This window comes from Saccoglossus kowalevskii, chromosome 3 (genome assembly GCF_978046115.1).
Source record: "Saccoglossus kowalevskii chromosome 3, keSacKowa6.1, whole genome shotgun sequence".
In the NCBI taxonomy this organism is placed as follows: domain Eukaryota; kingdom Metazoa; phylum Hemichordata; class Enteropneusta; family Harrimaniidae; genus Saccoglossus; species Saccoglossus kowalevskii.
In genome coordinates, this window is record NC_140643.1 from 22,637,988 (window position 1) to 22,760,462 (window position 122,475).

The window sequence follows — 122,475 nt, forward strand, 5'->3', positions numbered from 1 at the left end:
TTTTTGCCGTTTTTAGGAAAAACAAAATGGCGGGAAAAGTCACATGACCGCTAAAGTTTTTATTGCTGATATTTATTACACATGAGTTGTACTATATACCATAAAAAAATCTAGACGCCTAGACCCTCAGAAAGTGGTCAAACAGCCACTTCCGGTTTTATTTCAATCCAATATGGCTGCCAAACTAATTGTCCAATCGAAATTGTGAAAGCATGTTGCACCAGTTCACATTATGGACTATCAGTATAGAGCATTATCAGACCATTCTGTTCAGCGGTTTTCTCAAACGGCTTGACGAAAAAAGTTACGGAAGAAAGAAAGAAAGAAGAAAGAAGAAATTAAAGCCGCAAGCGGCGTCACCGGGGCCCAAGCTGACAAGATTCTGTTTCGTAATTAATGTGGTCACATGTTAGACAATCAGGTAGCTTGAATTATCAGTAACATGAGGTCAAAATGAAGTTGGTACCATGTATTTACTTGGTTTGGTTATCAAAATATGGTTTTCAGGATATATAATGAGCCATGTTCTTATGCACAATAATGAGATTACATAATCATATATTACATAATCATATATAGCCATTTCTAATGTCAGTTACATCTTTCATTCAATGTCTTCATAATGACACTAGTTACATGTCCTGCTCTGCGACAGTGTTTCAGATATGACTGCTATGCATATTAATGAGTTCACATGACCATATATGGTCATCTGTTATTTTAATCAAATCTCTTGTTCACTGTTGTCATAAGAACACAGGATTCATCTTCCTAACTGCAACAGTGTTTAAGATATAATGGTTATGCATATTAATGAGTTCACATGACCATATATGGTCATCTGTTAATCAAATCTCTTGTTCACTGTTGTCATAATAACACAGGATTCATCTTCCTAACTGCGACAGTGTTTTAGATATGACTGCTATGCATATTAATGAGTTCACATGACCATATATGGTTATCTATTATTTAATCAAATCTCTTGTTCACTGTTGTCATAATGACACAGGACACATCTTTCATTCAATGTCTTCATAATGACACTAGTTACATGTCCTACTCTGCGACAGTGTTTCAGATATGACTGCTATGCATATTAATGAGTTCACATGACCATATATGGTCATCTGTTATTTTAATCAAATCTCTTGTTCACTGTTGTCATAAGAACACAGGATTCATCTTCCTAACTGCAACAGTGTTTAAGATATAATGGTTATGCATATTAATGAGTTCACATGACCATATATGGTCATCTGTTATTTTAATCAAATCTCTTGTTCACTGTTGTCATAATAACACAGGATTCATCTTCCTAACTGCGACAGTGTTTTAGATATGACTGCTATGCATATTAATGAGTTCACATGACCATATATGGTTATCTGTTATTTTAATCAAATCTCTTGTTCACTGTTGTCATAATAACACAGGATTCCACTTCCTAACTGCAACAGTGTTTGAGATATGACAGTTATGCATATTAATGAGCTCACATGACCATATATGGTCATTTGTTATTTTAATCGAATCTCTTGTTCAAGGTTGTCATAATAACACAGGATTCATCATCCTAACTACAACAGTGCTTGAGTTATAACAGTTATGCATATTAATGAGGTTAGAAGCCCCCACCCCATGGGTGCCCAGCCACGTGGCCTAACATTGTGCTATTGGGGCAAAATGATGCATCTGATGACACAAATGCACATACAAAATTTGAAAGAAATCAGACTAATACAAAACATGTAGTTGCATAATTTCTATTTTCACATAATCCAAGATGGCGGCCAAACCACGTGACTGATCAAAATAATATTATTTTTCTCGTATGCAGCTAAGGCCAGGCATGGTAAATATAAAAACATATAGTAGATTGGTTGAATCGTCTCTGAGAAACAATTACCCAAACTTTTGGTCAATTTTGCTTAAAATCCAAAATGGCGGCCAAACCATGTGACTGATCTGAAATTTTGTTTAGGTTTCTGAAATAGTTTGATATACAGATGCCATGAAGCAAAATTGAAAATAATCCCTCAAGTGTTGCCAGAGTAAAAAACTACTTCCTGTTTAGAAGAAATCCAAAATGGTGGCCAAACCACGTGACCAATCGTAAACATTTTTTCAAACCTAAATCGGATTCATATATAGAAGCTAAATACAACACATGAGAGCATTCTACTTGGTGGTTCTGAAGAAGAAGATTTTTAAGTGTTTTTTGCCGTTTTTAGGAAAAACAAAATGGCGGGAAAAGTCACATGACCGCTAAAGTTTTTATTGCTGATATTTATTACACATGAGTTGTACTATATACCATAAAAAAAATCTAGACACCTAGACCCTCAGAAAGTGGTCAAACAGCCACTTCCGGTTTTATTTCAATCCAATATGGCTGCCAAACTAATTGGCCAATCAAAATTCTGAAAGCATGTTGCACCAGTTCATAGTAGAGCCTATCATTATAGAGCATTTTCAAACTATTTGGTTCAGCAGTTTTCTCAAACGGCTCGACGAAAAAAGTTACGGAAGAAAGAAAGAAAGAAAGAAAGAAAAAACTGAACGATAATAATAGGGGCCTCGCCCTTTGGGCTTGGGCCCCTAAAAACCGGACAATAAGAATAGGGGCCTCGCCCTTCGGGCTTGGGCCCCTAAAAACCGGACAATAAGAATAGGGGCCTCGCCCTTCGGGCTTGGGCCCCTAATTAAAGCCGCAAGCGGCGTCACCGGGGCCCAAGCTGACAAGATTCTGTTTCATAATTAATGTGGTCACATGTTAGACAATCAGGTAGCTTGAATTATCAGTAACATGAGGTCAAAATGAAGTTGGTACCATGTATTTACCTGGTTTGGTTATCGAAATATGGTTTTCAGGATATATAATGAGCCATGTTCTTAATAATGAGATTACATAATCATATATAGCCATTTCTAATGTCAGTTACATCTTTCATTCAATGTCTTCATAATGACACTTGTTACATGTCCTGCTCTGCGACAGTGTTTTAGATATGACTGCTTGCATATTAATGAGTTCACATGACCATATATGGTCATCTGTTATTTTTAATCAAATCTCTTGTTCACTGTTGTCATAATAACACAGGATTCATCTTCCTAACTGCAACAGTGTTTAAGATATAATGGTTATGCATATTAATGAGTTCACATGACCATATATGGTTATCTGTTATTTTAATCAAATCTCTTGTTCACTGTTGTCATAATAACACAGGATTCATCTTCCTAACTGCAACAGTGTTTAAGATATAATGGTTATGCATATTAATGAGTTCACATGACCATATATGGTCATCTGTTATTTTAATCAAATCTCTTGTTCACCGTTGTCATAATGACACAGGATTCATCTTCCTAACTGTAACAGTGTTTGAGATATAACGATTACGCATATTAATGAGCTCACGTGACTATATATGGTCATCTGTTATTTTAATCAAATCTTTTGTTCAATGTTGTCATAATAACACAGGATTCCACTTCCTAACTGCAAAAGTGTTTGAGATATGACAGTTATGCATATTAATGAGCTCACATGACCATATATGGTCATTTGTTATTTTAATCGAATCTCTTGTTCAAGGTTGTCATAATAACACAGGATTCATCATCCTAACTACAACAGTGCTTGAGTTATAACAGTTATGCATATTAATGAGGTTAGAAGCCCCCACCCCATGGGTGCCCAGCCACGAGGCCTAACAGTGTGCTATTGGGGCAAAATGATGCATCTGATGACACAAATGCACATACAAAATTTGAAAGAAATCAGACTAATACAAAACATGTAGTTGCATAATTTCTATTTTCACAAAATCCAAGATGGCGGCCAAACCACGTGACTGATCAAAATAATATTATTTTTCTCGTATGCAGCTAAGGCCATGCATGGTAAATATAGAAACATCTAGTAGATTGGTTGAATCGTCTCTGAGAAACAAATACCCAAACTTTTGGTCAATTTTACTTAAAATCCAAAATGGCGGCCAAACCATGTGACTGATCTGAAATTTTTTTTAGGATTCTGAAAGGGCTTGATACACAGATGCCATGAAGCAAAATTGAAAATATTCCCTCAAGTGTTGCCAGAGTAAAAAACTACTTCCTGTTTAGAAGAAATCCAAAATGGTGGCCAAACCACGTGACCAATCGTAAACATTTTGTCAAACATAAATGGGATTCATATATAGAAGCTAAATACTACATATGAGAGCATTCTGTATGGTGGTTCTGAAGAAGAAGATTTTTAAGTGTTTTTTGCCGTTTTTAGGAAAAACAAAATGGCGGGAAAAGTCACATGACCGCTAAACTTTTTATTGCTGATGTTTATTACACATGAGTTGTACTATATACCATAAAAAAATCTAGACGCCTAGACCCTCAGAAAGTGGTCAAACAGCCACTTCCGGTTTTATTTCAATCCAATATGGCTGCCAAACTAATTGACCAATCGAAATTCTGACAGCATGTTGCACCAGTTCACATTAGGGACTATCAGTATAGAGCATTATCAGACCATTCTGTTCAGCAGTTTTCTCAAACGGCTTGACGAAAAAAGTTACGGAAGAAAGAAAGAAGAAAGATTAAAGCCGCAAGCGGCGTCACCGGGGCCCAAGCTGACAAAATTCTGTTTCATAATTAATGAAGTCACATGTTAGACAATCAGGTAGCTTGTATTATCAGTAACATGAGGTCGAAATGAAGTTGGTACCATGTATTTACCTGGTTTGGTTATCGAAATATAGTTTTCAGGATATATTATGAGCCATGTACTTATGCACAATAATGAGATTACATAATCATATATAGCCATTTCTAATGTCAGTTACATCTTTCATTCAATGTCTTCATAATGACACTAGTTACATGTTCTGCTCTGCGACAGTGTTTCAGATATGACTGCTATGCATATTAATGAGTACACATGACCATATATAGTCATCTGTTATTTTAATCAAATCTCTTGTTCACTGTTGTCATAATAACACAGGATTCATCTTCCTAACTGCAAGTGTTTAAGATATAATGGTTATGCATATTAATGAGTTCACATGACCATATATGGTCATCTGTTATTTTAATCAAATCTCTTGTTCAACGTTGTCATAATAACACAGGATTCATCTTCCTAACTACAACAGTGTTTGAGATATGACAGTTATGCATATTAATGAGCTCACATGACCATAAAAATGGTCATTTGTTATTTTAATCAAATCTCTTGTTCAACGTTGTCATAATGACACAGGATTCATCTTCCTAACTGCAACAGTGTTTGAGATATAACGATTACGCATATTAATGAGCTCGCATGACTATATATGGTCATCTGTTATTTTAATCAAATCTTTTGTTCAATGTTGTCATAATAACACAGGATTCCACTTCCTAACTGCAAGTGTTTGAGATATGACAGTTATGCATATTAATGAGCTCACATGACCATATATGGTCATTTGTTATTTTAATCGAATCTCTTGTTCAAGGTTGTCATAATAACACAGGATTCATCATCCTAACTACAACAGTGCTTGAGTTATAACAGTTATGCATATTAATGAGGTTAGAAGCCCCCACCCCATGGGTGCCCAGCCACGTGGCCTAACATTGTGCTATTGGGGCAAAATGATGCATCTGATGACACAAATGCACATACAAAATTTGAAAGAAATCAGACTAATACAAAACATGTAGTTGCATAATTTCTATTTTCACATAATCCAAGATGGCGGCCAAACCACGTGACTGATCAAAATAATATTATTTTTCTCGTATGCAGCTAAGGCCAGGCATGGTAAATATAAAAACATATAGTAGATTGGTTGAATCGTCTCTGAGAAACAATTACCCAAACTTTTGGTCAATTTTGCTTAAAATCCAAAATGGCGGCCAAACCATGTGACTGATCTGAAATTTTGTTTAGGTTTCTGAAATAGTTTGATATACAGATGCCATGAAGCAAAATTGAAAATAATCCCTCAAGTGTTGCCAGAGTAAAAAACTACTTCCTGTTTAGAAGAAATCCAAAATGGTGGCCAAACCACGTGACCAATCGTAAACATTTTTTCAAACCTAAATCGGATTCATATATAGAAGCTAAATACAACACATGAGAGCATTCTACTTGGTGGTTCTGAAGAAGAAGATTTTTAAGTGTTTTTTGCCGTTTTTAGGAAAAACAAAATGGCGGGAAAAGTCACATGACCGCTAAAGTTTTTATTGCTGATATTTATTACACATGAGTTGTACTATATACCATAAAAAAAATCTAGACACCTAGACCCTCAGAAAGTGGTCAAACAGCCACTTCCGGTTTTATTTCAATCCAATATGGCTGCCAAACTAATTGGCCAATCAAAATTCTGAAAGCATGTTGCACCAGTTCATAGTAGAGCCTATCATTACAGAGCATTTTCAAACTATTTGGTTCAGCAGTTTTCTCAAACGGCTCGACGAAAAAAGTTACGGAAGAAAGAAAGAAAGAAAGAAAGAAAAAACTGAACGATAATAATAGGGGCCTCGCCCTTTGGGCTTGGGCCCCTAAAAAAACCGGACAATAAGAATAGGGGCCTCGCCCTTTGGGCTTGGGCCCCTAATTAAAGCCGCAAGCGGCGTCACCGGGGCCCAAGCTGACAAGATTCTGTTTCATAATTAATGTGGTCACATGTTAGACAATCAGGTAGCTTGAATTATCAGTAACATGAGGTCAAAATGAAGTTGGTACCATGTATTTACCTGGTTTGGTTATCGAAATATGGTTTTCAGGATATATAATGAGCCATGTTCTTATGCACAATAATGAGATTACATAATCATATATAGCCATTTCTAATGTCAGTTACATCTTTCATTCAATGTCTTCATAATGACACTTGTTACATATCCTGCTCTGCGACAGTGTTTTAGATATGACTGCTTTGCATATTAATGAGTTCACATGACCATATATGGTCATCTGTTATTTTTAATCAAATCTCTTGTTCACTGTTGTCATAATAACACAGGATTCATCTTCCTAACTGCAACAGTGTTTAAGATATAATGGTTATGCATATTAATGAGTTCACATGACCATATATGGTTATCTGTTATTTTAATCAAATCTCTTGTTCACTGTTGTCATAATGACACAGGATTTATCTTCCTAACTGCGACTGTGTTTAAGATATAATGGTTATGCATATTAATGAGTTCACATGACTATATATGGTTATCTTTTATTTTAATCAGATCTCTTGTTCACTTGTTGTCATAATGACACAGGATTCCACTTCCAAACTGCAACAGTGTTTGAGATATGACAGTTATGCATATTAATGAGCTCACATGACCATATATGGTCATTTGTTATTTTAATCGAATCTCTTGTTCAACGTTGTCATAATAACACAGGATTCATCATCCTAACTACAACAGTGCTTGAGTTATAACAGTTATGCATATTAATAAGATTAGAAGCCCCCACCCCATGGGTGCCCAGCCACGTGGCCTAACAGTGTGCTATTGGGGCAAAATGATCCATCTGATGACACAAATGCACATACAAAATTTGAAAGAAATCAGAATAATACAAAACATGTAGTTGCATTATTTCTATTTTCACAAAATCCAAGATGGCGGCCAAACCACGTGACTGATCAAAATAATATTATTTTTCTCGTATGCAGCTAAGGCCAGGCATGGTAAATATAAAAACATCTAGTAGATTGGTTGAATCGTCTCTGAGAAACAAATACCCAAACTTTTGGTCAATTTTGCTTAAAATCCAAAATGGCGGCCAAACCATGTGACTGATCTGAATTTTTTTTTAGGTTTCTGAAAGGGCTTGATACATAGATGCCATGAAGCAAAACTGAAAACATTCCCCTAAGTGTTGCCAGAGTAAAAAAACTACTTCCTGTTTAGAAGAAATCCAAAATGGTGGCCAAACCACGTGACCAATCGTAAACATTTTTTCAAACATAAATGGTATTCATATATAGAAGCTAAATACTACATATGAGAGCATTCTGCTTGGTGGTTCTGAAGAAGAAGATTTTAAAGTGTTTTTTGCCGTTTTTAGGAAAAACAAAATGGCGGGAAAAGTCACATGACCGCTAAAGTTTTTATTGCTGATATTTATTACACATGAGTTGTACTATATACCATAAAAAAATCTAGACGCCTAGACCCTCAGAAAGTGGTCAAACAGCCACTTCCGGTTTTATTTCAATCCAATATGGCTGCCAAACTAATTGACCAATCGAAATTCTGAAAGCATGTTGCACCAGTTCACATTAGGGACTATCAGTATAGAGCATTATCAGACCATTCTGTTCAGCGGTTTTCTCAAACGGCTTGACGAAAAAAGTTACGGAAGAAAGAAAGAAAGAAAGAAGAAAGAATTAAAGCCGCAAGCGGCGTCACCGGGGCCCAAGCTGACAAGATTCTGTTTCGTAATTAATGTGGTCACATGTTAGACAATCAGGTAGCTTGAATTATCAGTAACATGAGGTCAAAATGAAGTTGGTACCATGTATTTACTTGGTTTGGTTATCAAAATATGGTTTTCAGGATATATAATGAGCCATGTTCTTATGCACAATAATGAGATTACATAATCATATATTACATAATCATATATAGCCATTTCTAATGTCAGTTACATCTTTCATTCAATGTCTTCATAATGACACTAGTTACATGTCCTGCTCTGCGACAGTGTTTCAGATATGACTGCTATGCATATTAATGAGTTCACATGACCATATATGGTCATCTGTTATTTTAATCAAATCTCTTGTTCACTGTTGTCATAAGAACACAGGATTCATCTTCCTAACTGCAACAGTGTTTAAGATATAATGGTTATGCATATTAATGAGTTCACATGACCATATATGGTCATCTGTTAATCAAATCTCTTGTTCACTGTTGTCATAATAACACAGGATTCATCTTCCTAACTGCGACAGTGTTTTAGATATGACTGCTATGCATATTAATGAGTTCACATGACCATATATGGTTATCTATTATTTAATCAAATCTCTTGTTCACTGTTGTCATAATGACACAGGACACATCTTTCATTCAATGTCTTCATAATGACACTAGTTACATGTCCTACTCTGCGACAGTGTTTCAGATATGACTGCTATGCATATTAATGAGTTCACATGACCATATATGGTCATCTGTTATTTTAATCAAATCTCTTGTTCACTGTTGTCATAAGAACACAGGATTCATCTTCCTAACTGCAACAGTGTTTAAGATATAATGGTTATGCATATTAATGAGTTCACATGACCATATATGGTCATCTGTTATTTTAATCAAATCTCTTGTTCACTGTTGTCATAATAACACAGGATTCATCTTCCTAACTGCGACAGTGTTTTAGATATGACTGCTATGCATATTAATGAGTTCACATGACCATATATGGTTATCTGTTATTTTAATCAAATCTCTTGTTCACTGTTGTCATAATAACACAGGATTCCACTTCCTAACTGCAACAGTGTTTGAGATATGACAGTTATGCATATTAATGAGCTCACATGACCATATATGGTCATTTGTTATTTTAATCGAATCTCTTGTTCAAGGTTGTCATAATAACACAGGATTCATCATCCTAACTACAACAGTGCTTGAGTTATAACAGTTATGCATATTAATGAGGTTAGAAGCCCCCACCCCATGGGTGCCCAGCCACGTGGCCTAACATTGTGCTATTGGGGCAAAATGATGCATCTGATGACACAAATGCACATACAAAATTTGAAAGAAATCAGACTAATACAAAACATGTAGTTGCATAATTTCTATTTTCACATAATCCAAGATGGCGGCCAAACCACGTGACTGATCAAAATAATATTATTTTTCTCGTATGCAGCTAAGGCCAGGCATGGTAAATATAAAAACATATAGTAGATTGGTTGAATCGTCTCTGAGAAACAATTACCCAAACTTTTGGTCAATTTTGCTTAAAATCCAAAATGGCGGCCAAACCATGTGACTGATCTGAAATTTTGTTTAGGTTTCTGAAATAGTTTGATATACAGATGCCATGAAGCAAAATTGAAAATAATCCCTCAAGTGTTGCCAGAGTAAAAAACTACTTCCTGTTTAGAAGAAATCCAAAATGGTGGCCAAACCACGTGACCAATCGTAAACATTTTTTCAAACCTAAATCGGATTCATATATAGAAGCTAAATACAACACATGAGAGCATTCTACTTGGTGGTTCTGAAGAAGAAGATTTTTAAGTGTTTTTTGCCGTTTTTAGGAAAAACAAAATGGCGGGAAAAGTCACATGACCGCTAAAGTTTTTATTGCTGATATTTATTACACATGAGTTGTACTATATACCATAAAAAAAATCTAGACACCTAGACCCTCAGAAAGTGGTCTGTTGTTTTAATCAAATCTTTTGTTCAATGTTGTCATAATAACACAGGATTCCACTTCCTAACTGCAACAGTGTTTGAGATATGACAGTTATGCATATTAATGAGCTCACATGACCATATATGGTCATTTGTCATTTTAATCAAATCTCTTGTTCAACGTTGTCATAATAACGCAGGAATCATCTCCCTAACTACAACAGTGATTGAGTTATAACAGTTATGCATATTAATGAGGTTGGAAGCCCCCACCCCATGGGTGCCCAGCCACGAGGCCTAACAGTGTGCTATTGGGGCAAAATGATGCATCTGATGACACAAATGCACATACAAAATTTGAAAGAAATCAGACTAATACAAAACATGTAGTTGCATAATGTCTATTTTCACAAAATCCAAGATGGCGGCCAAACCACGTGACTGATCAAAATAATATTATTTTTCTCATATGGAGCTAAGGGCAGGCATGGTAAATATAAAAACATCTAGTAGATTGGTTGAATCGTCTCTGAGAAACAAATACCCAAACTTTTGGTCAATTTTGCTTAAAATCCAAAATGGCGGCCAAACCATGTGACTGATCTGAATTTTTTTTTAGATTTCTGAAAGGGTTTGATACACAGATGACATGAAGCAAAATTGAAAATAATCCCTCAAGTGTTGCCAGAGTAAAAAACTACTTCCTGTTTAGAAGAAATCCAAAATGGTGGCCAAACCACGTGACCAATCGTAAATAAATGTTCAAACATAAATGGGATTCATATATAGAAGCTAAATACTACATATGAGAGCATTCTGCTTGGTGGTTCTGAAGAAGAAGATTTTCAAGTGTTTTTTGCCGTTTTTAGGAAAAACAAAATGGCGGGAAAAGTCACATGACCGCTAAAGTTTTTATTGCTGATATTTATTACACATGAGTTGTACTATATACCATAAAAAAATCTAGACGCCTAGACCCTCAGAAAGTGGTCAAACAGCCACTTCCGATTTTATTTCAATCCAATATGGCTGCCAAACTAATTGACCAATCAAAATTCTGAAAGCATGTTGCACCAGTTCACATTAGGGACTATCAGTATAGAACATTATCAGACCATTCCGTTCAGCGGATTTCTCAAACGGCTTGACGAAAAAAGTTACGGAAGAAAGAAAGAAAGAAGAAAGAAGAAATTAAAGCCGCAAGCGGCGTCACCGGGGCCCAAGCTGACAAGATTCTGTTTCATAATTAATGAGGTCACATGTTAGACAATCAGGTAGCTTGTATTATCAGTAACATGAGGTCAAAATGAAGTTGGTACCATGTATTTACTTGGTTTGGTTATCAAAATATGGTTTTCAGGATATATAATGAGCCATGTTCTTATGCACAATAATGAGATTACATAATCATATATAGCCATTTCTAATGTCAGTTACATCTTTCATTCAATGTCTTCATAATGACACTAGTTACATGTCCTGCTCTGCGACAGTGTTTCAGATATGACTGCTATGCATATTAATGAGTTCACATGACCATATATGGTCATCTGTTATTTTAATCAAATCTCTTGTTCACTGTTGTCATAAGAACACAGGATTCATCTTCCTAACTGCAACAGTGTTTAAGATATAATGGTTATGCATATTAATGAGTTCACATGACCATATATGGTTATCTATTATTTAATCAAATCTCTTGTTCACTGTTGTCATAATGACACAGGATTCATCTTCCTAACTGCGACAGTGTTTAAGATATAATGGTTATGCATATTAATGAGTTCACATGACCATATATGGTTATCTGTTATTTTAATCAAATCTCTTGTTCACTGTTGTCATAATGACACAGGATTCATCTTCCTAACTGCAACAGTGTTTGAGATATAACGATTACGCATATTAATGAGCTCACATGACTATATATGGTCATCTGTTATTTTAATCAAATCTTTTGTTCAATGTTGTCATAATAACACAGGATTCCACTTCCTAACTGCAACAGTGTTTGAGATATGACAGTTATGCATATTAATGAGCTCACATGACCATATATGGTCATTTGTTATTTTAATCGAATCTCTTGTTCAAGGTTGTCATAATAACACAGGATTCATCATCCTAACTACAACAGTGCTTGAGTTATTACAGTTATGCATATTAATGAGGTTAGAAGCCCCCACCCCATGGGTGCCCAGCCACGTGGCCTAACAGTGTGCTATTGGGGCAAAATGATGCATTTGATTACACAAATGCACATACAAAATTTGAAAGAAATCAGACTAATACAAAACATGTAGTTGCATAATTTCTATTTTCACAAAATCCAAGATGGCGGCCAAACCACGTGACTGATCAAAATAATATTATTTTTCTCGTATGCAGCTAAGGCCAGGCATGGTAAATATAAAAACATCTAGTAGATTGGTTGAATCGTCTCTGAGAAACAAATACCCAAACTTTTGGTCAATTTTGCTTAAAATCCAAAATGGCGGCCAAACCATGTGACTGATCTGAAATTTTTTTTAGGTTTCTGAAAGGGCTTGATACACAGATGCCATGAAGCAAAATTGAAAATATTCCCTCAAGTGTTGCCAGAGTAAAAAACTACTTCCTGTTTAGAAGAAATCCAAAATGGTGGCCAAACCACGTGACCAATCGTAAACATTTTTTCAAACGTAAATGGGATTCATATATAGAAGCTAAATACAACATATGAGAGCATTCTGCTAGGTGGTTCTGAAAAAGAAGATTTTCAAGTGTTTTTTGCCGTTTTTAGGAAAAACAAAATGGCGAGAAAAGTCACGTGACCGCTAAAGTTTTTATTGCTGATATCTATTACATATGAGTTGTACTATATACCATAAAAAAATCTAGACGCCTAGACCCTCAGAAAGTGGTCAAACAGCCACTTCCGGTTTTATTTCAATCCAATATGGCTGCCAAACTAATTGACCAATCGAAATACTGAAAGCATGTTGCACCAGTTCACATTATGGACTATCAGTATAGAGCATTATCAGACCATTCCGTTCAGCAGTTTTCCCAAACGACTTGACGAAAAAAGTTACGGAAGAAAGAAAGAAAGAAAGAAAGAAGAATTAAAGCCGCAAGCGGCGTCACCGGGGCCCAAGCTGACAAGATTCTGTTTCATAATTAATGTGGTCACATGTTAAACAATCAGGTAGCTTGAATTATCAGTAACATGAGGTCAAAATGAAGTTGGTACCATGTATTTACCTGGTTTGGTTATCAAAATATGGTTTTCAGGATATATAATGAGCCATGTTCTTATGCACAAAAATGAGATTACATAATCATATATAGTCATTTCTAATGTCAGTTACATCTTTCATTCAATGTCTTCATAATGACACTAGTTACATGTCCTGCTCTGCGACAGTTTTTTAGATATGACTGCTATGCATATTAATAAGTTCACATGACCATATATATGGTCATCTGTTATTTTAATCAAATCTCTTGTTCACTGTTGTCATGATAACACAGGATTCATCTTCCTAACTGCAACAGTGTTTAAGATATAATGGTTATGCATATTAATGAGTTCACATGACCATATATGGTCATCTGTTATTTTAATCAAATTTCTTGTTCACTGTTGTCATAATAACACAGGATTCATCTTCCTAACTGCAACAGTGTTTAAGATATAATGGTTATGCATATTAATGAGTTCACATGACCATATATGGTCATCTGTTATTTTAATCAAATCTCTTGTTCACTGTTGTCATAATAACACAGGATTCATCTTCCTAACTGCGACAGTGTTTTAGATATGACTGCTATGCATATTAATGAGTTCACATGACCATATATGGTTATCTGTTAATTTAATCAAATCTCTTGTTCATTGTTGTCATAATGACACAGGATTTATCTTCCTAACTGCAACAGTGTTTTAGATATAATGGTTATGCATATTAATGAGTTCACATGACCATATATGGTTATCTGTTATTTTAATCAAATCTCTTGTTCACTGTTGTCATAATGACACAGGATTCATCTTCCTAACTGCAACAGTGTTTGAGATATAACGATTACGCATATTAATGAGCTCACGTGACTATATATGGTCATCTGTTATTTTAATCAAATCTTTTGTTCAATGTTGTCAGAATAACACAGGATTCCACTTCCTAACTGCAACAGTGTTTGAGATATGACAGTTATGCATATTAATGAGCTCACATGACCATATATGGTCATTTGTTATTTTAATCGAATCTCTTGTTCAAGGTTGTCATAATAACACAGGATTCATCATCCTAACTACAACAGTGCTTGAGTTATAACAGTTATGCATATTAATGAGGTTAGAAGCCCCCACCCCATGGGTGCCCAGCCACGAGGCCTAACAGTGTGCTATTGGGTCAAAATTATGCATCTGATGACACAAATGCACATACAAAATTTGAAAGAAATCAGACTAATACAAAACATGTAGTTGCATAATTTCTATTTTCACAAAATCCAAGATGGCGGCCAAACCACGTGACTGATCAAAGTAATATTATTTTTCTCGTATGCAGCTAAGGCCAGGCATGGTAAATATAGAAACGTCTAGTAGATTGGTTGAATCGTCTCTGAGAAACAAATACCCAAACTTTTGGTCAATTTTGCTTAAAATCCAAAATGGCGGCCAAACCATGTGACTGATCTGAAATTTTTTTTAGGTTTCTGAAAGGGCTTGATACACAGATGCCATGAAGCAAAATTGAAAATACTCCCTCAAGTGTTGCCAGAGTAAAAAACTACTTCCTGTTTAGAAGAAATCCAAAATGGTGGCCAAACCACGTGACCAATCGTAAACATTTTTTCAAACATAAATGGGATTCATATAAAGAAGCTAAATACTACATATGAGTGCATTCTGCTTGGTAGTTCTGAAGAAGAAGATTTTTAAGTGTTTTTTGCCGTTTTTAGGAAAAACAAAATGGCGGGAAAAGTCACATGACCGCTAAAGTTTTTATTGCTGATATTTATTACACATGAGTTGTACTATATACCATAAAAAAATCTAGACGCCTAGACCCTCAGAAAGTGGTCAAACAGCCACTTCCGGTTTTATTTCAATCCAATATGGCTGCCAAACTAATTGACCAATCGAAATTCTGAAAGCATGTTGCACCAGTTCACATTAGGGACTATAAGTATAGAGCATTTTCAGACTATTAAGTTCAGCAGTTTTCTCAAACGGCTTGACGAAAAAAGTTACGGAAGAAAGAAAGAAGAAAGAATTAAAGCCGCAAGCGGCGTCACCGGGGCCCAAGCTGATAAGATTCTGTTTCATGATTAATGAGGTCACATGTCAGACAATCAGCTGCAGGTAGATTGTATTATCAGTAACATGAGGTCGAAATGAAGTTGGTACCATGTATTTACCTCGTTTGGTTATTGAAATATGGTTTTCAGGATATATAATGAGCCATGTTCTTATGCACAATAATGAGATTACATAATCATATATAGCCATTTCTAATGTCAGTTACATCTTTCATTCAATGTCTTCATAGTGACACGAGTTACATGTCCTGCTCTGCAACTGTGTTTTAGATATGACTGCTTTGCATATTAATGAGTTCACATGACCATATATGGTCATCTGTTATTTTAATCAAATTTCTTGTTCACTGTTGTCATAATAACACAGGATTCATCTTCCTAACTGCAACAGTGTTTAAGATATAATGGTTATGCATATTAATGAGTTCACATGACCATATATGGTCATCTGTTATTTTAATCAAATCTCTTGTTCACTGTTGTCATAATAACACAGGATTCATCTTCCTAACTGCGACAGTGTTTTAGATATGACTGCTATGCATATTAATGAGTTCACATGACCATATATGGTTATCTGTTAATTTAATCAAATCTCTTGTTCATTGTTGTCATAATGACACAGGATTTATCTTCCTAACTGCAACAGTGTTTTAGATATAATGGTTATGCATATTAATGAGTTCACATGACCATATATGGTTATCTGTTATTTTAATCAAATCTCTTGTTCACTGTTGTCATAATGACACAGGATTCATCTTCCTAACTGCAACAGTGTTTGAGATATAACGATTACGCATATTAATGAGCTCACGTGACTATATATGGTCATCTGTTATTTTAATCAAATCTTTTGTTCAATGTTGTCATAATAACACAGGATTCCACTTCCTAACTGCAACAGTGTTTGAGATATGACAGTTATGCATATTAATGAGCTCACATGACCATATATGGTCATTTGTTATTTTAATCGAATCTCTTTTTCAAGGTTGTCATAATAACACAGGATTCATCATCCTAACTACAACAGTGCTTGAGTTATAACAGTTATGCATATTAATGAGGTTAGAAGCCCCCACCCCATGGGTGCCCAGCCACGAGGCCTAACAGTGTGCTATTGGGTCAAAATTATGCATCTGATGACACAAATGCACATACAAAATTTGAAAGAAATCAGACTAATACAAAACATGTAGTTGCATAATTTCTATTTTCACAAAATCCAAGATGGCGGCCAAACCACGTGACTGATCAAAGTAATATTATTTTTCTCGTATGCAGCTAAGGCCAGGCATGGTAAATATAGAAACGTCTAGTAGATTGGTTGAATCGTCTCTGAGAAACAAATACCCAAACTTTTGGTCAATTTTGCTTAAAATCCAAAATGGCGGCCAAACCATGTGACTGATCTGAAATTTTTTTTAGGTTTCTGAAAGGGCTTGATACACAGATGCCATGAAGCAAAATTGAAAATACTCCCTCAAGTGTTGCCAGAGTAAAAAACTACTTCCTGTTTAGAAGAAATCCAAAATGGTGGCCAAACCACGTGACCAATCGTAAACATTTTTTCAAACATAAATGGGATTCATATAAAGAAGCTAAATACTACATATGAGTGCATTCTGCTTGGTAGTTCTGAAGAAGAAGATTTTTAAGTGTTTTTTGCCGTTTTTAGGAAAAACAAAATGGCGGGAAAAGTCACATGACCGCTAAAGTTTTTATTGCTGATATTTATTACACATGAGTTGTACTATATACCATAAAAAAATCTAGACGCCTAGACCCTCAGAAAGTGGTCAAACAGCCACTTCCGGTTTTATTTCAATCCAATATGGCTGCCAAACTAATTGACCAATCGAAATTCTGAAAGCATGTTGCACCAGTTCACATTAGGGACTATAAGTATAGAGCATTTTCAGACTATTAAGTTCAGCAGTTTTCTCAAACGGCTTGACGAAAAAAGTTACGGAAGAAAGAAAGAAGAAAGAATTAAAGCCGCAAGCGGCGTCACCGGGGCCCAAGCTGATAAGATTCTGTTTCATAATTAATGAGGTCACATGTTAGACAATCAGGTAGCTTGAATTATCAGTAACTTGAGGTCGAAATGAAGTTGGTACCATGTATTTACCTGGTTTGGTTATCGAAATATGGTTTTCAGGATATATAATGAGCCATGTTCTTATGCACAATAATGAGATTACATAATCATATATAGCCATTTCTAATGTCAGTTACATCTTTCATTCAATGTCTTCATAATGACACTAGTTACATGTCCTGCTCTGCGACAGTGTTTCAGATATGACTGCTATGCATATTAATGAGTTTACATCACCATATATGGTCATCTGTTATTTTAATCAAATCTCTTGTTCACTGTTGTCATAATAACACAGGATTCATCTTCCTAACTGCAACAGTGTTTAAGATATAATGGTTATGCATATTAATGAGTTCACATGACCATATATGGTCGTCTGTTATTTTAATCAAATCTCTTGTTCAACGTTGTCATAATAACACAGGATTCATCACCCTAACTGTGACAGTGTTTGAGTTATAACAGTTATGCATATTAATGAGGTTAGAAGCCCCCACCCCATGGGTGCCCAGCCACGTGGCCTAGCAGTGTGCTATTGGGGCAAAATGATGCATCTGATGACACAAATGCACATACAAAATTTGAAAGAAATCAGACTAATACAAAACATGTAGTTGCATAATGTCTATTTTCACAAAATCCAAGATGGCGGCCAAACCACGTGACTGATCAAAATAATATTATTTTTCTCATATGGAGCTAAGGGCACGTATGGTAAATATAAAAAAATCTAGTAGATTGGTTGAATCGTCTCTGAGAAACAAATACCCAAACTTTTGGTCAATTTTCCTCAAAATCCAAAATGGCGGCCAAACCATGTGACTGATCTGAATTTTTTTTTAGATTTTTGAAAGGGTTTGATACACTGATCCCATGAAGCAAAATTGAAAATAATCCCTCAAGTGTTGCCAGAGTAAAAAACTACTTCCTGTTTAGAAGAAATCCAAAATGGTGGCCAAACCACGTGACCAATCGTAAAAAAATGTTCAAACATAAATGGGATTCATATATAGAAGCTAAATACTACATATGAGAGCATTCTACTTGGTGGTTCTGAAGAAGAAGATTTTTAAGTGTTTTTTGCCGTTTTTAGGAAAAACAAAATGGCGGGAAAAGTCACATGACCGCTAAAGTTTTTATTGCTGATATTTATTACACATGAGTTGTACTATATACCATAAAAAAATCTAGACGCCTAGACCCTCAGAAAGTGGTCAAACAGCCACTTCCGGTTTTATTTCAATCCAATATGGCTGCCAAACTAATTGACCAATCAAAATTCTGAAAGCATGTTGCACCAGTTCACATTAGGGACTATCAGTATAGAACATTATCAGACCATTCCGTTCAGCGGTTTTCTCAAACGGCTTGACGAAAAAAGTTACGGAAGAAAGAAAGAAAGAAGAAAGAAGAAATTAAAGCCGCAAGCGGCGTCACCGGGGCCCAAGCTGATAAGATTCTGTTTCATAATTAATGAGGTCACATGTTAGACAATCAGGTAGCTCTTATTATCAGTAACATGAGGTCGAAATAAAGTTGGTACCATGTATTTACCTGGTTTGGTTATCGAAATATGGTTTACAGGATATATAATGAGCCATGTTCTTATGCACAATAATGAGATTACATAATCATATACAGCCATTTCTAATGTCAGTTACATCTTTCATTCAATGTCTTCATAATAACACTAGTTACATGTCCTGTTCTGTGACAGTGTTTTAGATATGACTGCTATGCATATTAATGAGTTCACATGACCATATATGGTCATCTGTTATTTTAATCAAATCTCTTTTTCACTGTTGTCATAATAACACAGGATTCATCTTCCTAACTGCGACAGTGTTTTAGATATGACTGCTATGCATATTAATGAGTTCACATAACCATATATGGTTATCTGTTATTTTAATCAAATCTCTTGTTCACTGTTGTCATAATGACACAGGATTTATCTTCCTAACTGCGACAGTGTTTAAGATAAAATGGTTATGCATATTAATGAGTTCACATGACCATATATGGTTATCTGTTATTTTAATCAAATCTCTTGTTCACTGTTGTCATAATGACACAGGATTCATCTTCCTAACTGCAACATTGTTTGAGATATAACGATTACGCATATTAATGAGCTCACGTGACTATATATGGTCATCTGTTATTTTAATCAAATCTTTTGATCAATGTTGTCATAATAACACAGGATTCCACTTCCTAACTACAACAGTGTTTGAGATATGACTGCTATGCATATTAATGAGCTCACATGACCATATATGGTCATCTGTTATTTTATTCAAATCTCTTGTTTAACATCATCATAATAACACAGGTTTCATCTTCCTACCTGCAACAGTGCTTGAGATATAACAGTTATGCATATTAATGAGCTCACATGACCATATATGGTCATATGTTATTTTAATCGAATCTCTTGTTCAAGGTTGTCATAATAACACAGGATTCATCATCCTAACTACAACAGTGCTTGAGTTATAACAGTTATGCATATTAATGAGGGTAGAAGCCCCCACCCCATGGGTGCGCAGCCACGTGGCCTAACAGTGTGCTATTGGGGCAAAATGATGCATCTGATGACACAAATGCACATACAAAATTTGAAAGAAATCAGACTAATACAAAACATGTAGTTGCATAATATCTATTTTCACAAAATCCAAGATGGCGGCCAAACCACGTGACTGATCAAAATAATATTATTTTTCTCGTATGCAGCTAAGGCCAGGCATGGTAAATATAAAAACATCTAGTAGATTGGTTGAATCGTCTCTGAGAAACAAATACCCAAACTTTTGGTCAATTTTGCTTAAAATCCAAAATGGCGGCCAAACCATGTGACTGATCCGAAATCTTTTTTAGGTTTCTGAAAGAGATTGATATAGAGATGTCATACAGCAATATTGAAAATAATCCCTCAAGTGTGGCATGAGTAAAAAAACTACTTCCTGTTTAGAAGAAATCCAAAATGGTGGCCAAACCACGTGACCAATCGTAATAATTTTTTCAAACATAAATGGGATTCATATATAGAAGCTAAATACTACATATGAGAGCATTCTGCTTGGTGGTTCTGAAGAAGAAGATTTTAAAGTGTTTTTTGCCGTTTTTAGGAAAAACAAAATGGCGGGAAAAGTCACATGACCGCTAAAGTTTTTATTTCTGATATTTATTACACATGAGTTGTACTATATACCATAAAAAAATCTAGACGCCTAGACCCTCAGAAAGTGGTCAAACAGCCACTTCCGGTTTTATTTCAATCCAATATGGCTGCCAAACTAATTGACCAATCGAAATTCTGAAAGCATGTTGCACCAGTTCACATTAGGGACTATCAGTATAGAGCATTATCAGACCATTCCGTTCAGCAGTTTTCTCAAACGGCTTGACGAAAAAAGTTACGGAAGAAAGAAAGAAAGAAAGAAAGAAAAAACTGAACGATAATAATAGGGGCTTCGCCCTTCGGGCTTGGGCCCCTAATTAAAGCCGCAAGCGGCGTCACCGGGGCCCAAGCTATCGGACGAATTTCGTCATTAAAGTGGTCACCGAATTGCCATTAAGGTACTTTGAATGATTTGTACCTTGAGGTTGATGTGCCTTCTATTTACCTGGTTTGGTAATGAGAGATGGTTTTTAGAATATATAAGGAGCCATGTGCTTATGCATATTATTGAGATTACAATGTCATATATGGTATTCTTTTATGTTAGTCTTTTGTTTGATTACTTCATTATGGCACTGGTTGCATGTCCCGTTTTGCAACAGTGTTTCAGATATGACAGTTATGCATATTAATGAGTTCACGTGACCATATATGGACATCTTTTATTTTAGTGAGAGCTCTTGTTTACAATCATCTTAATAATGTAGACCACGAAGTTTGAATGAACAGTTACATTAAGTACACATGCAGTTAGTTGCATGTATTTACCTGGTCTGGTTATTAAAATATGGTTTTCAAAATATATAATTAGCCATGCGTTTATGGATAATAATGAGGTTTGTTTGATGCCTTCATTATGGTACTAGTTACATATCCCATTCTGTAACAGTGTTACAGATATGACAGTTATGCATATTAATGAGCTCACAGGACCATATATGGTCATCTGTTATTTTAATCACATTTCTTGTTCAACATCATCATAATAACACAAGTTTCATCTTCCTAACTGCAACAGTGTTTGAGATATAATGGTTATGCATATTAATGAGTTCACATGACCATATATGGTCATCTGTTATTTTAATCACATTTCTTGTTCAACATCATCATAATAGCGCAGGTTACATCTTCCTAACTACAACAGTGCTTGAGATATAGCAGTTATGCATACTAATGAGGTTAGAAGCCCCCACCCCCACCCCACCCCACCACATGACCTAGCCATATGCCATTCAGGGGAAAGAATGTATCTAAAGAGTTGAATACACGTACAAAATTTTTTTCCAATCGGACCAATACAACACATGTAATTGAACAATTTCTGTTTGTGCAATATCCAAGATGGCGGCTAAATCATGTGACTGATCAAAATTATATTATTTTTCTCATATGGAGCTATGGCCAGACATATTATTAATGAAAACATCTAGTAGATCGGTTGAAGCAGCTTAAAGAAACAAATGCCCAAACTTTTGATCATTTTTATTTGAAATCCAAGATGGCGGCCAAACCATGTGACTGATCAAAACTATATCATTTGTTTCAAATGGAGCAATGGCCAAACATAATATATACAACATATCTAGTTGATAGGTTGAAACACCTCTGAGAAACAAACGGCCAAACTTTTGGTTATTTTTATCTAAAATCCAAGATGGCGGCCAAACCACGTGACTGATCGAAAATATATTATTTTTTTCAAATGGACCTACGGCCATACATCTGATATACAACGTATCTAGTTGATCGGTTGAAGAACCTCTGAGAAACAAATGTCCAAAATTTTGGTCAATTTTGCCGAAAATCCAAGATGGCGGCCAAACCATGTGACTTATCTGAATTTTTTCTTCGATATCTGAAAGAGGTCATTATAAAGCTGCAATTTAGTTGATTAGAAAATGGTCACATAATTGTAGCTGGATAAAAAAAACTACTTCCTGTCTAGAAGAAATCCAAAATGGCGGCCAAACCATGTGACCAATCAAAACAATTTTTTCAAACATAAATGTGCTTTGTATATTGAAGCTAAATACTATATATGAGAGCATTTCGCTTGGTGGTTCTGAAGAAGAAGATTTTCAAGCGTTTTTTCCCGTTTTTGGGAGAAAAAACATGGCGGAAAAAGTTGAGGTTTACGTTTAGAATTTTTTTTCATATATCTATTACACATGAGTTGTACTATATGCCATAAACAACCCTGATCGCCTAGACCCTCAGAAAGTGGTCAAATACCCACTTCCTGTTTAACTTCAATCCAATATGGCTGCCAAACTAATTGACCAATCAAAATTCTAAAAGCATGTTGCACCAGTTCACATTAGGGACCATCAGTATACAGCATTATCAGACCATTCTCTTCAGCAGTTTTCTCAAACGGCTTGACGAAAAAAGTTACGGAAGAAAGAAAGAAAGAAGAAAAAACTGAACAATAACAATAGGGGCCTAGCCCTTCAGGCTTGGGCCCCTAAAAAACCGGACAATAAGAATAGGGGCCTCGCCCTTCAGGCTTGGGCCCCTAATTAAAGCCGCAAGCGGCGTCACCGGGGCCCAAGCTGATAAGATTCTGTTTCATAATTAATGAGGTCACATGTTAGACAATCAGCTGCAGGTAGATTGTATTATCAGTAACATGAGGTCGAAATGAAGTTGGTACCATGTATTTACCTGGTTTGGTTATCGAAATATGGTTTTCAGGATATATAATAAGCCATGTTCTTATGCACAATAATGAGATTACATAATCATATATAGCCATTTCTAATGTCAGTTACATCTTTCATTCAATGTCTTCATAATGACACTACTTACATGTCCTGCTCTGCGATAGTGTTTCAGATATGACTGCTATATATATTAATGAGTTCACATGACCATATATGGTCATCTGTTATTTTTAAACAAATCTCTTGTTCACTGTTGTCATAATAACACAGGATTCATCTTCCTAACTGCGACAGTGTTTTAGATATGACTGCTATGCATATTAATGAGTTCACATGACCATGTATGGTTATCTGTTATTTTAATCAAATCTCTTGTTCACTGTTGTCATAATGACGCAGGATTTATCTTCCTAACTGCGACTGTGTTTAAGATATAATGGTTATGCATATTAATGAGTTCACATGACCATATATGGTTATCTGTTATTTTAATCAGATCTCTTGTTCACTTGTTGTCATAATGACACAGGATTCATCTTCCTAACTGCAACAGTGTTTGAGATATAACGATTACGCATATTAATGAGCTCACATGACTATATATGGTCATCTGTTATTTTAATTAAATCTTTTGTTCAATGTTGTCATAATAACACAGGATTCCACTTCCAAACTGCAACATTGTTTGAGATATGACAGTTATGCATATTAATGAGCTCACATGACCATATATGGTCATTTGTTATTTTAATCGAATCTCTAGTTCAACGTTGTCATAATAACACAGGATTCATCATCCTAACTACAACAGTGCTCGAGTTATAACAGTTATGCATATTAATGAGGTTAGAAGCCCCCACCCCATGGATGCCCAGCCACGTGGCCTAACAGTGTGCTATTGGGGCAAAATGATCCATCTGATGACACAAATGCACATACAAAATTTGAAAGAAATCAGACTAATACAAAACATGTAGTTGCATAATTACTATTTACACAAAATCCAAGATGGCGGCCAAACCACGTGACTGATCAAAATAATATTATTTTTCTCGTATGCAGCTAAGGCCAGGCATGGTAAATATAAAAACATCTAGTAGATTGGTTGAATCGTCTCTGAGAAACAAATACCCAAACTTTTGGTCAATTTTGCTTAAAATCCAAAATGGCGGCCAAACCATGTGACTGATCTGAATTTTTTTTTAGGTTTCTGAAAGGGCTTGATACATAGATGCCATGAAGCAAAACTGAAAATATTCCCCCAAGTGTTGCCAGAGTAAAAAACTACTTCCTGTTTAGAAGAAATCCAAAATGGTGGCCAAACCACGTGACCAATTGTAAACATTTTTTCAAACGTAAATGGGATTCATATATAGAAGCTAAATACAACATATGAGAGCATTCTGCTAGGTGGTTCTGAAGAAGAAGATTTTCAAGTATTTTTTGCCGTTTTTAGGAAAAACAAAATGGCGGGAAAAGTCACGTGACCGCTAAAGTTTTTATTGCAGATATCTATTACACATGAGTTGTACTATATACCATAACAAAATCTAGACGCCTAGACCCTCAGAAAGTGGTCAAACAGCCACTTCCGGTTTTATTTCAATCCAATATGGCTGCCAAACTAATTGGGCAATCAAAATTCTGAAAGCATGTTGCACTAGGTCACATTAGGGACTATAAGTATAGAGCTTTTTCAGACTATTCAGTTTAGCAGTTTTCTCAAACGGCTTGACGAAAGAAGTTGTGGAAGAAAGAAGAAGAAGAAGATTAAAGCCGCAAGCGGCGTCACCGGGGCCCAAGCTATCGGACGAATTTCGTCATTAAAGTGGTCACCAAATTGCCATTAAGGTACTTTGAACGATTTGTACCTTGAGGTTGATGTGCCTTCTATTTACCTGGTTTGGTAATGAGATATGCTTTTTAGAATATATAAGGAGCCATGTGCTTATGCATATTATTGAGGTTACAATGTCATATATGGTATTCTTTTATATTAGTCTTTTGTTTGATTACTTCATTATGGCACTGGTTGCATGTCCCGTTTTGCAACAGTGTTTCAGATATGACAGTTATGCATATTAATGAGTTCACATGACCATATATGGTCATCTTTTATTTTAGTGAGAGCTCTTGTTTACCATCATCTTAATAATGTAGACCAGGAAGTTTGAATGAACAGTTACATTAGGTACACATGCAGTTAGTTGCATGTATTTACCTGGTCTGGTTATTAAGATATGGTTTTCAAAATATATAATTAGCCATGTGTTTATGGATAATAATGAGGTTTGTTTGATGCCTTCATTATGGTACAAGTTAGATATCCCGTTCTGTAACAGTGTTACAGATATGACAGTTATGCATATTAATGAGCTCACAGGACCATATATGGTCATCTGTTATTTTAATCACATTTCTTGTTCAATATCATCACAATAATACAAGTTTCATCTTCCTAACTGCAACAGTGTTCTAGATATAATGGTTATGCATATTAATGAGTTCACATGACCATATATGGTCTTCAGTTATTTTAGTCAAATCTCTTGTTTAACGTCATCATAATAGCGCAGGTTACATCTTCCTAACTACAACAGTGCTTGACATATAGCAGTTATGCATACTAATGAGGTTAGAAGCTCCCCACCCCATGGGTGCGTAGCCACATGACCTAGCCATATGCCATTCAGGGGAAAGAATGTATCTAAAGAGTAGAATACACGTACAAAATTTTATTCCAATCGGACCAATACAACACATGTAATTGAACAATTTCTGTTTGCACAATATCCAAGATGGCGGCTAAATCATGTGACTGATCAAAATTATATTATTTTTCTCATATGGAGCTATGGCCAGACATATTATTAATGAAAACATCTAGTAGATCGGTTGAAGCAGCTTAAAGAAACAAATGCCCAAACTTTTGGTCATTTTTATTTGAAATCCAAGATGGCGGCCAAACATGTGACTGATCAAAACTATATCATTTGTTTCAAATGGAGCAATGGCCAAACATGATATATACAACATATCTAGTTGATAGGTTGAAGCACCTTTGAGAAACAAATGGCCAAACTTTTGGTCATTTTCATCTAAAATCCAAGATGGCCGCCAAACCACGTGACTGATCGAAAATATATTATTTTTTTCAAATGGACCTATGGCCATACATCTGATATACAACGTATCTAGTTGATCGGTTGAAGCACCTCTGAGAAACAAATGTCCAAAATTTTGGTCAATTTTGCCTAAAATCCAAGATGGCGGCCAAACCATGTGACTTATCTGAATTTTTTCTTTGATATCTGAAAGAGGTCATTATAAAGCTGCAATTTAGCTGATTAGAAAATGATCACATAATTGTGGCTTGATAAAAAAAAACTACTTCCTGTCTAGAAGAAATCCAAAATGGCGGCCAAACCATGTGACAAATCATAACAATTTTTTCAAACTTAAATGTGCTTTGTATATTGAAGCTAAATACTATATATGGGAGCATTTCGCTTGGTAGTTCTGAAGAAGAAGATTTTCAAGGGTTTTTTCCCGTTTTTGGGAGAAAAAACATGGCGGAAAAAGTTGAGGTTTACGTTTAGAATTTTTTTTCATATATCTACTACACATGAGTTGTACTATATGCCATAAAAAACCCTGATCGCCTAGACCCTCAGAAAGTGGTCAAATACCCACTTCCTGTTTAACTTCAATCCAATATGGCTGCCAAACTAACTGACCAATCAAAATTCTAAAAGCATGTTGCACCAGTTCACATTAGGGACTATCAGTATACAGCATTATCAGACCATTCTCTTCAGCGGTTTTCTCAAACGGCTTGACGAAAAAAGTTACGGAAGAAAGAAAGAAAGAAGAAAAAACCGAACAATAACAATAGGGGCCTAGCCCTTCGGGCTTGGGCCCCTAATTAAAGCCGCAAGCGGCGTCACCGGGGCCCAAGCTGACAAGATTCTGTTTCATAATTAATGTGGTCACATGTTAGACAATCAGGTAGCTTGAATTATCAGTAACATGAGGTCAAAATGAAGTTGGTACCATGTATTTACCTGGTTTGGTTATCGAAATATGGTTTTCAGGATATATAATGAGCCATGTTCTTAATAATGAGATTACATAATCATATATAGCCATTTCTAATGTCAGTTACATCTTTCATTCAATGTCTTCATAATGACACTTGTTACACGTCCTGCTCTGCGACAGTGTTTTAGATATGACTGCTTTGCATATTAATGAGTTCACATGACCATATATGGTCATCTGTTATTTTTAATCAAATCTCTTGTTCACTGTTGTCATAATAACACAGGATTCATCTTCCAAACTGCAACAGTGTTTAAGATATAATGGTTATGCATATTAATGAGTTCACATGACCATATATGGTTATCTGTTATTTTAATCAAATCTCTTGTTCACTGTTGTCATAACACAGGATTCATCTTCCTAACTGCAACAGTGTTTAAGATATAATGGTATGCATATTAATGAGTTCACATGACCATATATGGTCATCTGTTATTTTAATCAAATCTCTTGTTCACTGTTGTCATAATAACACAGGATTCATCTTCCTAACTGCGACAGTGTTTTAGATATGACTGCTATGCATATTAATGAGTTCACATGACCATATATGGTTATCTGTTATTTTAATCAAATCTCTTGTTCACTGTTGTTATAATGACACAGGATTTATCTTCCTAACTGCGACAGTGTTTAAGATATAATGGTTATGCATATTAATGAGTTCATATGACCATATATGGTTATCTGTTATTTTAATCAAATCTCTTGTTAACTGTTGTCATAATGACACAGGATTCATCTTCCTAACTGCAACAGTGTTTGAGATATAACGATTACGCATATTAATGAGCTCACGTGACTATATATGGTCATCTGTTATTTTAATCAAATCTTTTGTTCAATGTTGTCATAATAACACAGGATTCCACTTCCTAACTGCAACAGTGTTTGAGATATGACAGTTATGCATATTAATGAGCTCACATGACCATATATGGTCATTTGTTATTTTAATCGAATCTCTTGTTCAAGGTTGTCATAATAACACAGGATTCATCATCCTAACTACAACAGTGCTTGAGTTATAACAGTTATGCATATTAATGAGGTTAGAAGCCCCCACCCCATGGGTGCCCAGCCACGTGGCCTAACAGTGTGCTATTGGGGCAAAATGATGCATCTGATGACACAAATGCACATACAAAATTTGAAAGAAATCAGACTAATACAAAACATGTAGTTGCATAATTTCTATTTTCACAAAATCCAAGATGGCGGCCAAACCACGTGACTGATCAAAATAATATTATTTTTCTCGTATGCAGCTAAGGCCAGGCATGGTAAATATAAAAACATCTAGTAGATTGGTTGAATCGTCTCTGAGAAACAAATACCCAAACTTTTGATCAATTTTGCTTAAAATCCAAAATGGCGGCCAAACCATGTGACTGATCTGAAATTTTTTTCAGGTTTCTGAAAGGGCTTGATACACAGATGCCATGAAGCAAAATTGAAAATATTCCCTCAAGTGTTGCCAGAGTAAAAAACTACTTCCTGTTTAGAAGAAATCCAAAATGGTGGCCAAACCACGTGACCAATCGTAAACATTTTTTCAAACATAAATGGGATTCATATATAGAAGCTAAATACTACATATGAGAGCATTCTGCTTGGTGGTTCTGAAGAAGAAGATTTTCAAGTGTTTTTTGCCGTTTTTAGGAAAAACAAAATGGCGGGAAAAGTCACATGACCGCTAAAGTTTTTATTGCTGATATTTATTACACATGAGTTGTACTATATACCATAAAAAAATCTAGACGCCTAGACCCTCAGAAAGTGGTCAAACAGCCACTTCCGGTTTTATTTCAATCCAATATGGCTGCCAAACTAATTGTCCAATTGAAATTCTGAAAGCATGTTGCACCAGTTCACATTATGGACTATCAGTATAGAGCATTATCAGACCATTCTGTTCAGCGGTTTTCTCAAACGGCTTGACGAAAAAAGTTACGGAAGAAAGAAGAAGATGATGAAGAAGAAAAAACCGGACAATTAAAGCCGCAAGCGGCGTCACCGGGGCCCAAGCTGACAAGATTCTGTTTCGTAATTAATGTGGTCACATGTTAGACAATCAGGTAGCTTGAATTATCAGTAACATGAGGTCAAAATGAAGTTGGTACCATGTATTTACTTGGTTTGGTTATCAAAATATGGTTTTCAGGATATATAATGAGCCATGTTCTTATGCACAATAATGAGATTACATAATCATATATTACATAATCATATATAGCCATTTCTAATGTCAGTTACATCTTTCATTCAATGTCTTCATAATGACACTAGTTACATGTCCTGCTCTGCGACAGTGTTTCAGATATGACTGCTATGCATATTAATGAGTTCACATGACCATATATGGTCATCTGTTATTTTAATCAAATCTCTTGTTCACTGTTGTCATAAGAACACAGGATTCATCTTCCTAACTGCAACAGTGTTTAAGATATAATGGTTATGCATATTAATGAGTTCACATGACCATATATGGTCATCTGTTAATCAAATCTCTTGTTCACTGTTGTCATAATAACACAGGATTCATCTTCCTAACTGCGACAGTGTTTTAGATATGACTGCTATGCATATTAATGAGTTCACATGACCATATATGGTTATCTATTATTTAATCAAATCTCTTGTTCACTGTTGTCATAATGACACAGGACACATCTTTCATTCAATGTCTTCATAATGACACTAGTTACATGTCCTACTCTGCGACAGTGTTTCAGATATGACTGCTATGCATATTAATGAGTTCACATGACCATATATGGTCATCTGTTATTTTAATCAAATCTCTTGTTCACTGTTGTCATAAGAACACAGGATTCATCTTCCTAACTGCAACAGTGTTTAAGATATAATGGTTATGCATATTAATGAGTTCACATGACCATATATGGTCATCTGTTATTTTAATCAAATCTCTTGTTCACTGTTGTCATAATAACACAGGATTCATCTTCCTAACTGCGACAGTGTTTTAGATATGACTGCTATGCATATTAATGAGTTCACATGACCATATATGGTTATCTGTTATTTTAATCAAATCTCTTGTTCACTGTTGTCATAATAACACAGGATTCCACTTCCTAACTGCAACAGTGTTTGAGATATGACAGTTATGCATATTAATGAGCTCACATGACCATATATGGTCATTTGTTATTTTAATCGAATCTCTTGTTCAAGGTTGTCATAATAACACAGGATTCATCATCCTAACTACAACAGTGCTTGAGTTATAACAGTTATGCATATTAATGAGGTTAGAAGCCCCCACCCCATGGGTGCCCAGCCACGTGGCCTAACATTGTGCTATTGGGGCAAAATGATGCATCTGATGACACAAATGCACATACAAAATTTGAAAGAAATCAGACTAATACAAAACATGTAGTTGCATAATTTCTATTTTCACATAATCCAAGATGGCGGCCAAACCACGTGACTGATCAAAATAATATTATTTTTCTCGTATGCAGCTAAGGCCAGGCATGGTAAATATAAAAACATATAGTAGATTGGTTGAATCGTCTCTGAGAAACAATTACCCAAACTTTTGGTCAATTTTGCTTAAAATCCAAAATGGCGGCCAAACCATGTGACTGATCTGAAATTTTGTTTAGGTTTCTGAAATAGTTTGATATACAGATGCCATGAAGCAAAATTGAAAATAATCCCTCAAGTGTTGCCAGAGTAAAAAACTACTTCCTGTTTAGAAGAAATCCAAAATGGTGGCCAAACCACGTGACCAATCGTAAACATTTTTTCAAACCTAAATCGGATTCATATATAGAAGCTAAATACAACACATGAGAGCATTCTACTTGGTGGTTCTGAAGAAGAAGATTTTTAAGTGTTTTTTGCCGTTTTTAGGAAAAACAAAATGGCGGGAAAAGTCACATGACCGCTAAAGTTTTTATTGCTGATATTTATTACACATGAGTTGTACTATATACCATAAAAAAAATCTAGACACCTAGACCCTCAGAAAGTGGTCAAACAGCCACTTCCGGTTTTATTTCAATCCAATATGGCTGCCAAACTAATTGGCCAATCAAAATTCTGAAAGCATGTTGCACCAGTTCATAGTAGAGCCTATCATTATAGAGCATTTTCAAACTATTTGGTTCAGCAGTTTTCTCAAACGGCTCGACGAAAAAAGTTACGGAAGAAAGAAAGAAAGAAAGAAAGAAAAAACTGAACGATAATAATAGGGGCCTCGCCCTTTGGGCTTGGGCCCCTAATTAAAGCCGCAAGCGGCGTCACCGGGGCCCAAGCTGATAAGATTCTGTTACATAATTAAGGTGGTCACATGTTAGACAATCAGGTAGCTTGAATTATCAGTAACATGAGGTCAAAATGAAGTTGGTACCATGTATTTACCTGGTTTGGTTATTGAAATATGGTTTTCAGGATATATTATGAGCCATGTTTTTATGCACAATAATGAGATCACATAATCATATATAGCCATTTATAATGACAGTTACATCGTTCATTCAATGTCTTCATAATGACACTAGTTACATGTCCTGCTCTGCGACAGTGTTTTAGAAATGACTGCTTTGCATATTAATGAGTTCACATGACCATATATGGTCATCTGTTATTTTAATCAAATCTCTTGTTCACTGTTGTCATAATAACACAGGATTCATCTTCCTAATTGCAACAGTGTTTAAGATATAATGGTTATGCATATTAATGAGTTCACATGACCATATATGGTTATCTGTTATTTTAATCAAATCTCTTGTTCACTGTTGTCATAATGACACAGGATTTATCTTCCTAACTGCGACAGTGTTTAAGATATAATGGTTATGCATATTAATGAGTTCACATGACCATATATGGTTATCTGTTATTTTAATCAAATCTCTTGTTCACTGTTGTCATAATGACACAGGATTCATCTTCCTAACTGCAACAGTGTTTGAGATATAACGATTACGCATATTAATGAGCTCACGTGACTATATATGGTCATCTGTTATTTTAATCAAATCTTTTGTTCAATGTTGTCATAATAACACAGGATTCCACTTCCTAACTGCAACAGTGTTTGAGATATGACAGTTATGCATATTAATGAGCTCACATGACCATATATGGTCATTTGTTATTTTAATCGAATCTCTTGTTCAAGGTTGTCATAATAACACAGGATTCATCATCCTAACTACAACAGTGCTTGAGTTATAACAGTTATGCATATTAATGAGGTTAGAAGCCCCCACCCCATGGGTGCCCAGCCACGTGGCCTAGCAGTGTGCTATTGGGGCAAAATGATGCATCTGATGACACAAATGCACATACAAAATTTGAAAGAAATCAGACTAATACAAAACATGTAGTTGCATAATTTCTATTTTCACAAAATCCAAGATGGCGGCCAAACCACGTGACTGATCAAAATAATATTATTTTTCTCGTATGCAGCTAAGGCCAGGCATGGTAAATATAAAAACATCTAGTAGATTGGTTGAATCGTCTCTGAGAAACAAATACCCAAACTTTTGGTCAATTTTGCTTAAAATCCAAAATGGCGGCCAAACCATGTGACTGATCTGAAATTTTTTTTAGGTTTCTGAAAGGGCTTGATACACAGATGCCATGAAGCAAAATTGAAAATATTCCCTCAAGTGTTGCCAGAGTAAAAAACTACTTCCTGTTTAGAAGAAATCCAAAATGGTGGCCAAACCACGTGACCAATCGTAAACATTTTTTCAAACATAAATTGCATTCATATATAGAAGCTAAATACTACATATGAGAGCATTCTGCTTGGTGGTTCTGAAGAAGAAGATTTTCAAGTGTTTTTTGCCGTTTTTAGGAAAAACAAAATGGCGGGAAAAGTCACATGACCGCTAAAGTTTTTATTGCTGATATTTATTACACATGAGTTGTACTATATACCATAAAAAAATCTAGACGCCTAGACCCTCAGAAAGTGGTCAAACAGCCACTTCCGGATTTATTTCAATCCAATATGGCTGCCAAACTAATTGTCCAATCGAAATTCTGAAAGCGTGTTGCACCAGTTCACATTATGGACTATCAGTATAGAGCATTATCAGACCATTCTGTTCAGCGGTTTTCTCAAACGGCTTGACGAAAAAAGTTACGGAAGAAAGAAGATGATGAAGAAGAAGAAAAAACCGGACAATAAGAATAGGGGCCTCGCCCTTCGGGCTTGGGCCCCTAATTAAAGCCGCAAGCGGCGTCACCGGGGCCCAAGCTGACAAGATTCTGTTTCATAATTAATGTGGTCACATGTTAAACAATCAGGTAGCTTGAATTATCAGTAACATGAGGTCAAAATGAAGTTGGTACCATGTATTTACCTGGTTTGGTTATCAAAATATGGTTTTCAGGATATATAATGAGCCATGTTCTTATGCACAAAAATGAGATTACATAATCATATATAGTCATTTCTAATGTCAGTTACATCTTTCATTCAATGTCTTCATAATGACACTAGTTACATGTCCTGCTCTGCGACAGTTTTTTAGATATGACTGCTATGCATATTAATAAGTTCACATGACCATATATATGGTCATCTGTTATTTTAATCAAATCTCTTGTTCACTGTTGTCATGATAACACAGGATTCATCTTCCTAACTGCAACAGTGTTTAAGATATAATGGTTATGCATATTAATGAGTTCACATGACCATATATGGTAATATGTTATTTTAATCAAATCTCTTGTTCACTGTTGTCATGATAACACAGGATTCATCTTCCTAACTGCAACAGTGCTTAAGATATAATGGTTATGCATATTAATGAGGTTAGAAGCCCCCACCCCATGGGCGCGTAGCCACACGACCTAGCCATGTGACATTCAGGGAAAAGAATGCGACTTTTGAGTAGAATTGACATACACAATTTTAGCCAAATCTGACCAATACAACACATGTAATTGCACAAGTTTCATTTTCACAAAATCCAAGATGGCGGCCAAATCACGTGACTTATCGAAAATATATTATTTTTCTCACATGTAGCAATGTTCAGGCATGTTATATTCAAAACCAGCAGTTAATTGGTTGAATCACCTCTGAGAAACAAATGCCCAAACTTTTAGTCAATTTTGCCTAAAATCCAAGATGGCGGCCAAACCATGTGACTGACCTGAAATCTGTTTTAGGTTTCTGAAAGAGTTTGATATACAGATGCCATTCAGCAATATTGAACGTAATCCCTCAAGTGTGGCATGAGTAAAAAACTACTTCCTGTTTAGAAGAAACCCAAAATGGCGGCCAAACCATGTGACCAATCATAACAATTTTTTCAAACGTAAATGGGCTTCATATATAGAAGCCAAATACTACATATGAGAGCATTCTGCATAGTGGTTCTGAAGAAGAAGATTTTCAAGTGTTTTTTGCCGTTTTTAGGAAAAACAAAATGGCGGGAAAAGTCACATGACCGCTAAAGTTTTTATTGCTGATATCTATTGCACATGAGTTGTACTATATGCCATAAAAAAATCTAGACGCCTAGACCCTCAGAAAGTGGTTAAACAGCCACTTCCGGTTTTATTTCAATCCAATATGGCTGCCAAACTAATTGACGAATCACAATTCTGAAAGCATGTTGCACCAGTTCACATTAGGGACTATCAGTATAGAACATTATCAGACCATTCCGTTCAGCGGTTTTCTCAAACGGCTTGACGAAAAAAGTTACGGAAGAAAGAAAGAAAGAAGAAAGAAGAATTAAAGCCGCAAGCGGCGTCACCGGGGCCCAAGCTGACAAGATTCTGTTTCATAATTAATGTGGTCACATGTTAGACAATCAGGTAGCTTGAATTATCAGTAACATGAGGTCAAAATGAAGTTGGTACCATGTATTTACCTGGTTTGGTTATCGAAATATGGTTTTCAGGATATATAATGAGCCATGTTCTTAATAATGAGATTACATAATCATATATAGCCATTTCTAATGTCAGTTACATCTTTCATTCAATGTCTTCGTAATGACACTTGTTACACGTCCTGCTCTGCGACAGTGTTTTAGATATGACTGCTTTGCATATTAATGAGTTCACATGACCATATATGGTCATCTGTTATTTTTAATCAAATCTCTTGTTCACTGTTGTCATAATAACACAGGATTCATCTTCCTAACTGCAACAGTGCTTAAGATATAATGGTTATGCATATTAATGAGTTGACATGACCATATATGGTCATCTGTTATTTTAATCAAATCTCTTGTTCACTGTTGTCATGATAACACAGGAATCATCTTCCTAACTACAACAGTGTTTGAGATATAATGGTTATGCATATTAATGAGTTCACATGACCATATATGGTAATCTGTTATTTTAATGAAATCAATTGTTTAATGTTGTCATAATAACACAGGTTTCATCTTCCTAACTCCAACAGTGCTTGAGATATATCAGTAATGCATATTAATGAGGTTAGAAGCCCCCACCCCTTAGGCGCCCATCGACAAAACCCAGCCACGTGCCATTCGGTTGAAAAAATGCATCTCAAGAGTAGAATGCACATATACAATTTTAGCCAAATCGGACCAATACAACACATGTAATTGCACAAGATCTGTTTTCATAAAATCCAAGATGGCGGCCAAACCATGTGACTGATCAAAATAATATTATTTTTCTCATATGGAGCTAAGGCCAGGCATGGTAAATATAAAAACATCTGGTAGATTGGTTGAATCACCTCTGAGAAACAAATGCCCAAACTTTTGGGCAATTTTGCTTAAAATCCAAGATGGCGGCCAAACCACGTGACTGATCTGAAATCTTTTTTAGGTTTCTGAAAGAGATAGATATACAGATGCCATGAAGCAAAATTGAAAATAATCCCTCAAGTGTTGCCATAGTAAAAAACTACTTCCTGTTTAGAAGAAATCCAAAATGGTGGCCAAACCACGTGACCAATCGTAAAAATTTTATCAAACCTAAATGGGATTCATATATAGAAGCTAAATACTACATATGAGAGCATTCTACTTGGTGGTTCTGAAGAAGAAGATTTTTAAGTGTTTTTTGCCGTTTTTACGAAAAACAAAATGGCGGGAAAAGTCACATGACCGCTAAAGTTTTTATTGCTGATATTTATTACACATGAGTTGTACTATATACCATAAAAAAATCTAGACGCCTAGACCCTCAGAAAGTGGTCAAACAGCCACTTCCGATTTTATTTCAATCCAATATGGCTGCCAAACTAATTGACCAATCGAAATTCTGAAAGCATGTTGCACCAGTTCACATTAGGGACTATGAGTATAGAGCATTATCAGACCATTCCGTTCAGCGGTTTTCTCAAACGACTTGACGAAAAAAGTTACGGAAGAAAGAAAGAAAGAAAGAAAGAAAAAACTGAACGATAATAATAGGGGCCTCGCCCTTTGGGCTTGGGCCCCTAAAAAACCGGACAATAAGAATAGGGGCCTCGCCCTTCGGGCTTGGGCCCCTAAAGAAGAAAGAAGAAGAAAAAACCGGACAATAAGAATAGGGGCCTCGCCCTTTGGGCTTGGGCCCCTAAAAAACCGGACAATAAGAATAGGGGCCTCGCCCTTCAGGCTTGGGCCCCTAAAAAACCGGACAATAAGAATAGGGGCCTCGCCCTTCAGGCTTGGGCCCCTAAATAAGTATGCAAATAATAGTCCCGCTACCTTAAACTGAACATACAGAAGAGGCACTATGTATCAGAGCGCCATCAGTGGCAAAAGCTGTACAACATTTCGTTTTTAAAAAATCGTTGTGGAAATAAATTATGACGTCCACAACATTTATTGCAAGTTTAGTCCTGGAATAGTTCACATTTTCTTCATAACTATGAACTATTGTATTCTTTGTCTCTCGTCTCGTGACTTGAAAGAATTTCTACGAGTTCACTGCAGTCGTCAATGAATCCGAAAGCAATCTAGATATTGAACTCTAGAGAGCGCACAAAGCATCTGGTCAGACTGGTGGGAAAATCCGACTTGCAAGATTCGCGGAAACATTGACAGCAGAAAGATCGTGACTCACATTCACGCTCTGGACTAAGACTTCGGACTGACGCACCAGAACTGTAGAGAAGGTGAGTGTCAGAATTCACGGTGTTCTGACCGTTTTCTGTTTTTACACGTTGACTAGAGTTTGAGAGGCGATCGAGCTGTCAGCCGGAAATGAAACCACAAAACACAGTTTGTTGTTCACCGAAAGGTTTCAATTATCGTATCTCGTATAATCATTGAAATTTACTCGTTTCAAAATAACAGGAACTCCATTTTGGTGGCACGAATTTATCACAATACATGAGCTTTCGGTTTCTGTGCAAGAGCGCCATCGTACGTCAATTTTATTTGAGCCTTTGGTTGCCCGTCAAGATGGCTGCTGAAAGTTCGTCGAACGGCGACGACGAAGGCAAAAAAAGGTATTTGCTGATGTTATCTTATTAATTTGGCTTAAACATTACACTTCGAAGTGTAGGTTATATGCATTGTCATAATCGATGGTCTTCTACTGTTTATATTATAAATTTGGACGTCAGTTTAAATTCTATTATTTATTATCTCTCAGGTTGTTTTGAACGCATAATAAATACTCATTAAAATATGATAATTATACCATGACGTACTGTCCAAGAAATTGAGTGTTTCTACGCTGGAAACTCCTTGTGAATTGACGTCAGTGGTTATTCTTCTATACGTACTTCCTTTCCCACGCCATTCATTCCCAACATCTCCGCTGAGTTGGGTGGGCGAGCGCACTGACTGTCGGTGTTTTTATCTTCGTCCTTTATATCGCCGCTTGATATTGTTGAACCATTGTGTAGTTTTGTCTGCTCAATGCTACCTTTTCTTACAATTTCTTAAAATTGTCATTAGAATAAAATCCGTTGATACGGTTTATTTTATTTGACGCTTGCCGCCTACAATGAATTTAGGCTTGTTGTTTTCAGGTGTCAACAAGACGTCATCTTCAACAAATTCAAACCCGTAAGATTTTTGTGTTTTTCACTGCATTTTTTTTCTTGTATGTATGTACCTCTGTCATTTCTATTTTATTTTATTATTTTCCTCAGTTTCAAGAAATCTGGCTTTTGTTTCCATTTTATCCAGACTCGTATTTTATGTCTCTGTGTTGTCTCTTCTGCCATACTGTATTGTCGATAGTATATTTTTGACATGGTCGCAACATTTTCTCAACCTTTGGTAATATCAGCATTGTCACAAATATTTTTCTTTTTTTCAGGGTACAGAAGAAACCGCTTCACAAAACAGACCTGTACATAGATGTTTCTGATCGTCAATGGCCCATTGTCTACTCTCAAGACTACAACATTGGCTTTCTAGGTCTAGAAAAACTACACCCGTTTGACGCCGGGAAATGGGGAAAAGTCTATGCTTTTTTGAAAGGTATGTACCGTTGATTTGTCATCCCTTTTGAATCTTGCAATATTTTATTCTGAGATTCCTTTCGAATTTGACATTTTTAATCACATTTTGTAGATTCTCCCTTGTCACGATCCAGTTCCAGTTAATTTTGGTAATGCAAAATTATATTGTTTATCTCCGATGTGAACTTTAACATCTGTACATAGAGATAAAACTATCAAAACCAACTTATACAGCCTAATTATTACTACAAACCTAAGATAGTATAGAAATGTGAAGAGGTACATACATGTATTTTTGAAATATTTACAAATATGACATAGAATTTTTTTTTTCTGATGATTGTGAGTTTCTTGGAAAAAAAAAAATGTGATTAAAAGCATTATATTTTTAGCTCCGCTGTCGACTTTGTCGAGCGGAGCTTATCATATGAGTGATTGTCCGTCATCGTCGTCGTCGGTGTCAATGTTTTACTTTTTCGACTTCTTCTTGAAAACTACAAGCCTGAATGCTTTGATACTTGGTGTATATGTACCTTGGGTAGACCTCTCTTAGATTTGTTCATTTCATGTTGATATCTTCAATTCTCTAATTTTGGTGAATATTTTTGTCATTTTTGGTAAAAAGTGATATTTTCGACTTCTTGTTAAAAACCGCAAGTCCAATTGCTTTGATATTACATATATAGGTACTACATGTGGACCTCTCTCAGATTTGTTCATTTTGTAATGATATCTTTAATTCTCTAATTTTGGTGAATATTTTTGTCATTTTTGGTAAAAAGTGATATTTTCGACTTCTTGTTAAAAACCGCAAGTGCAATTGCTTTGATATTACATATATAGGTACTACATGTGGACCTCTCTCAGATTTGTTCATTTTGTAATGATATCTTTAATTCTCTAATTTTGGTGAATATTTTTGTCATTTTTGGTAAAAAGTGATATTTTCGACTTCTTGTTAAAAACCGCAAGTGCAATTACTTTGATATTACATATATAGGTACTACATGTGGACCTCTCTCAGAATTGTTCATTTTGTAATGATATCTTTAATTCTCTAATTTTGGTGAATATTTTTATCATTTTTGGTAAAAAGTGATATTTTTGACTTCTTGTTAAAAACCGCAAGTCCAATTGCTTTGATACTACATATATAGGTACTACATGTGGACCTCTCTCAGATTTGTTCATTTTGTGATGATATCCTCAATTCTCTAATTTTGGTGAATATTTTTGTAATTTTTGGTAAAAAGTGATATTTTCGACTTCTTGTTAAAAACCACAAGTCCGATTGCTTTGATATTACATATATAGGTACTACATGTGGACCTCTCTCAGATTTGTTCATTTTGTGATGATGTCTTCAATTCTCTAATTTTCGTGAATATTTTTGTAATTTTTGGTAAAAAGTGATATTTTCAACTTCTTGTTAAAAACCAAAAGTTCAATTGCTTTGATATTACATATATAGATACTACATGTAGACCTTTCTCAGATTTGTTCATTTTGTGATGATATCTTCAATTCTCTAATTTTGGTGAATATTTTGGTCATTTTTGGTAGAAAGTGATATTTTCGACTTCTTGTTAAAAACTGTAAGTCCGATTGCTTTGATACATATTGTTCATTTTCTGATGATGTCTTCAGTTCTTTAATTGAAATGTGCATTTCTAACAGAGGAGCTATCTCAGCCGATAGGCTACTTGTATATTAACAACAGTATTTTTGATTATTCAAAAATTGCTACATTCCCTCCCACTCAAATATTCGCACCTCTCCTACAATACAAAAAAAATGCTCGCATCATGTGAGGTGTACCTGGTAATTTTGAACGAGTAACATACACTGATAAATTCAAACTCAATCATGATTTTACCAAGAAAACGTGGCCACATCTATGTTTAATTAGGATTTTTCCACTGTGAATTTGTATAAATACACATCAACTTTCATAGTTTTTCCCTTGACTCAGTATCTCATCACTAAATGAATAATTGATATCTATATACCGATAATAACAGTTTTGATTTGTTCCTGTTTATTTCCTGTGTGCAAGATTAATGGCAAGCTCATGTTTTGTTTCATTGTGTAACCTATTTATAATTGTAGCAGATTATTATCAATTTATCTTTTTGAAATACCGGTAATATAACATTTATAATAAAGGAAAAACAGACTATATATATCTATTATATCCTATAATTACATGTGTAGAGATATGATTAATCTTTTCCTAATGGTTTACAATACTATAAAATAATCTTTTATTGTTTCCATGCAGTACATGTATTTTCTCATTTGCAATCACTTTCCTGCTATTTCTGGTCTCTTATTTTAATACATGAAAAAAATTAATGTTTCTGTGCTCTAAAAAATAATATTTTAATGATTTTGTAATTTTTGCTTTATATGCACCCAGTTGGAGATTGGCTTCTAATGGAGCCAATTTTGTAGTAGTGTAAAATCTGTATTAGAAGCTACGGCTTCTATTAAAATGGTACAATGCAACAGAGGGGATGCGGCTTCTATTAGAGCATGTACACATATGAAAAATGGTGAATGTTTGCTTCTCAATTGTTCAAAACGAATGGGTGCGACTTCTATTAGGGATGCAGCTGCTAATACAGATTTTACGGCATTTGGCATTTTTACTGCAATGTTTAATGTGTATACTGTAAAACATATCGTTTTCGCGAGTATGTCTTTTTTGCGAATTTAGCGAGAGAACTGATTCGCTAATTCAAGATGTCGCTAATGACTTTATTATCAATTAAAATTCGCCGCCAAACAAAGTAATCAACAATGACAAGAGAGATTCGCTAAATCAACATTTCGCTATTACCTCATTTTGCCACAATTTGCTAAAATTGCATGCCGCTTTTTCAACATGTTTTACAATATCATTTGTACCATATTTACTCTATTAGAAGTACGTCTTCAATAGAAGTGCATATAAAACCACAAATCTGACTAGTTTTCCTGTTAGAAACACCTAGAATGAAAACAAGCGCATATAATACTAGTAGAGAAAATACAATATTTCTGTTTTATAAGGAACATAATAACTTACAGCTAGTATATTGCATTATTATTTAAATTAATCATTATCTTTTAATTACATTTTTGATTGCCCTCTTTATATATATTGTCTTACATTTCATGCATAGATTAGAAATTAAATTAAAATATTTTTTCATCTCAAACCAAATGTTAATTTGATTTCTAACCGAAGCCGTTCAGACAAAACAAAGGATTTATAGTTTCTGGTATTTCGTGATTGTCATTTTTTTTATATTTTAATATTATTCAAATTTCAAAAATGAAACCTCATGTGATAAATTAAGTGTTGCATAAATGTTTAAAATTACACCTGTAATATTTTTTACAAACAATGTTTTGTGTATTTGTCATCAAACAGAAGATGGTATGTTACGAGATGATACTATTATTGCCCCCAGAGAAGCAGGCGAAAAAGACTTATCAGTGATACATACTAAAAGATATCTAGATAGTTTAAAGGTAAGACTGACATGAATAAATTGGCAATGTGCTTGATCTATTTTGTGTTTACTTGATGTATATATCTCAGTATGTGTGATATTCCACAATAATATGTATGTCAGCGGTAACTGTGAAGTAGTAGTGTTTGTATATACCATACTGGATCATGTTAGCGCCCAGGGTTCTCAACTGAGGGGAGGGTGCTTACCCGAGCAGTAGTGAAGTAGTAGTGTTTGTATATACCATACTGGACCATGTTAGCGCCCAGGGTCCTCAACTGAGGGGAGGGTGCTTACCCGAGCAGTAGTGAAGTAGTAGTGTTTGTATATACCATACTGGACCATGTTAGCGCCCAGGGTCCTCAACTGAGGGGAGGGTGCTTACCCGAGCAGTAGTGAAGTAGTAGTGTTTGTATATACCATACTGGACCATGTTAGCGCCCAGGGTCCTCAACTGAGGGGAGGGTGCTTACCCGAGCAGTAGTGAAGTAGTAGTGTTTGTATATACCATACTGGACCATGTCAGCGCCCAGGGTCCTCAACTGAGGGGAGGGTGCTTACCCGAGCAGTAGTGAAGTAGTAGTGTTTGTATATATCTCAGTATCTTACATGCTGCTATTATGGTTCAATCATTTTGCAAGTGAGTTTTGAACTATTTTTCAACAGACAGTCGACAAGGTTGTCCAAATAGTTCGAAAATGTATTGTATTTTCCCTATTAGAGGTGGATGGGTTCTTGAAAATGACCTGGCTCCACCAAAAGAAATTACCGTATGACCAGTTCGTCATTTATTAGGTGAATTTGCCACTTAGAGTACAAGCTCAAGTACAAGTTTAGGACCCGTCTCAAGAGCGGATACAGTATTTTTTATGGGGGGAGGGGGTTCTTCGATCCGCTACTGCGTCTCTCCGCCTATCACAGTGATTACTATACTAGTACTTAAACATGTATTAACAGTATTGCTGCATGTGTGTATGGTACAAATACAGGGGTCTGTGTTTTTACACTGAATATACTGTGGTCTTAAACATAAATAAGATGCAGATTTTAAATTTGTGTAACAATGTGATACACCTTGCAACCTAATTGTATGCTGTTATTTTTTTGAACAAAAGCTTTGTACAATATTTTGCACATTTTCTTGTTAATTTTTGGACGTAATTTTTGACTGGAAACAGTTAAACAGATTTAATTTTGTGGGAGGTGAGATTTTGGGAATTCAAAGAGTCTTAATACTCGGACATGTATTATTTTGTAGGCAGCTATAAATATTTCAATACCGAAAAAACTCTAGATTTCTGTTTTCACTCACTGACTGACATTAAGTGCTCTACTAGACTTGTTCTGTAGAACGATAATTTCATTCAGTTTATGTATTCCCTTCACAATAGATTCAGTTTAACACTGTCAACTCTGGAAGGGGTGGGGGCCCGATTCATCTATCACAAATAAAACTGTTATTGAAATCAGAATTGCACTTTATCGCAGATGCAAACTATTAAATTGAAATTTTTTGTCTGAATTATTATGATTGATAAGCTACCCTGCTGTCCTTGAAGGTATTTTTAGTGTAGGAGACTAGGCTGACCAGATCTCTACTGTATTTCTAGCGTAAATTGTAACAGTAGTATAAAGTACAATACATTTGTACTGGGCTACTGAATATTAAATATTTATAAATCAATAAATGAGGGTGAGGGGGACGTGTGCATGTAAGTGCTTAATAATGCATGTAAAGATTGCTACTTCTTTCCTAATTTTCACATCTCTGTTTTGCGGTACAATGCATCTCATTTTCATTTCATACTTTTATTTATTTTTTAAATTTGTCATTTTGCACATATCGTCAACTCCCAAAACATCAACTCATTTACTATTTACGAAATTAGATTCCAAATTACTTTTACTCCAACGTGAATGATCTAATTTTTATCTCATTTAACCTCTAATTGCATTTATTGTTTAATGTTTTTTAAGTTGGCATCATTTTGGACAGCCTTCAATAAATGGGATGTGCATGTTTAATTTGTAAATAGGACAGCATCTGGATTGAGTTGTGTTTTAGACATGATGTGAAAATTATATTCAGAAATTTTAATGTGACTTTGATCTACTTTGATTACCAGTATAATGATATCTGCATCACCATCACTCTGTCATATTTGTAAACGTTAAGTCTTTAATATAAACCAATTTAAAAAACATTGACAGCCCATAAATTAATGACAACATTTCTGACAATAGTTAAGGCCTGTTTTAGGTATTTTCATCTGTAATGTGTTCCTCCGTAAGCAAATTTGGCACTGACAAGTGTTGTGATTTGAGTTCATGAAGCAAGTATGTCTGAATAAAAATTTTTTAAATTAAAAAGAGTGTTTCTGCAGATTGTCCAATTCCACACTTTAGCTCCTCGTCAATTAAATTTTGTGAAAATGAGGCTCAAGGAACACCTTTATGTTTACTGTGATAGGCAAGGTTGATAAACCTGATAGCTTGCGATGGTGCTATTAAATAATTGGGTAACATAGAGTAATGACAGAAAATAACTAACTCTTTATGTTGAAAAAATGAAAGTTTGTTGATCCTTAACGTGTTGACTTAGATTTGTAGCCAGGACTCTTCGTGAGCTTATGTCTTTGATTACTAATTAGGTATCAATGTTATAAACATGACTACTCTGATACCCAGCTTATCAGCATCATGCCTTTCATCGGCATTGTTACATTGAAAACCTCACACATCTTTTTTCCTATGTTTTTTTTTTCTTTTTCTCTCTTATATTTTTCTTTTGCAGCAATCCAACTTTGTGGAAAAAATGCCTGAGGTAGAGCTATTTCTGTAAAATGCTTATAACAATGTTTATCTGCTTTATCATAATTGATTTCATTCATCTATTCAGCTCCTTTCTGTCTTTCCTCTATCTTTCCTTTGCATGGTTACGTATATGACAAGTTTTTTTTTTACGTGTAATGTTCATGTATAAAGTGCATGTACCTTTAATATTAATAATGTCAGATTGGTTCAGACTTTTTTCTCTACTGGGAAATTATGCATTTAATTTTATTATTGTGTCTAGCAAAATAATCAGTGTATGATCTCGTATTCTTGATGTGTATCTATTTGTGGATGTTGTATACATGTATGTATTAAGGTTATGCATCTCATCTCATCAGTGTTTTGGGCTTCGAGAATTACTTCTGTTAGTTTTTCAATCAAATAGGCTTTTGTCATTGTGAAGCCATGTTTCTCATTAAATATATAGGGAATGAAATTGATTATTTGATTCAGACGCGCTAAAAAACCCAATAACTATGTGACATTGATTACATTCATTTTGACTGTTAAATTTGTGATCTGAAAATGTGCAACAACCACCGAATTTATCTGTTTTTTCTTTCATTATATTCAGAATCAGAATAAAAAAAAAATGTTTGAGCTGTTTTCAAACACAAGATTAAAACACGAGTCCCTCATGACTTGTACCATTATTTATATTCTCTAGGGATACTATTAGAAGTGCAGCATGTTGTGGTTGAATCATTTACTTATTTTCTCTCTCTCTCCCCCTCTCTCTCTGCTTATATTACAGTGGAGTGTGAACGTTGCTACTATTACAGAGGTACCCCCAGTGGCATTTCTACCAAACTTTATAGTACAAAGGAAAGTTCTTAAACCTTTCCGAATTCAAACAGGTGGCACCATTCTTGTAAGTATTCAGACATTGTCCCATAGGATATATATATATCTTTTATTGCCTATATCGTCATTAGCTCTATTACATGTGGGGCACGTGTGTTCGGAACTACAGTTTGCAAGATGGCTATCAAATGGTTACCTAATTAGCAAACTAGCTAACTGATTTGCAAAAACCTTGGCACGTACGCTTGCATGAACGGCTTGCGTGTATGCTTGATTTGGACCGTATCATTATCTGAGAGGGTGGTGAAAATGTAAATAAAGTGAATAAAAGCATAACGTGACGTATTAATATGCACAGTCAATGTAGTAATTCACATAATAATCTATTTATTCAAAATGAAAAGGATTTGTATGCCAAATTGTTGTTAAATAGAAATTGCAAATTTCATAAAACTATGCTTCCTGTGGAAATGAAACAAGTCCTACCACATAGCAAGTTAGGAAAACCCCTGGAATTCAAAAGATAATTTGTAGTCAGTAGTTCTACTAGTAGGCAATGCTCTGTAAAAGGTTTACATAGAACACATTTTGCTATGCAAGGCCCCATAAAAATATATTTTTGTTTAACAGGTTTCAATCACTATTTTTTTTTAAGTAAAAAATGATTTCGTTATTGCCTATATAATATTCTCTAGTCAGTGCTATTAATTTTGAGTTTTGATAATCTAACAGCATACATTGGAATCAAATTGTGTAGAAATCACTGACATCAAAGATCGCAATGAAATCTTCCATGTTTGTCTCGGTCTATCAAATTTAGTTTACAGTAATTAATTATAGGAAATACGGTCTTCTGCGATGTAACTGGTATTTCATTTGTATTCCAGGCAGCTAAGTTAGCCATTGAAAGAGGATGGGCTATTAATATCGGCGGTGGCTTTCACCACTGTTCAGGAGACAGAGGAGGGGGCTTCTGTGCATACGCAGATATATCGCTAGCAATCAAGGTATGGTCATTTATCTACATAACTGAGTTGAATAATTTTCAATCAGTTTTAAAAAGCAACTCTTCTGTATTCTGTGCGTACCAGATTTCAAAGCTAAAACTTTTGTGTGGTAAAACTGGGGGATTCTAGGCCTTGTGAGTGACTGTAAGCCACTGAATGTTCATGTTGTATTTTATTTACTATCTAATTTAAATGTTACTCCTCTTTCGCAGTTTTTATTTGACAGAGATCCCAAGACCAAAAAAGCAATGATTGTAGATTTAGACGCACACCAGGGAAATGGACATGAACGAGATTTCATGGAAGATGATAGAGTGTATACTATGGATGTTTATAATAGACATATTTACCCCCATGATGGCTTTGCTAAAAGTGAGTACAGTCAAACCATGATTATCCAAACACAGTGGGCGGTGATGTATTTGTTCCGTTAATTGATTGTTCAGATAAACGATCCAAACGTTAAATTAACATAAAATGAAGGACATTGGATGATAAGTTAATTTCATGTTTTATTGATATATGATAAGCACCTGTGTAATCTGTGTCCATTTTTGACAAATTTAGTAATGAAAATAAATTCATATCATTACTAAGTAACGAGAAAATGTCAATTCCTTTAGCACAATATTTAAAAAACTGTTTTAATACAAGACAGCAGCACCTAAATAAACTAAGCCAGTAACACATTCCTCGTATACAAATTTAATCTTTCTTTTTTTTTAATGCTTTTTTGTTCCGTTACTTTTTATATAGTTATTTTTCTTTTACTAATATTTGTTTTGTAACCCTTTTCATCCCCTCCGGGGGATGTTGTGTGTTAATAAATAAAAAAAAAAAAAAAAAAAAAATATGTGTCCATGTAGAAAATGTTTAAGAGTTGACAATGTTTTCATTGTTTGATTCTGTAATATTGCATTGTTACCGAATTTGTTCTCTGATAGTAGCGCACATAAACCAAATATTGGATTCATTGTATGTTGCATCATTAAAATAAGGCTTATATATTGACTAGATGTCATCTAATATCATATTGTCAGATTTCATGAAATCTATGAATAATACACTAGTGTATCAGTCTGGAGAGCTGTGAGTGGGTCTTGCGTACGAGTCAGTTTTGGAATGGCTTGGTTCCAAATAATATTTTGATCATAGAGATACCTCATTTGCACGCTACTAACAGAGCAACTACAGTATTTTGTTTTAACACTTTGAGACTGTATTTGCGCAATATATTACAATTGTTATACTGTGGAATACTTTATTTTCGCTGGAATTAATTTTCGCTGAAAAGGCTCTTTGGGCGTTTTGCTTGGAATTTATTTTCACTGATTTTTCATGAGTTTAATGTGAAATATAGGAAAAAAAGTATATTCGCTGGATTTTATTTTCATGGAATCATCCCTTCAGCGAAAATAGCGAAAATAAATTCCAATCGAAAATAAAGTATTCTACAGTACAATGTTATTAAACCCAAACTATTTGTCTTTAATAACCTATGTATTTTGTGTTTTAGGGGGGATCAACAGAAAAGTTGAATTGATGAGCTGGACAGAAGATGCAGAGTATCTTGAGAAAGTCAAAATGTACGTATTTCATTATCACTATGAATAAAGTAAATTTTAGAACCTCGTACTTGGCTGAAAGGTTGCACATCCTGGTATTTTATGGGGGCATATTGTTGTTTTTATACTGGCAATAATTTCAAATAGTTTACTTTAACCTTTTTACCACCACTTCATTCTTTTTATCACATTCACAAAATAGTCCCATTTATAGTCTGCACTCTCCTTCAGAATTTTGGGCAAAAAATAGCAACATTTTTTGAGTAAAAAATGGAAATTAACTCAATTTTTGTCTGTTGGCTCCAAAATCAGGGTTTAGTTTCCAGAAATATGGAGAATATCCGGGGGAAAAAAGCAGAAAAATTTGGGCTAGAAAGTCTGGTGGTGAAAAAGTCAAGACTTCCATGACAATGACAAGCATGTTTATAAAATTAATTAGTAGTGAATTTGTGTTAGTATGTGTGACATTTAGGGTAGATAATGGACTGTTAAGATAGTTAAGGGAGAAATAGTGATTAGGGCACTCTCTGTCAGTTACTTAGCTGGGATATAATAGAATATGATCTTGTAATTTTTCTCTCCATATTTGCTTAGGATATTAAGTTACCACTATTTTCTCAAGAACACAGTTTTGGAGTGTTGTTTGAGAGATTCGCCATTTCTCGCTGTTCATTTTTTCGATGTTTTTTTCCCCCCACTGTTACCTTTCAAAATAATAATCTCAGAAAGTGGTTCTTGGAACTGTTATGTTCTTCTCAGTTATGAAGATATAGTCCATCAAACTTAACAGACTGAACTGGTTGTCTTGTGGCCATAACTCCAAATCATAGGCACACAAAACATCCATGAGATGTCATGTTTTAGCCTATTTTAATGCAAATTTGATGCATCATTAGCAGTAAAAAAAGTTATTAAGATGACATTTTCAATAGTCGCATTAGACAAAAATTAGTTTCTGTAAAAATACAATCAACTGTTTCTTCAATTTCTGTAAGAGATAATATAGCATATTGAGTCTACATTTATTCAAGAACATTTGTTATGCCTGCAAATCAAATCAAATGTAATCCATTTTCTTTAGTCTTTCACTTGGCCTCGTTACAGAAATGCACGTTAGAATTTAAGTTTATTTTGAAAAATAAACTGAGAGTACTCACCAAATGCATCACTCACATAAAATTTTGACCAGTGATAAATAAAAAATGCAATATAATAAGAGATTTTTGAAAATAACTTTTTTTTTCTGCTAGTTCTCTTAAATGTCTGAAATTAATACAATAAACAAGCCGGTAGGCTGGTTGGCGATACGCTCCGCTCAAAAAAAAGCAACATGTTTTTCGGCTGTTTCCATGGTGACATAAACGTGAAGCTGACGTCGGTTTATAACTAATACGAAGTTCGCAAACACCATTCAGTCTTTAGAAGTCACTTAGTTTAGTACTAGGACCACAGTTACTCTCTCCTAGTAGAGTGACTGTGCTAGGACGTATTCTGCTGTTACATTTATTATTTCCAACCGTTTTGCGATAGCATTTTTTAGAATGAAGCGTTTCCCGGAAATGCTGGAAAGCGAAATAATGAAATAACGAAATGGTAAATATTTACCTAAATTGCAGTGTGTTGACCTTCATAACAATATACTTCATAATGCAAAACACTAGTCACAGTGAGTAATTTAAATATACGACTCCTAATCGAAAAATATGACCACAGTCCAGAATTTCAGACGGATATTAAGCAACCTAAGAGCATATCAGAAGCATTTACTCTAAAATATAAAAAAAGAACTGCAGTCAAAAGTCAAGAATGCCAGCAAATAAAGGACTCTGTCCCACAATCCTTTGTGCGCGTTATTACGGACACGCGCAAAAAACTGTACCACGCTTGTCAAATATACAGTACGCTACTATCTTGCCACAGATTGTTTAGTAGTGGAGTGTTCGGTGACCATTGAATTAGCCCGTGATTCATATTTTATGTGTATTAATTTATTCATCAATTTTCGTGACTGACAGTACTGCCCAAATTTTAGTCAAAAAACGCAACTGGTGAAACAGAAGAGCATCGCCAGGACGCAGGGCTCTTTGGCAACGACCGCATAGAGGTCAAAATACGCGTTCTATTTTTACGCGTTAAATTTGGCTCTTCCCTTTCGCCCCCTCCGGAATGTTCTACTTTTGCAGCCTAATAGCAGGTTTTTCGAAAAACGTCTAAAAAACACAAGAATTAGTAGAAATGTTCCTGTTTTGGGCGGATTATTGATAGAGAATAATGTCTTTATTACAAAAATGCTGAAAAACCGTGAGTTGTTGCCTTAGTTATTTTTTTATTGGCGAAAAACTGCGAACTGGGCAAATTTGGTTGCACAACTTCCCTTTATCATATACACCCAGCGACACCGATGCCAGCTGACTGTGTACAAAACTGGTAGGAGGTAATACATTTGGGGCGAAAGTATTCAAAAATCAGTTTTTGGATGTTGCAATGGCAGTGGTGGGCCAGGATTTTTTTCCAATTAGTGACGGCACGACCTACCTGTGAAGTATGAACAAAACCAGCCGAGCCGTTGCTGGTGAAAAGTTACCCCAACTTTGGGGTCAAATTTCTCGGTAATGAAAACAGATATCAAAAATTCAAATGGTAACTTTGTGCCCACACTCAAGCTGAGTAGAATGAGCTATGTTTGAAGTATTTTATCCCAAATTTGTAGGAGGAGATACATTTGGCGCGAAGCTATCCCAAAATCAGTTTTTTGGCTGTTGCTATGGCAACGGTGGACCAAAAAAATTTTCCGGATTTTTCCTTATAACTAGGGTTAAGGTGTGACCTACCTGCCAAGTTTGAACGAAATCGGCCAAGCCAAAAAAATCACAGAAGAAATAATACGTGAACACTGGAACACTGGAAATGTACACACACAGACACACACACACACAAAACGACAAAAGTGATTATAAGGGCAATCCTAGCGGAGCGGATCGCCAATATTTTGATATGGTGTACAGTACATAAAACCATATATTCCAGGTGTTGATTTAGTTATTGCGGAGATGAAAATTATTGACAGTATTTGCTCCATGGAGTTTTGATTATAAATTGCCAATCTAGTGATATCCACTTATGCGTAAATCATGATGCAAACACCTGTGCCACACACTGCAAGGTCACATATATTAATCTATTGGAATGTTTTTACTCTATGTCTTTTTATTCGCTGTAAATTTGTGTGGGTGAGTGTTCAGGCCTGACCTTTGAGATTATAATTGATGGACCAGGTGTATTTGTGTGATTGGGCGCTTGGCTCAAGTTAATTTAGCCATCTCCTAAAATGTTTGTCATCTGGTATAATCACTGCATGGTTATGTGGACTAGTAGATTACATGTATTTTGATGATCAGTTTAGATGATTTATGAAAAAATTATTTACTGAATGCATGTGAAATATTTTTATCAATTTGATTAAGTATATAAGGACCTTTATTTTACTTTCTGTTGATGTATTCATTAATGACAATGTATTAAATGATATACTGGGCTGGCACATACTGTCATTATCCTTCTTTTTAGTACCTGATTCGGACAAATCTGAAATCAGGGACTATAATTTATTTGGGTTCTATCAGTTCAGTACCATTTATCAGATATGCTTTGACCAATCACTTTCAAACTTAACACATATGCACATTGTTTTTCACCGACTGATGGTTTTCTCAATTATATATCGCCTGTTTCAGTTGAAAGATTGTATACCATAGATTCTATGATTTTATTTGTCAAATTCATGGTAATTTTGTCTAAAATCCTAAATGTGTCTGTAGTCGATGAACAGAGCTTTATATTAAGTTGACACATACAGATGTACATTATTTTAACAACTGTTTTTTTGAGATGGCTTGCATGATTTTGTTCAAACTAGATTTTGGTTGCACATTACATTTTTTTTAGTGATTCAACCAAATATGCTTATTACAATGTCCAGCAACAATTGATCACATCATAGGACTATTTAACTAATGTATACCCACACCTCTGGATTGCTGCTAGTGATGGAATTTAAAATTAAATACAGAATGGGGACTTAGCATTGTCAATGCTTATTTTTCAGGAATCTAGAGCTGTCTCTTGGTGAGTTTGTGCCAGACATTATCGTGTACAATGCTGGAACAGATATCTTAGATGGTGATCCACTTGGAGCATTATCGATATCACCACAGGTAAACATTAAACATAAATATTTAACATGTACAGTCAAACCTGTGTATAGTGACCATCCAAGGAACTTCATTAAAATGGTATTATATAAAGGTTGGATTATGTTTTTACAGCCGTTCTGAGAATAATTCGGACAGTCAGTTAGCAATATATCTTGGAACTTTGCAAAACACTTTCCAATCTAGACTTGATGGTGCCGTTGTATTGGCACGATCAATTTGAAATCATTCCATTATCTTGCAAGATGTGGGTAAAATGCTGTTTTCAAAACGACACGCGTTGGTTACCATATATTAACAGGTTATATGTTGTATATGCATTCCAAGTGTTATTTTAAATTGTTATAACCATCTGAGTCCACATGACATATCGCAATTTACAAAACAACTCCAGAGTCTTGAGTAACCCCAGGTATAAATGAACTCTCCGTTGGCGGGAAGGCTCAAGTTGAAGTTTTGGGCCAAACTAAAAGTTGTTTTTACATTACTGGTGCATTATGTATCAAATTCAGATTTTATACCGAGGTGGGAGAGTACGTCAAGGATACACAGACGGAAAACTTGATTATAACGGTTCGATGGACTTTGTCAAATCAAAAGTGCCTTCCTTGAGAGAATAACTTTTTCAACTGCAGTTTGAAAATGACGGGGTATATTGACCGTTATTATGTCTAGTCCATTTTTGTAACAGGTACAACTGACAAAAATGAGTGAGGGGTCGACATTTTTCAACAGATTTGTGATTTTCAAAATTAAAGAATGGTTGCTGTAAATGCACACTAGATAATACTTGCAATTCACCAAGCCGACAACCTCTTTGAAATAGTAATCCCAAATCATGCGCCCGTCACTCAAGTGGCGTCGACAAGTCTAGATTGGGCAAAGACCAAAGTGTTTTGCAAAGTTGCAAATCATTTTGCTAACTGTCTGTCCGAATAATTCTCAGAACAGCTGTAATGGATCGCCAACTCATACATTTGACATACCGGTAGTTATTTATTAGTTGACTAAGTTCAAATAAAGTTTGACTTGAAATTAAAAATTGTTTTAAGATGTCGTGTTAATTATTATTTTGGTCTCTAAACTACGGCAAATTTGCTGTCACGTACGACAGGTATACACAGATTGTTCAAACACATGCCTTACGACTGCTTAAAAGTGTTGATCTTCATATAGAGGTGACACCGACACAGATTTGACTGTTTTAACCTTAATACCGTATTTGTAGACAAATCTATGACAGAGGTGTGTCTAGTCAAATATTTTATTGATCCAGTATTCAATAAATTTGGTTTATGTGTGCTACTGAAGATGAGCAGATACAGTAATCACAATGATGATTGCCAGGGAGCATCAGTTACAAATAGAATATCAATTCTGTAGTCATTTTGTTAAATTTCTGTACTTATCATGTTTTCTGGAATTTACAAAACAAATTATTGAATTATTTTTGCTATCTCACATTATGATATCTGTCAACGGTGAAATTCGTACTGCTACAAAATTTAGTATTTTTCAAAATTTGGTCATCGAAAGCTAAGACAGTTTTCTTTTAAGAATATGTTTGTTTTTTAAATTATTAAATTTGTTCTCTGTTTATAATATATAGGGCATTATTGAGAGAGATCAGATTGTCTTTGAGGCAGCTAGGAGTCGCAAAATTCCAATTTTAATGGTGACATCTGGTGGATATCAGAAGAGAACAGCCAGGATTATTGCAGACTCCATACTTAATTTAAAAACACATGAGTTGATTGGATGTCCTGAAGCAGAATCCTTCCAGAATGAAATGAGTAAGTGTGACCAAAATGACCCGATACTTGACTACATTCTTTGCACCTTTTTAATACCGACATGAAGCTGTGGATGGATTTCTCTCTGAAATAAAAAATTATTCATATGGGTGTGACTAAGGAAACTAAGGGAATAAAGCCGAATGAAAAAAAGTTTTGCTTTTCCTTATTGTGCGTGTCAGTTTAAAACAGGGGTTTCAAACATTTTATTGCAATTTTGGATACTGGTATAGTGTTGCACATATTGTAGAATGAGAAAATATTTCTATTTTAACCTAGTTTTGTTGCTCCAATTCAACCTTTATTGCATATCTTCAAAAACATTCTTTAATAAATGGTGAACATTGAGTATGTATCTTGTTGTTTTATTAAATAATAAAAAAATAAAAAAAATCCGCATTGCAATATTTTTCAATTCTATCTCGGTCAAGAAGCAAAATCTTTTTCTTTTGGCTTAATAAAAACTGAGGTCAGTTTTCAGATACAGTATATCCTTGGGACGGAGCATAATCATAGAACGTTCTACAATCTAAGACGTGCACCAATGTACCATGTATTTCTATGGGCTCTACACGAGCTGTTGTGGAACGCCGGTCGAAGAGCCGGTGAAAACAGCTAAAGTCGAGACAGCACAAACTCAACTCAAGTAATTCTGAACAACCAAATTTATATATGTTGTACATGTGGGGGTAATATTGTTGCACTGTTCAGGAGAGTCTCAACAACTAGCCCAAAGTACAGTTTTCTGCGAGTTTTCAGCCTTGGTTTTCACCATGATGGTTGCCAGGTCGGTGAAAATACCCAGTGTCCGCCCTGAGGATAGGTGGTTACTTGTAAAAATTACACAAATAATTGTCTGGTTGTCATGGAAACCAATAATGATCTTTTGTTTCTCTTCACAGAATCCTCATCTGGTACAGGAGCAGCAGCTTCACCATCAAACCCCACAGCAAGATATTGAAAAAAAAAATTATCTTAAACAAAATGAAATGTTTCGTTGGTGAATATTGCACATGACTACTGTATCGTGGCAGTGTCTGAAGATTCGATACGTTATCAATATTCAAACATCTGAAATAGACATTGGTACTGTGATACCTATCAGAACTGTGCATCGTCTACAAGTGACACAACATTTGGAAACCCTCTACTTGCTTGCTGCAGTTTAGTCAGTTTTTGCTCCATATTTTTTTTTTATTTGATGAATGAAGCCCTACAGAGTGGCTGATTTCTGTTTTCTCTCTTTGCAGCGCAATATTATGTAAATATACATTGATTTTTCAAACAAGGAAGAAAAAAAAGGTGAAATTGATTCCCTGTATACTTACTTGCCAGAGATCTATATTTGGTGCTTACTAGGAAATGAAAAACATCTGTTATTCAAAAAATAGAAAGTGCAGGTTTAATTTCTACTCATTTTGATAATTAAGATAATTATTTTTAGATCTCATTTATATACATTGAATTATACCCGTACTAATAGCCACAAGTAACCATGCTATGTGATCATAATTCCATGAATATGTTTATTATTCTTGATTATATTACATCAGTATATCAAGTGGTATATTAACATTGTTGTGATTGGTCAAAATATTATATGCTAAATAAGTAGCTTTCAAAAAATTAATTAAGTTCCACATAAAATTTGAAGAACACACTTCAGAATAAAGCAAACAGTACTGGTTAATGAACTTCTGGGTGAACTCGTTTGCTCAATCGTTGTCACTCGTTTAGGGACGAAGTCAAAAGATCGATGTCGGATAAAAAACTTATTTGCTTTAGTTTGGGGGTGGGGGTGGGGGTTTGACCTCAAAAAGTTTCCATCCTACAAAAACGATTTTATTTTTTAATGAAGTCAAAAAAACTTTGGAGTATTTGTAGTTTGTTTCTTACTACCCAATCATAGACAAAAAGAACAGAAAATGAATAAAAAAAACACATCCAAGACGAGAAAATGGTTTGGTCCGAGTGTAAATATGTGCGTCAAATCAGGTCAATTTCAGGGCATGGACCTAGAGCATGCGCAGAACCCAGAAAGTAGGTTGCGCATGCGTATATTCTGCTTCATTATTACAACCAACTGCTATGCCATACTACTGTCCGATTATCAATTTGTATTTAATGGTGAATGTAGTCTGACGGCATGATCAATATTTATCAATTAAGTTTCAATGGGGGGTTTTGGGAAAAAACTAAAAGAATTAAGTTTTTTATCCGACATCGATCTTTTGACGTCGTCCCTTACTGTGCTTGTAAGGTAAGATGTATTGTTTATGATTGTCCACATCTGTTGATACCTTACAAAAAAAATTATTGGTTAACCCTATGGGCACCATCATTTTCCCCACCAAAATGTTGGTACAACATGTAGCCTATTTTTATGTACTTTTCTAAAAATTTTTTTGGAGAACTTTGACACCAGATGAACATAGTTTCATATACCGGTATTGAAAAGAAATGTAGGTTTTATTTTTTGAAGGTGGAAAGAGTTGTCTTTGGTGTTTCAAAGGTTAAATGTACTAGGTATAATTTATTTAAATCTGTTCAGTATTCCTTGCAATAATATAAGGTCATCATGAGAATACTGCAAAGTATGCACAAAGGCAGTACACCAGTCGCGGCGGTTGATGCAACCCAGTACTGCCTGAGTGCATACTTTGTAGTAATCTCATGATGACCTTTTTGTTATACTTCTTTTTCCTGCTTGTATATAGTAATAATTTAATGAGAGATTGTACAGCCTGAAATAACAACCAAAAACGTTTTGTCGTTTTAACTTTTGTGTTGACTGATTCGTTTGACTGACTGGTTTGTTTTTTGACGCACACTTTAGCGTTTCTTTGTCTCGTTTAAATGAAAGAAAGTGCTTGAATGTGATGTCACTAACTTGGAATACTTTAATATTTATTGGTGACATGGTTTTATCTGGTATAAGGAGAAACGTTCGAAAAGTGTTGATATGTTTTGGAACAGAGTGTCAAATTCTATCATTTTTGGTATCAGATGTATGATATTTTGTAACTGACACGGTGAAGTTTGGTGATGTCTTTATCCTGAATTTATTATTCAGTGAACAAGTTTAATTGATACATTGCTGTGTGAGTTGGTTCACTATTGGTGTCGAGTAATAGATTTTAAGGAGTCTCCAATGGAAACGAATGAGTAAACAATTCAAAATTTATAAAAAAAAAAAATTAAAGCTGCTCGGACAAATTATATACCGGGTAATATACTGTGAAATACTATATTTTAGCTGGAATTAATTTTCGCTGAAAAGACTTTATTGGTGTTTTGTATGGAATATATTTTCACTGATTTTTGAGAAGTTGAATGTAAAGTATAGGAAAAAAGGTATATTCGCTGGATTTTATTTTCACTGAATCATTCCTTCAGCGAAAATAGCGAAAATTAATTCCAAGCGAAAATAAAGTATTTTACAGTATAGGAAATGATAGATGGTAATTATAGTGACTAATTACCAATAATTACAATCACCTATTACCATTTTCTGTTTCTATTTATGGTGATTGTTGCCGTCATTGTATTATAAAGTAACATCTGAATGCCTAAGACGCGACATTTGGATTTTATTTCATTGTATTAATGTAGATGGTAGTATTTCATGATAAAATAAATTTATTCAAGATACTTGTACATTACCCAGATTTACTAATAAGCTAAATATGTTAGTGGAATCGCTTATTAATCGTATTGTTCGTTATTTTTTTGTACTTTTCAAATCACTTTTGATACTTGCTGCACAATTGTTTTTGTAATTTTTGTTTTGGTTTTGTGTTCCTAACACTAAAAGATCTGGTTGTTTGATGAAATGTTATCAATAATGATTACCAAAAGAAATTGTAATAAACATTAGATTGGGAGAATAATAAAATTATCCTGTTTTCCATGAGGTTGCTGTTACAAGTTTTATTTTCATATGAATGATAGATGTGAAATGATGATCAACAGTTTATAAAAATTATGAATTTTCCCTGATAAGCAAACAGGTGTTACCAATATATATCAACTTATACCAATAAGAATTGAATAGAATTTAGAATTGCAACTCGAATACTGCTTTTACATACATACATCAAATGTGACAGACAGTTGTCCTTAATGAATTTGATAATGGGGAAAACAAAATTGGAACATGGGTATCAACTTTGTTCTGAGATCAAACAATACAAAAAATGTGCTATCCTATGATTTGAATGCATCAGTGAACTATAGAATACTATGGTTGCAATATCTAGAGATGTTTTGATTTTATTCAAAGTAAGATATGTCCTTTGCAAATATGACATTATAGATGAACTAAAATTTTGGTGTGAATAGCATTTTATTTTTACTTTTCAAGATATTAAAATTGAAAAATTGGTTTAACTGAGAACTAGGTGCATGTATGAAGATATTTATACTACTAATAACCACTCATGGTCATGAGACCCATTGTCCTGGGTGTGTGTTTAGTGTTGGCAATTCAACAAGTGGCTGTTGGTTTACAGGAGAAAAACCAGGTTTCTCCTGTAAATCAACAATTTTAAAGTTTCTGACTTGTACTTGTACGTGTGTGCTATCCAGCCATATCTCACACATGCTTTGGCTGATCATGCTCAAACTTCATACATACATCATACATTATATTGGATGTGTGCACATGCAACTGTTTCATAATCCGATTCAAGATGGCCAAATGGCCGCCATTCTAATACCAAAAAAAACACATTAAAATCACAATTTTTACATTTCTAGTACCTGGTCTCAGTCTTGCATAAATGGATTCTGTTCTTGAACGTTATGGGGCCTTGATGAACTTTTATTTTTCAAATTTCGTTCAATATGGCCGGCTGGTAGCCATTTTGTTCAAAGAATGCACTGCCTGATCCATACATTCAACATGTCCACTAGACCAATTAAGTTCAAAGTTCACACATACATCAGACAAACACGTGCATCTTTTCACAGTATTGTCTTTTGTCTATGTATATTACCTATTGCCATTTTTTTTTCATATGAACATTATTAATTAACACATACAGTTCAAGTTTTTGTGCATACAATGTATGTACAACTGTAGTTTAGTACCAGTAATTCATACACTATTTCATACCTAGATGAGTGAAGTAAGCCATATATTTGAAAATTTATCTTGTAATTTGAACAAGCATTTTTCCCATGCCTAATTTTTATTGTATTTTACTTTTACAGTATATTTTGAAAACTATTATACAATTAATGTTATATATATACTGTGATGAAAAATAAAATTGATAAGTAAAAATCTGCAGATTAAGTTTGTAAACAAATACTTACTTTCATGCATTTTGATCAAAGCATGGTAGGTAGAAGGACAGGAGAGAGGATGCTAGTGTTCTCCCATGTTCCATGATCACTTTGATTTATTTACTTGCTAAACATTCTCATAATGCGATTACATGTCATTGAATAATTAGAATTCAGACCAGCTTGGAAGCAGTCAGAGATTTCCTGAGATAAAATCACACCAAAATCACGAAACATGACCAAAACACAGATATAATAAAGGTATTCTATCCCAATAACAAGTTTCCGTAATCCTACCGGGGTCCTAGCATCGTATTTCACACACACACACACAACCTATTTAGAAGTCAGTTTGTCATGTTTTTATTTGTTTTCAAACTGAAACAATTTTACTACAAGAACAGGGCAGTTCATCATCTACTGGCACTGGAAAACAACAAGTATTATGTTTCCAGTGGAATGCCTTGACGATGATCTATGACATTATGTGAACTGCTCCGCGCATATATATACTGCCACCTTTTTTCTCATGCAGTTTTGTTTTTCAATCCCAATAATCATGAGTCCAACCCATTTTGTTGAGTGTACCGGTAAGTGATGATGGGTTGAAACAAAACATATATGATAAATCAGATTAAAACCTGCCCTCTGTCCTACCTTCCATTATCAAGGTAATATTATAACCCATTTTTCCCATGTACACATGCATGATATGTTAACGTTTATTTTTTGACCAAAACTTACACTCCACATTGGCTGAAATCATTTGGTCACAATGTCAAATATTTAACACCTTCAAATTAATTCCTCCCAACTGTACCTGGTATCAAGGGCTAAGTTGCAAGTATTACACTATGTTTTAAACAAAAAAATCAATCTCGAAATCTTAGATGCAATACATCAAAATGACAATACGATACTTTCCTGCATATATGCACAACCTACACCAATTAATGAAACACTTCGACACAATGAACCAACATACAATTGCTTAATTTCTGTGAAAAAGTTTATTTGCCAAAATAATTCTCTCACATAAAAAATCTATTAAATATTCCAGGGAGGGAGGTTGGGGCTGAAACCAAATAATACATCTAACTAATTTTAATAAAAGCATTATCAGACAAATGTAACCATTGGTAACAAAATGAATGTCTTGTAATTATTTAAGAAGAGAAACATAACATAATGGATCACACTGGACGTGCAGTAAGTGACAGGATATCTTCAATATTTGACATAACAAACAGTTAAGATAACAGTTCAAATTAAAATGAAACATAGCTTAATAATATTTACAGTTTTTTTAATTCAGAAAACACCTATCTACTTGTTTTATTCCACTGTTGAAAGTATGCTGCAGTTGGTGGATTTGTGTAAACTTCTTTTTCTAAGAACTCTTGGTGTGCTTGTTGCTCTGCTGCTAACTTAGCATTTTGTTCAACTTGTTGTTTGTCAAGTTCTTTCCTCATTCTGTCCTGTTGTCTTTCCATTAATTCACCAGCCCTGGCATCTGCTAGCCTCTGCTTTTCCCACTCTGCATCCCGGGATTTCTTGTCATCTTCCAGTCTTTTCCTCTCTTGCCTCTGCAGTTCTTGGATGCGACGGATTTCTTCAAGATCTTCAGGTGACATGCCCTTCCATCTGTCAGTGATCACACGGTGTGGGCCAAAGGCGCTCTGAGCAACGTCTGGATTTTCAGTGAGAACATCGCCATATATGTGGTTGGAGATTTCAGTGAAGTTATCATCTAGTTCTTGCTCTTTCGCCAGTCTTTCCTTCTCACTCCTTTCATCAGCCTGAACAAGAGAACATAGAAAGAAATTTAATGAATTAAATGTAAAATACAGTATGAAACTTATTAATATTATGTGCAGGCTTGGCTTGAAAACCAACTTTAATTAACCCTTTGAGCAACAAATTTTTTCCTACTCAAATTTGTACACATTTTCTGTAATTTTCAATGAATTCAATCTTAATTTTGGACCAAATAGACAAAATGTGACATTGTTTCCAGTTTTTTTATTTGAAATTTTTACAACATTTCATAAGGAATGAAGAAGACCAGAAATGGAAGCATTTTGTGGATGGTGCCTAAAGTTGACCTTGGTGCTCAAAGCGTTAATACAACATTGCTAAATTTATGGTAAGTATTCATTAAAACTTACCAATGCTTTATTATAGTCTTTTGTAGCTAAATTAATATTACGTCTACATTCTTCTTCTGCTTTAGCTAATTCCAAGGCACGCTGATCAAGCTCACGTGCTTTCAGTTCATACAATCGATCAGCTTCTTTTTGTCTAGCTTCCGCAGCTTTTTTCTCCTGAGCCTGTTTTTTACTCCATTCTCTCAGCTGTTCCTGCATTAGTTTTTGTCTGGCTTTGTTGTTAAGATCTTCTCCGTCAAATTTCTGCAAGCCTGAAGTGCCACATCGAGGATCGTCATCGCTTACTCTTGCTGGTTTGTCCTTTAACTTGGCATCAGGATCATTCAAGTCCCACTCACGTCGACTTTCTGGTTGCTGTTGCATTTTGCGGAAGTCGTTCAGTGCCATGTTGAGATTACGAATATCTTGTTCCTGACGTCTTGTCAACAGTTCAGCAATTTTGTCATTTCTCACCATATCAGCAGCTGTAAGCAAAATAATCATCATTCATGTAAGAAAGTGAATTGTACCTCACACACAATAAATAAATTGTTTCTCTTTTTTTTTTTGGGGGGGGGGTAACAAAGTGTGGTGTAACAGTCTTACAGAGTGGTTCAAGATAGTGCTGGTCTATAAATTGATTGTGATGAGCACAACAGGTATATTAGCAGAGAAACATGTACTGGACAATACAAATTTTCAACTAACAGCCCAATAATAAAAGTACATATGCAAAATGATCATCTGTACACGATCTTTCTTAATTAATTCAGAACAGACTTTGGATTTCCTGAGGAACTGTTGACAGTTATAATTACATACAGTTTCATACATAGCTGTGGTTTTTTAGCACCTAATTTTGACTACCAATGTTACCCTACCATTATTTGCTTTATTTTTTACATTTCGTTTTTAATGTTTTTTTCATATCACTATGTGGTAATCCACTGACAAAACTGTTAGCACAATAATGTTGGACATTGGTGAACCACAGCTATGGCATACACAACAATTGTTTACTTAGGGTGGTGTGTGGGGATATGGATGATACTACATGATTTACTCACCAAATGCATCTTCTCTCATCTTTTCTCTACCTTCTTGTATTTGTCTATCTTTAGTTTGCTCTTCTAAAGCTTTCAAGTCAACCTATTTCAGAAAAAAATATCATAATAGTGTTTTACAGTTTACGTCACGTTTATGCATATACGATTCGAGTCGTTGCTTACATTCTGAAAATATACAATAGTAACATGACACATGACAAATACAAACATCACGATGCCTCAGAACCAATATATGCACGAGTCTTTTTTACCTTGGGCGTGTAGTACTATCTATTATATCTCTATAAATGACTACGACATGGCATTTGGCAGAAACAACGTGTGGCGCAAAATCATTTCAAATCTCTATTACCAAACTGAGCTGAATATTGAAAAAGAAAACAAACTTACCCCAATCGTACGAACTTTGGCGTTAAAAATCCTATTCTGGCGCTGTATTTCCAGGTCTCGCCGCCGCTCAATCGCGGCGGCTTCTTTCAGATCAATAGGCAAATCTAGCTTGTACATCTTCCTCAGATGTTAGGAAAGCAAGAGTATATCTATGCGTTAAAATACAAATTAATCGAAAGAGACGCTTGCACGTCGTTCGTCACAGAAATGCTGTTGCACGGTGTACTGAGGGTGAGTCCTGACGACCGACTCTTTATGTCAACTGTTGCTAGGGGCTAGTTGCTAGAGACAAAACAGGTAAACAAGACGTTCGTAGTAACATGTAATACAAGGTATATAATTGGTCAAAGGACACACTATATGCTGAATTCTTGAATATCAGCCAATCATAAGTAATGTCTCTTATTAACTTGGTGACGTACATCATCCGGGGATTTCGCTTGATTCTTTGGTTTCCGATGAATCTCGAGTGATTCCGAAGTTCACCAATATGAAAATGTTCTCGCTGAAGTTGAGGGCGTAAATAATTTCGTCGAAAAAACGCCAGGGTACCATTTTGGCGCTATTTTGATCGGATTAGTTTTCTGAATGATCTTCAAATCATTACGATCACGAATTGTCCCAAACAACGGCCAGCGTTCTTAGGTAATATTTGTGCCAGGTGTCAGGCGAAATGGGTTTCTTGAAGCTGCTTGAAGTGGAGAATTTCAAGTCGTACAAAGGAAGGCAGATCATCGGGCCATTCAAGCCATTTACAGCTATTATTGGTCCAAATGGTGCAGGTAAGTCTGACATTAGCGTTTTTTTGTAACAATTTTGATTTGATTTTCCTGTGAAGACGCCTGCTTATGTTTGCCTATCATTGTTATTTTTTACGTGGTTATAATCGATCTCACTGAAACACTGAAATTGTTGTATACCGTCGGGCCCTGCTTTGTTTTGCATTCAAAATGGCCGCCAACATATGTGACATGTCTGTTTGTAAATAAACACGTGTTGGTATTTGTTTGTAGTTCGGGTTGATGAAAAAAAAGTTGTATCCGATTATGATTTCTCAATTTCTTGACTCAAGTTCTTTGTTGGATGCCATGAAACTAAAGGCGTTGCTACTGTTACTTGTACATTCATGTATTTGGCACCTGACCTTTACAAATTTAAAAGTCATCATCATGTCTGGAATGGATAGTCTGGAAAGAGCTGTTCAGTATTCTGGTGAATTTCACATGGAATTTATTTTCACTAATAAAATACCTTCATACAAAGGTTTAAATCAGTTAAAATGTTTTTCCCTCTGGGTTTGCATCTAATGTTTTAATATCAGTGAAAATTAATTACATGCATTGGCGTTGATGTAGAATTTGGGTGTAAAGTAATCTCTTGAAAATACAATTGTTGTGTCCCATGTGAAGTTTTCATCAAAAAAGTATTTCTACACCAACCCAAATTGTGGTTCCAACAAAACTCGGGTCTGTTCGCCTGTAGTTGGATGAAATTTGTGTATAATCCACAAGAATGGGGCATGAATTACTTTTTTAAGTGAAAAAATGTGTTTTAAACTCAATCTACGGCAACTTTATTTTTGTGTATTTTAAAACGAGGCTCCTCATTAGCTTCTTACTTGCATACAGAAATTCCCCTTGTGACGTCAGAAGGGGAAGTCGCATGGCAGCTTGCATTGCCGATACGTGTAAATAAGGCAAATTTCTTCTGCAGTTTTCTCGTCTTTGACTAAATTTTCACTTATGTACTTGTTCGTCGAGGAGGAATGGACCATAATGAACACATAGTATCAATTTTTGTTCCATGGGGTTGAGTTAGATGCGAAATATGTTCGTTCTGGTGTAGCTGGTCACCGTGATCGTCAGCGGCGCACGTTTGTACACTGTCGCTGGACAAAATAGAATTTGACGTCGGAATTATCTCGTTATTTAGCAGGTTACTAGGCTGAGTAAAACTTTCAAAATTAAAATAAAAGAGAACATATTTTGACATTCTAAACATTAGACCATAGTGATCACTATAAAATAATTTAAAAAACGACAAATCACAGTTACTAAATAAATGACAGCCGCTTGGAAATAAATTGAAATTTTGTTGAAATAGGTGAACGCGTCGGGTCACGACGAGGGCAAGTGCGTTAAAGCGGCGTTGAATTGGATAACAAAAATAATCGAGATCGACACACATACAGATATAAATTCAGAGTGGATTCGAGTTAGCGTGATCCATGGCGTGTTTGTCATAATTATAACATCATATTAAAACTTTATTTGGTGGAAACACATTGACCAAGCCCGGATTCTTATTTCAGAAATTATTACGCAGATCAAGCTGCAAGCAGGGAGGTAAAAAAAGAACAGAGGTGTGAATTCGACATTCAACACAAACCACCAAACAATTCAGAAATTGTTAGCCACCAAAAATGAAAACAATTAGCAGTGTGTAAGGGCTGTGTAATTTCCTGTTTGTCCGACGCTTCGTTTTCGTGTCACTGTCAAAATTATTGCTACCTTTTACTTAACAGGGACTAAATGGTCTCTATAAAACGATAATCAGGATCGCAAAAAAGTCTACTCATTTAAAACACTTGCCGGACGTCTCTCTCTTTTCTGAAATCCGCCTCGGTGATCATGGTCCGAAATCTATTTCTTTCAAAAGTGTTGCGCCAGGTTTATATTGTTGGCGTTTGTCTTTAAACCTAGTTGTTTTTTTCATGGACGAGGACAGTTTTTCCAAAAAATGAATCTGAGGTTAAGTGGCTTTCGTCCACTGATGTCGCACCTTCGGATCGATTAGAAACGTGTGAATACTTACACTATGACTATACGTTTCACTGCAACTGCCCACAACACAACAGCTAAAAACTCTCTCTCTCAAAAAAAGAAAAGAAAATAGACAAAAAAAGAAAGAAAAAAAACGCCGACTGAAAAATGTATATCGTTTAAAAGTATACTGAATGACCAGTGTTATTACGGCTCAGGGGTATGGCTTCCTTTTCACATTTTGGCATTTGGTGGTGCACTTTCGGCGAGAGTCGGAAATCCGGAAACAGTCAACCGTTTCAGGATAAGTGGGCGTGGCTACAACACGAGAAATATCCCAAATTTACTTGGATACGAGTAATCATTTTCAGCAAAAAAATCAATAACTGCCCATTTCAGTGGGATACAGATCTAAAATGGGAAACGTTAGGGTGGGCATTGCACAGGCACTTTAAAATAGCACAATGCAATAAACGGAATGGGGCTTCTATTCGGGCACTTACACATATGACAAATGATGAATATTTGATTCTCAATTATTCTAAAAGAATAGGGTGACTTCTATTAGGGATGCGGCTTCTAATACAGATTTTACGATACTATAGATAATGCAAATTATACTTATGTCATATTCAACTTGTTCATGTTATAGACAAGTATTGAGGTCTCTAGTCTGGTTGCTGTGATACTGAATGTACATAAGTATCAACACTATGCAAGAGTGATTGTTGTCCTTAAGTAGACATCCTTTGAAACTTTTTTTCAAATTTCACTAATATTTTGGACATTACAAAGGCAACTTGTTTGGATCTATCCTTAAAACTATGAGTCATATGTGATATTATTTGACCCACTGATACAAGCCAGAGATTGCTATTGTTATTAATCATCGTATTTTTCATGCTGTTCACAGGAAAGTCCAATTTGATGGATGCCATCAGCTTTGTATTGGGAGACAAAGCCTCAAACTTGAGAGTAAAGAAGTTGTCAGACCTTATTCATGGAGCCCCTGTTGGTAAACCTGCAGCTACCAGGGCGTTTGTAACTGCTGTGTACGCTGAAGAGGATGAAACTGAGAAAAAATTCACTAGAACGTAAGAATCCCCTTTCTGACCAAAACTGGAAATGGAACCGGAACACTGAACAAATAATAAGTCCCAAGAAATATGTTTCTGGTCAGTTTGTTGTCCAAAATAGATGGAGGCACAATATTTTTTATTTATTATATCAATTTAAATTGTGTTTCTATTTATTTTGAAAAATAGAATTTTTCTTCCTTAAATTATTATGTGTCGGTAAGACGCAAGAAGAAAACTGTGATGTGTACATCTAACAGGCATATTTTTCTCATGGCCTAATACATGAAATATTTTAATTTTGGAGAAGATTTTTTTTTTTTCATTTGTAACTTGCTTTTATAGTACTGTGAAATACTTTAATTTAGCTGGAATTTCTTTTCGCTTAAAAAGATTATATTTGCTGGATTTGATTTTCACCGAATCATTCCTTCAGCAAAAATAGTAAAAATAAATTACAAGCGAAAATTAAGTATTTTACAGTATACAAAGAGAACAAAATATTTATTGATTTATTTTTTGTTTGTAGTGTGATTGGTTCATCAACAGAATTCCGTATTAATGGTAAAGTGATCAGTTTTGCCCAGTATTCTAGTGAACTGGAGAAACTAGGTATCCTTGTCAAAGCTCGAAACTTTCTGGTCTTCCAGGTATGTTTGAAATACAATGTTCCAATATTTATCGGTTACGTAAAATCAGTTTAGTTTTCACAGCGATGAGGTTATTTAAAGATTAATGTAAGGAATCACAGACTGTAAATCATTAGAGTACAGAATGCTTCATTTCATTCTGGAGTTGTATCTGTGTTATTGTTAATATTTTGCTATGCTGGAAATGCCAGTGACTTTGCAGATGTTAAAGTTGTACTCCAAAACCATTTATAGATTTTTATTAAGGGTGAAGTATATAATAAATGTTATAATTTCAATGCCTCCAATTTTGTCCAAATGCCAGTGATTGTCTGAGCCTCTACTTTGATTGTGTTTCAACTTGCCTCGTCTGGCAGTTTTTCATAATTAATTGGCTTCTAAAATTTTGAATGACCACATAAATGTACTATGGATATTGATTAAAAAACAACCACTTTCATGCTCATATTTGATACAAACCAAATCAACTATAAAAAACATTTGCAGCAAGATAAATTTTGTTTTGATAATTTATTCTTTAGGGTGCTGTAGAGTCAATCGCAATGAAAAATCCCAAAGAACGTACTCAGCTTTTTGAAGAGATTAGCCGGTCTGGAGAATTAAAAGAATCATACGAGTCGCGCAAAGCCGAGATGTTAAAAGCGGAAGAAGATACGCAGTTCAATTATCACAAGAAGAAAGGCATCGCTGCAGAGAGGAAGGAAGCAAAGTTGGAAAAAGATGAAGCTGAACGATACCAAAAACTAAAAGAAGACTTGGTAAGTGCGGAGACTTTTCTGTCAATGTGAGTCCTATATGGAACAGGACATTGAAACATGAGTAACATGCTCTACTGATAAATATTAATTAATTAATTTCTGTTTGAAATAATTATGCAAATAATATGTAATATAGTAATTATATTGTTACCACCACAGTGGTTTAATCTGGGGGGTACTACTGCATGGTGCAAACACAAGACACATGTTCGATTAGATAGTAATTTTCAGTAAACCAAATTGTGATTTGTTAATATTCAGTGTTCTCCCCAGGCCTTTCAAGCACTGCGGGCCCGCGTCGCTTAGACAAACAGCCGCGTCGCTTTTGTTTCGCCCGCGATCCTTGAAATCCTGCCCGCAATGCTTATTCACGTTGTATTGTTTACAAGTGTCAGCCTCGTCTAGCACATCTTTAAAACAATAACATGTATTGATCGAAAGGTAATCCCGCCTTTGTGCATAGTTAGCCTTACAAAAACAGTGATAAAAACGGAAGTCTACAAGAAGTTACCAAGTCTAAATAAATCGAAGTAAAAATTATTCAACTGCAGACGAGACGGACGAAGAAAAAACGAACCCTGACCTCTAGAAATACCTCATTCATAGTGCGTCATTACCGAGGAACGCCACCCTAAGGCGACGTAACGCATGTAGTGACATCACAACCGATGCATGCTGGGTTACAACGGAGATTTTGATTGAGGTAGCAAAGATGGCGGCGCAGAGTGCATGTTTTTCCGCGATATTTAAAAACAACATTTCGTTGGCGATTTTGATGTAATTTGTAAGTTAATCATCAATGAATCGTTTTAATTAAGCAAACATTCTAAGTTTGTGTATTTTTAAACAAAAAAGTCAGGGACCGATGATCGCAACAGCAGCGGTGAATACCCGTTCAACACAATGCCGTCAGCTGACAATGTTACGGTGATCGTAGCGTTACACAAATAATAGATAGATCAATGAAAAATCGCTGACTTTAGTTTTGAAATGCTGTTATAGAAAAAAAATGTCATTATTGATTTATTAATTTCTTCATACAGATTTTACTTCAGTTATAATGTTTGTTGGGGAAACTAATTATTATGCAAACAAAATTATGCAAATAAGATGTATTGTTATGTAAATTAGCCGCGATGCTTGGCTTAGAGTCTGGGGAGAACACTGATTATATGAAATCTTCACTCAGGCTTATGTATGCCCATGCACTTTGAATTAGTAAATAAATATAATAACGACTGTGCATCAGCTCTTCAATGCACAATACACTGGCACTCGTCTATATCTTCCTATATTGTTGTAATTTCAGTCAGCGGCCCAACTGGAGTTACAGCTCTTTAAGTTGTACCACAATGAGCAGGATATAGACAGATATAATGAAGAGCTGAAAAGCAAGAACAAAGAAGTTACAAAAGCCATGGAAAGACGTGAAAATGTGGAACAGAAGATTAAAGCCAAGAAGAAAGATCTGGGTACGCTTACTAGAGAAATGACATCAATTGAAAATGACATCAAACGAAAGGTATGGTTTACTAAAAAAAAAAAAGATTTGCAGTTCAATTCTGGACTTGTATTTAATGATTAATATAAGATCTGTACATTCAGATATGATTTCTTGATTTTAATATGGTCTATAGATTTGTAAATAAGATATGTTGATTTTGTTATTCTTTGTACCTTGAAAGTGCAAGACAGCTGAACTTAGATTTAACAATTAATGTTATTTTAGCTAATTTAGCTAATTCAAGATGTAACAGTAATGTAACAGTATATTCTCCAAACGAAATTGTTGGCACAATAGCTAAATTATGAAATGAGTGAAATGTGCTAAAATTACATGTAGTGTTTTACTGTATATAATTGGGTTGTTTTCCACCAATGTAGGAAATAGAGTTGAATAAGAAGAGACCACAGTACATAAAAGCTAAGGAAAAGACTGCCCATGTGATCAAGAAAATAGAAACTGCCAAGTAAGTCGTAAAGCAACATCTTATTTTTTCTTGCATGAAGCTTTCTGTAGCAGTATGCAAAAATTAGTTAATCTCAATATTACTGTGTAATCCTGCAATCTTACAATTTGTTGTGATTACATAAATTTGACTTTACGTTCTTTTGTTGCGTAAAGGAAATCGTTGAAGTCTGCAAGGAAAGCACATGAGGCCCATCTTGGTGAGATCCGTGAATTGGAGCGAGAACTAGATGAAGTTGAAAGAAGAAGACTGGACTTCGAAGAAAGAGCTGAAGAACAGAGTCAGAGTCAAGGACGTGATTATCAACTTGAAGATTCGCAGGTAATGTTTCTGTTTTTTCTGTGTTATTTTAGGTTAGGGAAGAGATAAGTGTTGATTTTGTGTAGTTTCTAAAGAAACACTTTCTAGAGAACATTTCAAAATGGTTACATGTTGTTTGATGAATCTGACTCAACACTTCTCATTACAAGGATAATTGCTGAGTTAGTGAATGTACTGCGTATGGTAGCTAATTTAGCTGAAAGATCAAATTAATAGTGTACTATAGGCTAACCACAGATGAAATAGCTCGTAAAATATAGACTGGTATTTTGTTTACTTTCTGTTTTATTCTTTTCGTTTAAACACAGCGTGAAAGAAAAAGAACGAATGTTGTCGAATGTAGTATTTTCTCATTAATGTTCACGTGTTGATAAAGAATAATGTATTTCAAGAGCTTAACATTTTCTTTCCAAATCTGAATATCGTTAATGCTCGCATCCTACCCATTTCTCAGATGCACTTTTATTGATTTTGTTTAAATTATGGTACGAAGGCAAGACACAGTGATACATAACAAATTGGAATATTTCTTGTCATCAAATTCATCCATGCTTATTTTTCTAATGTTACAATTCGATCAAATTTTCCATTTAGGTGTTTATAATATCAAAAATCATATGTTTATTTTTACAAAGATAGAGACTGACATTTACAGTGTTCTCCACAATCTAAAATAGCTGGTGGGCGGCCTAATTAGCATAAATTTGCATATTAATTTGCATATCATTTACATACAGCATTCTAGCATTTATGTCATGAACTGCAATACACACTAAGTTATTTACTATTCTCTTTTTAATTTAATTGAAACATGTTACAATTATTTAAAATACAGATTGGTCACTATTAATATTTACGAAATGCAAAAAGTTTGAAATCGGTGATTTATACGTTCGCAAATTATTCTGCGTTCATGAAATGCAATTCGAGTAACCAAGAGCAAGTACAAAACATTAATGTAAAAAATATACAAGGTGATTTGTCCCCAACGCCCAAACGAACGATTTGTCAAAATAAAACTCATAACATTTTTTATTTGTGGCATCAGTACTCACCCGTGCCGACAGACGGCATTTACGCATGTACGGTCACAATACGTTGCGTTTTCACACGTTGTTTTTGGAATTCAAGAAAAAATGCTAGCAATCGGCAAAATAAAAGAATCTGCTATGTTCTCGAAAAATTAGACATAAAAAATGGATAAATTGAAAAAAGTACGTGGAAAAGATAACTAAAATATTATTCAATTACAAATACTCGCGGTAAACTAATCTGGCAGCCATATTTGATGTTTATTACCGCTTTCCGAATTCAGTACACGAACACCCAGAATGCGTTGTTCCCCTATGCAACTTAGATACTAAATCGTTACAGCGCCAACAGCGGTGGGTGGCTGACGGTCGTTGAATGGGGTAGGCCAAAAGGTCACCAGTTTGCCTTCTCCATGCTGTTTTCATGATGAAAATCGAGCGAACGTTGTAAATACGGCTAGAATTTTAATTTTTGTTCGAGTTTACATGCAATCTGCTAATATATTTGTTTACTTTTTGTGTATATACATTTCGTTCGTATTTACTTCTTTCTTTCGTGATCGGAAGACGATTATTAGTCCCCGTTCGGACGCAGTCCGAAAACGGGGACTTATGTTTTGCCCTGTGTGCGTTCGTCCGTCCGTGCGTGCGTCCGTGATCACCTGTATCTCGAACATGCATGGACCGATTAAGTTCAAACTTCACTCATACATCACACCTTATATGGGACATATGCACATGCATTTTTTTCATGATCCGATTAACGATAGCCCAATAGCGGCCATTTTAAGGCCGAAAATGCATCAAAATCGCACATTTTCACCATTCCGGACCCGGATCTCAGTTATGCATGGATGGATTTTGTTCAAATTTGGTACATACATTAAACATAATAGGACCTTGATGCACGTCATTTTTTTTTTTTGGATCGGGTTCGAAATGATCTGCTTTGAATGTATATGTCACTCAAATATGAACGGAACGGGGACGTGTCATTGACAATGACTTGTTAACAATACAGCTGTAAATTGAAACCACTGTAGTTGCGTATTGTGAGCAATAAGTGGCAACAATGTCGGACGACAATGAATTCAGGCGATTGACACATTGCCGTGAATACACTCGATAACTGCTTGCAGACTTCCAGTGGTCATTGTTTATGTTTGGACTCGTGAAACAATAGCAAAATAAAGGGTTGGGCAACTACTCTTTTGTTTAGGCTTGGGAAGAACAATGCAAGCTTTTTTACAAATAATTTCAGCTGGGTGTACGTTGGTGGGCGGGTGTTGAGAGTTACTAGGTGGCCGTACAACTTGATGGGCGGGCCGCCCACCTAAAACCCCTTGTGGAGAACACTGATTTATGTCTTGTTGTCAGTACTTTTCTTTGGCCTACCATATTTGAATGAATTGTCTTACTCCCCATCTCACAGGTGAAAGAGTACAATCATTTGAAGGAAGTAGCTGGTGCTCAGGCCGCTCAGTATCTCCAGGAATTGGAAAAGTCAAACAGAGAACAGAAATCTGATCAGGATAGGTTAGACAGCGAGAGACATAAGAAGAATGAATTACAGGCTAAAGTGAAACAGAAAGAACATGAAATGTAAGGGTCATTTCATTTCATTTTATTTTATTTTATTTTTCTCTTCACATTCACACTATACCATATTGGAAATGCCTAAAGCAAAAACTATGTTTATTGACCATCCAAGAACTTGATTAAATTGGTGGTCTTTTTATGGAGGTTAAATTATTTTTTTATGAATTGCCAACTTTGACATAATATTTGTTCAGAAAATAATTAATATTACTAAAAGAATGGGCACCTAAGTCAGGTTGAGACAGGTAGTCTTTTATACACAGGTTACTCATATGTTATGTCTTAGGACTATAGACAGGTAGTCTTTTATACACAGGTTACTCATATGTTATGTCTTAGGACTATAGACAGGTGGTCTTTTATACACAGGTTACTCATATGTTATGTCTTAGGACTATAGACAGGTAGTCTTTTATACACAGGTTACTCGTATGTTATGTCTTAGGACTATAGACAGGTGGTCTTTTATACACAGGTTACTCATATGTTATGTCTTAGGACTATAGACAGGTGGTCTTTTATACACAGGTTACTCATATGTTATGTCTTAGGACTATAGACAGGTGGTCTTTTATACACAGGTTACTCATATGTTATGTCTTAGGACTATAGACAGGTGGTTTTTTATACACAGGTTACTCATATGTTATGTCTTAGGACTATAGACAGGTAGTCTTTTATACACAGGTTACTCATATGTTATGTCTTAGGACTATAGACAGGTAGTCTTTTATACACAGGTTACTCATATGTTATGTCTTAGGACTATAGACAGGTGGTCTTTTATACACAGGTTACTCATATGTTATGTCTTAGGACTATAGACAGGTAGTTTTTTATACACAGGTTACTCATATGTTATGTCTTAGGACTATAGACAGGTAGTCTTTTATACACAGGTTACTCATATGTTATGTCTTAGGACTATAGACAGGTAGTCTTTTATACACAGGTTACTCATATGTTATGTCTTAAGACTATAGACAGGTGGTCTTTTATACATAGGTTACTCATATGTTGTCTTAGGACTATAGACAGGTGGTCTTTTATACACAGGTTACTCACATGTTATGTCTTAGGACTATAGACAGGTGGTCTTTATATAGAAGTTATCACTTACACAGGTTTGACAATATATTGAATCATTAGAATATTACTCTTTTAGCTCCACTATTGACTTTGTCGAATGGTGCTTATCATATGAGTGATTGTCTGTCGTCGTCGTATTTTTGTCATTTTTGGTAAAAGTAGTATTTTCGACTTCTTGTTGAAAACTGCAAGGCTGATTACTTTTATATTATACATATAGGCACCTCAGGTGGAACTTTCTCAGATTTGTTCATTTTCAAGATATCTTCAATTCTCTAATTTTTATGAATATTTTTGGTAAAAAGTTATATTTTGACTTCTTGTTGAAAACTGCGAGTTTGATGGCTTTGATTTTTTGCCTATAGGTACCTCGTGTCAGCAGATCTCATTTGTTCATTTTGTTATGATATCTTCAATTCTTGAATTGAAATGTGCATTGCTAACAGCAGCCGATAGGCTGCTTGTTTTTATTTACATCATCACATGTGCTACTATATTAGAGCAAATACACATTGATTTGTTGCTGCAGTAACACCAGAGAATCTGATAAACAATTTGATTTGTAAGAGAAAATGTACTTGCTTTGTACATTTACGTGATCTCAGTAGCAAAAAATGTGTCCTTGTGTTCTAGAGGGTGTTGTACATTCTCTACCACTGCTTGAACATTGAAGTTGAAAATGGTACTCATTTCCAAGGCAAAATTTGATAAAATTGCCTAAATATATATAGGAATAGTTGAAGGAATATCCGTATTTTCTTGAGGACACTAAGCCAAACTACTTGAAAATTGAGCTTTGCTTATTAAGAAAAATTGTGTAGTATTATATATTCTACAAGTTGGATATGGAAGTTAACATATGTATTAATTAAAGTCACATTATTTACTCGATATTTGGATTCAATGTTGAGACCAATTGTTGCGTCACAGCCTACGTATGTTCAGGATACTAATGATGCACTTAGAAAACTAGAGTTATTTCGTTTCACACCAGATAAACCCAGATTTTTGTTTTCTATGGATGTAAAATCACTTTATACATCTATCCCGCACACTGATGGACTGTTGACTTTACAGCATTTTCTGAATAAAAAGGCAGTTAAGGATCCTCCTACGTTTGTGTTGGTGCGCTTAGCGGAATTAGTTTTGAACGGGAATTGTTTTTCTTTTAATGGTAAACATTATATACAGAAACGAGGTGTGGCTATGGGCAGTTGTTTTGGTCCAAGCTATGCATGTTTATTCATGTCATATCAAGAGGAATTAATTTTTTCGTCCTTTCAAGGCACTAAACCTGAATTTTATGTCAGGTACATTGATGATGGCTTTGGTGCCATGTTAAGCAGTCGGGATGAGTTATTACAGTTCATTGACTTTGTTAACAACTTTAATCCCGCCATACAATACACACATGAGATATCAGAAATAACACTACCATTTCTTGATATTTCTACTAAGGTTGATGGTGATCAGATTTCTACATCAATTTACACAAAACCTACTGATTCACATTGTTATTTACAGTATGAATCATCACATTCTACTAGAATGAAGGACTCCATACCTTACTCACAGTTACTCCGGGTACGTCATATTTGCAGCGATGATACTGATTTCCGTAACCAGGCGAGGAATTTATGTAATTATTTCAGAAAACGGGGTTATCCTCGTAATGTCACTGGGAAAGCATTGGCCAAGGTTGTGTCAATGTCAAGAACGGATTGTATTGGATCTACGGTTTCCCGTGACAATCAGGATCGTGTAATTTTGGCACTTACGTACCATCCTTTAAATGTCAGGATTAAAAACATTATGTACAAACATTTTCACATTTTACAGACCAGCGAGGAGACAAGTTCTACGTTACCACTAATGCCTACTACTGCCTGGCGCCGTGACACTAATTTAAGGAGGTTATTGGTGCATACGGGTGAAAGGGGAGACCCTGAGAAATATGGTTCTGTCCCGTGTAATCGTCCTAGGTGTAATACTTGTCCTTTTATTACAGACTCTAATAGTATATTTGGTCCCAAGGGAGATGTTGAGGTCAAATACCCGTTCAGTTGTATCACTATGAATGTTGTATATTGCATTTCATGTATTAAATGCGAGAAACTTTATATTGGTTTGCTGAGCATCTACGGCAAACTAGACAGAAACATCGTTATTATCCGGTTTCACTTCATTTTAATTCTAGTGGACATAATATTACAGATATGTCTATTTCTGGTGTATGTGTTGTCAATGGCAACGAAAATCAGCTCAGGCGTGTCGAGGAGGAAACTATATTCCGCCTTGGAACTGAAGAACCTCATGGTATTAACAAACAGTTCAACTCATTTGTTGAGCTCACTACCTAAGGCGCGTTATTTGTTCTATTGTGGAATTTTTTGTGATTCTAATTTATAGTTCATGCGCGTTCTTACGTTCCTATGTTCTACCTGTACGTTATAACACTTTCTTCTATGCTGTCGATAAAGAGCCATTGCTCGAAACGTCTAGCTATTTTTAATAGTTATTTAGGACTACGATTACCAAATATTATCTTCTATATATGCTATATAAAGTACTTCATTTTTAATCTGTACTACTGTAAACTTATTAATTTCGCTTCTAGGAATTTTCCTGATTTGATTATTTAATACCATTGAGAGGGGACAATATTTTGCGACTCTGTGTTCATGACTCTTGTGATCCCCACTTTCTGATCTTCAGTGACTGATGAAGATTTGTCTATTGAAAAATTAAAACAATTTAAAATACTTATTTTTCAGAGAGGAAAATCAAAAAAGATTAGATAAATTGAATGATTACATTGCGTAAGTACTATGTTTCATTCTTCTTTTTTTTTCAAATTACTTCCTTTTTGCCTAGACTGTCCAGCTTCTTTTGTTACAATTTCCTGTAAACAACATCAGAAACAATTTCTCTATTCACAGAACCAGCGAAGGTGCAGTTAATGATCAAAAAGAATTGCGGGATCGTCTTGACGAGGAAGTGCGATCGGCAGATTCACGAATCAAAGAAATTAACATTGAATTGCAGTCTGTGATGGATCAACTTGGTGAAGCGAAAGTTGACAAACATGAAAGTGCAAGACATTCCAAGAAAGTAGAGTTATTAGAAAACCTGAAGAGGCTGTTTCCAGGTGTGGTAAGTTGTGTTCACGTATCATATATTGGAAATGTACAGATAGTTTAGTTTTAAAGAAGAATGCTAGAACCTTAGGGGTGATCTCATATTCAAACACCTGGGTCAAACCTGGGTTAACCTGGGTAAACCCGACCTGCCCTATTCAGACCTACTAGACCTACAATATGCAAATTAGTAGTAGGTTTGAACCTAACCTCTGGATTAACTGCCCATTAACGCCCCTACTGAAAACAAACAACAGAGAACAAAGAAGACAGACCTAGGGAAACCTAGGTTTTTCTTACAATACTGTTTCAGCCTGGTTTCAGTAGAAAAAAAAAATAAGATGTATACTATGGAGCTCCATGTTCATACTGAGTGTTATATTTTGAAGTGTTAAGAATTACAGCAGCGATTTTTTTTTCTTTGCAAGTCTTGTACATGTAAATGCTAATAAAAACAAACTTGCCTTTGTTTCACAAATCTATTTACATCATGTTATTTATAAGTGTGATGAAAATTATATTCATTTATTTCTGTGATTGGTAATAATAATCAGTTTCCCACAACTTACATTTTGGTACAAGTCAATACAATTATTATTGTTATTCAATTTGTCTGGAATTAATTACAGACGTGATGGTTTGTTATATTTTGTCATTAAATGTGAATCAAGTGATACCATAAACCCTCTCTATTGAGATATATATGGTAAATAATGTTTGAAACAAAACAGGGAAAAGATGCACTAGAATTTTAATGAGCAGCTTCTTAGGATAAATTACTTACGTTATATATATATTTGGTATTGTCAGTAAAATATGTTTATCCATAGCGAATTGGTACATTTTGTCCGCAATAAGTACGGTCAGTTTTGTGTCCATGTCAGTTCATAAATTCATAGAACACATTTTTTGGTTAAGTTTGTAAAGTCTGTGAGACTGCGAGTTATCAAAATATGATGTAAGTATTAAATCGATAATGGCAACATTTTTTCTACGAAGGCATCTGAAAACCACAGTCCCTCTATCACTGTGTCAAAACTAAAGTCGGGGCTAATGCTACGACTCCGGTGCTACGACCACCGTAACATTGTCAGCTGACGGCATTGCGTGGAAATTACGGGTATTTACCGCTGCCGATATCTTACTTTTCTGTGACAAAATGCACACATTTCGAACCCCCGGTTAACTAAAAATAAACGATTATTTTAGAAAATACATCGAAGCACAGTGCCTTGAAGGACTGTGGGCAAAGTAGGCAGCGAGGTGTTGTTTTAAACACCGCAGAAAATCATGCACTCAACGCAGCCATCTTGGTCACCTCAATCAGAATTTCCCCTTGTCACCCAGCATGCATCGATTGCAATGTCGCAACGTGCACTGTGTCGCCTTGGGCGACGGTCTTAGGTACAAGGCACTCTATGAATAAGGTATTTTCAGAGGTCAGGGTTCGTTTTTTATAAGCAGTCTCGTCTGAATAGCCGTAAATAATCAGCGCGAGTCCATTTAATTTAATTTTCTGTTTTGATACTTCGTGTCACTGGAAATTGAATAAGAAAAACTGCAAATAACCGATGTGCAGCAAATCTAAATAAATTTTCATGGCGTACGCTGCATTTGTTTTTCCGGATTTTGCGACGCCGCACTCCTGGAAGAACTGTTTGAAAATTGAACGCGCAACAGTAGCGTAAGTCTCAAGTGCAACTTTGTATCAACAAATGTTCGTCTTTTGATACTTATTAGCTGTCAGAGACAAATATCAATTGTCCAGCCCAATGAAAAGTCTGATTCATGTCCTCTGCTCAATTTGCGACTCGAGCATAACAGTTTATCAAAACAAAACAATTTATTCGGCACGCTGTTCACCGATATATAAAAGAGTGTTTTTTTTAGTAGGCACACGGTAAAATGACTACTGTACACCAATAAATCGACACATTTTAGAGACAACTATCTAGTCTTCAAAAAGCAATGTAAACTCTGTCAATCCTAAAAATAAACAACAGCTTGAATGAGGTGTGAATGAGATAGGTTCGAACCGCAGTTTTTATGCAAATTCGTGCGGTCGTCCTGAACCGCACTGTCTATTGTTTAAACTTCCAAACTGCAAAACTGGGTTTTGTTCGGGCGGTTTAGGGCGGTTTGGGTTTTCGTAGGTTTGACCCGCATGTTTGAATATGAGATCACCCCTTAAAAGAGCACAAATTCCAATTTCATGCCAGGTATTCATGATAATGACATGCAAATACTGTATTCACTCTATTAATAATACATGTCTTACATACATGAAAGGGGAACAGTTTTTCTCTATTAATATCAAATGTACTTACATAAATGACATGAGGTATGAGTTTAAATAAGCCACCTTATTGATCCAGTATACAATAAATGTTGTTTAACATTCCCTTGTATTGGAAATGTACTTATATTAAATCAAATAGGGGTGGCTGGGGCTGACTGAATTTTTGTTTGTGCATATAAACTAATTTTTAAATTTTCTAGATGCTATTTTGTGTTTAGCATGTAGATTTTAACATTTTACATCTTTTTCATTCATTTAGTACCACAAAGTTTATATTTCACTCAGTATTTTTTGCGTTAAAGTATGCAAAAAATACATCTGATGACTATTTAACAGGGGCAGAATTCTGTCATTGGAAAAGTTCCACTCATAGAATCAATCAGTGGCTAGGGGAATTATTAATACTAAGTAGCATATACTGATCCCTGCCAAGTAAAATCAGAATTCTGAATTCATCAATGTTTTTTTTTTGTATCACAGTATGGTCGCCTGATTGACCTGTGTGAGCCTAGTCAGAAGAAATACCAGATAGCTGTGACTAAAGTACTGGGTAAAAATATTGACGCCATCATAGTAGATTATCAGAAGACTGCCAGGGATTGTATTCAGTACATGAAAGAACAGAGATCTGATCCGGAAACTTTCTTACCCTTAGATTATCTAGATGTTAGACCTACCAATGAGAAACTCAGGTATTGAAGTGTCAACTATATTAAGTGTACTGTAATGTTTCTAGTTTTGAAAGGAAACATTTCCTGCTTTTGGATGTCTTGGGACTGTTAATGAGCAGGAAATGAAGATATTCTGTTCGTTATGATTAATAATGATATTGCATAAATGCTTTTGTGATTTGTAAAGTTCTCTACATTCATGAATTTGTACAACAGTTTGATGGCGATTTCTCTGCTCTTACTGCCTTGTAAGATCGTTGAGTTTCTCAAAACATATTGGTTATGCTTGTGGGCACAATTTACTTAATTTGGCTCATCCAGTGCCACTGCACAATACAAATATAATTGACTTATATTGTCTCCAAATGTTTTTTTTGTGGACAGTTCTGTTGAAATTCTTTTTGCATTTTTCATTTCAGAGAAATTCGTGAGCCCAAAGGTGTAAAGTTAGTCGTTGATGTAATTCGATTTGATCCCCCACCAGTGAAAAAAGCATTGCAGTACGCATGTGGCAATTCATTGGTGTGTGAGTCCGTAGATGACGCCCGTAGGGTGGCATTTGGTGGTGCTGAGCGACACAAAGCTGTGGCATTGGATGGTACTATGTTTCAAAAAAGTGGTGTTATATCAGGTGGGGCAAGGTGAGTTAGGGTGCATTATTTTAGGGTACTGATTCTTGTTTTCACAGCCCATGCAAAATCTGTTGATTTGAAGTGCAAACCCCATTATTATTGATAGAAACACACTGTTAAACTACCACTAGGCCAAAATCATCTTTACTGATACTAACTTCATCTAACATTCACTACTTACAGTGATTTGAAAGCCAAAGCGCGTAGATGGGATGAGAAGAGCTTGAACAAGTTGAAGTCACAGAAAACCAGTCTGACGGATGAGTTGAAGGAACTGCATAAATCCAAGAGAAAGGAGTCAGAGCTGAACACCATTAAGTCTCAGATCAGTGGCTTGGAAACTAGACTCAAATATTCCATTAATGACAGAGAAAATACAGTAAGTCATCTCATGAGAATATGTGTAATTGCACACTATTCTTTGAAATACTGAAATTACATTGCTAATATTGTTCACTGGTGAGCCAAGTCAAGATTTTTTCATTTCCCTGATTTTGGCTTGACAAGTTCATAATTACCATAGTAACTCATTTGTGAGTGGAAAAATTACATATGCTAATACTGGTAATCTAGCAGCAATTAATTCACAGTGTATGTATCTGAATTAGACTGTCAAATACGCACACTTACATTGAAATTTTATTTATTTATTTCAGAAAAACAAGACACTGGTTAATAATCAAAAAGCCAAGCAAAAGTTTGAAAGAGATCTGGAAGGTTTTGGGGTAAGCATCACATCGTTTCAAGAAATTAATGGTTGCAAATATGCCATGTAGAGTGGATACTTTGAATAGAATTTCCCAATGCTTGAGGTTGAATATGACTGCTCATACAAAGAAATAATATATTTCTGTCAGCTGGCATCACAATCCCAATAACTCTACATTCTGGTAATTTATTTAATTATTTTTTTTTTAATTCATTCTTTTTCAGCCACGAATGGAAGCCATTGAAGAACAGATAATGCTGAGGGCAGAACAGATCAACAAAACAAAAACAAATATGAATAAAGTAGAAGATGAGGTATGTTGACATTCAGTGAATGATCTAGAGATATTTACAAAGTCTGTAAAAAAAAAAACAGGTCAACAACACATTACAAACTGGCATGTTGTTAGCTCCGCTGTCGACTTTGTCGAGCGGAGCTTATCATATGAGTGATTGTCCGTCGTCGTCGTCCGTGTCAATGTTTTACTTTTTCGACTTCTTCTTGAAAACTACAAGCCTGAATGCTTTGATACTTGGTGTATATGTACCTTGGGTTGACCTCTCTTAGGTTTGTTCATTTCATGTTGATATCTTCAATTCTCTAATTTTGGTGAATATTTTTGTCATTTTTGGTAAAAAGTGATATTTTCGACTTCTTGTTAAAAACCGCAAGTCCAATTGATTTGATACTACATATATAGGTATTACATGTGGACCTCTCTCAGATTTGTTCATTTCGTGATGATATCTTCAATTCTCTAATTTTGGTGAATATTTTTGTCATTTTTGGTAAAAAGTGATATTTTCGACTTCTTGTTAAAAACCGCAAGTCCGATTGTTTTGATATTACATATATAGGTACTACATGTGGATCTCTCTCAGATTTGTTCATTTTGTGATGATATTTTCAATTCTCTAATTTTGGTAAATATTTTTGTAATTTTTGGTAAAAAGTGATATTTTCGACTTCTTGTTAAAAACCAATACTGTAGAATACTTTATTTTCGCTTGGAATTTATTTTCGCTGAAGGGATGATTCAGTGAAAATAAAATCCAGCAAATATACTTTTTTTCCTATGTTTCACATTAAACTAATCAAAAATCAGTGAAAATAAATTCCATACAAAACGCCCTAAAAGCCTTTTCAGCGAAAATTAATTCCAGCGAAAATAAAGTTATTCCACAGTAGTTCAATTGCTTTGATATTACATATATAGATACTACATGTAGACCTTTCTCAGATTTGTTCATTTTGTGATGATATCTTCAGTTCTCTAATTTTGGTGAATATTTTTGTCATTTTTGGTAAAAAGTGATATTTTCAACTTCTTGTTGAAAACTGTAAGTCCGATTGCTTTGATATTACATATATAGGTACTACATGTGGACCTCTCTCAGATTTGTTTGTTTTGTGATGATATCTTCAATTCCCTATTTATTTTGGTGAATATTTTTGTAATTTTTGGTAAAAAGTGATATTTTCGACTTCTTGTTAAAAACTGTAAGTCCGATTGCTTTGATACTATTCATATTGTTCATTTTCTAATGATATCTTCAGTTCTTTAATTGAAATGTGCATTGCTAACAGCGGAGCTATCTTAGCCGATAGGCTGCTTGTTTAGAGCAGTTTTGAGTAAAGACCATGTAATATGTATTAGTTTTTGTTGAATATTGTATTCATTTCATTCATTCATCATCATTCATGTGCATCACCTGTTTTGGGGCAACTGATGTATTTTTTCTCAATATTCATGAGTTGTGCTGTCCCTTTTTTCTTAGTCTGTAATTTTTCCAAACCTTGTTGACATGAAATTATATTATGAATGTGTAATAGATTTTCAGTCTGATAGATACTGGTTAGATAAATGAATATCTGTTTTCTGCTCTAGGTTTTCTCTGATTTCTGTCGGGCTATCGGAGTGAAGAATATAAGACAGTATGAAGAAAAAGAGCTGCGTGTGCAGCAAGAAAGAGCCAAGAAGAGACTAGAGTTTGAAAATCAGAAATCACGTTTAGCTAATCAGCTGGAGTATGAACGTTCCAGGGATACAGATGGTAGGTTGGTGTATGATGCTATTATTAACAAGCTGTGCTCACTTGTTGGTGTGTCCAGAATTTCTGCACTTTCTAGAGTGCGACAGAAATCTTATCAGCCATGCAAATGTATTCAAACATCGCATGAATTGTCACCAGAACCTAGATGTTTATTGGCCAGCTTCCATGCAGCACACAGGGAATCTCCCCACAAATTTGGTAATCGCCTGACTGATTGAATTCATTGAAACTAGAGGTTATAAGCATAACCGGGACAAGATCACAGGTCTTTTAGTTTTGAGATCTTGCTTCAGCCTATCGGATTGCTGGATTCTGACTTACCATGTTATAATAACACTTTATTGTAGATTTTTTAATTAGTCCCCGTTCAGACAAAGTCCGAAAACGGGGACTTATTATTCGGTCTCCGTCTGTCTGTCCGAAGTCATATCTCACAATACCTTGGACCAATTCCGTTCATTCTTTGCATGTGCCTAGTACTTTATGTGGGACTTATGCACATGCAGTGGTTTAGCGATTCGATTCAAAATGGCCTACTGGCAGCCATCTTGTTTTCTGAAAATGTTGTATTTTGGACATGCTTTGTCAGTTTTCATTCAAATTTAGTACATAGATCATACATGTTAGAATACATGTCCCCTACCGTCCGTGAGTTCCTGAGTCTGTCCGTCCGTCTGTGTGTCAGTCATATTTCAGAGTGATATTTCAGAATCCTGTGCACCGATTCTGTTCATTCTTTGCATGTGCCTAGTACCTTATGTGGGACATATGCACATGCAGTGGCTTAGCGATTCAATTCAAAATGGCCGACTGGCAGCCATCTTGTTTTATAAAAATGTTGTATTTTGGACATGCTTTGTCAGTTGTCATTCAAACTTGGTACATAGATTATACATGTTAAGATACATGTCCATGACGATTTATTTCGCAATTAGATCAAAGATGGTCGACTGGCAGGCATCTTGTTTTTTTGTTTTTTTATGCCGTATCTTGGATGTGCTTTGTCAGTTTTCATTTGAATTTGGCACATACATGTACTTTATACATGTTAGGATGCATGTCCATAACAATTTGTTTCAAAATCTGGTCAAGGGTGGCCGATTGACAGCAATCTGACTTTTTGGCCTTACTACTATATTTCCACAATTTATGTACCATTTTCATTCGTATTTGGCACATACATCATACATATCAGTGTGTTTCATAATCAGGTCAAAGATGGCTAAATAACGGCTGTTTTTATTTTTGGCCATATTACTACTACACGGAACACGTGTTTTGATGTAAATAAACAATCTGTTGTATACGCCACTTGGAACTCAAGTTTCAAGGACACACTCGCGACAATCCCCCGCTTTAATATGACGAGCACAAAGAAAATTTTCAAAAATTTAACGGGGACTGTGACATTTTCATTGACTTGTTCAAATATGCATTTAACAAATAGAATCTTTGAGTTGCTGTTTTAAGGTGGGGGTGTCAAAGCTGTTTAACTCTGCTCATAAATTGGACTGTTTTGTGTAATATCGTTTGTTTTCATTTATTTTTCCCCTTGCAGACTTTTGTGGGGGTGGGAGGGATAATCAAGAGATTACTTTTGCATGTTTTTTTTTTACCATCTAAAAGATTTGTGCTATTCCAAGCACATTACTTTTTTTTAGCTACGCTGTCGACTTTGTCAAGCGAGGCTTATGCTTGTATGAGTAATTGTCCATCATCGTCCATGTCAAGTCTTTGACTTTTTGACTTCTCTATATCTACAAGTCTGATTGCTTTGATTCTTGGGTAGACCTTGCTTAATTTTTTAGCTTCGCTGTCAACTTTGTCGAGCAGACCTTATCATATGAGTGATAGTCAGTAGTTGTCTGTGTAAATTTTTAATTTTTTTCGACTTCTTCTTGAAAACTACATTTCTTATTACTTTGATACTTATTGTATATGTGCAGTGGGCAGACCTCTCTTAGATTTGTTCATTTCGTGATGATATTTTAAATTCTCTAATTTTGATGAATATTTTTGGTAAAATGTGATATTTTCGAATTCTCCTTATAAAAAAAAAACGCAAGTCTGATTCCTTTAATGTTATACATGTAGTTACCTCAGATAGACCTCTCTCAGATTTGTTCAGTTCTTTAATTGAAACATGCATTGCTAACAGTGGAGCTATCTCAGCCGAGAGGCTGCTTGTTTCATTTCATGATGATATCTTTAATTCTCTAATTTTATCTTATGATTCAAGTTAGGATTATAAATTATACTTTCTTCCTTTGTTTCTGAATTAGTTGCCCTCTAAGCTGCTTTTTAAAAAGATGTTCTTATTTGTTGCCAATCTGTTCTATTTAAAAGCTAACGTCAAGAAATGGTCTAAAAATATTGAGCATGATGAGAAAGAGTTAAAGAAGTTAAAAGATGAAGAAACCAAACAGATGAAGGTGTGTATCGGTAACCATTTATTATACATCTAAACTAAAGAATTATTTGTCATTTCAACCCAAGAAACAGTCAGTTGTATCTTGCATAAATTACAGACATTATAATTTATTCTTGTGCAAAGTGTTTCATTTTTGCATGAGTCTAACTTTCATGATTTTGCAAGTCACATAAAAAAATATGAATCCAATGGATGTCTTTATAGAAAGGACTGATGATGACTTTGTAAAACCTGGAGTTGATATGTGGAAAGGGGTCATTTCTTTTAGGCGATATGAACAACAATTTTTAATTTTCAAACTTAAAGAAATTGATGTTAATTTTCAGTCTGTGTATTTATGCAAACACTAAATAGGTATAGTGACATCTGATGAAATACATCAGTATATTTAAAACATGTGCATGACATAATCTACTTTCGTTTTGTCTTTTGGCAAACTTCAACAATTTGCGAACGCCTAATATGTAAATATCTCGAGTAAGATATTAATTAAATTCTATCAAAACACAGAGATAACCAAATGCATGCCTTTATTTTGTTTCTTATACCCATATTTTGTTTCGTTGTCATAGGTGATTGATCACGATTCCGAAACTGTGACCAAATTGAAGTTTTCCAAGACAACAAAAAAATCAGAAATTGATGACAAAAACGGTGAAATTGAAGAGATAAGGAAAAAGGTTAATAGCTGCCAGAAAGATATTACTGGTAAGTTCAATATTATTTTTCACAATCAGTTTGAAATAGACTGAAAAAAGATTTCAAATAAAGATTTCCATACAAAAACTAGCAGATTCTGAACAAGAGTTGTTAAGGAATGTGTAATACATTTGGCATGTCGATAAAATCATTAAATTGATTGTCAACTTTCACAGTGTACTATTTTCTTGAAATATTTTTATTCATCAAAGGTAAATCAAGTCTGTTTCCAAAATTATAGCAAAATGTTCATTGCTTTGCCGCATTTTGTATTTGAATAATTGTGATTCATGGCAATAAAGACTTAAAGTATTTAATGTTAAATTCTAGCCATACAGAAACAGATAACTGCCACGGAGACAAAGCTAGAACAGAAAAGAGCTGATAGACACAGTCTACTCAAAGCCTGTAAAATGGATGATATTAGGCTGCCAATGAAGCGTGGCACTATGGATGACATTACGCAAGAAGGAGAGGTAAATATATACTTCATGTCAAGATAAAATCTTTTTCCCACTAGAGTAAGTAATTCTGTATGTTTGTAAACAAAATATGACTATAAAACATCAGCCTGGCACTAATAAAACCTTATGTCCACAGCCTATGGCACAGGGTGTTTAGACGTCCTTGTCACTGACCCGTGAGTGATTTTCTCATATGTGCCATGGCATTCTTTGAGTCAGTGTCTGTTGGAAAATTAATTATAATGAAACTTGTGTCATCTTGTGTATAAATAGTGATTAAAACATTACTAGAATGGTTGAAATTTCTCTGTTAGCAAATAATATGGTTATCGCTGCACACCTATATTCCAACATCAAGAGATCCAAAATTTGGAAGCTTCTCAACACATTTTTATCATATTTTGAATTCATGAATAGTAATTTGTCTGTTTTTCTGCAGTCTTCAAGTCAGGTTGAAGCAAATGAAAGTGGATCTATAACAGGAATGGACAGCATGAGCAGCCAGGGTGCTAAAACTATTTATGCCAAAGAGGCTAATATTATTATAAATTACAGACATATCAGAGAGGAACTGAAAGATGTAAGTATACATCCTGTGATTTGTAGTAGCTGGTACTCTACTTCATAAGTGCTTCTCCAATAGTTCCCTACTGTAGGTATTTGCTTGCAGCAAGCAATACTCTTACATTGTTCATAACAATACCCAGCAACTATAGTATTGTAGTCTCATTGAGCATTTAGCATTTCTCTTGGCCCACATGATGTTGTATTTGTCACTGAATAATATCGGTATTGATTATTATCTGCTTTTTAGTGTGATACGCATGAGGAAGTGAAAGAAATGAACGATAAATTAAATGTAGAAGTCAGTAACATGCAAGCAACAATACAGAGAATATCGGCACCAAACATGAAGGCCACAGAAAAGTAAGTTTGTCTTGTCAGTTGCTTAAATTTAGTAATTTATAACATTGCTCTTAATAGTATTAGTTGTCAATCATTCTATTCTTGAAAACTACCAAGTAAATTGTTTTTGTAATGTAGGTACCTTGGGTGGACCTCTGTCAGATTTGTTCATTTCATGATATCTCCAATTCTCCATTTTTGGCAATTACCAGGCGTCACTGCTCACACATTTCACATCTGCCTGTAACACATGGACTGGTTTCTTCTCGGATTTCATCTAAGTGTTAGTAAATGTAATAATTGAGAACAGAAAACAAGAAACATTTCTTCATTTACATCATAATGTAATTTTTAGTAAATTTTGGAAATGTCCATTTACTACATTTGCTACTTGAAAAGCATAGATGGAGTAAAATTTGTATGGCCTCCAATTTGTTAATTTTTTCTCCAAATTTGTTTTTTCTTGCACCATAATAAGAATGAAGATTAAAACATACAAGAATAATAAAGTATTCATTATCATTGCTGTCATTAACTTTTTATGATGACGAATATTCTTTATCTACTGTGACTTAACACTTTATCTTTGTAGGTTAGACGGTGTGAGGGAACGATTCCAGTCAACTGCTGAAGAGTTTGAACATGCTAGAAGGAGGGCGAAAAAGTCCAAACAGCAATTTGAAATTGTCCGAAAAGAAAGATTTGACAGGTTTAATAATTGTTTTGAACATGTGTCTGTCAGAATTGATGACATTTATAAGGTATGTATTAAGTTTGTCAGATATGGATAAAATAAAGAACCATTATAAATACAGGCTTTTACTGTAGCAAAGCTGTGTAGTAAACTACTGTCATATCCCAACTTGTAGTCAGTGTCAAATTACACCAGTATTGTGTCAATAATTAATGTTGAATAATGTCACATTGAGTCCACTACTACACAAACAAACACTAAAATTCAAGTTTTTAGGAAGTAACTCTCCAAGAATTCCAGAACTGTAAACCGTAATATTTCTGTCGTAATCAATATATATTATTTGATGAGTTTATAAAGACGAAATTTCAGTGTAAATAACTGACTCTCCTCTCAATGACTGCTGTGAAAACCATCGACTATGTCTCAATGACTCCTGTGACAATCAATGACTCTTCTCAATGATGTTTGTGGAAATCAATGACTCCTCAATGACGCCTGTGAAAATCAATGACTCTTCTCAATGATGTTTGTGGAAATCAATGACTCCTCAATGACGCCTGTGAAAATCAATGACTTCTCAATGATGTCTGCGAAAATCAATGACTCTCCTCTCAGTGATACCTGTGAAAATCACTGACTCATCACAACGTGAACGTTCTCTAAGAATTTGAAATGTTGCAGTTGCAGTAGTAGATATCATGGTTTTTATTTCTTTCCAGGCACTATCGAGAAATCAAAGTGCACAAGCATTTCTTGGTCCTGAAAACCCAGAAGAACCATATTTAGATGGTATCAACTATAACTGTGTAGCTCCAGGTAAAAGATTCCGACCAATGGACAATTTATCTGGTGGCGAGAAGACCGTAGCTGCTTTAGCTTTGCTGTTCGCTATACATAGGTACGTATGTACACAGTTCGGTTGACGTTCATTACTGGAATAGTGAAGTATCATCTGTAGTAGCAAAATCAAAAGCATAATACTATTCACAAATCAATGTCATGTTGTTACATAAATTGCATTCCTACTGTGTTACGTCTCACTGCCACGTTAGTTTCAAGCCAAATTTGCACCCTTGATTGCCACTGAATGTGTATTTTGTGGTATCTGGTGCCTTATATGAATTTTTCTGGTCATATATCACACTTATGTTCAGCGTTTGCTTCTGGGCATTTCTGTGTGATTGAGTGTCTTCCCGGGAAATGATTTGTGACTACTGTAAAAATGCATGTTTAGCCATAGTGAGAATGACAACTTAAGGTAGAAGCCTACTCATAAATTAAAAAACCCAGTATTTATTCATTTTGCAATAAATTGTACTCCAAGGCAATATAAGGATATTGACGTAAAAAAAGTTCACCAGCCTTTTTTCGAGAAATTGATGGTTGTATTTTAGTGGAAAGTTGCCATTTTGACACTATTATAACACTTTTACCACAGGTTCCTATGGCAGAGATATTATGTAATATCTCAAAATCTAGCCTGGTGACATAGGCTGAAAAAATTATATTTTGTTAATGATGGAGTACTTTTTGTCATTCTGAATTATTTAAAAAATCTGGGTTTTAAAAAGTGTCAAAAAATGCAATTTTTCTTAACATTGTGTTCTATGGAATTGTTCTAAAAATAGCAATTTTCAAGAAATATTAGGACACGTTTCTTAAAAATCGTAACTGTTACACACAAAATAATGCTATTTCATTATACCATGGGACATTAGCTTCATGTTTGTACATAATAAACTAATGAACATTGTCATGCGATTTATGACCAATTTTGTCCAAAATCATGACTTGGCTTCTACCTTAAATGAGAATCTTGGAAAATACACTAAAGTGTCAACACCTTGCACAAATTTTGTAATTAACTCTCTTAATTCGACTTTCTAGTTACCAACCAGCACCGTTCTTTGTCTTGGATGAGATTGATGCGGCTTTAGATAACACTAATATTGGCAAAGTAGCAAGTTACATAAAAGAACAGTCAGACGGTCATTTCCAGTGTATCGTCATTTCACTGAAAGAAGAATTCTACACTAGAGCTGATGCTCTCATTGGTATCTACCCCGAGGTGAGATAACATAGTCATTTGCTTTTTAAAGGAAATTAAAATTTGGAGTGTGTGAATTTTCAGTCTGGGTCATTGCTTTGATGGTTTACAGTGATGTGCTCACCGTTGTGGTGATGAATAGTTTTATACTGTGTATATTCTGCAGTGTTTTTTTTCAGGATGTTGATTAATGATGTGGGCTAGTTTCATACTGTTCATGCACTTTCCCATAAACTGCTTATACTTTTGTATCACATTGATTCAGTGAGTGTGTATTGAAGTGTTCAATGTTTGACAGTTTGTATGCTAGGGATGAATTATATAACAGGCTCCTGAGGTGTGGTGTACTGTTTGTTGCCCTGTATTGCCATGTACCTTGATGGCATAGATACTTGCAAGTTGTGTTTGAATGAAAATACTTTGTACAGTATTAGTGAAATGGGGGAGAACACTGCTGACACCCACAAACATAATACTTATATTCCTTGCGAAGTCTGAGTTTGAGTATCCATAAACTGAACATGTCTCGTGGCCTTGTTTGTGGAATGTGGTGCTCACAGGATCAAACCGAAAGTCTTAGGTCAAACACTCTGACACTGTTGTACGCCTGTCTAGAACTGAGTAATGTTCTCATTGTTGATAATCATGGTCCTGGATAGTAGCAGTGTATGCGAAAAGTTATAACAAAGTTTTCTTCAAGCCAATTAACATTTGCATATTATGATTTTTGATTGGCTTAATTTAGTTATGGTCTTTATAGGAATATAGATACTAGTTTCATCACTGGTGTCTGTGAGTGTGCATGCAATAGATGCAATCATTTGTTTTTTCGAAATTTTTGTATTGTTTTGAGTTTTTTACGTTTTTGGGGAATTGTTTTTCACATTTCCACATTTTTGTATTTTTCTAAAAACAAGAAGACTTGTGAGCAAGTTTGCATCTCTCCTGTTCAATGTACTTATATTGCTATTTTTCGACTTTCGCAGCAAGGTGATTGTGTTATCAGCAAGACGTTAACACTGGACCTCACCCAGTATCCTGATCCTACACGATCTTCCGGCCCAGGCAGTCCGACGAAGACAGGGCGATGAAATCTTAACAACCCGTGAAAAATATCAGCATTTAACAAATTTTTATAATGAATAAATGTTTTGTTTTTGTGTGCGTCTGTTTTAACTCATTACATTGGTGTAATCAGCGTCTATTTAATAGTTGTAGTTCGTCCAAACTCTTATATAACCATAAATGTTAGCGAACATCCAATTTTCAAAGGTCAATGAACTGTTTGCTTGTTCATATTCCAATCTATCGTACAACAGAAGCTTATTGTTTTAAAACTGGAATTAAATTGCAAAGATATTGACATTTCATCGTATATTTCATTGTGATGGTTACAACAAAGATCTGCAACATTCCTCTATAATTCATTGGGAGTTGATTATTTAAAAAAAAATGTTATCATTGTTAGTTATCAGACTTGATATGATTAATTTTCCGTTACAAATGATTCATGAATGTGCTTTTTATCTAATTGACTGAAAACTGTTAAATTATTGTTCTCATATTTTTCTAGATTTTTTTTCTACTAGGATTTTTTAAATCAAATTGGCGATATTAATATTTTGTAGAGTTTTACGACTTTGAACTCACTGTAATTGTGCCTCCTGTTGGTTATTAGATTAAATAAACAATGTATCCAGAGATATGATGCCGGTCTTCTTGAAATTTTTTGATATCAGAATCGCATGCATAGTTCAAACACTACACAAGTGTATGTATGTGTATTTTTAGTGCTTGTGTCAGGGTCAGACTTTGTATGCTTTTGTACTAGTAACTCAATACAAACTAAAAACTGTTGTTGAGCTGCATGTGCAACATTTTGTTGTTCAGGATTGTCTCATAGTTGAGTTTGTGCTGTTCTCTTGACTGTTTTCACCGGTTCTTTGATCAGTGTTCCACAGCAGCTCATGCAGAGCCAATAGAATACATAAAACGTTCTATGAAGTTTAATTATGTTTCTGTCCGATCTTTTTCACTTATTTTGCCACTGCACAGCGCCCTCTGTTGACGATTTGATGAAACTTGCAAAATGTGTGCCTCTGCTAATATTTTACCACTGCCCTATTTTTTTCAAAAAACAATTTGACCAGAAAGTTTTCGCCCACACTAACGCTAATTTTGACTTCCTGTTCCGCTCTGTTCCTGAGAATACAATTACCAGTAGTGTAACCAATAAACAATAATGTGGTGTCTTATGTGAAATGTTTAAGTTAGATTTCAGCTAATTTTTCTCTCCATGATGAACTTTCTACATTGAAATTAAAGAACTTACTATGTCCTGGAATTTAAGATACAAGTCTTTAGATAGAAACATGCTATATATCCCCTTATTAAGAAATAAAAAAAAATCAATCTATGAAAACATTAGAGAGTGTCAATATCATTGATTTATTTTCTGACTTTGAGTTCTACTTAGACTTGCGATTTTGATGAAAAATTTTGAGATATAAATTTGCGTAAACAAGGAGTGAACCCGAAATTCCTATCTCCGCGAAATTTTAAGGTCTGCTGTAAGATTAGTGTAATTGGAAGATATAAACAGAAAGACCACCATACATTTGATTAAATCATGAAGATAATAAACAGATGGTCACAGCACAGTTATGAAAGAAAATGTTTTTAAGTAAACATGGCACAAGTAAATACTGTAAGTAAAAAAAAAACATGAAATTGTTTATAATTGTTTTTTTTCCATTGTCTAATTTTTAAATACCAATATCAACATGGCTTCACTATAGAATCTGGAACCTTTTATCACATTTAAATCAACCACCCATCATGTTTGAACCCAAACTCTCCCCACATTAACAATGGTACATCCCAGGAAATGTTCCCTTATCTGCCTGATTGCATTATAGGAAGTGGTGGAATCTTAGCACAGAATTTGGTCTTCCTGTCTATTGTATGCTCTACCTCAGATGATAGTAAACATGGATCGGAGATGTCTTCGTTGGGTTCTTCTCTGCCTGTTGTGCAACACCCAATTCATGGTACAAGGTACGTGGCCGAATGAACTTGTAGTCGCTATTCTTGAGTCCATACAATACCAGTTATGTTAATCGTAGACCTTGTCAATAACTCCAACATAACTTGAAGTTTTTCTTGTGGAATAATCATCGTATCTTTATCATAGTGCACTTGGCAATGCTGGTAGCACATAGTTCATGGTTACATTTCCTTCAGAATGCAGCGAATTGAAATGTATTAGTTACACATTGAACATTTGTATTTGTCCTGCTCTGTTCATTTAATTAATAGTACTGCGCACGTATAACAAAATATAACACCAGTTGACTTTTAGTTTAGGATTTAAATTTTCAGATATTTTTTAATCAATTACAGCTGATTTATGTTATTTATTCCAATCGCAATTCACTTCTTGCATATATTTGGTAATGAAAGAAGAAAAGAACATATAATATATTGCGTAGTCGTTGTTTTCTATGGTCTATGCATTGACCTAGTAACTGATTTGAGCCGTTATCTAAATAGACAGGTCAATTTGAGCCGTTATCTAAATAGACAGGTCTTAAGCATATAGATACAGAGACCTTTAATCTTAGATAAAACTTATGTATTGCGAATTTATAAACAAGTTGGCAAAGTCATTTGGTTTATTGTGGCTACTATAAATACAATTTTGGGTGGATGGGAGTGGGTGTGGACAGGAGTAAGTTGAAACATAGACCTTAGAAACTTTTCCAAGGTCTATGGTTGAAACCATACCATAATTGCTCAAAAAGTTTATTTTGTCTTTATACTATCTTGTGTAATTTCTGACGAAATGTTTCAATGGAGGTAGGGGGCGGGGTTGTTTGGGTTATGCAGGTATAGTGTACTGTAAAGGGGTTAATTATTCACTGGGTTTTAATTTTGCTTATTTCGCTGACTGGAAAATGTGCTAAATTAAAACCCAGTGAATATGTAAAATTTAGCATTGAACACATTATCTAAATGATAAAACCGTGAATTTAAAACCCACTGAATATGCCTAAAATGGAAAATCAGCGAAATTTAAACCCAGTGAAAATTAGTCATTTTACAGTATATAATGACTATACTGTATAATTATCCTAGAACAAAGGCAATCATAATATCTTAAATCAGCATACAATCAACGCTTCTGATACAAAATACAGAAAACCTGCATACTGTCAGTAGATCAAAAACTCATCCGTTTTTCTGTTATTTACAACTATGAATATCATAGTAGTGATTATATACCAAATCTATAATTATATTTGCACGTTTCAAAATTTCCGCTGAAAAATTAGTCAGAAAAGAAATGTCATTTGTGAATAAACTCTTGTCAATCAAAACTGTGATTGTAAATAAACTACTGATATATGTTATCTATTTTATCTGTTTATAAGCAGACTTGTTATATTTACAGTGTATACATGCAGTCTTGGCACATTAGCAGACAGTCAGTTAGCACTCTGAATCTGGATACCTATACCACCATAATTCTGCTCATGACTTTTCATGAAGGCTTTTAAAACTGACTGGAAGTGGACATTAATTTGATCGTTTTAAATATGAAGTAACTTGCTAAATTGTTTTATTCAAATCTTCACATTCAAATCTCAAAAAATGTAGAGTCTGTCATGAAGAAAATCACAGAATTGGGATGATCATTATTTAGGTGTTGCCATTTAGATTCAAAACAAATTCTCAAATATTGAGAAGTGATTTCATATTTCCATTAGTTATGATGATTTCAATGAGTCAAGGTCAGAATAAAATGGTAATTATGTGCAAATTGCAAGTGTGAGTGCCAGCCGTACATAATGCATTTTTGCCACAGAGAAACCATATTCATATTTTGGACTACATAACCGGGCTATGCTGCCATCACTCAATCAAATGGCTGGCCTGGTCGAACACTATCCCCCATTAGTGAAGGAATTTAGACCTGTGGAATCAGCCTTCCCGTTGAGGCTGTGACAACTTGCCCAGGGTGGGATTGGGTGGGGTTTGAGCCTTATGTTCAACCACAGTCCCTCTATCCCAGGGACTGTGGTTCAGCCTAAAGTAAGATTTGAACTCTGGTCTACCAATCATGAATCTGATACAACAACCACTATGCTACCAGTGGCCGGAAGTATTCTTGATAAGAGTTACAAAGTTTTGGCCACCATTTCCACCACAGTATTTTGACTATAGAAGTTTTGACCAAACACATGTTTTTTACCTTATCAACTGAGCTCTTGAGTTTTTATATATACATTTACTTTTAACGCTGTACTTGCAATGTACAATTTTAAACTAAATACTTGTGAATGTTGCTGTCCTTTTACAATGTATGAGTTATTAGTAAATAAATAGAAATACACACTGTACTTGTAATGTACGAGTTATTAATAAATATAATTAAATCTTAACATACAAGTTAAAACTGAATAACTAGAATTAGGAGTTAAATCTAAATATATATACATTTAATGGCGGGAACAAAACCTATGTGGACGAAATTTCCGTCCTGCTATTATCCAGAAACTGGAGTAAAATAAGAGTACTGACACTGTTTTGTTTCTTCTACAGGTATAATGATTGATGTTAAACATGAATGCTGCAACTTGGGCATTGACATCGCACAGGAACAGAATACATGTACGGGATATATTCTGCCAGATAGCATTTCTCTTCCTGATCACGATAGCTGCAGTAGAGTACTGGAAGTGTGCTGTGTGCAAGAATTACAAACATATCAATGTACTGAGGGTATCCTGATAGCCAGGGAGGGAGGGCAATGTCAGAAGCAGAACACAGTTATTGGAGGTGAAGATTTTCAGGTCAGTATATTGGTCATGCATTCACAATACAATGTACTTGGATTATTCAGTAGGTTAGGGGTGTCCAATATACCACTATACTGTGTTGACACGCTGCGTAAAGGTGCTGGGTATTGTTTATTTAATGGGTTAGGGGTGCTCAATAGATTTTATTCAGGTTAGGGTGCACAATATATACTGTGTTGACATAATGTCATTGTGTAAGGGACGACATCAAAAGATCAATGTTGGATAAAAAAATTAATTCCTTTAGTTTTTTTCCAAACCCCCCTACCCCCACTGAAACTTAATTGATAAATATTGGTAATGGCGTCAGACTATATTCACCATTAAATACAAATTGATAATCGGACAGTAGTATGGCATAGCAGTTGGTTGTTGGGTGGGTGTAAAAAGATTTTACAAATGCACCTCATTTGACGCACAGATTTACACTCGAACCAAATCATTTTTCTGTTTTTTTTCCTTTTTTGGTTATTTCTGTCCATGATTGGATAGAAAAAAACGAACTACAAATACTCCAACATTTTTTTGACTTCATTAAAAAATAAAATCGTTTTTGTAGGATGGGAACTTTTTGAGGTCAAAACCCCCCACCCCCAAACTAAAGGAAATAAGTTTTTTATCCAACATCGATCTTTTGACGTCGTCCCTAAGGGTGCTGAGTATTGTTTATTCAGTGGGTTAGGGTGCACAATATACTGGAATTATTCAGTGGGTGGGGGATGCCCAATTCTGAGTTGATTCAGTAGGTTTGAGTTTTGGAGAGCCATTACTGAGCTTATTATGTTGGTACCCAATATTAAAATTGTGGTTACACGCTAGCAGTGTTTAAGAAGTTCAAATAAGGACATACATGTACAGTTTAAGATATACATGTTATGTGTCTATCTATCAGAATCCACTAAAGTCTGACAGGTACTCATGCATTCATCCGCACTTACCTGCATTAATCAATTCATACCGGTACATCAAGTATTCGTTTCATCATCCAATTCAAGATGGTTAAACGGTGACTATTTTAAAGATAAAAATGCATTAAAATCAATCATTTCAATAATTCTGAAACCAAATCTTGGTTATGCATTGCCAGATTTGATACATACATATTTTGATGCGACTCACACTTTGTGTTTACTTATATCAACAAGCTTTATGGCTTTTTTTCAAACAAATTTTAAATGAAACTTTGTACATATGTAGTTGTGGTACTCTATAGATAGACATGATGTATTTGTACATGGGATTGCATTTGTTTCGTGGTTTAAATTAAGATTTTAATTTTGAACTTAAAAAAAATGCAGCATTTTGGCCATTCCGGGACCAGTTCAATTCAAAATTTACACATACAATAACATACATCAGTAAAATGCTATTTCAAAATGGTGAATTGTTTACTTTTGCCTGATAGTGACTGTGACTGAGTTTTCTAGCCATATACATTCACTGGTTGCATGCACTCAAAGTTTACACATGTTTTAATTTTGTTTACTATAGCATGTTGTTGATTTGTTTCTTTTACTTCCTTTGAAACAGGTGAATAAAATATGTTTTGCAAATAGAAAGTGCAGAAAATTTTACCATACAGATTTATTATACCGGTACTTCTGACACCAGAAACAATAGAATCTGAATGGCCATTTTTGTGCTAAAAAATCATCAAATATCAAGCATTTCTGGATGGATTTTGTTCAAACTTATAACATACATTAGACGTTTCTGGTTCCTGATGCACGTCATTTTATTTTTCAGAGTGGATTCAAAATGGCTGACTGGTGGCCATTTTGTTTTAATGAACGGGCTTCTAGAGCAATATTCTGACTTGCTTTGACTGGTTATGTTAAAATTTTTTATATTCATTATACATCATGTTATAGATATATACATGTATTTAAAATGGCTGATTTTGTTTTTTTTAATGCTGTTCCAGAGCAATATCTCTCAATATGGACAAGTACTCGTTTGACGATCAGATACAAATGTCAATCATTTTAATGTAAAACAATTATCATAATCATATTCCTGACATGGTTATTAGTCCCGGTTCGGACAAAGTCCGAAAACGGGGACTTATAATTCGGTCTCCGTCCGTCTGTGCGTCTGTCATATCTCAGAATCCCTTGGACCGATTCTGTTCATTCTTTGCATGTGCCTAGTACTTTATGTGGGACATATGCACATGCAGTGGTTTAGCGATTTGATTCAAAATGGCCGACTGGCAGCCATCTTGTTTTTTGAAAATGTTGTATTTTGGACATGCTTTGTCAGTTTTCATTCAAACTTGGTACATATATTATACATGTTTGGATACATGTCCATGACGATTTATTTCACAATTGGATCAAAGATGGTCGACTGGCAGGCATCTTGTTGTTTTTTTATGCGGTATCTTGGACATGCTCTGTCAGTTTTCATTCAAATTTGGCACATACATGTACTTTATACATGTTAGGATGCATGTCCATAACAATTGGTTTTAAAATCTGGACAAGGATGGTCGATTGACAGCCATCTGACTTTTTGGCCTTACTACTATAATTCCACAATTTATGTACCATTTTCATTCATATTTGGCACATACATCATACATATCAATGTGTTTCATGATCAGATCAAAGATGGCCGAATAACGGCTGTTTTTATTTTTGGCCATATTACTACTACACGGAACACATGTTTTGATGTAAATAAACAATCTGTTGTATACGCCACTTGGAACTCAAGTTTCAAGGACACGCTCACGACAACCCCTGACGAGCACAAAGAGAACTTTCAAAAATTTAACGGGGACTGTATCATTTTCAATGACTTGTATTTCAGCTATATTACCATAAACAAAACTATATATCTTAAATTTGATAACTAATGGGGACTCCGACTGTGCCATGCATGGCTTGTTTTCACTGAATCATTCCTTCAGCGAAAATAGTAAAAATTAATTCCAAGTGAAAATAATGTATTTTAGAGTAGAGTAAAGTGAAGACATGTAATGAACAATTCTGCATCCACCAATTGCAGGAATGCTGTCATTGTTGTCGTCTAGGAATCATGGCTAAAGATGAAATGCCGTTTGCTACGTGTGATCGTATTGTCAGCTTTGGTGAACCCTGTGATGGAGCATTCACAGAATGTTGTGCCAGAGGTAGCATAGTTGGACCATACCCTACGCCAACTGAAACAGCAGAAGAGGGTAAGTAACTTAATTTTCTTTTTATTTCATTAATTTACGTGCTTTAAAATATTTTTTCAATTTTTGATGATTTAGTGAAAAGGAAATCCATTGAATAAACCTTGTTTTCTATATATTACATTCAACTAGTCAAGGATCGATGAAAATTAATTCTATGAAAAACACCCAAAAAGTATTTTCAGCGAAAATTAATCCCAGCTAAAATAAATAATTTTACAGTACATTATGTAATTTGGGTTTTGTTTCAGAAAATCCATTGGAGTAAATAGTTAACACACACATAAACATTGGCCTGTTTCAGAACACCCACAAAATGGGAATGTATTAGTAATACGATTACAACTGTAACAACACCTCATAGCAAATAATCTACAGGGATCTGTTTTACCAGTAACATTGGATAATATCCATGTTATAGGGATCTTTCAAATGAAAATTACCCCAGTACTCATTACAGGAGCTTTTAATTTGTCTCATTGGTCGCCACATTTGACATGTTTAATGCACACCAATCACTTGAATGTTAGACAATTTACAGTGAAATAAAAAAGATGTGCATATCAATCTCTATTGCAACATTGTAATAATAATAATAATAATAGTTTTTATTTTGAGAACCAGCTCATAACAAAAAGTTAAAAGTTACTAACAACCCAACAGCAAAACAGAAATTAGACATATAGGGTGCCTTAGAAATATCAGAGAAGACCTTTTTCCAGTAGTTGCTGTCCCTCAACATGTCAGTAGACATGGCTGCCACAATTGAACTATTCTTACTAACAGTCAATCTTGTGTAAAAGCCAGTTCTGGAACAGTGGGAACACTATTTAAATTTTGTTTTTTTATTTCATTAATTTACGTACTTTAAAATACTTTATTTTTTCTATTTTTGATGAATCAGTGAAAAGGAAATCCATTGAATATACCTTGTTTTCTATATATTACATTCAACTAGTCAAGAATCGGTGAAAATAAATTCTATGAAAAACACCCAAAAAGTCTTTTCAGCGAAAATTTTACAGTAGTTTTGGTTTTGTTTCAGAAAATCAATTGGAATAAATAGTTTCCACACACATAAACATAACAATTGACCTGTTTCATTAAACAATTCTCACTAGCACTCAATCTTGTGTAAAAGCCAGCTCAGGAACAGTGCGAAACACCATTTAAAATCTGAGTTTCAGAAATACTAATACCATATAATATTCCTAATAATATTCCTATGAACATCAGCAGTCATGTTTGTTATGACTTTGCCCTCAACTATTGAAAATTAACATCACTAATTTGCATATTGAAAGTCCTACTTTATTTGATAGTACCGGTAGTGCTCACATTTGAAATGGAATTGTGATTAAATAATAATTCACTGTTCAAATGTAAAATGCTTGCTGAATTTAATAAATCACCATGTTTTGCTCAAAGTGTAATTTTCTTTTGAATCTAAATCCATAAATCCCATTTGAAAATGATTGTGTCCACTGGCAATGTTTCTCGAAATATTTTAATGTTATAAGGTGATGGAATTCCTGATCACTTTGTATAGTGCCCGGCCAGGGGTCACAATGTCCTAATTTAAAAATATGGGGAATCTTGTTGCTAAACCACAGATGGCTTGGCATCATCATATATGTTCCGACAAACCCCTTAGAAGGATTAATAAATAACAGTAATATGTGAAAATATAAACTGATTTGTATCGAAAATGCCAAAAAATGACCAACGTAACACAATTTCTCCATAAATTCTGACATCACAAACACACAAATTTCAAGTGATTGGTTGATGCCTCTGGGTCAAAACAGGTGAAGTGTTATACACTGTATGTCACATGCTCACTGATCACCAACCATTCATGTGTCTCGTCTCATCTCACATTTGTTTGTGTGGCATCAGATTGAAAAGATAGTTGTACAGCAGAAATTTTTTAACTGTGGTATAATTTTGTTACCCAGGCACTCAGAATCATGTTGCCAATACAAACATAACATAAATGAAATAATAATGTACACATGAGTATCTGACAGAACACATGCAATTACATTGTATATAGTGTTATGTAATGCACAAGAAAAACCGCTCTTGGGCACTGTACATGGTTACCCCTGGTCACTGGGAAATATTGTATCAATTTGTAAACCATTTTCAACTCTCTGGGAAGCAAACAGCCTGAACAGCCCAAGGCACCTCAGAGAGAAACCTATTCACTATTCACCTTGCCCCAAAACATAAAAAACACATCCTTCCGATTGCCAGTCTATAATAATATCCATTATGCTTCACCCGTGTCTTATGTATAATTTCGCCACTTTCAGATAACATGGATGAGTGCACAGAGTTTCCTGATCAGTTGTGTGCGCACACTTGTATTAATACACCTGGTTCCTTCATGTGTGCTTGCGACGAGGGTTACACATTACAGATAGATGGCAGAACATGTGCACCAGGTATATCTTCAACCACGCTAGTTAAATTACATATATGACCTCATTTGAAGTGATACAGTCACCAGAACTGCACTTCAACAACTAATGTTTACATGTTGTTAGCGACCAGTTTTTACACATCTGCTAAAAACTAGTTTTACATTTACACAGGCAAGGTAGTAAATTCATACAATTGTCAAATTGATGTTTTTTTTTTTTTTGTGACAATAAAGTAAAGTACATTAACCTAGTTATATTATAATTTTACCATGTTTCATCGATTTAACTGGTCATAAAAATATTATGGTGGACAAATTTCAAGTTTCCCTTTAACCTTTTCACCATCAGACTTACTCAACCAAATTTTTCTGCACTTTTTTTCTTATATTCTTCAATATTTCTGGAAATGAACCCTAAATTTTGAAGCCAACAGACATAATTTGAGTACATTTTAATTTTGTATTCAAAAGATTTGGCTTTTTTTGTCTCAATCTTCTGAAGGAAAAGTGCAGACTATAAACAGAACTATTTTGTGAATTTGTGATGAAATGAAATAACTGGTGGTGAAAAAGTTAACTGCATCTCTCATTCGGACAATATATTTTTACTGCCAAACTCAGAACATTAAAATTTGACAAAACCCAAGTTTTCCTGATTAATCAAGTTAGATAATTCCCTTTCTATTAGGCTCATGATTTCATTGATTGCTACCGATTTGCTGAAACAATATTATACAGGGTCAAAATTACCTTTGTCTGTATATTGATTTCAGTACGTGATCCATGTCTGAACTCTCCATGTGATCATAACTGCGATGTACTGAATAATGGTAATATAGTGTGTTCTTGTTTTGATGGCTACCAACTATTACCCGATGGTGTTAGCTGTGGTGGTAAGTATTTTCACAATTCAATGTTTCAAACCAAAATGACTGTCCCGATGACAAATAAGTCATTAATCTTTGCCACATAAGTGATAAAATTCTACTGCAAAACTTTTTTAAGTGACCACCTTTACCATATATGACGACCACTTTCCATGTACTTTTAGGCAGTCCTAAGGCAATCACATGAGCAACTTGTGTATGAAGACCACCTGTCTATAGTGACAATTTTTAGGCAGTCCTAAGGCATAACATATGAGCAACTTGTGTATAAAGACCACCTGTCTTATGTGACCTCTTTTAGACAGTCCTAAGGCAATCACATGAGCAACTTGTGTATAAAGACCACATGTCTATAGTGACAATTTTTAGGCAGTCCTAAGGCAATCACATGAGCAACCTGTGTATAAAGACCACCTGTCTCATATGACCACCCTTTCAGCAATATGTTTACAGATTTGTCTTTGTTTAAAGACAAAAATAATTATTAGCATTCTGTTCATGGAACAATTTTCAATTTACACAAGTTAAACTAATTTTATTTTGATCAACTCAAATAGTAATATTTCATTATTTCTAGATATGTTATATCAAATTTTTGAGTTGGTGATTCATAGAATAATATCCAACCTCAGTATAAAGACATTTTTTACATCACAGATACACACTACTGTATCATGTACCTTTTCTATTGGCTCTGTAGCTCTGTGCCAATTCTGCTGTTGAATTGCAGGTCGAAGAGCCAGTAAAAATAGCTGACGTCAAGAAAATAGCACACACTTAATTTTTAATACTACGATAGTAACTATATATGTATACCGGTATGTAAAGTAAAATGGTACAATGCAGGAGTAGTCTTGTTCAGGAGAGTTTCAACAACTAGCTCAAAGTACAGTTTTCTTAGGGTTTTCGAATGTTGTTTTCACCTGTGGTGTTTGCTAGGTGATGAATATGGCTGAATGCCCCTCCCCCCAGAGAATGCCCAACTTTGACTGTACCGGTACTAATCAAGCTGTAATCACAGCAAATCTTTCTGCATCAATGATGCACTGGTGAATCGGCACAACTAGTTGCATCACAACAAATCTTTCTGCATCAATGATGCACTGGTGAATAGGCACAACTAGTTGCATCACAGCAAATCTTTCTGCATCAATAATGCACTGGTAAATAGGCACAACTAGTTGCATCAATGATGCACTGGTGAATAGGCACAACTAGTTGCATCAATTATGCACTGGTGAATAGGCACAACTCGATGCATCACAGAAAAACTTTCTGCATCAATGATGCACTGGTGAATAGGCACAATTCGATGCATCACAGAAAATCTTTCTGCATCAATGATGCCCTGGTGAATAGACACAACTAGTTGTATCAATGATGCACTGGTGAATAGGCACAACTAGTTGCATCAATTATGCACTGGTGAATAGGCACAACTCGATGCATCACAGAAAAAATTTCTGCATCAATGATGCACTGGTGAATAGGCACAACTCGATGCATCACAAAAAATCTTTCTGCATCAATGATGCACTGGTGAATAGGCACAACTAGTTGCATCACAGCAAATCTTTCTGCATCATGATGCACTGGTGAATCGGCACAACTCGATGCATCAATGATGCACTGGTGAATAGGCACAACTCGATGCATCACAAAAAATCTTTCTGCATCATGATGCACTGGTGAATGGGCACAACTCGATGCATCAATGATGCACTGGTGAATAGGCACAACTCGATGCATCACAGAAAATCTTTCTGCATCAATGATGCACTGGTGAATAGGCACAATTCGATGCATCACAGAAAATCTTTCTGCATCAATGATGCACTGGTGAATCGGCACAACTCAATGCATCACAGAAAATCTTTCTGCATCAATGATGCACTAGTGAATAGACACAACTCAATGCATCACATAAAATTTTTCTGCATCATGATGCACTGGTGAATCGGCACAACTTGTTGCATCAATGATGCACTGGTGAATAGGCACAACTAGTTGCATCACAGCAAATCTTTCTGCATCAGTGATGCACTGGTGAATAGGCACAACTCGATGCATCACAGAAAATCTTTCTGCATCAATGATGCACTGGTGAATCGGCACAACTAGTTGCATCACAGCAAATCTTTCTGCATCATGATGCACTGGTGAATCGGCACAACTCGATGCATCAATGATGCACTGGTGAATAGGCACAACTCGATGCATCACAAAAAATCTTTGTGCATCATGATGCACTGGTGAATGGGCACAACTCGATGCATCAATGATGCACTGGTGAATAGGCACAACTCGATGCATCACAGAAAATCTTTCTGCATCAATGATGCACTGGTGAATAGGCACAACTCGTTGCATCATTGATGCACTGGTGAATAGGCACAACTCGTTGCATCACAACAAATCTTTCTGCATCAATGATGCACTGGTGAATAGGCACAACTCGTTGCATCACAACAAATCTTTCTGCATCAATGATGCACTGGTGAATAGGCACAACTAGTTGCATCACAGCAAATCTTTCTGCATCAATGATGCAATGGTGAATATGCACAACTAGTTGCATCACAGCAAATCTTTCTGCATCAATGATGTACTGGTGAATAGGCACAACTAATTGCATCACAGCAAATCTTTCTGCATCAATGATGCAATGGTGAATATGCACAACTCGATGCATCACAGCAAATCTTTTTGCATCAATGATGCACTGGTGAATAGGCACAACTAATTGCATCACAGAAAATCTTTCTGCATCAATGATGCACTGGTGAATAGGCACAACTAGTTGCATCATTGATGCACTGGTGAATAGGCACAACTCGTTGCATCACAACAAATCTTTCTGCATCAATGATGCACTGGTGAATAGGCACAACTCGTTGCATCACAACAAATCTTTCTGCATCAATGATGCACTGGTGAATAGGCACAACTAGTTGCATCACAGCAAATCTTTCTGCATCAATGATGCAATGGTGAATATGCACAACTAGTTGCATCACAGCAAATCTTTCTGCATCAATGATGTACTGGTGAATAGGCACAACTAATTGCATCACAGCAAATCTTTCTGCATCAATGATGCAACGGTGAATATGCACAACTCAATGCATCACAGCAAATCTTTTTGCATCAATGGTGCACTGGTGAATAGGCACAACTAATTGCATCACAGAAAATCTTTCTGCATCAATGATGCACTGGTGAATAGGCACAACTAGTTGCATCATTGATGCACTGGTGAATAGGCACAACTCGTTGCATCACAACAAATCTTTCTGCATCAATGATGCACTGGTGAATAGGCACAACTCGTTGCATCACAACAAATCTTTCTGCATCAATGATGCACTGGTGAATAGGCACAACTAGTTGCATCACAGCAAATCTTTCTGCATCAATGATGCAATGGTGAATATGCACAACTAGTTGCATCACAGCAAATCTTTCTGCATCAATGATGTACTGGTGAATAGGCACAACTAATTGCATCACAGCAAATCTTTCTGCATCAATGATGCAACGGTGAATATGCACAACTCAATGCATCACAGCAAATCTTTTTGCATCAATGATGCACTGGTGAATAGGCACAACTAATTGCATCACAGAAAATCTTTCTGCATCAATGATGCACTGGTGAATAGGCACAACTAGTTGCATCATTGATGCACTGGTGAATAGGCACAATTAGTTGCATCATAGCAAATCTTTCTGCATCAATGATGCACTGGTGAATAGGCACAACTTGTTGCATCACAACAAATCTTTCTGCATCAATGATGCACTGGTGAATAGGCACAACTAGTTGCATCACAGCAAATCTTTCTGCATCAATGATGCATCATATCGAATAAGAGTTAACACTGATTATCACACTCTTCTCTCTTTGTAGATATTAATGAGTGTACAACTGGTATAGACAACTGCCAACCAGGGGAAAACTGTGTCAATATCGTTGGGTCATTTCATTGTGAAGCTGGGTCTAATGTTGGGAGGTGTGACCCTGGTTACCTTTATAATACATTGACAAACAAATGTGATGGTAAGTGTACTATTAAAGTAAGACTAAGATTAAAATCTGGTGTATATAGATGCTCCAATCTTTTTTAACACATCACATGCTGGAAGCTTTCACGGATAGCCAAACGAAGATGATGTGTTAATTCGAGTTAACAGTGCTGTCTACATCATTTCTTGTGTCATGCGTACATATTCAGAAATTTTACAAAATTGTATTTTTTTTTTGCTAGATGTTGATGAATGTATAGAACTGGGCAGTCCGTGTGGAAGTTTACAATGTATCAACACTCCCGGTGCCTACCGATGTCAACGTCAAAACCTCTGTGATATTGGATTGCAGTATGACACCCAAACACAGAGATGTGAAGGTTTGTTCACATCATTACCATGCTTTATATCTGCCATCATAATTATGAATCATTTTTGCTGTCTATTGTGATGCTATAATAGACTGTTTCCGTTTACTGCGAGATTCGTGTTATGCTTGAAATGGAATGTATAACAGAACAAACATTTCTGCTGATCTGCACTGGCTCGGAAGATGAATTCTGATTGGCTAAAAAAACAAAAGACTTGTGGCGTTGAATGCACATTCATTCTCAGTAATGTTATGCAAATTAGAAATTCAAACTAGCTAATCATTTACAACCTTCCGAGCCAGTGCAGATTAGCCCAAACAACTTAGTGGCATCATTCAAAATATCACATATAATTTAACTCAAAACTATTTTTTTTATAAAATGGTCAATTATGATAAGTACAGATATGTCAAAATTCAAATTTTAGATCAAATTATTTGATTTTTGCAGCTGATTTTCAACCCACATCTTTAGCACATTACCTGAGATCTTGCAGTGAACGAAAATAATGTCCAATGTATAGTTAGTTTGATTCACTTCTCTTTCTAAAGAATATCAGTGACAGTCGCTTTAACTTCTCTGTCTAAACAATCCCAGTTATTGTTGATGACTCACAAACTTTTATTGACATTTTACAAACGTTGATCTGTGTATTATGGCAAGTTGACATCAACAATCTTCAGCCCTTTGCAAGGAATAGAAAATATCTCTATTTAAATCAACACATTGTACCATATTTACAGCAATTTGTCAACAAGCCAACAAGGTATAATGCACGGATCAAAATACAATGATCAATGAATTGACTCTTGTATCATGTCTTTTAAATATAAAACTTTTAGAGTGAGTAGCACATGCAAGTTGATCTTTGTTATAACCTTTCTTAAGTACTATCAACACAACAAATCTCCTCTCTACATTTTTATTGTAAATGTTTATAAATTCCACAATTCAAACTTAGACCAGAGGTCTCGAGTGGCATGTAAAATAATAACTAGCATTGGAATATAATTTCAAATGACGTCAGTACACAGTGTGCTTGATAATGATCAACTGCCAACAAGTGGTTATATATATATTTATAAAAATGAAGGGAATATGGTTTTGTTGTTTCAATAGTATGGTATATTCATTGTTTTTAATCAGTTTAGTTTTAAACATTTGAAATACTGATGATGAGATTACCTATACAGCAATAAGATATTTCAACCCTTTGACAGGATATCACCTTGAGCTCATTTGAAATGATCCAAATCACATGACTGAGCACACCTTCCTTTCATTTTTGACAGCACTGTGACAGCAAGCAATATAATTCACTGGCATTTTTACTATTTCTAGTATATTTTCTACCATGAACGTTTATAAGTTCTTGTTCTCAGCCCATGGTAGTTCTTTCTAAGCTTTCTTTGAATGTAAACATGACATTAAAATTCATTATTATTGCTAAACAGATTATCATTCTCATAGCTACAAACTGAAAAATACATTAATTTAAAGTTTTAAGTGCGAGAGAATACTGGTATCACTTTTTTGATCTGTTCTCTTCCTTGTAGATATCAACGAATGTGCCCTAGGTTATTCGTCCTGCTTGGAAGGTCAACGATGTGTAAATAATTTTGGATCATATCAGTGTCAGCGAGTCAGAGATTGTGGTACTGGATATACACTAAATGCACTCACACAGCAATGTGTTGGTAAGTCGGTGAGTCAGAGATTGTGGTACTGGATATACACTAAATGCACTCACACAGTAATGTGTTGGTAAGTCAGTGAGTCAGAGATTGTGGTACTGGGTATACACTAAATGCACTCACACAGTAATGTGTTGGTAAGTCGGTGAGTCAGAGATTGTGGTACTGGGTATACACTAAATGCACTCACACAGCAATGTGTTGGTAAGTCAGTGAGTCAGAGATTGTGGTACTGGGTATACACTAAATGCACTCACACAGTAATGTGTTGGTAAGTCAGTGAGTCAGAGATTGTGGTACTGGATATACACTAAATGCACTCACACAGCAATGTGTTGGTAAGTCAGTGAGTCAGAGATTGTGGTACTGGGTATACACTAAATGCACTCACACAGTAATGTGTTGGTAAGTCGGTGAGTCAGAGATTGTGGTACTGGATATACACTAAATGCACTCACACAGCAATGTGTTGGTAAGTCAGTGAGTCAGAGATTGTGGTACTGGGTATACACTAAATGCACTCACACAGTAATGTGTTGGTAAGTCGGTGAGTCAGAGATTGTGGTACTGGGTATGCACTAAATGCACTCACACAGCAATGTATTGGTAAGTCAGTGAGTCAGAGATTGTGGTACTGGGTATGCACTAAATGCACTCACACAGCAATGTGTTGGTAAGTCAGTGTGTCAGAGATTGTGGTACTGGATATACCGTGCACTCACACAATAATGTGTTGGTAAGTCAGTGAGTCAGAGATTGTGGTACTGGGTATACACTAAATGCACTCACACAGTAATGTGTTGGTAAGTCAGTGAGTCAGAGATTGTGGTACTGGGTATGCACTAAATGCACTCACACAGCAATGTGTTGGTAAGTCAGTGAGTCAGAGATTGTGGTACTGGGTATACACTAAATGCACTCACACAGTAATGTGTTGGTAAGTCAGTGAGTCAGAGATTGTGGTACTGGGTATGCACTAAATGCACTCACACAGCAATGTGTTGGTAAGTCAGTGAGTCAGAGATTGTGGTACTGGGTATGCACTAAATGCACTCACACAGTAATGTGTTGGTAAGTCGGTGAGTCAGAGATTGTGGTACTGGGTATGCACTAAATGCACTCACACAGCAATGTGTTGGTAAGTCAGTGAGTCAGAGATTGTGGTACTGGGTATACACTAAATGCACTCACACAGTAATGTGTTGGTAAGTCAGTGAGTCAGAGATTGTGGTACTGGGTATACACTAAATGCACTCACACAGTAATGTGTTGGTAAGTCAGTGTGTCAGATATTGTGGTACTGGGTATACACTAAATGCACTCACACAGCAATATGTTGGTAAGTCAGTGAGTCAGAGATTGTGGTACTGGGTATACACTAAATGCACTCACACAGCAATATGTTGGTAAGTCAGTGAGTCGGAGATTGTGGTACTGGGTATACACTAAATGCACTCACACAGCAATATGTTGGTAAGTCAGTGAGTCAGAGATTGTGGTACTGGGTATACACTAAATGCACTCACACAGCAATATGTTGGTAAGTCAGTGAGTCAGAGATTGTGGTACTGGGTATACACTAAATGCACTCACACAGGAATGTGTTGGTAAGTCAGTGATCAGTCAAGATACTAGGTCCAGTGGTGGATACAGAGGAGGTTCCTTGAGTTGGTACAATCCTCAAAAATTTTTACAATTTTGTGTGTTTTTTCCCTGTTTCTATTTCTTTTTATATAATAAAAGTAAAATGAAATTCAGGATTCACCACATTTAATTCAGTAATTACATGAAAAAAACCACTACTTCATTCATAACTTTTGTTTATTCATTTTTGTCTGCAGATGATAACGAGTGTGATTTAGGTACACACAATTGTGCATTGAATCAAAATTGTGTTAATGAACTTGGAACATTCCAGTGTGTAGATAAAGCAGACTGTGGATTGGGGATGAATGTGGACAGTAATGGTAACTGTGTAGGTGGGTATTGGTTAAGGTTGAATTCCATTGTGAACTATAGAAGGCAGTGTACTGTTCTATCCAAAGTACAGCATAGAGGGCAGTGTACTGTTCTATCCAAAGTATAGCATAGAGGGCGTACTCTACTTAAACCTTTGAAAACCATACTTTCTCTCACTCTGAAGGAATGGTGTAACGTTTCGCAATTTTTTTTTGTATTTTTCAATAAATTAATTTTTGTTCAAAATCAGTGACAATACAAGTTATGGTTTTGCGGTGCTAATAAATTCCCCCTGTTAATCCGCTGTAATTAATTTATGTGTCATCATGCAGCACATGTTCGAATTTCAATGCATTTTACACACGTTGTGTACGTTGCTGTGAGTTCCATGTCAAACACAATGCGACACGAGAATCACCACCCCTTAAATATTAATTTTTAATAATCAACACCTCAGGAATGGGCTCTGATTTCAATAATCTTGAAAATCAATTCTGCAGTTCATTCTTTCTGATTGCCAATATTCTGAAAATGACAGAAATTATCTATCGACAGCACCACTTGGTAATCTAGAAGATAATATTTGGTAATCGTAGTCCTAAATAACTATTAAAAATAGTAATCTGGTTGTTTAATAGTATTCTTGGCATATCAGGTTGAAGGACATATTTTGAGGTTGAAGAGTTGAAAAGTAAAGTTGAAAAAAAAATCTTCTCTAATATTTTAATCAGTTCGTCAAATTTTTTTTTATTTAATCAAATATGCATTTAAATTTCTCACCACGTATTGAACATTGTAATTTAATGTGAACAAAAAAATGTGTTTTACATGTGTTGTACCGGTATACATAACTTCACAATGTCTATTGTCCTTTAACCTTTTCACAGTCCCATCTTTTCATCACAAATTCACAAAATAGTCTGTTTATACATTTTGTATATGCACTTTCATTGAGAAGATTGGGACAAAAATAGACAAACTTTTTGAATGAAAACAAAAAGTTCACTAAAATTTTGTCTGTTAGCTCCGAAATTATAAACTATAATTTGATAATATTTCCGGTTATCTTAGATATAAACGAATGTCTTGGCAATCCTTGTCCACAAAATTCCAACTGTTATAATACCAGGGGTTCGTATCGATGTGCAGCAAGACAACAGTGCGGGGCAGGCTTTGAAATTGACAATAACGGACTCAGGTGTGTTGGTAAGTACTTTACTTACTCCAATGAGAGATGCAATCATTTTGGGTTTAGTTGATAATGTTGCTAAAGTACAAATTGATAACATTTGCAGGTGCAAAATGCTCATTCAGTAATACTTATGTGTATATGCTCAAAAGATATCGAGTCAAAACTGAAAATCTTTTGTTAGCATCCAGATGTTGCTTGCAATGTATATGAATATGAAATGAGTTGGTGATCACAGTAAATACATTCATTGATTTTCCCCATAATTCAAAATGGCAGTAAAATATATAAATCTGTGTGCAAATTTGTATCTGGAAAAAATGGACACACTGCAGGGCTCAAGGTGGTTGAGGAACTCACAAGTTGTTTCTGTGGATGTGTGGACATTGCAGGGTTGTAAACGTTATCAACAATCTAGTTCGTATAGGACTTTCATATATGACCTTTACTTTCAAATGCGAGGCGTAATGACCACCTGTCTGCCAGCATGTCAATCAATAATCATGAAAGTAAATATCACAAAAATTATATTTAACAAAATTTCATGACTTTTTCTATTGTCTTGCATCTTAACATGTGTGGCTCAATCTACACAAATTTGTACAGATTTCATTGTACATGCAGGTAACTGGTAATTCTCACTTGCTACAAACCCGATTCATTCTTCGTCATCTTATTAAAATCCTAGTTTCTTCTATTAATAGATATAGATGAGTGTTTAGTCGGCAGCCACACTTGTCAAAGTAATCAACGCTGTATAAATACCAGAGGGGGATACAACTGTGAATGTCCAGTCGGTTACAAAGCTAACCAGTTCACAAAGACATGCGAAGGTGAGTGAGTGACTGAAACAATTTTATTCAGCATCTCTTGTGTTCATCTTCCCAAAATAGAACTTAGATGCATGGAACTATACCGGTAATACGTGCGTGAGTTTGAATCTTATGCTGCGTGTTATTGTCTCAATGTTTGTGTGCCTGTATGTTTTTAATTATATGCAATTGCCGCCGAGATAGCCACAAGATTTGTTTGTGCTCTTCAAATAGCGATACATTTCCTATCAACTCAACCTCTGTTCTTCTGACTTGCAACAATGTATTTTACTGGAGTGCTTATACTACCATAACATTTTACCGCTTTGAGAGCCAAAGTCAGCATTTCAGAACTTAAAACCCAGATTATTTTTTTTTTTTATATTTTTTAATGTTGATCAAAGCTGGTAGCCAAAGGGAAATAATGTCAATTTGGTCCAAAATTATATAAACATCCTAAAAAATAGGCAAAATTTTGGTCGAAAAAAATTATGCCATCCACAGGGTGAACATCTTTTGTGAAAGGGTCAAAGGTCAATATATTTACATGTTATGCAATGTAAGGCAAAAAAAAATTGTTTTGTTGCCCTCAATGACCGAGGGTCGCGTTTTTTCCCTATATACCTCGGCTATTTACAATACCCTTAGTTTTCATGAGTTTAAAAAAAAAAAAAAATTCGACCGACTGACCCAATTTTCCTACTTGAGGGGAAACGCAAGTTTTTTTTGGCCTAACTGTTTGTTGCCAATTCTTTGTGTGCTTCAATGTAGATATCGACGAGTGTAATGATTGGCGAGGTCGATGTCAGCAAAGCTGTGAAAACACTGAAGGTTCCTACAGATGTACATGTCAAGAAGGATTTGAACTTGCACCGGACGGTGTCAACTGTAGAGGTACACATTATTATCTATCTAATGTCAAATTATGAATTTTTCATGCTATGATCCACGCTATGATTGCTTTGTGGTTGGTTTTTTTATTTTTAGATATTGATGAATGCGCATCTGGAAATCCATGCACTCAACAATGCGTTAATTATTACGGATCGTATCAGTGTTTATGCCAACGTGGATATAGACTGAATGCTGATAAGCTCACATGTGATGGTAAGTACAGTTTCATACTTTTATAAAATGATTACTGCAAAGAAATGGAAAACATATTATTAAACTGAGTCACTGTCCTAAACAGTTGTACGCTGGAACACAGTGGCATAATTTCTTTACATTTTTGCCAGCCATAGAAATGCTGCCTAGTAGTTACAAACACATGTAAAAGGACTAAATGTGAAAAAGTAGATTACAATAAACTAATTTTTAAATGTTTTCTGTACTCCATTCGGGTCAGGTTTGACAGCTAACTCCAGTGTTCATTCTTGTCAGGTCTCACAGCTAACTCCAGTGTTCTGTCAAGTCAGGTCTCACAACTAACTCCAGTGTTCAGTCAAGTCAGGTTTGACAGCTAACTCGAGTGTTCAGTCTAGTCAGGTCTCACAATAACTCCAGTGTTCAGTGAAGTCAGGTCTCACACCTAACTCCAGTGTTCAGTCAAGTCAGATTTGACAGCTAACTCCAGTGGTCACTCTAGTCAGGTTTGACAGCTAACTCCAGTGTTCAGTCTAGTCAGGTTTGACAGCTAACTCCAGTGTTCAGTCTAGTCAGGTTTGACAGCTAACTCCAGTGTTCAGTCTAGTCGGGTTTGGCAGTTAACTCCAGTGTTCAGTCTAGTCATGTTTGACAGCTAACTCCAGTGTTCAGTCTAGTCAGGCTTGACAGCTAACTCCAGTGGTCACTCTAGTCAGGCTTGACAGCTAACTCCAGTGTTCAGTCTAGTCAGGTTTGACAGCTAACTCCAGTGTTCAGTCTAGTCAGGTTTGAAGGCTAACTCCAGTGTTCAGTCTAGTCAGGCTTGACAGCTAACTCCAGTGGTCACTCTAGTCAGGCTTGACAGCTAACTCCAGTGGTCACTCTAGTCAGGCTTGATAGCTAACTCCAGTGGTCACTCTAGTCAGGTTTGACAGCCGACTCCAGTGGTCACTCTAGTCAATTTTGACAGCTAACTCCAGTGTTCAGTCTAGTTTGATTGATTTCACAGCTAAAAGTATATTTTGTGTAATTATGTTCATGTTTCTTATTGACTACTTAAATTTTTATATTCCATAGATATTGATGAATGTTCTCTCTATGCGTCACGTGGTAGTCTATGCGTCGGTGTTTGTACGAACATTCCTGGATCGTATAAATGCACATGCCCACCTGGATACAGTCTGTTGGCTGATGGCAGATCATGTAGAGGTAAGCAATGAAAAATATCCTGCTCTTTGTCAGCTGGCATCATGATTATATGAGGTATAATTATTTAGTGACACTAGTGAATATATGCAACTCCTGCAAACATCAAAAGAAATAGAACGGTGCTCAGTATGATGTCTCTTGATGCATTGGGTTTTATTATATTCGTTTCTGGTTCTATAAAACAAATCTATCTCTAGTAGTTCAGTACTGTCGTGTTTTCCCCCAACCATTTTAAGTACTGCTGTTTCATAGATTTTGCTTCTGCCTATCTACGAAAAAATGCCGCATAATAGACCATATTTGTTGGTTTACGAACTGACTATTCCCTTCCAAAAATGACACAAAATTTCAACAAGACATTTCTCAAACGTTCAATACTACCAACTAAAATCTTAATGATCAGTTAACTCTGTTACCATGACAACAAACCAGTATTATTTTTGTCATGCTCTAGATATTGACGAGTGTGAAGAAAGAATAGACACATGTTCTGCGACTGAGACGTGTTTCAACACCCGCGGTGGATTTCGTTGCCATAGCATCACATGTCCACCATATTTTGTCAAAGCATCAGCAACGTAAGTATATTGTCAACCTTAAATAATCGTTTATGTCGTTTCTAAAAACCTGAAAAGTATTGTACTTTGTACTGTAAAAGGGTTAATTATTCACTGGGTTTTAATTTTGCTTATTTCGCTGACTGGAAAATGCGCTAAATTAAAACCCAGTGAATATGTAAAATTTAGCATGGAACACATTATCTAAATGATAAAACCGTGAATTTAAAACCCACTGAATATGCCTGAAATGCTAAATCAGCGAAATTTAAATCCAGTGAAAATTAGTCATTTTATAGTACTTCTATGTAGTATAAGGGGATATAAGTATTGATATAACTATAAAAAAACACCTACTCATGATACATAGATCAGCTGGCAGATATCAGGTCGGGTCTCTGTACCAGTCAGTGAACATAGTGGGTGAGATTTGTCTATGAAGGAAGCAGTGAACAAGGTAAGATTTTGCCACTAGAGAAACAGTGAATAGGGTAAAATTAGTTATTCTTGGGGAAGCAGTGACCAAGGTAATATATTTCTAGGGAGAAGCAGTAGTCAAAAATGTAATGCTCATTTGGATAAGCAGTGACCAAGGTAAGATACATTTCCAGGGGGAAGCAGTGACCAAGGTAAGATACATTTCCAGGGGGAAGCAGTGACCAAGGTAATGCACTCTGGGGGAAGCAGTGACCAAGGTAATGCTCTCTGGGGGAAGCAGTGACCAAGGTAATGCACTCTGGGGGAAGCAGTGACCAAGGTGATGCTTTCTGGGGGAAGCAGTGACCAAGGTAATGCACTCTGGGGGAAGCAGTGACCAAAGTCATGCACTCTGGGAGAAGCAGTGACCAAAGTCATGCACTCTGGGGAAAGCAGTGACCAAGGTAATGCTCTCTGGGGGAAGCAGTGACCAAGGTAATGCACTCTGGGGGAAGCAGTGACCAAAGTCATGCACTCTGGGGGAAGCAGTGACCAAGGTAATGCTCTCTGGGGAGCCTATGCAAAGAAATCTGCTGTGTCTTTCCTCATTTTCTCTCTCATTCTACTTTTCTATTGGTTGAAAAACTATCTGAAATGTCTGTCTTTTGGTAAAACATTTGTGATTACACAGTTGACTAATGCAGATTTCTTTGTTGCTCCCCTTTTCTGTTTACAGTCGCTGTCGCCGGGAACAGTGTGCGATTGATGATGCCGAGTGTATAGGCTTGCCGTTCTCCATCTCGTACAACTACATCACATTCCCGTCTGATGTGCGTATTCCAGCACGGCTCTTCACCATGACTGCTGTTCCATTTGGAACCAATACATACGACTTTTTTCTAACCAAGGGAAATGAGGCGAATGAATTCCAGTTGCAGAAGGAACAACTTAAAGGAACAATCTATTTAATCCAGCCCATGACAGGACCAAGAGATATTGAACTTGAATTAGAACTGAGAAGCTATGACGAGAATCGTAACTTAGCGGGAAAGAATGTCGCTAAAATAATTGTTTACTGTACCAAATACAAATTCTAGGAAGCAATGATTTTGACAACATAGCATTCTGTGAATTTATTTTAAGCACAATATTTTACAGAAATCCAGAACAATTTTTTTTGGAAACTACGGGTCACTGAATATTTAGAAATTAGCATGATGAAAAATTTTCAATTTACAAAAATAAAAATTTCTGTATTTGAGAGAAAAAAAATCTTAATTAAAACTGGCTGCTAGCATTGTGGCACTGTACTGGAAAAATCTCATTATCATACGATTCTCTTAAGTCTCCTTTTCCACAAATTTTGAAATGAATATTGTTTTCTAATTAGTGTATTACTTTGTCGATTGTTACCTGATGTGCAAGATATAAACAAATACCTATTTTGGCTTTTCCGTCACTTCTAAAATGAAAATACAGAAAATATAATTCTGGGACACAGTTTTTGTGAAGATTTAATGTTACAAATATTAAATTTCTGTAGTGAAGTTCTGGAATACACTTGAAAGTTGTAAAAAATGAACAATTATTATAAAAAGCCATTCCTGTTGCATAGAAATCACCTATAAAATGTAAAGAAATATATTCTTTGTATGATCAGCGTAAAAGCCATTACTGTCATAAAGTGATTTAACCCAAAAAAAATGACTTAAGTTGTGTAAAAGCTAGTCTTTGAATTTTATTTCAGTTGTACAAACCCTGGCTTTAGAATATGTAAACATTGTGTTACATACATTAGTGTAGTTCAGGTGACTTATAAATAAAACAAATAACTGATTGTGATATTTTTCGTAATTGTCATATAATCCACCACATACCAACAGATATGGTGCATTCACACAAATCCAAGCACTATTCATCCTTCTTTGTTCAGTCTGTAATGTTACTCCATATTCAAAACAACCCCCTGTTACTCCACATGAGTAGATACATAGTTCAAATTTGGGTGGGTCTGAAAATGAACCATTATTACACATTGTTCAACTCTCAGCTACAAACCCTATAATGCAAATAGGTAAGTTTTTTATTATATTTGGCTATGAATGTCTGCATGGAAGACTACTATTATATTAACCATCCTGAGAACAAAAACATGGTGGTATTCATGTCTGCATTGTCATCAAACCTCTGCTCTTTTTATCATACAGTCCAGGATCAGAAGACGAGTTCCGATGCGTAAAACAACGCTGTGCAGCCAACGATGCTGAATGTTTACTGGAGAAGACTGATGCTATATCCTACAATCACATCTCCTTGCCATCGAATCTGACGCCGCCCAGACCACTGATTACCATGAGTGCCATCACAACTGGTACACCAAGGATTCGGTTCCACATCGCTGAAGGTAACCATGGTGGATGGTTTGACGTAGTATCCCATGGTGCATCAGGTATGTACACAGTTAACAATAAATTTCTCACTGCCACAGGACAAATGTTAATATAATTATATATACCGGCAATTCCAAAGTATTCTGAACCAGTGTCACAATATCACGGAGGAGTGACTATCTGTATTGTGGTTGTAATCCTCCAAGCGATAGGTGAGGAGGGATAGAAATTAGAAAAACAGGGAATATTTCATTGCCTGTTCGAATGCAGTTTGAAAACCGGGACCTATGGATTGACTTGTCTGTCTTTACCTGCATCGATCAAGTTCAAACTGAAGGGTAACACATACATCAGACATTGAATCAGACCGGGTATGCCTTTTAATTTGTTCCGTAATCTTATTCAAGATGGCTGAATGGCAGCCATGTTTTCATCCCAGTCTTGATAGATTGGGTTTAAAATCGATACTATATTCAATGGTGCCTTGATGCATGTAATTTCATTTTTCATGAAATTAAATACCTCGCACATACAAATAGTTTTCACAAAACCATATCTCATACATGCTTGGATCCATTGTATTTGAGCTTCACTCGCATATCGTGTTTAAGGTTGCTACAAAAAGTTAATAATGGGATGCATTTGGTTGTCCCTTGACTGACCATCAACAGTTTCTCAGTCATGCCTTGATATTTTTCATTTAAAATGGCCGACTGGAAGCCTTTTATGACCTTTGTCAGATATAAGGCAAGACATAATGTTGTTTTCAGTTATTTTTGAATTATGATAAAATTTAGCAAACTGGCAGTCATTTTAGGCACATACACAAAAACAAAATTTGAGTATGTCATGCCTGTACTGATACCATTTCTCAGTCGTTCTTTGACTGAATTTTGTGAAAGTAGGTGCAAAAACAATATAATGGTATACATTGGCAAGTTGATTCGATTAGACAGACTGGTGACAATTTTCGTCTCCCAAAACACTCGTCAGGCATGCCTGGGTCAATATTATTCAAACTTGGTATGAATGTCACTCATGGTGGGTTATTGAATTTAATGTAAAACAAAGGAAAAAAAGTATATTAGGTGGATTTTATTTTCACTGAATATAAAGTATTTTACAGTATATCATGCTTTATCTCAAGGTGTTTTAACACATCAAATATTTCAAATTTATCATAGTTCTATGCCCTAATATCTGTTTCCAAAGCTTAAAAGTTTTAGCTACTGAGGCTTAATAAAATGATTATTTCCAATATTTCCAGTCTGAAAATAGAGAATTATGTTCTGACCTCTATGCATAGGTCTATGTTGGGCGTCTTCACATGCATCTCAGACATACTCAGTCTGATCACATTGAAACTTCACAAATTCATCACATGGCTGAATGGAGGTTATTTTTGTCCTTAAAAATTCATTTGTGTGGACAGATTTTATTCAAACTTGGTACATGCATGTCATTTTATTTTCAGAATGAAAATGGCTGGCTGGTGGCCATTTTTTTTTAATGAATGCTGTTCCAGATCATTGATATTATTTGACCAATCATGTTCCAACTATTCAATTCAAAATGGCCGATTGGCGGCCAAATGTCTAGAATTTAAAAACATACTACCGTACATTATGCATAATAGTATATGGCAATTATTACTGAACTATCCGACATGTATTCACTAAAGTATTTTTTTTTCATCTACTTCAGGTACTGTTAGAATGATACGGAATATTAATGGTCCATTTCATACGGTGCTCCGGCTGGAGATGGATCGCTTGAACAATGCCAACATTGTCACAAGTCGTACAGTAGCATACTTGTATATTTACGTCTCACAATATTTCTTTTAATATAAAATAGATGATTGTTTATATTAGCTAGAATTATTATTGGATTATTTGACCGTAAAACCTGTAGCGATGTGAGATGCTGCCTAGATTGGAATTACCTTGGAAATCATAGGACAAATATAGACTCTTTATTATATGTAATTATTGTTGAAGCATACTATTCTGATTTCATTTTACAATAAATAGAATAAATGTAAAATTACTATATTTTGCTGAATATAGAGCTGTTTTTATGATGTACAAACCTTATGATTATTTTTCAAAATGGCAACCTGCATGAATTTTGTCAACATTAAAGATGTCATAATTTTGGTGCCTCTTTTTAATTTATTTCTTTGTGTTCAGTATGATATTTTTATTCTACCAAATTTTGAAATACATTTGTTGATGCATCTCAAAGAATTGCACATGCACTCATACAGACCAACCCAACCACAAATTAACAGTTGAGTCAAAGCATACAAGGTAGATTTTGATTGGTTGAAGCAAACTGCTTTTTGATTGGGTAACCAATCATGCACAATCTAGTATTAAAGTAGCTTTGTATCTACTCCAAATTAACCTTTTCACCACCAGCTCTATTTTTTTCACAAAATAGTCCTGTTTATACCGGTAGTCTGCACTTTCTTGCAGAAGATTGGGACAAAAATAGCCAAATTTTTTGATTGAAATTTGACTCGCATTTTGTCCGTTGGCTCCAAAATTAGGGTTCAGATCGAGAAATACTGTAGAATACTTTATTTTCGCTTGGAAT

General features: G+C 35.2%; 5 protein-coding genes across 7 annotated transcripts; 4 read left to right on the forward strand and 1 right to left on the reverse strand.

Moving 5' to 3' along the window:
* Positions 1-37,766: 37,766 nt before the first annotated feature.
* LOC100374228 (histone deacetylase 11-like) lies at positions 37,767-58,825 on the forward strand. Of its 3 annotated transcripts, XM_085496904.1 has the most exons (12): positions 37,767-37,895; positions 38,077-38,231; positions 39,053-39,216; positions 42,616-42,716; positions 45,492-45,521; positions 46,287-46,403; positions 47,224-47,343; positions 47,556-47,715; positions 48,860-48,929; positions 53,014-53,122; positions 54,729-54,912; positions 55,815-58,825. In XM_085496904.1, exons 2-12 carry the CDS (start codon positions 38,113-38,115, stop codon positions 55,871-55,873), a joined length of 1,233 nt encoding a protein of 410 aa, XP_085353030.1. In that variant the 5' UTR covers positions 37,767-37,895; positions 38,077-38,112; the 3' UTR covers positions 55,874-58,825. The 3 variants fall into 3 exon arrangements, with proteins under 3 accessions (XP_085353030.1, XP_002735241.2, XP_085353031.1); XM_002735195.4 differs by lacking the exon at positions 45,492-45,521; XM_085496905.1 differs by lacking the exons at positions 37,767-37,895; positions 38,077-38,231 and adding an exon at positions 38,547-38,796.
* Positions 58,826-61,192: 2,367 nt separating this feature from the next.
* On the reverse strand, positions 61,193-64,099 carry LOC100375219 (RIB43A-like with coiled-coils protein 2). The gene is made up of 4 exons (XM_002735201.3): positions 63,806-64,099; positions 63,416-63,497; positions 62,370-62,833; positions 61,193-62,000 (listed from the first exon to the last, which is right to left on the reverse strand). The coding sequence occupies exons 1-4, from the start codon at positions 63,920-63,922 to the stop codon at positions 61,524-61,526; spliced, it is 1,140 nt and encodes a 379-aa protein (XP_002735247.1). The 5' UTR covers positions 63,923-64,099; the 3' UTR covers positions 61,193-61,523.
* Positions 64,100-64,329: 230 nt separating this feature from the next.
* Positions 64,330-93,515, forward strand: LOC100374527 (structural maintenance of chromosomes protein 1A-like). The gene is made up of 25 exons (XM_085496907.1): positions 64,330-64,587; positions 67,481-67,661; positions 68,173-68,293; positions 68,815-69,051; positions 70,361-70,573; positions 70,936-71,021; positions 71,177-71,342; positions 73,806-73,975; positions 77,836-77,880; positions 78,001-78,214; positions 80,978-81,189; positions 81,588-81,809; positions 81,984-82,179; positions 82,457-82,525; positions 82,734-82,823; positions 84,398-84,563; positions 86,910-86,995; positions 87,567-87,702; positions 88,024-88,169; positions 88,597-88,737; positions 88,972-89,084; positions 89,656-89,824; positions 90,480-90,658; positions 91,648-91,828; positions 92,794-93,515. The coding sequence occupies exons 1-25, from the start codon at positions 64,479-64,481 to the stop codon at positions 92,896-92,898; spliced, it is 3,753 nt and encodes a 1,250-aa protein (XP_085353033.1). The 5' UTR covers positions 64,330-64,478; the 3' UTR covers positions 92,899-93,515.
* A 1,210-nt stretch (positions 93,516-94,725) lies between these two features.
* Positions 94,726-101,117, forward strand: LOC146747566 (fibulin-1-like). Its single transcript, XM_085497364.1, has 4 exons — positions 94,726-94,864; positions 97,412-97,662; positions 100,681-100,852; positions 101,101-101,117. The coding sequence occupies exons 1-4, from the start codon at positions 94,786-94,788 to the stop codon at positions 101,115-101,117; spliced, it is 519 nt and encodes a 172-aa protein (XP_085353490.1). The 5' UTR covers positions 94,726-94,785.
* A 2,055-nt stretch (positions 101,118-103,172) lies between these two features.
* Positions 103,173-122,039, forward strand: LOC100374375 (uncharacterized). The gene is made up of 14 exons (XM_085497366.1): positions 103,173-103,299; positions 104,051-104,170; positions 108,075-108,224; positions 108,433-108,570; positions 110,118-110,258; positions 112,097-112,234; positions 113,286-113,420; positions 114,108-114,236; positions 114,987-115,109; positions 115,203-115,322; positions 116,379-116,510; positions 116,965-117,088; positions 119,692-119,933; positions 121,579-122,039. Exons 1-14 carry the CDS (start codon positions 103,173-103,175, stop codon positions 121,719-121,721), a joined length of 1,962 nt encoding a protein of 653 aa, XP_085353492.1. The 3' UTR covers positions 121,722-122,039.
* The last annotated feature ends 436 nt before the right edge of the window (positions 122,040-122,475 follow it).

What these genes read in the sequence shown, in the direction of transcription:
- LOC100374228 (XM_085496904.1), top strand. Translation starts at nt 38,113, where the DNA reads ATGAGCTTTCGGTTTCTGTGCAAGAGCGCCATCGTACGTCAATTTTAT. An exon ending in AAACAGGTGGCACCATTCTT is followed by an intron (nt 46,404 to 47,223) that starts GTAAGTATTCAG and finishes TTTGTATTCCAG; the next exon opens with GCAGCTAAGTTAGCCATTGA. An exon ending in CATTATCGATATCACCACAG is followed by an intron (nt 53,123 to 54,728) that starts GTAAACATTAAA and finishes TATAATATATAG; the next exon opens with GGCATTATTGAGAGAGATCA.
- LOC100375219 (XM_002735201.3), bottom strand. Translation starts at nt 63,922, where the DNA reads ATGTACAAGCTAGATTTGCCTATTGATCTGAAAGAAGCCGCCGCGATT. An exon ending in CCAAAGTTCGTACGATTGGG is followed by an intron (nt 63,498 to 63,805) that starts GTAAGTTTGTTT and finishes TTTCTGAAATAG; the next exon opens with GTTGACTTGAAAGCTTTAGA. An exon ending in AAGACTATAATAAAGCATTG is followed by an intron (nt 62,001 to 62,369) that starts GTAAGTTTTAAT and finishes TCTCTTGTTCAG; the next exon opens with GCTGATGAAAGGAGTGAGAA.
- LOC100374527 (XM_085496907.1), top strand. Translation starts at nt 64,479, where the DNA reads ATGGGTTTCTTGAAGCTGCTTGAAGTGGAGAATTTCAAGTCGTACAAA. An exon ending in AGAGGCTGTTTCCAGGTGTG is followed by an intron (nt 78,215 to 80,977) that starts GTAAGTTGTGTT and finishes TTTGTATCACAG; the next exon opens with TATGGTCGCCTGATTGACCT. An exon ending in GTTATATCAGGTGGGGCAAG is followed by an intron (nt 81,810 to 81,983) that starts GTGAGTTAGGGT and finishes CACTACTTACAG; the next exon opens with TGATTTGAAAGCCAAAGCGC.
- LOC146747566 (XM_085497364.1), top strand. Translation starts at nt 94,786, where the DNA reads ATGATAGTAAACATGGATCGGAGATGTCTTCGTTGGGTTCTTCTCTGC. An exon ending in CACCCAATTCATGGTACAAG is followed by an intron (nt 94,865 to 97,411) that starts GTACGTGGCCGA and finishes TTTCTTCTACAG; the next exon opens with GTATAATGATTGATGTTAAA. An exon ending in TTGGAGGTGAAGATTTTCAG is followed by an intron (nt 97,663 to 100,680) that starts GTCAGTATATTG and finishes CACCAATTGCAG; the next exon opens with GAATGCTGTCATTGTTGTCG.
- LOC100374375 (XM_085497366.1), top strand. Translation starts at nt 103,173, where the DNA reads ATGGATGAGTGCACAGAGTTTCCTGATCAGTTGTGTGCGCACACTTGT. An exon ending in TAACGGACTCAGGTGTGTTG is followed by an intron (nt 113,421 to 114,107) that starts GTAAGTACTTTA and finishes TTCTATTAATAG; the next exon opens with ATATAGATGAGTGTTTAGTC. An exon ending in AGTATCCCATGGTGCATCAG is followed by an intron (nt 119,934 to 121,578) that starts GTATGTACACAG and finishes CATCTACTTCAG; the next exon opens with GTACTGTTAGAATGATACGG.